Source organism: Varanus komodoensis, unplaced genomic scaffold (assembly GCF_004798865.1).
Source record: "Varanus komodoensis strain SLA01 unplaced genomic scaffold, ASM479886v1 scaffold1, whole genome shotgun sequence".
NCBI lineage: Eukaryota > Metazoa > Chordata > Lepidosauria > Squamata > Varanidae > Varanus > Varanus komodoensis.
Window position 1 is genome coordinate 85975181 of NW_025335268.1, and position 123319 is coordinate 86098499.

General features: G+C 41.5%; 2 protein-coding genes across 4 annotated transcripts; one reads left to right on the plus strand and one right to left on the minus strand.

The window, feature by feature from the left end:
- The first annotated feature begins 21086 nt into the window (after positions 1-21086).
- On the plus strand, positions 21087-67881 carry UBE3A (ubiquitin protein ligase E3A). Of its 3 annotated transcripts, none has more exons than XM_044433364.1 (14): positions 21087-21558; positions 33052-33119; positions 36938-37101; positions 38428-38542; positions 41364-41408; positions 46686-46996; positions 48294-49561; positions 61319-61463; positions 62351-62556; positions 63811-63975; positions 65166-65321; positions 65413-65486; positions 66749-66892; positions 67161-67881. In XM_044433364.1, the coding sequence occupies exons 4-14, from the start codon at positions 38523-38525 to the stop codon at positions 67279-67281; spliced, it is 2655 nt and encodes an 884-aa protein (XP_044289299.1). In that variant the 5' UTR covers positions 21087-21558; positions 33052-33119; positions 36938-37101; positions 38428-38522; the 3' UTR covers positions 67282-67881. The 3 variants fall into 3 exon arrangements, with proteins under 3 accessions (XP_044289299.1, XP_044289318.1, XP_044289308.1); XM_044433383.1 differs by lacking the exon at positions 36938-37101 and adding an exon at positions 38953-39018; XM_044433373.1 differs by lacking the exon at positions 36938-37101.
- A 14520-nt stretch (positions 67882-82401) lies between these two features.
- Positions 82402-101733, minus strand: CNGA3 (cyclic nucleotide gated channel subunit alpha 3). The gene is given in 8 exon segments (XM_044449873.1): positions 82402-83810; positions 85566-85672; positions 89886-89986; positions 93081-93222; positions 95042-95095; positions 96862-97032; positions 98605-98724; positions 101633-101733. Coding segments are annotated over 8 exon segments (2205 nt in total).
- Between the last annotated feature and the right edge of the window lie 21586 nt (positions 101734-123319).

Consider the following 123319-nt stretch of genomic DNA (forward strand, 5'->3'; position numbering starts at 1 on the left):
TGATTGGAAACAATAATCTCCACCATTCCTTAATAATGCCCTTAGTTGTATGAGTTTTTTAATTACTATGTAAACAGTGACATCTGCTGGTAATACTTCAAAAATGATTCATTTCATTTTTGTACCTCAGTACTTAATTTTTCTTCAAACAAAGACAAAGGTGTTTTGTGCCAGCTGCATGAAATTCCATGAGGAATTGACTCAATTTTGCACCCCCTCAGTACCATTGCAAGCGTTCCCCTTTCACAACAGTATATGAACATGAGGTTAGAAGAGGTAGGAGAAGAAGCAGTTTCTTTCTTCTTCATTGTCTGCTGAGACAATGTTTTAATTCCACAGCAAATGTACTTATATCACAATGACTAGGATGCCAAAATAAGTGCTTTGAACTCGAACTTGAAACAAGTTGGCAGCCAATCAAGTTGGAACAAGACTGGAGTTATTTGTTCCATTTGGCAAGTTCTAGTCCAGGCAGCAGCATTCTGCACTAGTCAAAGCTTCCAAATATTTTTCAAAGGCTCTTTTCACATAAAATACACTAGAACAATCCCCTGTCAGGAATGACATCGTTATTCTCACATTTCAAGGATGGGTGCAATGCTCAAACCATAGCAGAAAAGGTAGGAATTGGTTTAATAAAATCCACAATTCTCATCCTTGACCACCAACACCACCATGTTGGACAAGTGTGAGCCCCAACAGTCTTCTAACGTCAGTTCATAGGAGAGTCATCAAACAGCTAAGGGTGACTGACTGGCTGATTTCCTCACTCCACCCCATAATTCAAGCAGTGGGTAGATGGTTTTCATGGCCATCTTTTCTTGCAAAGAAAACCATGAGAAGCTGCATTAGTACAGCCCATGGGAAAAATGCTTCCTTCCATAGACATCTTTTTGAGTGGACATGTGTGGAATTGAGGCTGCTAAAATGCCTAGTTATGAATGTGCTGGGTGATGTCATTTGGAATTCTACCTGATATCATTTGAAATGCTCCAAAGCAGATGAAAGCATTAAAGCACAACATTATGCTCAAACAATGAAAAAGGGGGGATCTCCTCCTCCTATACCAGGGGTCTCAAACCCGCGGTCCGCGGGCCAATTGCCGGGACGGGCGGGGCACGGGGGAGGGGCCCTGCGGCCTTCAAAGTGCTGGCGGAGCCTGGGCCGGCCGCGGGATGAGCAGCCCACCACCATCACGGTGGTAGAATACTTGATGCGGCCCAGCCTCACCCAGACTCTACTTCCAGCAGCCCCCAGGTAAGGTGAGTTTGAGATCCCTGTCCTATACAATGTATTCATTTTTCATATTCTTTAAATGGGTGAAGCTTAGAGTCCAGATGGTTGGTGTAGACATGCTTTTGTGCCTTTCAGACATGTTTGGACTACAACACCCAGAATTCCCAGTCAGTGACCCTGCTGAATAGGAATTCTGGGAGTTGCAGTCCAAATGCCTTTGAAGGCCACCAGGTTGGGAAGGCTGGTGTAGACTAACAGCAAAACTTACATGTCAAGTATTCCTATTTGGCTGATATAATGCTACCTGTTTGGAGACTGGGACATTTATCATTTGTGGAAAGTTAAGTATGGAAGTGTAAAAACAAAGTCCATTCTGTACACTGATATCCCAGTTTTCATCAAGGAAGGTCTGGAGAACATTTGTCACTCCAGACATTGTTGGACAGTGACTCTCATCATCCCTTAGCATTGGTTCCCTTGGCTATGGCAGATAGGAGTTGCATTCCACAAGGGCCACACTTTTCCATGAGGTGGCATATGTAGGATTACAAGGTGGCCATCTTTGCTTCCAGGTACTACCAACAAGACCTAGATTTGTTCAACCCAGTGAAGTTCGTGGATCACATGCATTTTGACCTTGCTCTGAGCCACGTTGCTCTTTTGTGAAGGAAAAATGTGTGCTGAAATGTTGTCGTTCATATTTGTAGCTGATGGAGATCAATAAATGTTAAGTGAGCTGATTGAAACACTGAAACTGTCAAAGATTATAATGGCTAAGGCATGCTGGGATTTGTAGGACTTTTTCCATCTAAACATGGATGGGAATGCAGTCTTAGGAAACTTTTATAGGTGGTGCTGATTTCACATTTTCTCTTATCCTTAAGAAATACACAAAGGGTAAGAAAGAGGCCAATACAAATGTAATGAAAGCAAATGTTCTTGATTTTTAGTGTGTCAGTGTATTCATATTTTAGAGTCATGGTGTACTAACCGATCAAAATCATATGCTACACAGTCTAAGGGTCTGTTTCCTCAGGTGAAATGAAAAGTTTAAACTAATGCTTTGCTGTTATAGCAAGGAGACTTATATAAATGGAATAGAATTCTTGAAAATCTTGTTAGAGATCAATGCTTATACTTATGCTTTGTCGTTATGGTAAGATAAGTTGAACAGAGCTATTTAAGTACAGTGGTACCTTGGCTCATGAACTTAATCCGTTCCAGGACTCTGGTCATGACCCAACTGGTTGTGAGCCAAGTTAAATTTCCCCATAAGGTTCAAGGTAATTAAGGTTAATCCATTCTGTAACTATTTTTTAAATCAGAAAAATATGAAGCAAAGTGACAACAACAAAGATTGCGGCCCTCTCCCCCCGCACCCCAAGCACAAGCTCGGCCATCTCCCCATCTCCCCTGGCATGACTGTGATCGCGCCCGTCATTCCTGCATGAGCCCGTCATCCTGGCGTGCTCAGGGGGCGGGGGAGACGGGTGCGATCGCGGACGCACTGTGAGGGAGAAAAAGGCGCAGATGCGGGTGCACTGCAGGGGAGAGATGGGTACGAACGCAGGCATGCTGTGTGGGGAGAGACAGGCATGACTGTGATGGGGGGAAGATGGCCGAGATCACAGTTGCGCTCCTGCAGGAAAGAAAGGTGCAATCACGGGCACGCTCATGCAGGAAAGACGGGCGCAATCTCAGTCATCTCCCTCCCCGCACTCCCAGCACGATTGCGGCCATCTCGCCACTTGAGGGGTGGGGAGATGGCCACGAGTGCGGTCGCCGCTCAAGGTGGAGTTCGCGACCTGAGTCAAAATTTTTATGAAATTTTTGTTTGCGACCCAATTTGGTTGTGAACTGAGGTGTTCATGAGTCAAGGTACCACTGTACATGATAACTGTGGCTATAGTTAAAACAGCCTCAACATGGAAAGCAGAAAAAATTTAAACATAAGTTAAAAATAAGTTAGTTTTACCATTTCAACAAAGTCAACTAACTGTGTAAAAAGATAACCAGTCAAAGAAATTAATGGTAATTGTAAATTTTATTACACACACCATCTTTTTAACAGAGATAATAACGATGGAAAAATATAGGTAAAAAGGGAATCAAATGTTTGAGAAAATTGCTGGAGATCAGAAGAATCTGCAATGAATTTTAACTAATTTTTTTGAGAAGGAAGAATAGCAATTGCTGGCTTACAGTGACTTTAAAAAAATACTTGACATTCTGAGCAACATTTGTCTAAGAACCCTTGGTGTTTCTTTGTAAATTTTACTTGAATTCTTATTTTTTCTTTTTTCTGTCTTCTTTTTAAACTTTACCATTATTAAAATAAAAAAGATACGTGATGAAATGAGAAGAGAGAAACATCTTTGAAGGTGTCCTTGAAATCAACAGTAATCTGAGTAGCCACATATATTACTGGTCAGAACCTGTATTGTATTTCTATTTAAAGAATAATAATACTTACTTATATTTTTTACCCATAGATATAAGTTAGAACATGCACTTTTTATACGTTTCCACAAAATTTTTATATTCTCTTCAGGTAGCGGTCAACCTACTTTCAAAATGTTTCTGTAGAGAAAAACAAACTTTATGAAAGGAGGCGTGGTGGGGGTGGTGAGAAGAGGCGAATATTAATGAATAAGGAAGCAGGTAACAATGCTAAAATGGACCCGCCAGGTGCTGTATGGAGGATTTCAGTGGCATGGATCTCACCTGTGGCTTGGATAGGTTATTTCAGTGGTTTGGATCTAACCAGTTGGTTGTACTGAGATCCCATTGAAATCACTGTCTTTGCTGAAATCATGACTAACTTTTCACGTAAATTTCAATGGGAGCAAAATGCAGCTGACTTGTTGGCTCAGTGCTGCACTTGTATTTGCTTTTGTAAGGAACATGTTATGAGTGGGGGGTACTGGACAGGAGCTGCAGCGGGGAAATGACCTTTCTCACAATTTCGATAGTCCACGAAGAGCCTTCTGATGCCATCCAGTTCCTGGCAGCCTAACTCTCAATTCGCTGTAGTGAAGTCAACATCTGAAACATTCTTCTGCACGTTAGTTGGCACAGCTAGAAGAAATCAAGACACAAAAGCTTAATTCGTTCTCCATGTTCTCTAAACTGATTTGTGTGTGCAGAAAAGGCCTGTGCCATGAAATTGCTGGAATACGAGTTTCTACACTTGGGTGGAATACACACACCTGTAAGAGCACAGAAAGATATATCTAAGATGGCCTCATCTGCTAGCATGGGTGGAGGAGAAACTTAGGACAACTACAGAAAGAGGGGAGTGGACCATGTCAGCACTCTAGCAGCTCCAGCAGTTTTGAAGAAAGGAGAAACTCTGGTCCAGCTTGCCCTGGCATTCATGCAGAAGGGGAGCTGTTTAAGCTGCTTTCTTCCTAGCCTGACTTGACAGTGGCCACTTGAAATATGAAAGTATCAGACAAGCTTCTTTCCTCCCTAATTGCTACACTCTGCCCTCCAAATACTTCTAAATACACACTATGAAAGAGTGTAAACATTTGCATGCATACACAGACAACCAGAGAGAGTGAGAAAGCACAATCATTTATTTATTTACTTATTTGATTTATAGACCACTCTAATAGCCCTATAGATCTCTATGGATAGTGTACAGTGTAAAAATAAAACAAATACAATTACAATAACTACATAGATGATAAATTTAAAATTACTCACATATGGTAGCAATAAAACCATCATAAAAATTCCTAATAATAGAAAATGAACTGATTTCAATAGTATTCAAACTTTCAAATAATTGGAAAATAGGAATGTGTTTGCCTGCTGCTGGCATGATAATAATGAAAGCACCTGGTATACTTTTGTGGGAAGTCTATTCCATAGGAGTGGTGCAACCACCAAAAAGACCCCTCTTCTATTGGCCATCCCCACAGCTCTTATGGGTATGGCTCTTTGAGAACAGCCTCTGAGCCAGATCTTAGTGGTCAGGTAGGTACATATGGAAGTAGGTATTCTTGCACAGATTTATCTGCCACTTTATTAAATAAGACTTACTTCCAGGTGAATGACTGTGGGATTGCAGAGACAATGTTTTGGTAGAATTTCATCATAAATTAATTATTCTTCTTTTGCATACTTGAGCTCTTGATAGTATGAAAACTGTTAATGCAATCTTATCTGCTGTGATCATAACACTACCTTTTAACTCTTGGTTTCAAAGTTCTGGAACTGCTAATGAGCACGCAAGAGGTTGGCTCTTGAAAAGGAAGAAGGTTCTTGCTGCTTGCATTACTGCTCAGTTCACAGCAAACCTCCACAAAGCTTGTGAAGAAAGTGTAGTTATTCCCAAGATAGCGTTACTTTAAGACGATTGGTAATTGTAGGTGGGTGTCTGGTGCAGATCGGTCATATCTCAACACTACAATCATGAACTGTGGGGGAAAAAATCACAAAGCAAACTGTGGCATGCCTGTGGGGTGATGAAAGAGGTAAAAGAAATAAGAAGAGTGGCTTTACAATGTCAAAACAAAATGCCATATAAAATAATAAAAGCAACTTTTCTTTAAAAAGATGACCACGATGATGGTGGTGGTGGTGGTGGTGAGGAGCAATGCAGTGCTATGTAGGTTTACTCTGAGTAAAGTATCACTGTACACAGTATTTTCCTAAGTGCATTTCTGAAAAAAAATAAACAGTCAGGAAGTACTGTTCAGCTGGAATCTGACTTCTGGTAACTTTATCCTGTCATTCCATGTCCTGAGCTCTGGGATGATCGAGAGGAGATCCTGTCCTCCTCCTTTGTGGCAGCCTTTCAAGTAGCTGAAGAGTACTATCATATCTCCCCTCAGTCTTCTCTTCTCAAGGCTAAACAAGTTTCCAGTTTCAGGATCATCCTTGTTTCCCCCTTCTGAACCCTTTCCAGCTTGTCTACATCTTTCTTAAATTGTGGGGCCCAGAACCGGTCATGGTAACTGCCTATGAGGCCTACCCAGTGCTGAGGAAAAGGGAACTACTACTTTGCGTGATTCTACAACAATTCCAAGATCCTTCTCACTTGCGGTATTGTTGAGCCAGCTATTCCACATCTTGTATTTTGGTTTCTTGCTTTTGGTTTCTTTTTCCAGAACCTGGAAATTATCCCAACTGAAATTCATTCAGTTCTTTGCAGCCCCGTGCTCCAATCTATCAAGATCACCTTGGATCTTCTTTCTATCATCCAGGGTATTAGCTATCCCACCCGGTTTTGTGCCATCTGCAAATCTAATAATCATTCCCTAGACTTCCTCATCCACGTCATTAAAAGAAATGTTGAAGAGCACTGGGCCCAAGACTGAGCCCTGCGGTACCCTGCTTGTCCCCCCCGCCATCCAGTCTGAGAAGGTGCTGTTGATGAGCACCCTCTGGGTCCCATTCTGTAGCCCGATGAGCATTCTCTGAGCCTGCCTCCTCAGTGATCAGCCTCCTTGTACAAATGCAACACAGCAGTCAAGTTAATCCTGTTACAGCTTTCTGGTTAGTCTTAAATGAAGAGATGTTTTCTTACAAAAGAGAGCTTGGCATCACACATTACTTTAATTTGCGTAAGCCAAACTGTTAATGAAAGAAATAGGAAATAACTTGGCTTTGTGCCCCAATTACAGTTTGTGCACTTGAAGTCATTAAGGGAAAAAAATCAGTACACAGAAAGGGCAGACAACCTGTGACACAGAAAGCTTTTGCAGTTCATTTCTGATTTACGGCACAGCACAGTGCAAATTTGTCAAGAAGCTGGCTGTTCAGTCATCCCGAGCCATTGCAAGCCAGGTTGCCTGTGAAGCAGCATGTAAGTTGTTTGTTACTCCTAATATTTTCCAAGTAGGAACATGGCCTGTCCTCAGCAAGAGCCAGAAATGCCATTTACATCACCCCTCCCTAATCTGGTGCCTGAGAATTGTCCTGGCTGGGAATTACAGGAGTTGCAGTCCTACACATCCGGAGAGCTCTGGAGAGTGCCAGGTTGGGAAAGGCTGATTTAGATCCTAGGATGTTCCATTCATGATGGAGGCAGACAGGCCATGCTCCCTGCAAATCAGAATCAAAAGCCCTGCTTTTGTAGTGAACAGGGGTGATACTTGGATACGTATGTGAGCCCCCAAGGCTGGGTCCATCTAGGAAGAAATGAATCTTCTAAACTCGAATTCAGGAGAAGGCAACTGGGTTTCCTTCCGATGTGTTGGGCTTCACTTCTTGCAAGCTCCCAGACAGCATAACCAATGGTCAGGAATAATGGGAACTGTAATCCAAAAATCCGAAGGGCACCAGGTTACCTGCTTCTGGCCAAGCTCATAATTGGCTTCCATGCTGGGGCAGAGCCAGATACCAGGCAGCCTTGGAAGACATGCAGTCTGCAGCAGGGGTAGAGTGGCATTCAGTCCCAATAGCAGGTGTGCAATTTGGATGACCTACAGGTTGAAGGCTAGCAGCAGCCCAAGGAGGGAACTTCAGGCATTGCATTGTGGGAGATGAAACGTGACAGCTGCCTGGTATCGAGCAGCTAAAGAACCGCTCGGCTCGTGGCTCAGCCAAGGGTGGCCAGGTTTTCAGGGGACATGGCTTTGTCTCAGAGAGCTGGCAGAGGACAGTTCTCTATCTGCAGGCTGTCCAGATCAAAAAGAAAGAACTGTAAGAGGGAGAACAGGGAGGGGTCTTGAATCTGCCCATCCACAGTTAGCACCCAGACAGTGTAATGAGCAGGCACACAGCTCACACGGTCAGTCTTCCCCTTTATGGTGAAATGAACAGTGTTCCTTTTAAAATTAGAATTAGTATTTCTGAGTTTACATCTAACCACCTATATTTACACATGCAGAGTTAGGCAAATTTGGTTACCCCTTTTGGAGTGATGTGTTTTCTCTTTTTTGGTGATGCACACATGGTAATCCTAGCACCGTCACCTGTCAGATAAGTTTGCCAGGGCCAGTTGTCACAGTGCCAGGAAGCCCAAGCTTCAGCAGGAGAATACAGAAGACACTGACAAAGCTGGGGCACATGGCAGCAAGTGGTAGATGGGACAGATGAGTGACCCTGTGGGTTCTCACAACTACCCAATGTGTTGGGAGCGCACGCTGGTTCTGTACATGGCCCAGCTGCAACTGCCTGTAGTTCTCACTTTGCTTACCAGCAATCTTAGTAGTGTTACAAGAAGCCGGCAACAGAACTGCAAAATTCCAGCATCAATTTGACATAATTCCTGGACTGAGCCTGTTGGCAGCTGCCCAATACTTATAGATATATTACATATTGCATAATTGTTCCTTTCCCACTTAAAGTAAGGTTTGTTCCACCCTTAGCCATTAAGATATCACATTACAGGTACTGGATTCAGATAAGCGCTACTATAGAGTGATGAGAAAATCTGTCTGGCAAGCATCCAAGTCCCCCGCCCCCATCCTCCAAATTCCAAACTGTGCTCTTCACAGAGGGTGCGATGCAAATAGAAAACTCACATGAAACAAGCTGAGCCTGATATATTTAGCTCACGACTAGAGTGTGCCTGGCAGATTGCCTGTTCTTTGGGTTCAGTGGTGCCCTGTACCCGTATCATGAAAGCAATCCCAGATAGGTGGTTCAGTCTGTTATCTCCTCTCTGATACTGCTGGCAAACTGAAGCCTCATGCACCAGAGATGGAACACTGTCAAGTGTGGACATTCCTTTCGGTTCCTTTCCATGATTGACAAGCAAGGCCATCTGCATGCTGTGGTTGCCTACGTAACTGGGAGAGAGAGAGAGAGAGAGAGAGGAGGGGGGTGGAGAAAGGGAGGGAACAGAGAAAAAGGAACACGGGGCGCTACCTGCTCCATCGAACCGGTCAGAGCACTGGTCCATCTCGCCCAGCATTGCTGAACGCGCCTGGAAGTGGCTCTTTGGGATTTTGGACCAGATTCTTTCCTAACACCACCTGAAGGTGCCAGGGGTTAAACCAAGGACCCTGCAAGTGCCCTGCCAGTGAACTATGGCTCTTCCCTCTGTCTCGAAGATAGGAGAATAGGGTCGGCCTTGTATGCGACACTCAGGGCAGGTTCACACAATCACAGAGGGAAAATAAGCCACAGTGCTTTATGGTTTATTAAATAAGCCACCTTGCATGGCCTACTTAAGGGTCTTGCACCCAGGGCAATGGCCTTGTGTGGCAGCTGAAGGGCGCTGTCAAAGGGCATCGCCTGTTTGGTGCCCGTTTGCCGCTGGTTCAGTGTAGGTTCAGGTCCCAGACTTTTTTTTTCTTTTTTGGGGGGTGGGGACAAGAATATTGGAGTTCTGTTAAGTTCTGTTGTATTTGGTTTTATTGGACTGTGATCATTTTACTGTTTCATGTTTTAAATTTGTTCTCTATTTGTTGACCACCCAGAAAGCCCTGCAGGCTATGGGGTGGTATACAAATACAATATAAATAAATAATACATATTGCTTCCATGCACCTGCTTGGTTCTTAGATGAGTTTAGGCACTTATTCATCATCATCATCATCATCATCATCACTATTACATTTCTATACCACCTATAGTCAAAGCTCTCTGGGCAGTTTAGTCATAGAATCATACACTCATCACCCATCCTGATTTTCACCAGGCCTGACCCTGCTTAGCTTCCAAGATTCGGCAAGATCAGGCACTTCAGGCTACATGATGCCCCTATCCAGAAAGGGTGTTTGGGTGGAATGGTTTACAAACCATCCTGAAAACCACAGCCTGTTCTAGGGTTTCAGAGTGCTTGTTAACCAACCCAGCCACCCACACCCAGCTTAGCCATCACAACAATGAGCATCCAGTGAGGGTGATTAAGCCAATTAGCTGGTTCATGAGCAAATATGTGGGGAGGGGAAAGAAGCCACTTTGGCTCACTCCATGGTCATGCAAACCTGCCCACTATCCAAAATGACTTCTACTCGTACCCTGGTTGCCCTCTAGATGAGTTGTCCTGCTGGCTAGGAATGATGCCAGCGGCAGTCCAGATGTGGTCCAACACATCTGGAGTTCAAGAGAGGTTGTGAAGTATGACTTCTGAAGGGCAGTAGAATCTTATGACCAATTGATAGGCAATAATGTGCAGCTTTGCTGCAATAAGGGAAATGGTAGGAGATAAAGCACTGACTTCAGGAGATCCCACAAGATTGTATGGGGCAGCCTTCTTCCATCTGATGCCTTCCGGATGTGTTGGACCACCATTCTCATCTAGCAATCACTGCATTACCTTTTTGTATAATTTCCTCTCTATAATTTTCCTTTCCTGATTTTTTCTTTTGCAGCAGACATGCAGTTTTGAAACTTTGAGGTTATTACCAACAAATAGTTGAGTATCACTTAAAGAAAGTTGTTCTTTCCATTTTTATTAATACATTTTATTCATACTTTGTTCCTCTTGCATGAACCCCAGGATAGCATATATGGTCATCCTCTGCTCCATTTTATCCTCACAACAACCCTGTGAAATAGTTTAGACTGAAAGTCAGTGACTGGTCCAAAGTCACTTGGTGAATTTCATGACCAAGTGTGGACTAGAACCTGGATCTCCTGAGTCCCAGTCCAACACCACACTGGCTATTTTCATGGTATAACCTTCCCACACAAAAGTAACTTCCATGTAGTAATTGTTCAATAAGAGAGAGCTTCAAGATCAGCAGAGTTTGTGAAACCTGCTGTCTATAAAGAGGACCAAGCAGTTGGGTTTTCTGACTCTGCAGAATCAGTGTAACCTTTCCAAGTTACAGTCTAATATAATTCCAATGGCACAGAATCTTTTCTGCCCTGACTCATATTACTGCAACCTCAGCAGCTTCTCTCTATAATTGCATAGTTCTCAGGCACTGAGCAAAAAACTGACTTGGGGCCACAATTTACATTTTACCACGTTCATTTTCTTAAGCACATCCAAGCGTGCATTCACAAGGTCAGCCTTATGATGTGACTCCAGCCCAGGGGCCACTATTATGGAGGCAGCAGATAGACAAAGGGGGTGGGGAGGGTGAAAGAGTTTTGACTCCTGTTTGCTCCCTTCCTGTTGGAATCCTATGATAAAATCATGCATTTGGCAGAAGACTGGAGTGTCTGAAGATTTCTGAACAGAAAAAAGTGGAAAAAAATATTTCAACAGAAGTAGTAGGTGGGGAAGAGGTAAATAACCACTTTCCCACTCTGTTTCTTCCTCCCATGGCTAGGATTCCCATAAAAAGAGCGGAGGGAGGAAAATAGAGGTGCAAAACAGGGAAACCCTTTTCAGCCCACCATCCAGATCACACACACCTCTTGCAACCACTTTGTAGATGCTGGCCAGACAGCTGGATTCTCAGTTGCAATTTTGAGAAAAACATATCAAAGTCAACAAAAGATTAGCCAAATGTTGAAGCAATCCCACAACCAGTTTTCTGGGTCATAGTATGAAATCACCAGAACTTTTTAATTTGGATCCCAACCTTGAGATTTGCATGGGTTCTAGGCTTCTGCAATCTAATGACAGGTCTTAGGCTTAAGTCTCACCACCAGTTTGAAAAGCTCAGATGAAAGTTGTATGCCGAAGCAGGTCAGAATCAAGCCAGCACATATAAGCTGGGCAGAAACTTGGCTCATGCCTCATCGATGGTGTGACAGAGTTTGAGAAAGTGTGGCACAAAGGATGACTAGATGGGGAAATTACTTCTGTTTCAAGTTCGGTCTAATAGCTGGTTTGTTTCTGAAGGTATAATTGCAGTGGTGGAAACTTTCTGAGAAGTTACCAAGGCATTAACCCACACACTCACACAAAGCACTTACCTCCAGAGCCACTGGTTGGTGGACAATCACCCATTTAAAGGCTGCTTTTCCTCTGAAAACACTTGTGTGGGAGGATATATAATCACAGAGTCTGAAGAAACTTCAAAGGTCATCTAGTCCAACCTCTTGCCATTGCAGGAATTCCACTGCTACAGCATCCTTGATAGTAAAGATGTATCTGTAACCCTTATATAGCTTGTCCTTTCACTCCTCAGTCCAAGTTTTAAACACATATAATTATACTTGTCTACATTCATCCTTTCCTGGTCTCATTTCTGCTTCACTCCCTCAGCTGTTTCCACATTCACTTTGACTGTAAGCTCCTTGCAGGAAAAGATCCACCTGTCTTGTCTTCATCCACCTGTCTGTAAGCTGCCATACCTGTGTATATATGTGGAGAGTACTGCAATTCGGTATGGTGGACAGACTACTTGATGCTAACATTTAAACTACTTTGAGCCCAGGTTCCCACAATCCTTTCCAGCATTGTTTGTATTTATTTAAACTTCTGTTGTTACAAGCCATCAGGTTGTTTCCAACCCTATAAAATGAATGCATTCCCAAATGTCTTGTCCTTGACAGCCCTGCTCAGCTCTTGTAAACTCAAAGCTGTGGCTTCCTTTATGGAATAATTATAATTACTGCATAATTCTATAATTTCTTTACAATTGTTGTATACATACTTGGCTACCCCAGTGTTGGTTTCTTAGGTGGCAAGCCTAAACACAACTAAAGATTGTACCCTAGACATGTGAGTTGGCCACATGAAGGACTGAATTAGTCATTAGCACTCTTAATAGGCAATGTACTTTCTGATCCTTACACCACTGCTATTGTGAGGTAAGTCATCATTATTCCCATATTACAGATTTTCCAAAAAATCATGACACTGAACTTTTAGTTGGTTCAGTGCATTCCATTCTGTTTCTTATCTGAACCCAGCTTTTACAAGCCCAAACTCGATATGCTGTATTGACTGGAATATGCTGGCTCTCTCTGAGCAGCTTCACACAATCACACATCTGTCCCAGTGGTGTCAGTTGTGCTTCTTGGAATTACAATTACATCCAGGGGGCATGGTTGATCATGGTACCCAAACCCCGTGGTGCTGGCCGGGGGGGGGGGGTGCTTACAAACCTCGAACACTGCTAGAACAAGCCATGGATTTGGAGCTGGTTTATTAACCCTCCCAGCCCCATTAGGTTCTGACGACACAACAAACTGCGCATAATAATTCCACAACACATACTAGCACATGCAGGGCAACAAAATAAGCTATGGGGCCTTATTTTCCTTTCCCAGTTATGTTATCAAAACCCACTTTGTATCTTGCATAGCCTGTATAGTCTTAGGTCATGGGTGCTCTTTATTTCTTGAAAAGGGAGCTCCTTCACAAAATATTGGAAATCTTCCTGCAAGTTCATCTAACTTCTGGGTTAAGCATCTGTTAATAGACCAACTGTGTTTGTACTCAGGGCTGAGTCAGCAGGTGAGGAAAATTAAGTTACATTTTAATTTAATTGTATTTATATTTTATGGAAGGGGGTGGTTTGGTTTGGTTTGGTTTGGTTTGGTTGTTTTTGTTACCCACCAAAGGCCTTCAGCATAGAGTGGCCTATGCATATACACCAGCCTTCACCAATCTGCTCTGCCAGTGTGTGGTTTACAAATCCCATCATCCCCATACAGCAGGAATTTTAAAAACACTTGGGCTTTTTGTTTGTCTTGAGTAAGCAGAAATATGCGCAAGGAGGAAATTGCAGCTGAAATCTAGCCTGGAGAAAAAAGGTTATTTAAGCTGAGGCACAAAAGTTTATCACATTTTCTTCTTGGTGGTAATGAGTGCATTCCACTTTGCCTGCAGCGTGTGCCATCTGCTGGTTCTTTTGGAGTCTTCCACGCTCCAGTCTACCTTGTATTCAAGTCCAAGTTGCCCACACCAGAATGTGCCAGCTCCTTTCTAACTACTGCTGACAAGCAGGGTGTTTTCAGGGTGTTTTCTATTGTGTGATTCCATTGCCTGGTTCACATAATTTTACAGAAGGCCCAGACGGGCAGGTTCCCAGTATTTCATCAGCACAAATGATGGGGCAGCATCCTCCACCAAACTGAAGGCAAAAGTCTAGATTAGGGCACACAAGTCACATGGTACAAAATTCTCTGCTTCAGCAAAGTGCTGCTTCCTCCTAGCATTGCCACCTGAGAATACTGAATCACCTTGCCTGAGGGCAGGGCTAGTTCTCCTGTGCCTGTAGAGATGCCGGCAACAAGCATATGGAGTTTGCTACGAGATCCATGACCAGTGCCCAAAATACCATGGGACCTGAGGAAACCAGCCCTCTTACCTTTCACCTGCAGCTCATTTATTACTGTTTTGAGGAGGCTAAGACCAAGTCAGGATATAACCAAGCGAGCAAATCCAGGGCACAGGACTCCTAGATTTGATCAAGTGTTTTATGTTTCTCCTCATAACTCAGGCACTGTACATGACATGACATGCATCTTCACCACGGGATGGAAAAAGAGGTCTCTTTGCAGGTACAACATACCACACTGGCTTCCATATTTAAAAAAAAAAACTTTTTTTTACTTTTTAAATGTTGTATTTAAATTATTTCAATATGTCATCAATGCACTTTTGCTTATGTACTTTCGTACTGCAAATAACAAGACACTAGTATTCTCTTGATTTAATTCCTATCATAATCAACCACACCAATCCCGAAAAGTGTTACATTTCAAAAAAGGCAAACATTTGCTTCTCTTGCAAATCTTAGCTTTTAAAACCCCTTTCCCTAATTCTACAAACCTTACTACAAATTCTACTGCAAACCTTATTAAAGCAATTTCTTAAACTATATTAAGTATTCTGGCATTGGTCCAGAACTTAATGTTTTGCCTAAGCCTGAAGTGATTCAGTCAAGCTGTTGTTCCTGAAATTGCTGTTACAAGTGTTGCCTTGAGTTTTTGAAAATGCTTGGATGCATATTGCCATATTTATAGAATAAAGAAAGCTAAAGAGTGCTGACTCATGGAGACAGGCTGGTAGGCTGGGAAACATGAGATCAAGCTTCTGAATCTCCCATTCTGATCACTCTGTCGAACTACGAATGTGGCGATCCTATGAGTCGTTTGAGCAACACAACCCATAGGATTATGCTCTACTGGTCCAGAGCCAATACCATATCACACCTGGACGGGCTATAGCAACCTCCCTCATTCTGGTGCTTTCCAGATGCTGGACTGACACTTCCATGCTCCCAGCCACCACAGCCTATGACCATCATGCTAGGGAATTGTGGGGTCATGGATCAAGCAGCAAAAAGCTGCCACGTGCAGGGAGAGATTCAAGCTCATTTGCTGGAGAAACCACACACTTTTCTCCCAACTACAGAACAGAACTGGGAAAAAGACCTAAATGTAGGTAATGCTCTACATAAATGCCTAAACAAGAAAAAAATGACAGTATGCATCGGCAAATTAGTTGGTTACTTTCTCAAGGAGTAGCAGTAATCCCTTAAGCTTACATTAGGGGCACTATTAAAATTATAGCTATACATTATTTTCCAGTGAGTGTTCTTGTTACATACTTACAGTCACACACTATAGCAGTGATCTTTTAAACTTTCATTAGTAGCGAAGATGAATATGAACCCCATGTAGCATTTAGGCATTGCAAGTCATTCACCAGGTCATGGAAGTCACAAGCCTATAGATTTTCTTCCGGATTGTTTCAAAGGTCACATCACACAGGGCTTCCTGTTATATATTCGTGCTGGTGCTGAAACCCATATTTAGCCTGACAGAATGTAACGAGGGAATGATTGCCAACTAACATAGTAGGACAGACCTCTTAGCCAGGGACAAACTTCAAGATCAATAACAAATATATCTGGGGCAGGGAGAAGTAAAAGAAATCTAAAGTACATATAAAAGTGTTGCTTTCTGTTACTAACATTGATCTTGGGACTGCAGGTGGCGCAGTGGTTTAAACCACTGTGCTGCTGGGCTGGTTGATCAAAAGGCTGCCGGTTCGAATCTGCACAACGGGGTGAGTTCCCGTTGCTCCATCCCAGCTCCTGCCAACCTTGCAGTTTGAAAGCATGCAAATGCAAGTAGATAAAAAGGTACCCCTTCGAAGTGCACGTAACAGCGTTCCGTGCACTTCCGTGTTTAGTCATGCCGGCCACATGACCACGGAGACTGTCTGCGGACAAACGCTGGCTCCCTCGGCTAGGAAACGGAGATGAGCACCACCCCCTAGAGTCAGGCATGACTGGACGTAACGTCAAGGGGAAACCTTTAACCTTTAACTTTAACATTGATCTCAAGCCCTAGAGAGAGAAAGATAATGAAAGATCAGCCCTATATGGGTGCTATGTCGATTGAATAGCCACTGCCTTTAGCCTGGCCACCCCTATTAACTGCACTGTATTAACTTCTGTGGGACAGCAGGTGGCGCAGTGGTTTAAACCGCTGTGCTGCTGGGCTAGTTGATCAAAAGGCTGCCGGTTCGAATCTGCACAACGGGGTGAGTTCCCGTTGCTCCGTCCCAGCTCCTGCCAACCTTGCAGTTCAAAAGCATGCAAATACAAGTAGATAAAAAGGTACCCCTTCAGTGGGCAGGTAACAGCGTTCCGTGCACTTCAGTGTTTAGTCATGCCGGCCACATGACCACGGAGACTGTCTGCGGACAAACGCTGGCTCCCTCGGCTAGGAAACAGAGATGAGCACCACCCCCTAGAGTCAGGCATGACTGGACGTAACATCAAGGGGAAACCTTTACCTTTACCTGTATTAACTTCTGTTCAGCAAAACACCTGTAACAGCGAGCATTCTCTGTGTGTGGGGCTTTCATGCAACTGAGAAGCCAATTTATCAGGGTCCTAGATTGCATAAGAGGATGGATAAATGCACAGCACAACTACTATCCCTTTCAGCACAGATATGCCCTTTGCAGAAGAATCATGCAAATAGGGTTCTGGATATGAAAAATCAAAGAGCTTGTGGGAAGAGGTGCAAGAGAGATGAAGGTTAGGAAGAATGGTGAGAAATATATCAGGAGTGAAGCAGTGTTGCCAGCAGCAGAAAGAGGGAGTGAATTTTTTTTAATTTTTATTTAAAACGTTTCTATGCCATCCCTTCATGCCTCGGCATCTCAGGATGGCTTACAACATAGAATTAAAACAATAAAACAGTAACAAATACAGTAAAATTATATAAAAACCAAAATCAAAACAAAAAGCGACTGTTAATGATAAAATTAATTTTTAAAATAGCCATTAAATAAAAAGATTTTAACCTGGTGCCGAAAAGAATATAGACTTGGCACCAGGCACACCTCTCCAGGGAGTGCATTCCATAACCTGGGTGCCACCGCAGAGAAGGCCCTGCTCCAGGTAGGTGTTCTTTTTATCTCCTTAGAACAGGAGGGCTCCTGGAGCAAATCCTCTCCCGCAGATCTCAAGGGGCATGAGGGCATGTAAGGGAAGAGGAAGTTAGTTAAGATGATTTGTTTTTTACTAAAGTACAATATGGCAGCCCAGGGAAACTTGATGACTGAGGTAAAGATAAAGTGACGGCAGCCCTTCATGTCACATGTCATCATCGACCAGAGATTGCTGAATCTTACTTCAGCAGCAGAGGTGGCCACTGATGGCAACTCGCGATCTTAGAAGGTGTGTTGCAGCACCCAGAGCTGCCCTCCAAAACCTCACTGCTGCTCCCCATATTTGCCGCTGGAGGTTGCCACTTCACTGGGCCTGATGACGGGTCAGCCCTGGTGACTTCCACCTCCATTTCCAATGTTGCTTCATAAAGACCAGGAAAAACATAGTGCAGATAGAGCAGCACGTACAACATGCCTGGCAACCAGCCAGCAGATTGACACACGTCATCTACTGACACATGTGCATCCAAGCCTTATTTCAAGGAGCTCAGTGTGGCACAGATGGCTGTTGTCGCATATGTTCCTCACAACAACCCTACAAATACTGATGAGGCCATCAGAGAAAAAGAAGCAGTCCTTCCATGGAGCCCATAACCTGCTGAACAACTAAGAATCCACTGCTAAATTTGATTTTTTGCTCCTCTCTCTCAACTCTCTTTCCTTTTATACTGTGTCCTTTAGACTGTAACACTGCAGGCCAGGACTGCCTTATTTCTTATCTTTGCAAACTATTGTGGAAGCCTTTCTAGAGAAAGGGAGGGATTTAAAAAATAATAATAAAAATAATGGCAATTGCTGGAAGGTTATATTTAGTGAATTAGGCTGTAATCCTATCCATGTTTACACAGAAAAAAAAGATACCACAACTCCCAGCATTTCCCACCCTTACGGGCGAAAGGAGAATTTGGACCTAGGACTCCCTGATTATACCACCTTATCACACTGGGTTCTGGTGCTCTGGAATGCCTATAATGGGAAGACCTATCATGGGACTGACAAGACTACACCACCGGTCCTCACAACCAAACAAAACAAAGCCCAGGTACACAGAACTGAATTTGTTCACATTCCTCTTTTGTCACCCTTCCCATTTTTTGCCAATTTGTATTGCTTTCATTTGCTTTCCTTGCTATTTTCCCTCCCCGCTCCGTCTCCTCTGTTCTATCCTCCAAACAAGACTGTACGAGAGCTGCGCCATGTCTGAAAAACACCATGCATATGAATAGTGCTGCATGAAAAACAGTACATGTTTCAGGTCGCAGTCCTATCCACAATTGCTTTGGAGTAAATCTCTCCGAACTCAGTGGGCCTTATTCCTAAGTAGATGGGTGTCAGATTATTGTTGTTGTGTGTCATCAAGTCATCTCTGACTTATGAAACCTCATGAATGAAAGCCCTCCAAAAAGTCCCATTTTCCCTTTTGTCTTCTGCCTTCGATTTTCCCCTAACACGGTTGTCTTCTCCAGTGAATCCCACCTTCTCATGATGTGCCCAAACTATGACAGCCTCTGTTTTGTAATTTTTACTTTTAGGGAAACCTCTGGCTTGATTTGATTGCACTGTTCTTTAATAATTTAATTTCTATACCACCAAATAGTCTTACAGCAACACATAAAAACGCAATATAAAATACAAAAAATTAAAACATTATTTTTAAAAAGGTTAAAGAGTGATACCTCAAGGTAAGTTATTGCGCATAGAAGGGGAATCAATCTAAACTGTTGAACGATTACCCAGACTGAAGAAACCTTGATAGCCGTTGTTATTTCTCTTCAGTTTTGTTATTTTGTTAACGGGCAATGAAATAATGGAACTAGCAGACGCCATCCTTTATCAATCTCATAATACTTAAGAACATTAGCACATCTTTTATTTTCATACTATAGCTAATTCTAATGAATATTCTTTGTTCCAGACAACACCACTCCAAAATGGCCTGTATTCTAGAGGTTTTTTGCCTTTCGACAACAGACTGCAAAAACAGAAACGTGTAAGAAACCCCTAACCCCCACCTCTTTCTTGTATATTAGGAAACTGCCCACCCATGCTTGTACATTTCACATTGTATCAAAGCTTTCCACAGAACTGCTATGTTCCCCATTCCTTGAATCATCCCAGTGACATGTAAAACTTCTCAGAGAATGTTTTCCCTTTCTTGAAAAGAAAATGGCAGTGCAACATAGCAAAAGATGCAGTTTGCAAAATATGATACAATGCATCCCCAAAGTTCACAACAGCATAAAAGTTATGGATATATGTTACACTTCGTATTCAAAATGTGGCAAAAAGGCTGAAAATCCATTACAATCAACAGAACTTAAAGTACTTGCCAATATTCACCAGTCCATGTAAAATAAAAATAAAAAAGGTGGGGATACATACAGACATGAAAAATCAGACTTATGGAAAAGAGATCTATCTGAAACTTCTACAAGCCATATTAAGAATACCTTCTTTGGATCTACCAAAATGTCACAAAAGCTTGTGCATTTTTGTGCTATTTTTAACCATCACAGGACCATGCAGTGAAAGTATCTTGAGTCCTTGCAACCCAGTTTTGGCATGCCCTCCCCAAAGAGCCATACTTGGCATCTACAGTGTTGCATTGTTGGTGCAAAGTGAAGATCTCTTAATTCTCCCAAGCATGTCAGTTCTTCAGTTTTCTTCTTTTAAAACATGTTGTATTGTAGATGGCAGAAGAAGAAGGGGACGGCAGAGGATGAGGTGGCTGGATGGAGTCACTGAGGCAGTTGGTGTGAGCTTGAGTGGATGGTGGAGGACAGGAAGGCTTGGAGGAAGGTTGTCCATGGGGTCGCGATGGGTCGGACACGACTTCGCGACTAACAACAACATTGTTAGATCCTTCAACGGCTGTTGGCTCTTGGATTTACATTGTAGCTTTAAACTTTTAACCGTTTTAGGTTATGTTTTGTTATGTTTTTGTATTTTGTGGAGTTAGGTGTTATGAAGCATCCGTACTATTTTGGCTATTGGCACAGAAATGCAATAAAGGGGAAAAAATTAAAATACCTGTTGCTGAGTTGGATTTGCTGTTGTTTGTTTTGGTTTTTGTTTTGGTTTTACTCTTCCCCCTCAAAGCTGACACGGCTACCTTTTGCCTTTTTCTATTTAAAAAACCGCGAAAGGTTCCGCTCCATGATATGCCTCTTGAGATACACTGGAGGGGCATTTGTACTGGCTCGAGATCGCTAGCATTTACCCGCTTTGAAGCATGTCCTCCAATTGGGTTTATTTCCGCACGCCCTTCGTACTTCTGCCTGAGATGTGTGCCCTACGGGCACCCCCTTTGCCCCTACCCCCGCGGCTTTCCCGGTTCCCACCGGCCGGAGCGCCCCCGCGCTCCGCCTGCAGCCGCCGAGGACCTGTCCTCGCGCACTCCGGCAAGGGGCACGGCAAGGGCAGGCGAAGAGGCGCGCGGGCGCGGCAGCGGCAGAGCAGCGGAAACGCCCCCTCCGAAACGGGCACACAGGGCGAGCGCATCTGGAGGCCACGCCCCTCTCGCCCGGACTCTATGTCTCGGGTACTGTAGAGCGGCCGAGCACGGCGTGCGCGCGCACCGCGCTGCTCGCACTCCCTCGCTCCGCTGCCCGGCGCGCAGTGCATGCTGGGCCACCGCTCCCTCCTCCCAGGTCCTCCGAGGCTGCGCCGCGGTAACATCCGTGCCTCTTGGCTTTCTTTCTTTCTTTTTCGCTTTTTCCTTTTCCTCCCTTCACCGCCCTCCCCGCAGCCCCGCTCCAAGATGGTGGCGTTGGGTTCGGGGTGATCCAAGAAGAAAAGGCGGAGGCGCAGCGCGGCCCTGCTCAGCCATTGCCATCATCTCGACAGCCACGCGCACGCCTAGAGCGCCGGCGGCCTTCCCCTTCCCAGGCCTAGCCTGGCCTGGCCGAGCGCCGTCCCCGCCTGAGCCCTGTGCCTCCCTCCCCGCGCGCCTCGAGTCCCTGCCCCAGCACGGCGGCCTGACCCAGGCAGCGGCAAACGGAGGAAGGACCGCTGCCGGCCCGTCTTCTCTGCGTCAAGGGCTGCCCGGCCTTGCAAGAGCCTGCCGGGCCCAGGGCGGGAAGCGACAGCGACAGGTAAGTCGGGGGCCGAGCAGGTCCCGTGCTCAGCTCGCGATACGCCGGCCCCTCCGCCTGGGGCACGATCAGCGGGTGGTGGGGGAGGGAGAAGGGGTCCTGCCCAGCCGAAATCTCCCTTCGAGGGCCGGGTCCGTCCCGGTGCCTCCCGCTTTATTTGGGAGAGGCCACTTGTTCGTTTGTTTAAGGAAAGTGGCCGGGGGAAATCTGGAGGAGGGGGGCTGGTTTCTTTACTAGAATATTTTCGCGCTGTATCTACTGCAGGCAGGGCGATAGATTGGGGGAGAGAAACCTGTAGTACCGTAGAGGGCAGCGCGATCTCAGATACTACCCGACAGGTAAAAGGAATGGGACGTTAAGATAATTTGAAAGTACGAATTTAGAAGACTGTGTAGGCTGTTTTACTTGTGCAGCCTTAGGCTGCAGTCTTGCATTCATTTACCTGCGAATAAGTGTCATTTAGCAAAATGCAGTTTTGTATATATTGGGCTGTAAGAATGGGAAAACTGAACTGTGGAATCAGACCAAAGGTCCATTAAGTTCCCACCTACTTCTCTGTCTCCCAGCCCCTTATATGCACGTGAGTGGGTGTTTGTTTACCCATAGATGTGTATTTGGTTTGTCAAATCTGCCCTCTTTTGTTCCTCATGCAAATATTTGGATGTAGCTGTATCTAAGGATCAGGAATGATTTGCCCATGAGCTTCTTTTCTGCATGGACATGTTGATTAGTTTGTGTTTTAGTGCAGGGTTGCATCAACATTTAGTTTGCACAAATGTTTTGTTCATCAGTTTCCTGCTGAAATTAGAAATTCACATGTACACATTTTTGCAACAGCTATCAGCTATTTCTGCTTTTATTGGGCAACTCTATCCCATGGCCCCTACCCCTAGCTGAATAAATGCATTTCTGTAAATATAAGCACCACAGCTATGACTGACTTTTCATTGTCATAAACTTTGGTTCTTAAAACTAAAAAAAAATGTATAAAGTATTGTAGCAGTCATTCATGTGGTCATATAACCAACTTTGCCAAAACAAACTTAGCTTACACTTAATCTTTTCAAAAAGAAAATAACAAATTCTGCATAATTTCCGTGGAATCAAATTTAGCTAGTCTTATATCTTGGCAATTATGTGACTAAAAACTTAGACACTTATGTTACTTCAGTTAAAAAGAAAGAAAGTCTTCATATATCTTGTACACACACACACACACACAATATTTATAATCTGGTTGGGTCCTAAACCTAAATACCACATAAAACATTTTCTAAAAGTGGAAGTAGCCTGGATGTTTCAACTGGGATACTCGATGTACCTGAGTAGATATAAATGTTCACTTTGGTCCTGTTGATCGTTTTGGATATCTGAGTTGATGCAATAAGGTGTTTATTCTGATTGAAGGTCACTACTGTTATGCAGTTCAAGCAATTAGAATTAGATTGGCACTATACTGTGAAATACCCAGTGTTTCAAAATAATGCAGGCTTGTTCACACACAATGCCAAACCATAGTTTAAGAATGTAAGAGCCATGCTGGATGAGATAATGCATCAGAGCAATCCTGCACAGTGGCCTGTCTGATGCCCATTAGAATACCAACAGCGACCTCTTGCTTGTGTTCCCCAGCAACTGGCATACAGAAACACACTGCCCCTGATAGTGCAGATGATATATCATGATCTCAACTAGTAGACATTGATATCTGCATGCTCCGTGAACATAGCAGTCTACTACTGAGTGACGATTTGGTTTGTGCAAGGTGCATGTGGCAGCAGTTTGAATATGCAACTCCTGCTCAGGTGTTCAGTCATGCAAAACCCCTGCTTGCTCAGTTTGCAAGGGTTAAGTAGCCTTCATATTTCTCATGCTTGCTGGATTTGTACAACATAGGAACCCCTGGGCAGTGGTTGCATATACAGCCTTACACTGCTGCGCTTTGTGAGTTAACCAAGGACAAGCCATGAATTGTCATCCAAACCCAGTCCATCCCTGCCAGATCACCCCTCTCCTCATGCTTGTTCTCAGTCTCAAAGAATTCTAAATTATTAGTAAGACAGTAGCTCTGAAGAAACTATGGGGATTATTTTTCTCCAGGATGTGTACTTCCTTACTAGAGATGAACAACTTTAAAAGAACTGGGGCTTATTTCCCAGCCCTAGAACTCACGACAGCTTACACTCATAGACCCCCATTGCCACTAAAATTGCTGGCAAAATATGGCAGCAGAAAAAAAATTAAAAAGAACGAAATGCTACATCTTTATTCTAGAGCAAGGAGGTCTTGTTTTGCTGTTCTCATGCCACCCAAATTCAATGGCAATTCAGCATGGTGACTGAACTGCAAAAAAGGTTGGGGGTGCCACATGCAGCTCGCAAACCACATGTTCCCCAGCCCTATCCTGTATGGTTAAATATTTTGTCATTAGTAAAGCTTTCCACTAATTTACCCAGACTAGAGGTTATGCTAAATGACCTGTGATTTTCATGGATCACCCCCAAGATCCCTTTTTCAACATGGTTGTTGTATTAGACTCTTTCTAGTTCTCTGATGCAGAGGCCAGTTTTGGGAACATACTGCATATTTTTCTAAAAGGATCAGCAGTTTCACATTTGAGTCCTTTAGAAACTCCTGGATGGATACCATGTGGAACTTGTTCGTTATCTTTCAATTTGTCAATAAGAACTAGGACTTTCTCTTGACACCATTATTTGTCTCATTTATCAGGCTCCCTTCCTGAATATATAATTTCAGGAGGCACTGCTATCCATCCTACATGTTCTCCCATGATGACAGATGCAAAGAATTTGTTAAACTTCTATATAAATTCATTATCTTTCTTTACTGCTACTTTAACTCGCTAGTCACTCAACAGTTCAAGTTTCTGAAGGAAGCCATCTTTTCTCAAATAGGTTCCTTAACGCTGCTTGTTAACCATGGACTTTTTGTGCCCTTTGGACTTTGTGTTACTTTCTTTGAATTGCAGTATACATTCTAGCTGCAGTATTCCAGGTTTGAGCAATTCCTAACCATTTTGGAAAGATTTAACTCCCTATACTTCCCTATCAACTTGCTTTTTACCAATTATAATAGCAAAACTGTTTTTTTTTTTAATCAAATGCGATTGTTTTTCAACTTAAATATCCACTGATTTTATAGCTTTGCTGTCCCTGTTTCCAATTGGTGCAGCAACACTGACAGCTCACAAAAGGTCCTCAGGATTCAGTCCAGCATCATCTCCCCTTTGCTTAGTGCTATACTCTGTTTATATGATAGAGTATTAGTGCCTTGTCTTAGTGTTATATTTGTTTGAGAATGCAGTGTTTTGTCTTTTTGTAATGACCACAGAACACATTTATCTAGTCTGTTTGAGATTAATTGAAGTCAACCATTACTGCAACGTTTCTCAGTTGGAGGCCTCCCTGATTCCATTCTGCATCTTTCAGTCACCCTGAGTGTTTGGATGAAGGGGTTCTGGTTGGTAATAAATTACTTTCAGAGCCTATTATTGTTACTCATAGTAATTCTGTGGGTGGCAGTTTCCATAATTTAGCATGATGAGTACATGCCTTGCTGGACCATGTTCTTGCACATCATGAGTGATGTTGTCTTTTTTATCAATGTTTTTTTATTATTTTCCTGTGTTTTTAATTATTTTTAAGACCATATCAGATTTTAATGTGTGTTTTATGCAGCCTGCCCTGAAGGGCATCCAAGAATATAATAAATAAAATACATGAGAAATAAACTTTCATTCATGGCTTGCTGTAATGTTCATACCCAGCAAACTGGTTGGTTGTAACGGTGAGTAGTGTAAATAAGCCAACCTTAACCCATGGCTTATAAAGCTGGCCTATTTCCATTAACCATAGTTAAATTTATATTTTAGGTTTCAGATAACACTGTATGTGGTGGTGTATCAAAAACAAAGACAAACATTTCTAGTCTTCTCCATGGCCGTGCCTGAGCAGGAAAGGGAAGCACCCAAGGCACACTGCAGCTCATCCAAAACATGCATGCTAACCATTCAGTATCTGTATATTTGTGAACATCTAGGCACAGTAACTAAAAAGAAAAAAAAAATAAGAGACTGGCAAACATTTCTTTTAAAAAATCCTAATGCAATAGTTGCTTTGCTGTGAAAAATCTATTGCAGCACCCTTTCATTTACTTGTAGACTTTTCCCCATTACCATGACACCTTCTCTGTATCTTTCATTGTTGTTGCCTCATAAGCAGGGTTCTGTGCTCCCTGTAACAGAGAAAGAGAACCTCTAGTATTACAATCATTCTCAAGTTAAGGAAATTAAAAAACATGTTTTTCTTCCTTAGGATTAGGGTTTTATTTCTATATCAATGACTTTAAATTCCCAGTTACTAGTACACTTTTGTACAATTATGCAACAGTGTAAAAGGGCACTTATGTGCGAGTGAGGGAGATGTTCGGAGGCTAATGTGAGACACCCAGCGTATCATTTATTTAGAAAATGTTAGCCTCTCAAACTCGAAAGCAACTTCTATGAATAAGAACTCTCAATTAAACTGCATGTTCTTCTAATGCCCCATGTATCTTCGGGTGTTTCTTTCAGCAGTTCTGCAATCAGCTTCATTTGCTGCTGTTTGACTGCTTTTGCAGAAGCTCTTGTAAGCATCCACTGAAGTAAAATTTCTGCTGACAGGAGGTTCAGCGTAGAGGCAAATTTACTAAGGTGTGATTGCATTGGAGTGGCTCAGAAAAATACTCTTAGGCTGCTATAACTCCTATGTATATATCAAAAGATACAACCAACCATTTTAATTGTTGTAAACTGCCCAGAGAGCAGTAGCTATTGCACAGCATAGAAGTTAAATGAAATTAAATAGTACGGTTCTCATGCTCATCTTGTGGGTGAGATGGATCTCCCTAGTTGAATTAGGACAAAACTCTTTGGTGAAATTCCATGCACTGTGTAGGGATGGGCAGTCTGTTGCCAATGGGCTATAGATGCTCTAAAAGTAAATACCTGTCAATTGTGTATTTGAATTCATCATGTTCTTTCAGCCAATTATTTCTAAAGTATTTAGATTAGCTATATTTCTCCAACTTTGAAGAGATGCCCAATGGGTACTTGTGTGCTAAATAGCTATCCATCTAAGCAATGGTTGGAAATGGAGGGTGGTTTGTATTTTAGTGACGGTATGAGTCATGTTAATATTTGGTGGGAATATTTAGAGACATGTGCTACTAATTTGTCATTGTAAGAAGGAAGGAGGGAGTCTTCTTCTCTCCTGCAAGTTCATTTATTATGTTTTTACACAGCCCAGTATCTGAAGCTCACTGAGAAGTTTACAAACTTTAAAAATACATTATAAAAATGTATACACACAAATGTATAAGCAGATGACATACATATATATCAAACAATTTTAAACGATCAGCCACAAGGAAAATACAGGAACTGACTGCAATTGTCATATGCCTGAAAGAAGGTTAAGATCTTACCTTGGCAACAAAAAGATCATGTTGGTGCCAGGTGATCTTCGTTGGGCAGCTCATTCAGTAGTTTTTGGCCCACCACTGAGAAGACAGCTGAACACTGTCCTGGGCAGAGCCAATAAGATGGTCAATTGAGCCACCTGCTTAGTCAGGATTCAGATTCATTTGCTGATCCATTTTTGTTTTAAAAATGATGCCTGCATAGCCGAAAACAGAATTTTGATGCTGCTAGCTAATAATTAATGTGTGGCTCAAGTTCTGCCTCTTTGTTAATCATCGTAGGTTTACATCCTTATTATAGACTGGACTTCTACAAGTGCTCCTTAGCATAATACACTGAACCACCAGAAACAGCTGAAAAATGTAAAACAGCAATTTAGTGGGGAAAATACTCCCCTTTCATTTTTCCTCTAAATACCAATTTCAAATTTCTCTTTAGAAGTACATTTTACTAAAGCTAAGATGATGTTGTTTCTCCAGCTTAGGCATCATGTGCACAAATTAATATTTCTCAATGTATTAGTATTTCTCAATCAATTAGTAGTATTGGTATTTCTCAATCAATGTATCTCTGAGACATCCTGTTTTTTTGCTTTACATTTCAATATGTGTCATGGTAGTTAGCCATCATACTCCCTGTTTTTTTTTCTTGTAACCTTCTAATAGGAGCAGAGCTACATTTCAGGTCCTATATATGTTGTCTTTTTCTTGCAATTGAATTTTTAATTTATCTTTTTGTTTTGTTTTTAATTATTGGTTTTAGCTTTTGCAAGCTGTTGAAGAAACCAGTTTGGTTGAAAGCTGGAGTATAAATATATAAGAAATAAATATGGTTGAGTTTGCCTTTCTTCTAAATCTTTATATGGGGATTGTAGATTGGCCTTTCTACTGAATGGCTCTCATGATCATTGCTGGAATGTTGCTCTGTCTTCAGGACGGACTTCTTACTCTTTCTCCTGTTCATTTTCTTTCCTTCCTAGCAGCCATCTGTGCTTTCTTTAGGAGGCCAATTTATCACTCCCACAGATGAAATACTATCAAATGCAGGTTACATTTGACAGTATAGCATCCAGACTGCAACTTGGAACTTTCCTTGTGTTGTTCTGTGAGCCTAGTTTTATCATGTGTTTTCCCCTATATTTATTATTATATGTATTACTAGTATAGATACCAGGGCAGGGTATAATGCATAGCAAAACAAGTGATAGAGAAATAAAATATGTAATGAAAGAGTAACAAAGCTCCACTTGAATTGTCTCATCAAACAAAAGTTTTGACCTGCTGTTGAAAAGATTGCAAAAGTTTGCACCAATCATACCTATGTGGGGCAGATATTCCTTGATTTAAGCACAACCACTGAAAGGCTGTCTTTGGAGCTGTCACATAACTTTTCCCTACCCACTTTGCATATGACTGGAAAGGGAATTCTACTGAGTTTAGTTTCATATTCAAAGAATCTTGACATAGTGTTAGGTTTGAAACAGGAATCCAATGTTGATGTTTTTAAGTAGCTAAACTAGATAGCATTTGAATTTGACTTGCTTATAAATCAACTAGGCTTTGTTTTATTTAATCCATGTTTCCTAGTGTAGATGTAGCACTAAGCCAACTGAAACTAAATTCAACAGAAATTGCAACCATATTAGAAGAAGAGAGGCAGTAGTGTTCTGTGTTTTGGGCTTGTCCACATAGACCCGGACTACATATCACGAACAACCCATAATTAACAAATAATAAGTTGTTGAAACTTCAGAGGAGGCATATGTGTGGGATCCTACATGCCCACCCTATTTCACTGTGATAAACAATCTAGGATCAGTGTTTAGTTTTACAGGATGTTCAAATGTAGAACTCTGGGTTGTTGGGAACAAAAAACAGTGTGTTCAAACTCTGGCTTATTCATTTTCCAGCAACACAGAGTTCTGGGCTTGGATGTCCATAAGCAAACTGAGGGTAAAATTATCCCTATGTTATATTAGCAGATGCAGGCGGAACCCAGCACACACATACTCATTTACATTTCATTTTCAACAGCCCAGGTTTATTAACCATGTTTTGTTGGTGACATGAGAAATAGGATCATAGGTGTGAATAGATCCTTTTCCTTTTGTTCCAAAGCTCAAGGCAATCCTTTGAAAGTGCAGTTCTTTTATTTAGACGCACCAGTAACAGAAGAGTTTGAACTCTAAATAGCCTTCTGCCAAAGCTGAAAAAGAGAACCCTCTGCTCATGTACGGCGTAGAATCCAAACTGGAAATGTTCCCTGGATCCCTCCCTTTCAAGTAAAACTTCTGGCACCACTCTAGGGTGGTTCTCACTGTTTGATGGCAAGACAGTGCAAATGGTGAAGCCCCTCCTGTTAAGCATCTCATTTCTCCCAGTGCCTCCCTATTGGGTTAAGGACTTGGTCTTGTACCTCCCCTCCTGAAAAACTTTCCTCCCTTTCCAGAATAGGCTGATTCTGATTCTCCACCTGAGGTGCTTCACTGGGCACAGTTAAAGGAGTTTCAAAGGCTCTGCCTCTGCTCCCAGACTCCTTTGATGAATCCTACTGAACCATCTGCAGTGTGCAAGAGACTGGGCCACTCTACCATAGGGTTAAATAATAGCTTAGTATTGCACATGAATTAGTTGTGTGTTAGTTTATATGGCACAGCAAGTACCCTTCCAGAGAAATGTTCAGTATATAGGAAATGGTTGCAAGTGTGTAAGGAAAAAAATCTAAAAATGGTAATCTGTAGTGGATTCGTAGCAGTCCTCTTGTTAGAACACAGTGGCTGGATTAAAAGGTGAACTAAGGAAGGGGTGATCAGAAGAATGGTTATTTATCTGGTATTTACTGGTATTTATCTGGGTGCTTTACATAGATTGTTATGGGTTTCTGAATCCCTACAGCAGAACAGTAGCAACATTTAAAACATTTTCCTCCCCCACCTAAATGAGGTTGCTGAAAAAGAATGCTTCCCTTTGGTGGGGGGGGGGGGACGGACCAGGAATGGATTTTTGTGTGAAATTACATGTCAACTTAATCATATTACTGATCACAAATTAATGGGTTGTACGTAAGCTCAAAGGGACTCTGTTCCTTAATCCTTAGCATATGTCTTCTGGTATGGGCCACTATTGTGCGCATTGCTTTTGTTTTTTGTTTTTTTGGAATACAGGATTCTAGGAAAAAACAACTATAGCAATGTAGAGTCAACAAGCCTCATGTTACTTACCTGTGTTCTAAGGGCTGACACACCCTGTACATAGCAGATGCACCTACTGCTTGCAAGAATTTCCCTGCCTATTTTGAGAAGATAGTTGCACTAATTAAAAAAGGAATAATGTTGGAACATATATCTACCTTTATTTTACATTCTAAAACAGAAAAACCACAAATTGTAATACTATGTTATAAATTGAGCAAATTTAATAGCAATTAGCAGTTACTTGTTTTCAAATTGCAATCAGCCAGTAGGTTTGAATATATGGAGAGCAATAGAAGCAATATTTTAAATGTAGGCCATCATAGAATCACAGAATAGCATCAGAGAAACAGATTTACTGGCTTTCAATTGCAGTAGAATTCACTGACTTACAAAATCTTGCTTTCCAATTGTGAGACATTTATTACACTTGGGTTAAGATGTTGTCTTTGATTGTATTAGAATATGCCTTGCTGTAACTTTCTTTCTGAAGTTTCAATCTTCCCTGTAGCTTTCTGGCATAGTACTTTAGAATTGTAGTGCATGCAAGATGCTTTGATTTTAAATCTTACTTATGTATTTCATCTATTTCCTGAAAGATATTTCCTGCTAATTGACTAATCTGTGAATGTTATTTGTAAATTAGAGCACTTGCACTGTGCAGGAGGATGTATGCCTTTTCATGTTGCCCCCTTCTATTCTCTTCCATTGCTTCTCCTAGAATGTTTAACCCGCCTGCCTTCTTTCCTATTTTCACACCATAAACACTAGGCAATCAACAATCCAAACTTTTGAGCTTGTGTGTCTTTGCACATGTTTCTTGTGCCCCTGGCTATTTAGAGAGGAAATGCTCCAGAACTTTCTAGAAATAAAGTTTGTAATAAGGTTTGCAGGGACGGAGCAATTTATTTTTACAAAATGAAAAGCATATTTGTATGCTTATAGTCGATGAGCCTACATGACTGAGAATAGTAGAGCTGATGTAAAGAACATAAAAATAAGAATATACATGATCACTAAGCCATGGGTCTACATTTAAGCACAGTACATGATCCCCTAAGTCAGGGATAAGCAAATTAGGAAGGTCCAGAGTCAGTATTGCTACCACACCATCACTCCTGCCATTCTCCCTCCCCACAGTGACAGCAAAAAAATAAGCTGTATGTAGATCAAGTTCTCAAGAACAAGGTAAATTTGACTCACTTGCCACTCTGTAGCATCTTTCTTCTGGTTGTTTTAACCATAAACCATGTGTGGCCCACCCCTTCTCTAAGAGATGAAAAGGATGGCATTACCTGAACCAGAAGCTGAACCCAGTTTCTTTTATGGCTTGCCAGCCCCTGATCTCCAGATTCAAACTCGTAAGAACAGTATAACATGTTAATGTTGTGTTAGGTTTATTATGCTAGTCCTAAGAAAACTCATTTTCCTCATGGTTCTTTATATGTAAAGGCAGCATTTATTAGAGTGGTCATTGCTAAGAAAATTCTGATCTGTTGTTCCTAAGCCACATTCTTGTGCACTCTGACCAGCTTCACTTAACTCTTGCCACCAGCAGGGATGGTTAAACTAACTGGAAACTAGCACGGAAGTAGAAGCTTCCTGTTACATCTTAACACAGACTCCTGCTTTTGGTTATTTTTTTTGAGGGGACGGGGTTCAATTCCTTAACAAGCTATAGTTAGGAAGCCAGATCTTGATTGTTAGGGTAGTGATAAGTCAAGTTCCAGGTTAGTTAATTATATTTATATCCAGCCTTTTTCCTGTCAAGGAACTCAAGGCAGTCTACATGATTCTCCTCTTCTTGTTTTTATCCTTACAACAACCGCCCTGTGAGGTAGGTTGGGCTGATAGGCTGAGACTGGTCCAAACTCATCCAGTTAGCTCTGTGGTTGATGGTGAACCATCAAGAACCCAGAAGAACCCGGGTTTTCTGAATCTTAGTCTTGCGCTTTTAACCACTACACCACACTGACTCTCAGGTTTAGCTGTAATAGGTACTTTTGCTTTCTTATTTAGTTGCCACTTAGTTTAGCTACTGTTGCTGGCAGCAGGAGCCAAGCACAGGCAGTATACATGTGTATACTGCTCACGAAAGATGAGTCATAGTTTTCAGCAATTCTGGCTGATTGACTGTGTTTGCATTACATGCCATCCCAAGGTGAATAACCATCCATGGTGAATTGGCACGTCTTGTGAACCCAGCTCACTTCCCTTGTTTTTCCCCACCAAACCATCCTGACAACCCATGGCTTACTTTAGGACAGGGGTCTCAAACTCGCAGCCCGTGGGTTGTGGAATACTTGATGCGGCCCAGCCTCACCCAGACTCTACTTCCAGCGGCCCCCAGGTAAGTTGAGTTTGAGACCCCTCCTTTAGGAGGTACTGTATCTACAGTGGATTGGATGTTGTCTGACCCTGGGCAACCAACCCATCATGAGTGGCAAACAAGCCACTCTGAAAGCAGCAAACAGTCCTTACCATTCTGATCGTGACCTTTCTTGGTTCACTACAGAGAGATTCCCACTTGACTTTTTCATTCACTTTTAAAGTATTATAAGTGTAGGTTTAACACGTTGGGTTATGGATATGATTTTAAGCTGGTTATTTTAAAAAAAGGCTTCCCATACTTAAAAAGTTTAGAAGAGTAAAAATTCAGTTATTTTTTAAAAAAGCAAATCCCTCCAGTTATTTTTGTTAACCATGAGTGGGTAATGGTATTGTACAAGTGAACTTCCTAAGAAGGTGATGATAATTTCCTGTATACATGATCTTAATCTTATACTATCCTTTCAAGAACTGATGTAAGATTTTTGAATTCTAGGTCTGCAGTCTATTAAAGTCCATTTGGCAACGTGCAAGAGTAACCTGCTAAAGTGCTCAAATAACATGGTATGTGGAATAGTCCTATCTTGTATAATATATTCCTGAAAGCAAAAACTATTAGCCTAATAAAACTATGATTAAGAAACCCTGAAGTAAACAATATACAGCTGCTGTGAAGTAGTAGATAGTAAAATAATCTAGTATTATGTAACATGCAAGTCTATTGCAAAATTTGCAATTGCCAAAAACAAACAGGATAAATAGATGACTTGTAGCCTGTATGTTGCTCTACAAGCCCAGATTAATTTGAATTCTGCTAGAATGTTGTGGATGGAATACAAATTGAGTCAGCTTTTGTTTAATCTTAACTACTGAATGAATTTTCAGTATGCATAATGGATTGCATACCTTTTGTAAATCTGGCCATCCATCTGGTGTATATTCTGTTCCAAAACCCTATTTTTCTCTGTTGATTAAATATCGCAAGAAAATTCGTATTGCTCCTAAGTTCCTGGCACATGTTCTCCTACTACTATTGTAGCTTATATTAAGTAGTTCTAGTTTTAGTCTGATTTTATTTGGAGAGAGGGGAAAAAAGTCACAAAACAAGGTAGTTTTTAAATTGCAGTATGATTACATTATGTTTTCATGTTATGGTAAAGTATGAACTGAAATTCAAACACATTGCTTTAACCTGGTGGGCTTTCAACTGAACAATACAGGAGCAATATTAAGTTTGGTGTTTTAGTAATACTTCTCTGTTGCCAGTAGGTTAAATCTTGGTCAGGTAGTGATTCCATATAATAAGAAGTCCATTCTTACCCAGTTATTTTCTTTGCACATTAGTTTAGGGACAAGCTAAATAAGGGGGTCAAAACCAGTTCAATTACCACCTTTATGTAGTTGTCGCAGTTCAGAGATCTTAACACATTCTGCACATGGAAAATACTGTGCATTTAAGTGCTCTTTCCAGTTCACTTATCATTGCAATGAATGGACAGCCTTTGCTGATACACTCCATTTGCATGTAGCAATTGAACTTTAGATGCGGCCTGTTGAATTAGTCCAAAGACATATTGTCCATCATCTTGTTTTCACAGTGCTCAATTAGATTCCTATTGGGAGGCCTCAAGCAGAACATGAGGGCAGTAGCCCTTTCTTGCTATTGTTCCTTAGCATCTAGTATTCTTCAAAAGCATGCTATCTCTGATCATGGAGGTATATATTTGTCATTACTACTGGCTATTGATAACCTTATTTTCTATGAATATGTCTAATCTTCTTTTAAAGCTATCAGATTTGGTGGCCTGTACATCATATGGAAGTAAAATAAATTCCTAGCTAATTGACATTAATGTCTTAGTACTAAAAGTATACTTTGGGACTGAAAGCAGACATTCTTTAAAATTAAAACTGTGTTAGAATTAAACTTACAATGACAGTGGAATTCTAGCTGACTGTACCCCTAAATTGTTCTTAGAAGAATTTTGAGATGGGGGCTGAGGTGGCAGCCAGTGACTGCACAGCTACTCTTGTACTTACAGTATCTCTGGGCCTGCCCACCTGCTTTGCTGTCCATAAAGTTGCTCTCAGTCTTTAAATCACATTAATAAATACCATACCTGCATTCCTTTGACAATCTGAGCACTTAACCCCCTTGAGGATTTGAAAATGTAAAAGTGTTGCATGCTTTTCATTATGAAAATAATAAAATGCTAAGATTCCTAGTTGATGTATTACATGGTGTAATGGTAGAGCTAAAATGTGTGCAACAACTGGTTTAACTGAAGGTGATAAATTATAGGATATGTGGGACATAAGAGTACATGTTTTCAAGCATAAATTCCCCTCTTGTAAAAATACGCTTGTTGGTAGAATAAAATTAAAGGGGAAGTGAAATTTGTTTTTGGTAAAAAAAAAAAAAAAATCTTGATGGCTTAGGTTCATTAGTAAATTTCATTGTGCCTAAAACGCATCACAGTTTACAAGTAGAAAACAGCATAGGGATTATAAATTGGTAACAGCAATGTGCAAAAAATAAAAATGGGATACTGAAGTAAATAACAAATGCACGCACTTAAGAGGACTAAATCAGTTTAGCCAATCCTCCAGGTATTCTCAGTGTTGAAAACAGAGGGTGGACAAAACCCAGGAAGTCTCTTGCATCTGATGAAACAGTGCCATTTCTGAGATGGAAGCCATTTTGCAGCCTTTGTTTATCTTCTTGAGTCATCTTTTGTGCATTAAAAAGGAGTGGGAAGAAGATAGAGCAGAATCCCTGATGTGCAGTAGATTTGGCAACAGCTTCTTTATCCCTCTTGCTTAACAGTAGCAACAACTCAGAGCACACTCTCTAATGGCCCTAAGTCCTGAAGTTGGAGGTGATCTCTGATCTTTTCTTCCTTATCCTCATGCCCTACATTTCCATTAGTCTTTTTACCACCATTTAGATGGACCATTTCAGAGAAGGAGGTAAATGGGCTGGAGAGGTGTCCGGATGACTTACATCCTAGTTTCTGCAGTCTCCTCTCCTCACCACCCACCAAAATGGCCCCTTTCTCACTCTCCAGTGTTGCATTCCTAATGTTGGAGAGCAGCTGTCACAATTCTTTCTGCACTGGCTATGAGGGGAGAGAAGTCAGAGTGCTGATTCTCAGCTTTGAGTTGAAAGCACTGTCTCCAAACCACAAATTAAGAAATCCAAACCATCCTATGGCCCTTCATATGTGGTTAGCAGCCTTAGGATTTCTCCCTCTAACTCTTATTTTTCAAAACTAATAAGTTTCTAAAATTAAGATAGCTCTAAAAAAAGTAGGAGTGATTTTTTTTGTTTGAAAGAATTCTGGTCTCTTTTCTGGTATCATAAATTCCTGAACTGAGCCTATGCTCAGAGGCCTTTTAATTTTAAAGGATTGTCCAGTTCTGAGCCACTGCTGTGAAGTTGGCTCTGGTTGGTGGGTCTTGAGGTTCTAATGAAAACCAAAATAGATTATGGAAGGCTTAAAATATATGATAGACCCTCCAATAAAACCAGTTAAACCTGTACAGGTAGTAAGATCATAATGAAAATTGTATTAGCAGCATTCATGCTACACAGCACTGAGAATATGTTTCTATTACAGGATATCCGCTGTTATGAACTTCACTTGAGCACTTTGCATTTTCTGTTGTACCCTTCCAGAGCTGTGGCTATTTGATAATATTTAAGCTATTATTTAATAATATTGATGCATTCATTTTTATTTTAGATTATTTTAAGCAGCATATAAGATAAAAACAGTGTAAGCCAAATATACAATTAAATAAAATTCAGTAAATGCTGATATCACCAATAGAACCTGCAGCCTGCAGACCACAGAAAGTGAAAATAAAAATGTGAGGCCACCAAATGGACCTCTGCTATATACTCACTAGCCCAACTATCCACTTTTGCAACAATGCATTCAAGGTATTGTACCACTACTATTGACAATAGCTCATACCACAATATTTAAAAACAGCTAAATGCAAGATATTCATAGTCATGTGAGTGCATAGCCACATGTTTAGAATTAAAGATGAAAAAATGCATCTCCATATGACAATAAATGGATAGAAACTTTTTATCACCCCCCCCATCAGTGGCTGTACTATAAATGAAGGTGTCTGTTGTGCACATACATAGGCTATCTTGAGCCTTGCAGCAGGCAGTACTTTAATTCTTGTCATATATGTTTTTTATTCAATCCACTTCTATAATTTAGATTTTTCTGATACAAAAAGCTTTAACTCAGTTTTGAACGTCCGAGAAGGGAACCAAGGAGTTCAGATTTAGAATTATGAATTTAAATGCAGATAAGACCAGATAATAGAAGTAGGTAAGACATGAATTGGTTCCGTTTCAGCAATGGAAGTCTTCAGCTGGAGCGCAAAAAGCCCATGGGTGGCTTCGGGGTGCTGTGGGTACGAGTATTGCTGAATAATCACTGGCTGACAGCGACATGGCAGAGTAGAAGATCAGCCTTACATCTTATGCCAGTGAAGCCAGATGACAGGAAACAATTGACAGGTAAAATTTTGAAATGGAAAAATCCATTACAGATAAGGTTACTAAAGAGAAAAACTCAAAGTACTGTAAATTGCATTACATTTATCCTATGTTATTCATTGTAGGGAGGCTTAGACAATGGCTCCCCAATCTTGTTACAGGGCTAAATGGTAAAAAAGAAGGATCTGAGGGTCACTGCACATGTCATGGAGGCAAACCACATTTTCTATCAGTCATACACTGAACAGGAAGTTGCAGCCAACTGGTTGTCTGACAAATGTATTCCCAAACTTGTGTTTCTTGAATCTCATACTAAGAATTTTTAAAGTGTAGACTTTAACATGTGATGAGTTTAGTGGTCATAAAATATTTGAAGGAATAGTAAGGTATTTACCAAAGCATGGATTAGTGGGGCTCAGATTCTTATTTTAAGCACTAGGGGTTGCTGGTTAATCAACCCACTCAGAGGGGACAGAATCCACACAGCTTTGCACAGTGCACTGGTTAGTGGATAAACATTCCGCTCATTGCTGGCTTACTCGGAATGCCTTCCAAAAGAGCTCTAAGTAGAGCGGGGTTGTATCTCCCCTAACTGATTATGAGGTCTTGTCTGATTTGTTTAAAAAAATAGGGCAGGGCAGATAGGTAGCTTGGTGTCCTCTACATCTTTTGGATTATAGTGCTATCCCTGGCATTGGCCATCCTGGCTGGGGGCTGATTGGAGACAAAACATCTAGAGGACATCAAGTTGCATACTCATACTTTAGGGTAATGTACTGCAGCCTTTCCCAATCCAATGCCCTCCAGATGTTTTCGATTGCAACTCCCAGCATTCTCAGTCATTGGCTGATGTCCAAAATACCTGGACAGGATAAGGTTGGGGCAGGCGGATTTACTGTATAAAATATGCTGTTATTTTTGAATTCTGGTTAAGGATGGCCCTCTATAGAGTACATGAAACTCTGAAGGAATGCGGTTGTTGTTAGGGATGCTAAAAAGCCCTCGTAGGCACAGCTATTATGCAGGCTTCCAGGTGTAGCAATAAAGTAAAGGCTACAAGCCTGAGTGCCCAGATATGACTGAATCCTATCAACAATGAGAGTGCCAGTGCTTTCTCTGCTCTATTGTGAACACAAGGTTTGCAGGCCATCAATATTTCAGCTTTACTTGATTCAGTTTCAATAGTTTCACCTACTTAAAACATTTCTGACTATAAAAATGTTTGTTAGTGGCAAAATATATTTCTTGGATGCAGAGTATATCAATTATCCCAGCTCATTCATTTGTGTGGCTTAGAATATGAACCTGAGAATGTTTAACTAAGCACAGATGTATTTATTCGTTTAGCACTGTTAAGCCTATGCTTAGTCCAGCACGAGAAGATTGGCAAGAATCTATTTTTAATCAACAACACAAAATTGTGATCACCCCAATGTCACCGAATGGCCACAGCTTGTAAAAGGTAATTGTTAAAATAATCATGAACTTTTAAGAAATACGTATCTTGAATGCAAGAAATGCTTTGGTGGGTGAGGGGAGGCTTCATAACTGCTTAATTAGTAAGGAATCTTTATGAAGGGGCTGATAAATGTAAGTTGAATTGGATGTGAACATCCATTCTGCATTGCTTTGAATGTACATGTTACCGTTCACCGCAGAATGTTTTGGAGTGACTGTTCCAGGCCCAGTAGGTCCCAAATTGAATCCACCACAACATTTAAAATGGGTTTAACTTCTTTTTTAAGACTGGGAGGATCTTCACAGTATTTACTGAAATGGGTTCATAATTTGCTTAAAACTGCTTTAGTTCAGGAAAGTTGGTCATCTTGCTAAGAGCAGCAGACTTGCATACCTTTGCTTTTTCTCTCCTAGGGAGTTACAGTGGAGGTAAAAGGAGTGGCTTGCAGCATGGAGAAGTTGCTCCGAGGGTTATTGGAAGTGAGCCACCATTTGAAATTGCTAGTTCATGCTGCAGTGTTCAGATTAGTGTGTGTATGATGTGACCACATTTTCTGCAGTGTAATTCTGGGCTAAAAACTGGAACATTTATGAAAAATCATACTAAAAACAAATTCAGGGATCTTAGATGTTTATACTGAATATTGTATAAGTATGAAATAATATTTTACTCTGTAAAGCTTCTGTTCAATTCAGCAAATATCACTGATCAACACTGCTAGACAGTTAAGCTTTAACAGGTACAAAACATCCAACTTGTTACAACTTTGTAAAAATTTTTTCTATTCCTCAAACAATAATACCAAAATATAAACATGTATCAGGAACTACTTTTTCATTCTGTTACAGAGATTACCATAATTTACCTGATCTGATATTTAGGGACTAACAAAAAAATAAAGTGGCAAATCTTTATGTTAGCTGAAAATGTAGTTGTGTTAAAGACAATAATTTTAGGAAATATTTGGCATAAGACCGTGAGTACAACGTAAAAGAAAAATTCCAAATGCATACTAGGAAATATTTTTATTAGGCCAACCAAAATGTAAGAAAAGTTTCCCCCCAAATCTTATTTATTTATTTATTATATTTATATCCTGCCTTTTTTCCTTCAAGGCAGGATATAACTGTAATACCAAGATAGCTTACAGAATCCTCCTCTTCCTCTCAGTCTTCTCTTCACAACAACCCTGTGAGGTAGGCTAGATGTTAACGTGGAAAGGGCAGAAGGTAGATGCCAGGGAATCTGCATTATTTACTGTCTTAAGAGAAAATGCAGAAGGATGTACTAAATGGTTGAACTGAATTCTTGTGCTACTTACAGAGTGGGATATTTTAGTTAGTTAAAAATACTGAAGAACTCAAATTACTCAGTAGTTTGTTACATTTTGATTGGCTTAATGAAAATGCCATCCTATGATAATATCCTCAGTTCTTCTTGATAGTAATTTCTTTAAATAATGAGAGCTAGGTATATGACATACTGCACTGTAATTTTAGCTCTTTAAATATATTGAGCAGAAATGATGTTGAAGTTCAGACTTTCATACCTGTCACATTGTTTGATACATAAGCTTTTGCCACCCAGACCAAATATCTAGGTATCTTTGAATTTTCAAGAGCAGAAGTAGGCTAGCCAGTTTTCAAACTTAGGTTTCATTCAGATACAGAAACATACACAAGTTAATACACTCACAGAATTACTTCAGGCAAATGTGACATCTTATTCCAGGCTTCTGCCAATATGATGCCCTCTAGATCTTTTGGATTCAGCTCTCATCAGTCCCAACCAGCATGAACAATGGTTAAGAATTGTGGGAGTTGTGGTTCAAAACATCTGGAGGGCACCAGGTTTGGGAAGATTATCTTACTCCCTTAATTTGGCTTAGGCCAAAAACAGGCATTTTGCTTTATTTATATAAAGTGTGGATTTGATACGCTATCTTGCATTGAATGAAACTATAGTCAAACCCTTACCTACCTTCAGATCATACTGTGCTCAAAGAACTGGTAACTAGTGAGTTACTTTTGTGCATAATAGTGGCACACAATAATCAGAATGGCCTTGATAGTTAACTGTTTCTGAAAGCAGTTCTGGAATATAATAAACTTGATGAAGGACATACCAACAGTATAGAAAGAGAAGCAAAGATGGGCAATAGTTTTTCTTGCTTCTGTGGTAACACTGTTCCTAAATGTTTGTACTCAAACACTAGCATAATGTTGTTGCCTGTAGACTCTGAAATTACATAAGCAGCAAATGTTCACTCATCTGAAGCCCTGTTGTGGGTAACACAACGCTTAATACTATACAGAAGTTGTAAGCAAAGGGCTTCCTGAACTTGCCTAATGTTTCCTTTCTCAAATAATGCCCATATTCAACATCATTCCATTTTATATAGCTTGGTCATATAGGGAAGAACACTGGTACATCTAGCCCATGTATTTACTCTGACTGACAGTGGCTTTTTTTCAGACACTTTCAGCCATACTGTGATAAAATACTGGGAACTTAAAAACATTTTGCTGCCTGAAATTTAATCTCTACACTTAAAAAGTTTTCCTAGGAACCACTTTCCCCTCAACAACCTTTTGACTCATACAAGCAAGTTTTAAAATGCAAGTATGATGAACAGTTTGCATCTGTCTGTCTCTAGTTTTGAGCATCCTTACCTGTAATTGATTTTGATTTCACATTGCTAGGACTGACTTTTAAGAAACAGTTGTTGGGGCATTAATGGTACATAACCATCACAATTCACAGACACATCATTTTTCTCTTAGCCACATGTCAAATCACTTAAGTTTTTATTTAAACCTTTCAGATCACCAGGAGAACCTCACTCTGAAAACATTGAAGCTAGCCGAATGTAAGTATAACTAGCACTTCAAAAGATTGTATTTGATATATTGGCTGTATTCATATGATACTGCAAGCTCCTCTGACTGATTAACTTGGTGGGGAAGGATTGTCATATCATGTGAACCCACTGGCTTCTTCAGGTTGTTTCTGTCTGCTCTGCTCCTGTACCAGGCCAGGTGGCAGCAGTGCTGCAAGATGATACTGATGCCGATCTCACCAGAGGTGGCAAGAGAGAAACCTTGGTGTCCCCACAGTGTATTCTGGCATACCTAGAGAAGGACTGAAGGGTGGGAGGAACCTCAGTACCCCTGCTGTGTGCGATTGTTTGTCAAATGCACCAGAGACCCCAAGCCAAGTGACTGCACAAGTTGGCTTATAGGCAATCTTAGGTTTTCTGTGTCATGTGAACCCACCCATTGTGTTAAAGTCAGATTTAACATCTGGGTTGCATTATTACAACCTCTAACAGCTACCTCTAAGGAAGGAAAGGTACATGAGGAATTTTTTTCAATATTCAAACTACACAATAATTTGCCTAGAACATGGGTACAAAACAAATCCAAGTTCTCTAGAAAATCATAAGGTTAGATCTTTTAATTTATTCCAACAGATGTAGCATAGTACCGTACAGTATCTGAATAATGTTTTGACTTCATGTCGGTCGTATTGATGACATGTAAGGAGTATATGGCATTTTTGCAGTTATGCCCCTTGCCGCCACAACCAGTAAGGCAAGTTGCTTCCCACCACATTCTTTGCAAGCAGGTAAATGATTGTTGTGGATCATAGCCAGGATCTTCAACAACTAATCATGCTGAAGTTAAATTCAGTAATATCTAATTGTTTAGCAATACAGAAGATACTAGATCATGCCATGGATGGAAGAACTGTAAATAATTTGTTTCACTGTGCTTTCACTTCCCATATATATTATTGTAACTTGGAAGTCATCTAGTTTTTTAAGCTGCAGCTATAATTTAGTAGCTCCATCTTATTTATTAAGTCTGAATAATTCTTAGTTCAGATTGCTTTATTTGCTGAAGATACAACTATACTAACTACAAACAACATAGAATTAAACTTTAAAAAATAAGAAAACAATTCCTTAGAAACTTAAAGGAACCAAAGTGCTTCTTGCTTTGATGGATTGACTAGGATAGGAACAATTGTCAATATATATATTACAGCTGTGTGACTGACTGTTTTTCTCAACAGGATTGAGAAAGACAATCAGTCCAAAATATTTGTTATTTTTAAAACCAATTTCTTTTGTGAACATTACATGCGTGTGCATGCATGTGTGTTATAAAGTTCAGGGCTGAAAGGAGTAGAAATTTGACATGAATGTTTAGTGACTAAATACAGTATATCACAGAAGTTAGTACACCCCTCAACATTTTGTAAATATTATATCTTTCCTATGACAACACTGAAGAAATGACACTTTGCTACAATGTAAAGTAGTGAGTATACAGCTTGTATAACAGTGTAAATTTGCTGTCCCCTCAAAATAACTCAACACACAGCCATTAATGTCTAAACCGCTGGCAACAAAAGTGAGTACACCCCTAAGTGAAACTGTCCAAATTGGGCCCAAAGTGTCAATATTTTGTGTGGCCACCATTATTTTCCAGCACTGCCTTAGCCCTCTTGGGCATGGAGTTCACCAGAGCCTCACAGGTTGCCACTGGAGTCCTCTTCCACTCCTCCATGACGCCATCACGGAGCTGGTGGATGTTAGAGACCTTGCGCTCCTCCACCTTCCGTTTCAGGATGCCCCACAGATGCTCGATAGGGTTTAGGGTTTCTGGAGACATGCTTGGCCAGTCATCACCTTTACCCTCAGCTTCTTTAGCAAGGCAGTGGTCATCTTGGAGGTATGTTTGGGGTTGTTGTCATGTTGGAATACTGCCCTGCGGCCCAGTCTCCGAAGGGAGGGGATCATGCTCTGCTTCAGTATGTCACAGTACATGTTGGCATTCATGGTTCCCTCAATGAACTGTAGCTCCCCAGTGCCGGCAGCACTCATGCAGCCCCAGACCATGACACTCCCACCATGCTTGACTGTAGGCAAGGCACACGTGTCTTTGTACTCCTCACCTGGTTGTCGCTACACACGCTTGACACCATCTGGACCGAATAAGTTTATCTTGGTCTCATCAGACCACAGGGCATGGTTCCACTAATCCATGTCCTTAGTCTGCTTGTCTTCAGCAAACTGTTTGCGGGCTCTCTTGTGCAACATCTTTAGAAGAGGCTTCCTTCTGGGATGACAGCCCTGCAGACCAATTTGTTGCAGTGTGCGGTGTATGGTCTGAGCACTGACAGGCTGACCCACCACCCCTTCAACCTCTGCAGCAGTGCTGGCAGCACTCATACGTCTATTTCCGAAAGCCAACCTCTGGATAAGACGCTGAGCACGTGCACTCAACATCTTTGGTCGACCTTGGCAAGGCCTGTTCTGAGTAGAAACTGTCCTGTTAATCCGCTGTATGGTCTTGACCACTGTGCTGCAGCTCAGTTTCAGGGTCTTGGCAATCTTCTTATAGCCTAGGCCACCTTTATGTAGAGCAACAATTCTTTTTTTCAGATCCTCAGAGAGTTCTTTGCCATGAGGTGCCATGTTGAACTTCCAGTGACCAGTATGAGAGAGTGAGAGCGATAACACCAAATTTAACACACCTGCTCCCCATTCACACCTGAGACCTTGTAACACTAATGAGTCACATGATACCGAGGAGGGAAAATGGCTAATAGTGCCCAATTTGGACAGTTTCAGTTAGGGGTGTACTCACTTTCGTTGCCAGTGGGTTAGACATTAATGACTGTGGGTTGAGTTATTTTGAGGGGACAGCAAATTTACACTGTTACACAAGCTGTATATTTACTACTTTACATTGTAGCAAACTGCCATTTCTTCAGTGTTGTCACATGAAAAGATATAATAAAATATTTACAAAATGTTGGGGGGTGTGCTCACTTCTGTGATATACTGTACATGATAATTAAATGTTATCTAACATTGATTTATTAGATTGCAAGTATTCTAATTTGTGCACTTGAAGAATAATTCACACTTGCAGGTAACCAACAAGAGATGTAAATTGTATTACTGCCAGTCCCATAACGTTAGCTCATGTTGCATTGCCAATGCATGTCTTGGCTTTCCTTAAAACAAAATGACTAATGTTTGTTATTACTTGCTGTCTTCAGAAAGTGGTGCATCCTGTGTATTCCAGTGCAAATTCCTGGAATATTAACTGATTGTCACATTAAGGAGTAACATATGAGCCCAAAAGTCAATTTGTATGTGACCTTACTATCCAAGCCAATGTGGCTAATAATGAGAAAAATAAAATAATCTAAAATAAGAAATTAAAATGAAACAAGTAGATCTAGCAGCCAAGAGGGAAAAGCACAAAATAGGTACCAATCAAATGCCGCAAAAAACTGTGGCACAAACAGCTTCATTTTAACAAATTTGGTGGCTGCTAAATATGGCTAATGCTGATATTCTTGTTAAAAAGTTCTGTCTGCAGTAAATTACCCTACCCACTTTACCTATGAAGATGCGGGCATTCAGCAGAAGATCTCAATAATCGGGCATATGAAAGCAATCAAAACCAGTTGCAGAATGGTTTTAAAGATCACAAATAACCTTTAGAATTATGCCCAGAAGCAAAATGATAACCATTATATGGTTAATGCACAATCATACTCAGTTGCCCTGAGAATTGCACTTGCAATGTAACGGCAGGGTATCCATCATCTGAAAACACACAAATCATGTTTGGCTCAGTTTATTTCCTTCCCTGTAGGATAATTTAGAAAGAAATTGGTATAGCAACCATAGCTTAAAGAAGAGGGATTTAGGCTAGTTTTTCTTCAAACAATAGCTCCCCTATGCCTCAAAGAAAACTACTTTTGGGGACTAAGGGAATGTTGTGGGAAGTGCTATACAATTCTAACCCCTTTTGTTTTTTAAACAGCACACACTTACAGCATGGCTAATACCAAATAACTCTCTGTCTTTTGAATATGTCCTTTGCATGTCAAGTCTTACTAAATAATTATACAATATAAAGGCTAGAATGGGATAGTTGTTGAAACTTTCAGTGGAACAAAGAAACTGGTCTTCATTATTCTTGTACATCCTTAGCATAGTAAGTTCTGTATCCAAGTATATTTTAAACCAAGAGTAGGGAATCTCTAACACGGGCCAAATCTGACCCAAAGTTCTGACCCAAAGTTCCCCAGATGGCCACATCCTCTTCCCCTATTCCCTTTCTTTTCCAGTAATTTGATGCTTTCTTAGCTTTGTGATGCCCCCTTTTTAGAATATTCAAATGCCATTGCTAAAATTGAGTTACCAGCACTAACAGGATTAAACCATAACATGCTGGCAGGAAGCTTGTATTTTTGGCCCTGTTGCCTTTAGTCCTACTTACCATTGGAATGTGGCCCGCAAGAACCTGCCCAAAACTGAAGTTGGCTTTCAGGACAAAAAAGCTTCCTTGTTCCTGTTTTAAACCATTTCATTTTACCATGCTAGAATTTGGCATGTTTGTGTGTATCTCAATATGAACTGTTGGATTCAGACAGAATCCAGCTCATTGAGTTTAGGCCAGATCCAGCAAAATATGTCAATTTTACCACAGGTGAAGGAAAGGGAGGTGATTTCCCCCAGTTTCTTTTTCTCCCTGAAACCCCTAGTACAACCTTCCATACTGCTTTGGAGGGTCTCTCCTCCCCTTCCCCTGCCCTGGTTCACCCATAAGGGTATCCAAGCCAAGGGGATGTGGTCTTCCCATCTCTGGGTCCAATTCAACCCTGGACTTAGGATGTTACCTAAGAGCTTATTATACCTCCTAATTTTTTAAGTTTGTATAAAATCACTTAGGTCTGTACCAAATTATTTTGAGTATTGGATGTGTGACCCTTTCCTAACTCCATAGCTGAATATCTTTGCTACTGAAATGAAAGGGATTTTCATGCTCAATTTGGGCAAATCTTTGCTCAGGAGTAGTAGACTGATTTTTAGATGATATACATACAAAAACTAGAACACCAGTTTACACATTTGTAAACCAAATTGTGCATCAGATTTCTGTATTTACTGAATAGGTGCACCTTGCATTTCGGGATCACTTGATGTGTAATATCTCTTAAATTGAGGGAGATTACTTCAGAGCCTCATTAATCTGTGCCTTGCTGATCATTTGAATGAGCTTGTATATGAAAGCCATACTAATCCTTGTGCTTACTGTTTGAATGTTTGGTACAGGAAGCGAGCAGCTGCAAAGCATCTAATAGAACGCTACTACCATCAGTTAACCGAAGGCTGTGGAAATGAAGCCTGCACGAATGAATTTTGTGCTTCCTGTCCAACTTTTCTCCGTATGGATAATAATGCAGCAGCCATTAAAGCCCTCGAGCTTTATAAGATTAATGCAAAACTCTGTGATCCTCATCCCTCCAAGAAAGGAACAAGCTCAGCTTATTTAGAAAACAATTCCAAAGGTGCCCATAACAACTCCTGCACTGACAGAAAAATGAACAAGAAGGAAATGCAAGGCCCAAGAGATGACTTTAAAGGTAAGGCCTTATAAGATTACCAGCCTTATAAGAATGACAGTAACATTGTTTAGAAACTTTGAGAGTTCGATCTGCATTTAGAGTATAACACACCAGTTTGCCATCTTGCACACCTGTTACAGTGTTTAGAAACCATGGCTATATTTTAAAGAGTAACAAAAACAATCTTGCTGCCTGCCACTTGCTGTAAGAAAAAAATAAGGCCTAGTCTTCCTTAGTTTATGTTACTGAGAGAATATACTTGCCCTTTGGTAATCAGAATTCTGGCAGAAGACCACAAAAAAGCAGGGTAAAGCGCATGACCTTTTCTTCTTGTTAAACAGTTCTTTCTCCTGCATTACATTTGTAATACAGTTGGCAGCATCATAGTGAGTTTTTAGCTACCTTGCAAAATCTTTGAACCAGAACATGCTTTCTCAGCCACAGGAAATTTTAAAATACTCAAAGGTTACCCAACATAGCCCCTACCAGCATATAAGAGCATAAATTCATTTTCTTGCAGAATAATTGAATTGGCATTGTTTTAAACTTTGACTGTCTAAGTCTCTATCTACAAAAAGCTACATGAGGCTCTAATCTGGATAATAGTACTGTTATCTACTTGATAGTTGTCCTTGTTGAAATGTACTTTAAATTGAGCCAAAAAGCAGGTCGGAATGGATGCGGGAGAACCGATAGGAAAACGTCACATGGAAACAAGTTGAATTTTGCCCAATCAGGATTGGTTCCCATACAGATGCTTTTTGTAAATAAAGAAGTCGTGACCTTATACCTGCATTTAAGGCATCACCTCTGTTTTGTCTTAAGATGGTAGATGTGGCTGCCACAGTACTCCACTGTGTTTTTTCCAGATAAGGAAATGTGAGTGCTCTGGCTGCTCTGTTTGGAATGAGAAAGAGGGAGTGGGGTATTCAACCCAAACAGATCTTGAAGTGCCCCAGTTTTCCCCAGCAGCCAGCCATGGCGCGTTAGAGCATTGTGGGTGCCCCCTTCGTGCACACACACCCTCTCTCACTATCTCACGTCTGCAATATCTTTCTGTCTTTGGAAAAGAAAGGGAGGTGACAGCAGCAATCGCATGTTGCTACATTTCTCTAGCTTAGGAGTCCGAGTGTGGGTCCTGACTATTTCTTTTTGCTGCTGCAGGGGCTCTTGAATCTATGTCTCTGATTTCTGCCATTTGACATGCAAATGCTATATGCCAGCTGAAGATGGTAAATAATAATTCTTTTAATGCCTTCTTCTAAGTAGATTTATCTAAATTCAAGATGCTTTTTCTGGATTTTAAAATTTCTAGATGTGACTTTCTTGACGGAAGAAAAGGTGTATGAAATTCTTGAACTATGTAGAGAAAAAGAGGACTATTCTCCTTTAATCCGTGTCATTGGTAGAATATTTTCTAATGCTGAGGCATTGGTACAGAGTTTTCGAAAAGCCAAGCATCATACTAAGGAAGAACTGAAGTCTCTTCAAGGAAAGGATGAAGATAAGGATGAAGATGAAAAGGAAAAGGCTACATGTTCTTCTGCCATGGAAGAAGATTCGGTTGCACCATCCTCCTCGTCATCGTCATCGTCGTCATCAAGAATGGGTGATAATGTACAGGGGGATAACAACCTACAAAAATTAGGCCCAGATGAAGTGTCTGTAGACATTGATGCAGTCAGACGGGTCTACAATAGATTACTTTCTAATGAAAAAATAGAAACTGCCTTTTTAAATGCACTTGTGTACTTGTCACCCAATGTGGAATGTGACTTGACTTACCATAATGTATACTCTAGAGATCCTAACTATCTCAACTTGTTTATTATTGTTATGGAAAATGGTAACCTTCATAGTCCTGAGTACCTGGAAATGGCACTGCCATTGTTTTGCAAAGCAATGAGTAAGCTGCCCCTTGCAGCTCAAGCAAAACTGGTCAGATTGTGGTCGAAGTATAGTGCAGACCAGATTCGAAGAATGATGGAAACATTTCAGCAGCTTATAACCTACAAAGTCATAAGCAATGAATTCAATAGTCGTAACTTAGTGAATGATGATGATGCCATTGTTGCTGCTTCAAAGTGCTTAAAAATGGTTTACTATGCAAATGTAGTGGGAGGAGATGTGGACACAGATCACAATGAGGAGGAGGATGAAGAGCCTATCCCAGAATCCAGTGAGCTAACTCTGCAAGAACTGCTGGGTGAGGAAAGAAGAAATAAAAAAGGGCCTCGGGTAGACCCACTGGAAACTGAACTTGGTGTAAAAACTATAGATTGCCGAAAACCACTTATCCCCTTTGAAGAGTTTATCAATGAACCACTGAATGATGTTCTAGAAATGGACAAAGATTATACATTCTTCAAGGTAGAAACAGAAAACAAATTCTCCTTTATGACGTGCCCTTTTATATTGAATGCTGTTACCAAGAACCTGGGATTGTATTATGACAACAGAATCCGTATGTACAGTGAACGCCGTATTACTGTACTCTACAGTTTAGTTCAAGGACAGCAGTTAAATCCATATTTACGACTCAAAGTGAGACGTGATCACATCATAGATGACGCACTTGTTCGGGTAAGTAACAGTGTTAAATAAAACTGTTTAACTATTTCTAACCAAATAGCTAGAATGCTACATTGTCACTTCAGGACTTCTTCAGTTTATCCAAGATGATGTGTAGAATTATTGCAGATACTAGTGAAAGTTACTCCCATTCTGGGACACTATTCTGAAGTGTGAATAATTGAGTACCAATAAGTACTCCTACTGTATATGGTTTCTGTAATTTTTTTTTTTAAAAACAAACCTATTTAAAACATTTGCATATGGATTTCCTTTGCTAAAATCAGAGCAGTTTGGTAAAAAATCTGATCTCTGGACAAATGTTCTATCATATTTTATCCTTGTAAGATTTTTATCCTAGGACAGCCTCTCAAAGAGACATTTGAGTTTCTCACTGATGTAAGGACTGCACTCCCTCTTGAAACAAATTGAGGGGGGAAATGGGGGTTTTATGTGTGTATATGGGCTGTACATAGCAGAAACAATTGTTTAACTACCAAGCTTCACCATAACCTTAGAATGTTTGTGGACAATTTCCACATAGACGAAAACAGAACACTGTCTGCTTTATTATATTTATCTACCACCCCCTAACCAAAAAGGCTGTCTGGGTGGTTTACAGAATTAACATATAAGCAAAGATAAAAGTAAGAGTTAAAAATAAGAAAAAAATAAGAGTATCACAATGCAAACAACCAATAAACCACAATAATAAAAACAACCCCAAGACAACCAGTCAAATTGGTATGCAGGTGCAGCATCAGGTTAAATCCTATTAACATTACCATTTTCACTATTAAAATGCCTGGAAAATAAAAAGGTTTTCACCTGGCCCCGAAAGGAAAAAGTCTTCACAATCTCCATATTGAAAATCATTGACAATCCCTTTAAAGTGCTACCAGTCTTAAAAATGCTTCCATAATGCGTAAACATTTCATTTAATTTTTTGTACCTTTTTAGCCACAACTGCCTAGCTCTGTGAGTGTGAAAATAGCGAACCTCAGCTAGGCAATGTTCTGAGGGATACCAGCTGCAAATATGCTGCAGGTACCAACCCTGGACATTGACCAAGAGAGGCTCCAAATAAGGCTTTGCTTTGCTTTGCTTCGCTTTCTCCAGACAGCTGTCAAAAGCTTATTTGAAGGGAAAAGGATCTTTGCTCATGAAAAGGGAGCGATGAGCTTTACAACCCCCTCATCTTTTCTTTTTTTGCCTTGACTGTCCTTGGGGTACAACTCTGACTGCAAATGAAGGTACATTCAACCTTTTTTTCTGGTGAAAGCTAGTACGGGTAGCTAGTTCTGGGCCCCCTTCAAAAGGGTGTTTTTTTTGACAAGGAGAGATACAACCATAAAGTTCCATTGAGAGGACCCAACCATATAATTAAAATAATCCGTGGAAGTTAAATATTGGAAAATGCCCACAGCCCATATTAGTTTCCTGCACTATCAACCAGAAACAATAATGAGACACAAAAACTAAGGGAAGGAGCATGGCTCAGTGGCAGAGCAAAAGCTTTATCTGCAAGAAAATCCTGGCTCCATACAACATCTCCAGGCAAGGTTGTTAAGGAATCCTCTCCTAAAAGCTGCTAGTCAGTGTTGACAATACTGGACTAGATGGACCACAGACCATCTAGAATTAGGCAGCTCCCTATAACCCTATGACAGGAGAAAGTATTTTATTTTATTTATTTATTAAAACATTTTTATGCCGTACCAATATAAGAATCCAACCAAGCATGAGTTCCACCAGACACTGTGAAGGGCACTATACAAAAGCAAAAATAAACAAATAAAAATGCATCTATTCAAAGAGCGTTCCTATTTGTTTCAGTCAGAAGACTTGCTCAAATAAATTTATAATTAAATTCCCCAAGTAGCATGCAACTTTCAATAAATGATCCAGTCCTTCCACGTCAAGTGGTAAACAACAGCGTGCAGCATTTCATCAGACCCAACCAGAGGGAGATCCATTGGAAGATACTCAAAGAGTGTCCTGAATCTCCTCTTGCACAAAACTTCCTCTAGCAAATCCAGCGGCCCACCCAGCCCTTCCAACAGCCCTGCCTTTAACAGTGCGACATAACCTGGAATGGCGAGCCAGTAACTGCAGCGGGGTCATTGCGCATCCTGCACAGGAGTCGCCAGACAATGTGCGTCCCAGTAGGGGAGTTCTGTGGCTGCGGTCTGCCAAGGACGCCTTCCAGTGCATAGGTTCATTCCATCATCAAATCTTCTCTCATTCCGAGATGGGCAGTGGATAACCGATGCGTAACTTAGGAGTATATTGGTGAACTGCAGCTCGTCCCGGGGAGCTTTGGCCCCTGGGAGGCACAGAAAGGATGCCCATCGATCGGCCATGGAGGCGGTCAGGTGGCCTGCACGCGTGCGCATACTCCCTTTTCTCACCCCTGCTCTGGTTTGCACAAGTAAATGCAGCAGCAAGAGCTTCCAGGGGAGCGAGGCACATCCTGGTCCTTGCACAGCCGAGCCCCACCTGGGAAAATCAGCCCGGCCCGCCTTGCATAAGAGGCTCCCAGGTTGGCCAAAGCCCGTCCAAGCGCCAGGCAGCCCTCCCACCCTGTGCTTGGGTTCCACCCCGCCGATCCGCAGCTGCGCCCCGCGCTTCCCCAGGGCACAGCTCATTGCGCAGCAGCTCCTGCGCCACCCTCAGCGGGGCCACCTCACGGGAGGCAGGGGTTGGGACGTGGCTGTACTGCAATTTATATATGAAAAAGTAACTTTTCCCTAAAACTATTACTGATTAATGCTGTATTTTTTCTTCTCCTCCATGCAAGTAGTTGTTGCTTGTTCGTTTCTAAAGACAGTTTCCAAACTATCCATGACATCCATGCAGTTGTGGAGGGGAAAGTGTGTTTCACCCCACTGGGAGGGTATAACTCCAAAACTTTAATTGCAAGACATTTTCTCCCTCATCTTAACAACTTGGAGCTTAACCTGCCCTTCAAGAAACCATTAAAAAACTTCCACCCAAGTCACGTTTAATATGGCTTAAGCTTTAAATAGTTGATGTACATGCTGCCTTCGACTATAATAAAATAACCTGAAGTTGTAAGCTCACACTTTTTGCATAAACTCAGTTGACATCTAGGAAATGCATGCAGTACTGAACTTTGGCTAAGTATTGTATACCAAAACTTAGAATCATGTTTTTCAATAGCTTTCCAGTAGTGATTCTGGAGTTCAGTTTGAGGAGGAGGAAACTTGGTTAACAGTATCATGCTCTTTCATCATTTAATGAGCAGGTTCCACACTCTAGAGGAATATTTCCAGAAAGTAAAGGAGCTGTAAAAATTACCTTTTTTCACCAGGTTAAAAAGTCTTTTTTCAGAACTTCCAATAGCAGTGTCCTAACTGTATTTACAATTTATAGTTACATTCAAGTTGTATTTGATTTAATTGGTCTTTAACTAGATTGAGCATGTTTCTGAGCGCCTATTCTGCATTATTAATTATACAAGAATGAAAGGTTTCACAGACCTGTTAATTTGATCAAGTTTGTTAGTCTAAGGGTTCAGAATGAATTTTGGATTCAACTGTTGTCAGTTACATCCTGAATGATAAGTTGGGGAAGTCAACTCTAGAGATAAAGAGAGAAAATTTCTAGTTCTGCTTGAAATTGTAGGTTTCTTCATATTTGATAAAGTTGAATTTATCTTTGCTGTGACCTGGAAGTATAGATGTCTTACATGCGCCATTTCATTAGAAGTCATTAGCAGCCTCTCGATTTATTATGTTCCTATGAGTGAGTTAGATTGGCCCTCCATTAGTGTTCAGATTCTGGAAATATTGCTTGGAGATACAAGATACTGATTTTTTAGTGGCTGAAACAATGACTATGGGCTCGACACTGTGATTCACAGATCCTTTCCCCCAACTTCAGGAACACAATCCATGTATAGCTGAATCAGAAAACTCTGTGACTGGAATGCAGCTAATGTTTCCAGTCTCTTATGACAGAGTTTTCTATTACATATATATTGTGCAAATAAAATTGAGCATTGTGTTCTATAACATCTAGTTTGTTGAAAGTCTGTTTATCATGACTTTGCTCTATTTTATTGTACATTAAATGTCTGATTTACTTTTCTCAGTATTTAATTTCTCAGCAGCGAAGTTTTCCTCTGCTGAATAAATGGTTGCATTGTTTTAATTTTTAGGTGCCTTTTGTTAGATTTTTCTTTTCATATGTATTGCTTTTGCATAACAACTGAGTACCTTAGTCAAATTGTCAAGAACATATTGTGCTCCTTACTGCATTGAATTTAACCTTAAGCAATTACCTTTTCCAGTTATGCAACTGTTTTATTGCTCTGACTACTGACAAAGCATTCTTTTTTAATAAAGATTTTTATTAAGATTTTAAACTAAAAACTAAAAAATATCAATCATCAAATACATTGGACGTACTGGGTCATCTCCCTATAACATATCTTTTTACCATTCTATAATCATATTCAAATCGATTTATAAAAATTTAAAGACATCTTTAAATCTAAGCCAAGTGCCATTTCTCCAGCCAATCGTAAAAAAGGTCCCAAATTTGATAGAAGTCAGTATCTTCTTTCTCCTAAAGTAATAGAGTCAATCTGTCCATTTCTGCACAGTCCAGAACCTTTTTTAAAATCAGTTCCTCACTCTTCCAGTATTGAGCAAGTGCAATCCTCGCCGCTGTGATTAAATGTAGCATCAAATACATTTCTTGTTTGCTAATATTTTCCAGTATAATGCCTAACAAGAAAATTTCAGGTTTAAAAGCTAAGGGTTTTTGTTGCATTTCCTCAAGCCATTTATGTATTTTAATCCAGTACTTTTCACATATTCACAGGTCCACCACATAATGGTAAAAAGTACCCACATCACGTTTACATTTCCAACATCCGTTTACTTTTCTAATTCAATATTATATCCAAAATTTTGTGCTCATGTTATCATAGTTTCCGTAACCTGTTCCCCTTCCATTTTCCTGTCAAGTAAGAACTCATAAATTCTTCTAATCATTTTCTCATCTGTTTTTAGCATCACTTGATCAAAGGCTGTTAGGTCTTTATAAAAACCCCATATTTTACCATCTTTAGCATATCTTGATTGCATCTGCACCTTATACCACCAAGAGATATTGAGTCCCTGTTCTTGTATTTCTTGATCTAGTTTCAGGCCTCCATCCTTATCCAAAATGTCATATCTTATGATCCCTTCAAAATTCAATATATTCGGATACACAAAAGCTTCCATAGGTGAAAGCCATCTTGGTAATTTATTATACAAACTTTTCCCACACTGACATTAATGATCTTCTAATAAAGTGACTTTAAAAAGTCCCATGAGACTTAACCTTCTCATACCCCATATAAGCATGCCAACCCATTTGCAAATCATGACCTTCAAGATACAAAATTCTCTTATTTCACAAGGTTATCCATTCTTTTAGCCAAGTTAAAATAGATGCTTGATAGCACAACATCCAATCAGGAAGACCAAAACCCCCGTTCTTTTTGGTTTCCTGAAGCATTGTTTAATCCTTGCTTTCTTTTTTCTCCAAATAAATCTCAAAATTTGAAAATTTAAATCCTCAAAAAAATTTTTATCAATTTTTACGGGAATCATTTGGAACAAAAACAAAAGTTTTGGTACTATATTCATTTTAACAAGTGCTATTCTTCCCATCAAAGACAATTGTAAATTGGCCCATTTTTCCAGATCAACTTTAATATCCTTCAATAATTTATCATAATTGTCTTCTTTCAAAGTTGTGCATTTATCTGTAAGATAGATTCCCAAGTATTTAACCTTTTTAACAATCTGCAAGTCCATTTGTTCTTGGAGTCTTTTTTTCTGATCTTGCGTAAGATTTTTAACTAAAAGTTTCATTTTTTCTTTATTTATTTTCATCCCCGTAACCTCACCATATTTTTCAATCCATTGTAAAAGCTTAGGGATTGTTACAAAAGGTTCCTCTATTATAAAGACCAAATCATCTGCGAATGCTTGCAATTTATAATTTTCATCCCTAATTTTAGTACCTTTAATGTTCTCGTCATCCCTGACATTTCTATTCAAGACCTCTAAAGTCAGAATGAACAATAGGGGTGACAACGGCATCCTTGCCTCTGACAAAGCATTCTTATTCTCTTGTAGTCTGGCTTAATGATCAGATTCAATCTTATTTCAGTTTGTAAATTCGGTGTCATGTATACTTAAGAAACATAACTTTGTCTTAAATTCTGAGACCTTGTGCCTTCATTGAGAAGTAATCTTTCATTACATTTTAAAGATGGAATAGGTAGCAAAAGAAATGTTGGAGGTTCTAGGAATGGACAAATTGTGACCCTCTGGATGTTATGGCTTAATAGGCCCTTCAACCCAAGCAAACATAGCCATTGGTGAGAATATGGGTGTTATACAGCAAAACTTCTGGATCACACCCAGTTGCCCATGTATGACTTAAAACATATAGATTATATTGTCTGTCTGAAATATTTTGCCTAACTTCTTGATCTGAAATCCATAAAGTTCTTTTTATCTCTTCCTTCTGAAAAATGCAAACCTAGTATTTGTAACTTCTTTCTGTTTAATTGCCCCATCATATTCATAGTCTTGGATTATGTCTGCATTCCTGGCAGCCGATTTAAATAAGACCATCCTGTAATACAGAATTAAACTTTGCCCCTCTTGTAACATCTTATGTTTCCTTCTTGGGGGAACCAAGAAATATTATTTTTTGTAGTTCCTGATGAGTCAAAAATATGGCATCTGTACTTTCACAGAACAGCAAAAGAGCTTGCAGTGCCTCTGCAGTATTCACTGGGCATAGGTTCTAACTGTCACTTCCCTAACCTCAAAAAGGGAAAGAAAAATAAGGTATCTCCCTTACATTTCCATCTCTATTACATCCTTTGCCGGCCATGTCAAGTTTGGCCCTGTGCTGCTTTGGCCATGGTCACTAAATGATTTTAAGTTTCCATGTCCATACCTTTCTCTTCCCAAGCTGACACCAGTGCTTTTGTGATAACCTCAAAGAGTAGAGTTTCAGCTTATCCAGTCTCTAACCCCAGGTGTTCGTGTGAACTTTTTGTAATACCATTCTGGACTTTTACTTGGCTTGTGTGCTGCTCTGGTTCCAATTGTGAAGGCATTCTTGATGGTTTTAACACTCAGAACATGCTTCAGCACCTAGTGCTCTTTTCACTATTAGTATCCAGTTTTGGTAGCTACCTCTGATATTTTCTTATTTTAGCGACTAGCATTATTCTTCAGTATTAACTACATTTCTTTCAAGCGTATACCTCTGTGTATAGTATTTCTTGATGTGGTTGGTATCTTACATAGCTTTTGTACTTGCCCAACCCTTGCTGCCTAGCACATACAGTTGTGATGCAGTTTAAAAAACAGGAGCCGTTTGTTGGTACATATGGTTTGTCTTGTGTAGATGATCTTGGTAAGTGGAGAATCTTTACTCCTGCTACAAGATTCATGGTAACTGTATTTGTTTATACTATGCATGGTCTTTGTTGTTGCAGCTCCAGTTTTGAGCCTGGTGCCTCCATACAGCCAGTTTTCAGTGTGTGATCTAAGTCATGTCTTAGTGTTTGGTCATCTTTTTTGTATCTTAGAGCTATGTAGGCATTTAGCACTCGCTGGTACCAGTTTTTCAAATTTGAGTGTACTACCTTGTTACCTTAATTTCTGTCTGTATACCACTGATAATATACATGGGCATTTGTCTTCCTTTTACATTCCCACACTGATGCTGCTGGCTTCATTTTCATTCTGCACTGTTCTCAGCATTTGGTATTTGTTCTCATCCATGATTCCACTAGTGATTCTCTTACTCTTAGCATGCCTGTTCTCATGGTGCTTTAAATTCCAAGGATTTGTTTTTTACTTCTTAAGAAGGCATAGATTTATTGCTTCCATTCCCTCAAGACCACAAGCAATTGAGATTTGGTGTGTGGCATCCATCCCTAGCAGTTGTATCGCATGGATCAACTGCTGCCAACAGAGGTGCACTCTTCATCCCCGGCAGGGTGTACGTCTACATATTATTCCTGTTTTAAAACCACTTTATACTAGCAGTAATTGTCTTCAGCCCAGAATCTATTACAACATAGTTCCAAATGCATTTCAGGCATTGTAGCACCTCTGGCCTTGTTTGGCTTTCTTCAGCTATAAAGACAACAGTCTTAATGTGAGACAACCAAAAATTTCAGAAACAGAGCCTTTAAAAGGCAGTCCTCAGTGTGTGCCCTGAAACAGACAGGATCAAGTCAGATGTATCAAAATATCTACGTGAAAGTCATTCATCATGATACCATCGAAAACAGAATGACAGCCTAAACCACAGTCAGGCCAAAATGCGATAAAGCCCTTTGGCAAGGAGTGGCAAGAAAAAGGTTGCCAAAGCTGCACTTTGTGTGGCTGCTGTACTTTGTGTGGCTGCCATCCATTTTCCCCTGAGCTTCGGCCAATACCGAGAGAACAGGATTGCTTACCAACAATCACCACTGCTACCATAGCCCAGAATACTGTGGCAGTGGCAGTGATTTAAAGGATCCAGCTGTTCCTGCCTTACTGTAAGGCTAGAAGAGAGAGCCCCTTTATATGTCCACAAAACTGATCCTTTTGGCTCCAGCTGCCCTCTCTTACCCACCCTGCTCTCACTTCGTACCACCTGACATTCTCTTATTTTAGGGACTAAGTACCTTGCATCCCTGAGTGGTGATGGAAGTGCAATGTCAGGCTCCACATGTCTTCCCTGCTCTGTGCTCCTGCAGATGCCAGGAGAGTGGCATTGCTCATAGGCAATCCCAGTCTGGCATCAGCAGGAACTCATGGGGTGTAAGCACTGAACCTCTCTCCCTTCAGTGTCCTGGGGGATACCAGTGGGAGGACTGAATGTGGTCGAGGAGCTTCTGGATCCCTGCTATGCCTGATTGTTAGGGAGCAGGAGCCCCCAAGCAACATTACCACCAGTGCTTAAAGTATTCTCCATAACCACTCTGGGCTTAAATATAATATCTCTTTTCTTATTTCCCCATGCATCCCCTACTAGCACAGCTTGCTGGGTCTTGCAAACCCAGCAAGGGTGGCTTGTTGCTATTGACAGCAAGTCACTCAGACCGCTGAGCTTATTTCCTCCTCCAGGATCATGCAAAGGGGCCCAGTATCTCTTACTTTGCTTCTGTTATTCTTCTTGACTATTTTCGACACACATCGCTACAGTGTGTCTGTTCTTTCACCATAATATGGTGTGAGTATGCTTACCACAGAGATGAGAGGAACTTTGCATCCATTCACCCTGAGAGGACGAACAGTGCTACCTCTTACTTGCATAAATGCTGCCTTGGAATGAGTGTCTGCTTTCTGTGTCTCAGTCCTCCACTGCTGCAGTCCAAACCATTGTTCATCAATACTGTGATTTCTTACTTGATTTTATCTGGAATGTCAGCTATAAAATAACACAGGTACCCTGTATTTGTGGCCGCTTTTCTATGTACATGCTTTCAGATATCTGCTAAACTCCAAGTTTAAGGGCTCCCTAGTGCCATCCAGTTTTGCACAAAGTGCAGTTTGCAGCCTCCTATCAAGCTACAGACCAGCTTTAATGATTGCCTTCTTGTACATACTTCACACATTTTCAGACCTACCACTGCCCATTCTGGCTTCCACAGTGCAGGTTTTGGCCAGATTCTCAGTCCCAAGATGCTGATGAAGGCAGAAAATCCCCAGTGCATAAATGTAACAATGCCTTTATTGTTAGCTTACCTTGAGCAGATCTTGTGTTATTGAGTGACTAACAAACCAGCAAACTCTCTGGTCTACACATACATCAGGGTAGACAAAAATCAATGATTTTTTAAAAAAATGATTTTTATTTAAATTGGATTCTTTATTTAAATTGGATTTTTTTAAAAATAATATGCTTTTTGAGGAAAAATCTATTTAAAGATAATTTTCTGTTTAAGATATATTATAGTCCAAAGGCTAGTCATCATGAAATAAGATCTAGTTTTTAATTATGTAGCATGAAGTTGTATATTCCTGCAATGTTTAAATTCTTTGGTAAATGAATTCCATTAATCCATTCACCAATGTCATGCTCTTCCAGAGCTTTCTGTAAGATTATTGGGCAGTTTTTCTGTCTAAGTATTCATGTCTGCAAAGATCATGAGCCTCTTTTCACAGGAAAAATGTTATAAAATAAACATACAGAGTTGAGAAAAAGATGGTAATCTCTGTAGGCAGAATCATGCCTTTACATCTGAAGTGCTAAGTTTCAAACCATTCAATGGACAGAAGAAGATTGCTGGGAGTGGAGAAGATCTGCACAAAAAGTTAAGTGTGAGGAAGCAGTAAAAATGGAGTGGATGCTCCACAAGTCTTTGGATCTTTTTGTGTCTAGTCTGAGGTTTATCATATTATTCTTTCCCTGGAGGAGAAACCTATAATAGCAGCAGGCCGTAAAAGAGACCCAGTTTTGGAATTTTTTAGTGAAGTTCCTCTACCTAAAGACATGTAAGGCAGGCTTGTGTACAAATTATATACAAAACCATGATTTACATCTAGTCTTACGGACTAGTGACTTAAACCGTTATTTAAATTGATTTGATATAAATCAAATCCTCCTTGACATATATTCAGGAATTGTACTGAATTTTAAATACTTACTAAATACTTCACCTGTGTTATAGCTTCTAATGTTCTGTGGAGATTCTGAGTTTTGTTCTGTTTAGAGTAGACCCACTAAAACAAGGTGGACAAGTAAGTAATTATTAACTTGACCAATCTGTTTCAATGGATGTACTGTAAATAGGACTAACATTAGTGACAACCTTCTGTGCCTGTCTTCAGGAAGTCCCCAGGAAGGTGCTACACAGTGTTAACCATTGAGATCTTATTGGTTCCATGAACTTATTGGTTATTTTTATGTTGTAAGTTAAGTTTTTACATTACTCTGTGCCACGAATTGAGGAGGAGGGGATAAGAGAAGTCTGCCAGGGTGGTGTAAGGTCTGGGACACTGCTACGGAGAAGTCAGCTAATCCTGGTGAATCAGATGCATCAGAGCTTATCAGCGCCCTGTACATTAATGCCAACGAGTACCCATGGACAGCAGGGTGGTGGTGCAGAAGGCCTTGCAGAGATTCAGGGTCTAATTTTGGTAGGCTGCTGCTTAACACCATCCATGACCACAGAAATGTCAGAAATGGTTGGGAGTGGCTGCACCTACAACTGAACCCAAAGTAAAATATTCTGGAAGCGGTAGACTAATCTGCCTGGTCCCCAGTCCTTGGAATACCTTATGAATCCTATTATCTGCTTCCTATTGTTTCTCAACCCCAGCCTAACCAAATTTGCAGCCATCCACAAGCTTCTCAAGGGAAGTGAACACTGCTAACATGTCTCTGCCCATCAATTTCAGCATCACCTGACTTCATTAGCTCTTCTTTGCTTCATTAAAAATGGGTTTGCTTGTCTTCAGTTTGCTTGTCTTCAGTTTCACTGTGAACCTAATTATGCTGTTTTCAAAGAGTATAAATATTCCTAAGACAAGTATTCATTTTGACTGTTTCTCTTAAATCAGTTTTTTTAAAGTTTTTTCTGAATCTCATTGTTTGTAATGTGACCATTAAAAGATACTTCAAGTGTAATGCAGTGGCTTTCAGTTTTGTTAAGTTCTTTATAGCTAGTGCTGATTATTTATACAATAGATACACTAAAGGAATATTTTGTTTCTCATCCAATAGTTAGAAATGATTGCCATGGAAAATCCAGCAGATTTGAAAAAGCAGTTGTATGTGGAATTTGAAGGCGAACAAGGGGTTGATGAAGGAGGAGTTTCCAAAGAGTTTTTTCAGCTAGTTGTAGAGGAAATCTTCAATCCAGATATTGGTATGTAATTAACTTTCTGTGTGGTTGGTTTGAATTTCGCTTCTTAATTCTAGCTGTAGTTTCCCTGACTGTGCCTGTCCTCTAGTGGAATCCTTAGAAAACCTGGCTTCCTTTGTCCTAAACTGTGTGTTTGATAAGATGGCTGACAAGACTAAAAGTACTAATTTGTGTACCTGGGCCAAGTGTCCTTAATTCTAGCAGCACAGTAACTGTTGCTTTGTTCATGTTTGTTTTCTACACCTAGCTTTTGTGTTCCCCACCCATCAACACAGTATTGTGTTAGTTCAGCAAAATTACATGATAGCACCACTTCCAGGACTCAGCACCACTTTGGCATGCAAGTCATGATTTGATTGGACTGCTCCCCTCCATCTGTACAGCTTTCTATACTGTACACATAGAAAGCTATTTTTAGAATACTTATTTGATGTATTAGTTTTTCTTGCATGTGCACTATTCAACAGAGAATAGTTTTTGTCCCTTTATGCTCCTTTCCAGTATACTAGCTGAAGTGATAAAAAGTTTCCAGGAGAGTTGTATTATGTGACTTCTCCAAATGCAGAGTACCCTTAAGGTGTATGCAGGAGCCTTATGTTATTGTTGAGAGGACTCTGAACTCTTAGAAGCAGAGCCTTTCCAGTAGAAGCAATCACCATTTGATGCCCTCTTTATTTAAAGTGGATTTGTGGGGGAAGATTCTGGTGGTACAAATTGGGGCTTTTATTTGAAATGTCATTTAAGCTATTGAACCTATGCTAGGTTTTTCTATGAAGTCATGTATGGCTAAATAACAGATGAATTTCAAAACTGAAGCATTCATAATTAGAAAATGTCTTGCTATTTTGTACTTTTTGTAACATCAGTAATTATTAACATCATTTTTATAGGAATGTTCACTTACGATGAGTCTACAAAATTATTTTGGTTTAATCCATCCTCCTTTGAAACTGAGGGACAGTTTACACTGATTGGAATTGTACTGGGTCTAGCCATTTACAATAATTGTATTCTGGATGTCCATTTTCCAATGGTTGTCTACAGGAAACTAATGGGCAAAAAAGGAACTTTCCGTGATCTGGCAGACTCTCACCCTGTAAGTTCAATATTTCTTTTTCAATTTCCATACAGCTTGGAAGCCTCTACTTCAATTTAAAATTGATTTTATATCTGGACTTTATCACAATTTCTAAATATTCGGCATATGTTATTTAAGTAATCCTGACAAACAGTCCCGTACGAGTCTCAATTTCATAATAAAAGCTGAAGCTTGCCTACTGGGTCATCACTGAGGAGAGCCAATTTCACTCCTCAGGCTGTTGGCCTCCTTACCTGTCCCAGCTCTCAGTCCAATGAAAGTTAATTTAAATGTTAGAAATACCAGGATTGAGTAGTGCTTGTATTCACCTGCTGAAACACTACAGATTATGCTGGCCAGGGCTGAAAGAGATAGGCATGAACTATCCAATTACTTGTTGAGGGCCCCTGTAACCCAACACCAGTACTATGTCAGTCCTGGAGAAGAAAATGTGGAGGAGAGTGGCAAGCTCACATAACCTGTGTGTGTCTTTAGCTAAACAGCCAAGCTCAAATGTTTAAAGGTATAGATGGACTTAAGCCAAGTTTAGAATTTAATTTTGGTAGAAGATGATAACAGGTGCATAGCTATCTTTCTGAAAAATAGCAATGTAGTTGCGAGAAAAATAGTGATGATGTGCCAGTGATGTTTTTAGTATTTTTTTCCCTAAAGGAAGCCTATGTCTGTTCAAAAGGGCTTTTTAATGTACATGAAAATTGACTGAATGCAGTGTGTATTAAAAGTAGGAAAGCTTTTGCTCTTACTCAGAATTTTGAAGAGAAAATGTCTCCTAATGATTATGATTATCATGCTTTTAGCAATTGTTGAGACCTGTCACAAAAGTTTGACCTGATATATGTTACTAGTATTGTTGCAACTAACAGTCTCCCAGTGTGTGTGAATTTCTAAAAGCTTTGGGAGGCTGTGGAGTGGGGATGCTTTAAAGCCTCCCCTCAGGACTTTTTCAGATAAAATTGTCCTTTCCATATTCCATTGCCAGTTACGGACAAAAATCGGCAAAATCTTATGAAAAGTGATTTCCAAAGCTGTCTCTGAAGAAAAGATTAAAGCTCTCCCACCCCTTGCCACTCTGATCAAATTCACAGTCTCCTATACCTGCTTTTCATTTCTAAATGATCTGACTGTTACAAGGTGTATGAGTAAAAGAGAAAGCGAGAACATTTCAGTTTGGTCCTTAGGATTGATGCATCCTGTGTAATTAGTGGCTTCATTACTGAGTTTTAAGTCTGTGTGACATCTTTTTCATTTTAGGTTCTTTATCAGAGCTTAAGAGACTTGTTGCAGTATGAGGGAAGTGTGGAAGATGATATGATGATAACCTTCCAAATATCTCATACAGATCTCTTTGGTAATCCCATGATGCATGATTTAAAGGAAAACGGAGATAAAATCCCTATTACAAATGAAAACAGAAAGGTAATTTGATAGGGTGTGCCTCCAATTGTGCAGTGATCACCTGAACAACATTCTAGGACTAGAAGCAGCATGTTGATGATCAGTTTCACAACCTGTATACATTATGCAAATTTAGCACAGATTTGCATTGTTTCTGCTTGTAAAATTCATATTGTTTTGCATAACATTCAACCAAACTGCTGAGGGAAAATTGCTACTTAGGGCAGCGAGGTCTCACTGCTGGCTGCTTGAAAGCCTGTTCATTCATGACCTCTCCATCTGTTGCCTTCACACGCAGAAATAGATCTTCACAGGGGTAGAAAATTACTTCAAATAATTGAATGTTGATACTAACGGGAAGCTGATTTGTCTTGTTTTTCTGCACTTCTAAGGAATCATGGCATATATGTAACCCTGCATGTTTAGGGAGACAGCACAGGCCGACATAAGTTGCTACTCTTCCTCTCTGTTTGGACTTGGCATGGTTTTCCTGTACCATTAAAATAAAGGATGAGGATAGAACTTTATTTCAAAATCCCTATATATTATTAACAGAAAGTAAGAAATCTCTTAAAAAGTATGTGACCAAAAATCTGCCTAACTAAAAAATTTCTCAGTTAGATGGCAGAAGATCATCCAGGATAGGGCTCAGTGGGCCTCCCTTGGCCAAGAATGACAGTGCTTAGAACAACTATGGTGTGACTTTATTTGGTTATTTATTTATTTATTCGTGTATTTATAGACCACCCATAAGGGCCAAGGCCTTCCTAGGCGGTTTACAATACATAAAACATATTATCATAGTAAAACATTAAAACCACTTTAAACACAATGAATTAAAACATCTATAAAAGCAGTATAAAAAGGGCCACAGCATTCAGGCTAAGTGTTGGACTATTTCCTAAAAATGATTTTGAGTTACTTTCCGTTGGCCTCATCTCATTTTGAAATAGTTCAAAACCTATAGCCACTAAATGCAAAGCACTGCTTTGCAAATCAGATTGAATACACTACTTAATTGTGTGGCATGGGTGACCCTAATTAATCTTACATCTGCACGTATTCCATCTATTTCTCAAACGGGGGGAAGGCAGAATTAATTTTGAAGTGGCAATTTGCTCGTTGCATTTATGCAGCGACTTGCGCAGTGAAACGGTAGCTCGTCCTTGACCACTGAGAAAACTTGGCATTGTTTGCTTTTCATTGAACAGGAGTTTGTCAATCTGTATTCTGACTACATTCTCAACAAATCAGTGGAGAAGCAATTCAAGGCCTTTCGAAGAGGATTCCACATGGTGACCAACGAGTCTCCTCTAAAGTACTTATTTAGACCTGAGGAGATTGAATTGCTTATTTGCGGAAGCAGGGTAAGGCAGTTCAGATGTGCAGAAGACAAGAAGTTGCTCTTGCAGCTTGATCCTCTGGTGTGAGGTGTGATGCAGTGTCTTCTATTTACAGAATCTAGACTTCCAAGCTCTCGAAGAAACTACAGAGTATGATGGTGGCTACAGCAGGGACTCTCTTATTATTAGGTATGGGACTTGTCATTATTGCTTATATTGCTTTATTCTCCCATAGCCAAAGATCTTCGTGCAGTTCACAGCACCAGATAAAATGCAATACAAAATAATAAGAACATCTTATGAAATACAATACAGATCTAAGCTTTTCTAAGAATAGACATCAAAAGCTGCACTTCACATCCAATGATGTGAATGACCACATAGGATGCAGGTCCTTTTTTTTATTTATTTAAAATGTTTATATCCTGCCCTTACCAGTGTCTCAGACATGACACTTAAAAGAAACAGTCCCAGTTTGCATGATTGAACAAGTCATGGTTAACGAACCATGGATTGTCTGTGAGTGGACTGTTTTGTGTTCGGGTTAATTCTGGGTCATTAACCCCTAAACCCCCAGAGTTTCCAGGTCTGGATGTAATTATAGCAGCTGAGGAATAGAGCATTCCTGGATTATTTAGGAAAGTAGAAAAAACATAGCTGAGTTAAACAGCCTTTAGTTAATAGAAGCCATCAAGATCAGAGTGAGAATGTAAATGCCTCCAGAATTACCTGTGTGTTGGATCCAGATTTAGTCAGAATTAGTGTAGATCTAATAAAATCAGTAGTTTAGTTATGAAAAGATCTGGATTTAACCTTATTTATCTTTTCTCCCTCAAAAAGTTATGGGTATCTGTTACAGTTCAATCATAACATTCAGATGTAAGCTCTACTTTGTTCAGTATTTGTTATTTGTTTCCAAATAACTGCGCACAGGTTTAAAATCTTAGCCGTCAAGTAAGTGAATTTGCCTAGTACCTTTGCCTTGACTGTGAGCATACACAGCCATACAATATGAACGGAATGGGCTTCAGGACCACTGGTTATGCTTGAGGGCTTCCGTCAACATTGAATGCTGTATTTTGTTGCATTCAAAATTGTTAGCAAGACCAAGACTGTATTCCTCACTATCGCTGATATTCTTTCTGTTCAAGGCTCTGCCCATGCAGTAGCCTGTGGCCAGATGGAGCCTTTTAAGCATTGGGAACTGAACTCACAGCCTTATCCAGAAAAAATACTAGGTAGCATCTGACCCAGTGACTGCTACTTGAAATGACAGAAAATAATGTTTTGGTACCATGGCATTGTCTTTACTATTTCTGAGGTAAACAACAAGAAGCACCACTTCATGGACAACATTATACATACTGATACTGTAGGGTGTGCATTGCACCAAAGCTCTTGCTAGTTCTTGCTCTGCACAGCTTGTTAAATGTTAATTTTCTCTTCCACAGGGAATTTTGGGAAATAGTCCATTCATTTACAGATGAGCAAAAAAGACTATTCCTTCAATTTACAACAGGCACAGACAGAGCACCAGTAGGAGGACTTGGAAAGCTAAAGATGATTATAGCCAAAAATGGTCCTGATACAGAAAGGTAACCTTCCCTTGGTGTGACTTTTTATTATTAAAAGAAATCAGAAATAAGCTTAAAGTTGTAAATGCATTCTCAGCCCCATTCTGAAGTAGTGTTCTGATCTCTCTCTCAAAAAGAAAATTGCTATTTTCATGAAAGAGTCCATTAGATAGTAAAAAGTAAAATAAGAAGCAAAGCTTAAGTTACCAATCCCAGAATGAATGGAAGAGCAGGTTTGTGCATTTGGTCTACTTTCTTGGGACCTGATTCTTTGCTTCTCTTCCCACAGGTTACCTACATCTCATACATGCTTTAATGTCCTGTTGCTTCCGGAGTACTCCAGCAAAGAAAAACTTAAGGAGCGATTGTTGAAGGCCATCACATATGCCAAAGGATTTGGCATGCTGTAATGAAATAAATAAAATAACAAAAGGGATAAAGAGATTGGTGGTGATGGTGTCCCTGTCCAAAAATAAATGCATAAAATAAATCCCACAAAAGGCCATAAGATATAGCAAGCTACAGTAGTCACCTGTGTTTGTGCCTCCCTTCTTCACTTGGGGACTTTGGGCTGGAACAGCAGATTTCAGCTGCTTCTATGAACAAATTATTTTCTTTTAGCGTGAAAGTGTTACATATTCTTTCACTTGTATGTACAGAGAGGTTTTCCTGAATATTTATTTTAAAGGGTTAAATCACTTTTGCTTGTGTTTATTACTGCTTGAAGTTGAGCCTTTTTGAGTATTTACAAGAAAACAAAACTGTACTCTCCCAAGGAAAATATTGCCATCATTTGTAGATTGTGTAACCTTTAAGTATGTGCTACATTTTTGTCCCAGTTACCAAATCAAAATCAGGAACTGTACTTTTTTGAACAGTTTTGCTTTTGAAACTTGAAGTCTTGGAAAACAAAATGGTGTGATGCAATGACTGCTGTTCTAGCCCCCAAAGAAATTTGTGGAAAATCTTTTGAATCAATAAAGATGGAAGGGAGAACTTGGAATGTTAAACTGCAGCCTTGAGAACTTTACTTTAGTTACAGCACAACAATTTAAAAAAAAAACACCCTCATTTCACTATATATGTTGTCTTTCACTTGTCTTGTAGCATACTGTGTTTTTAATTAGCAAGGTTTCTAGTGTATGAAGGCATAAACTTAGTTAGCTGGGGCTTTTTCTTAAAGAAAAAAGACAGTCTACTGGGAAAAGTGCATTTTCAGCCAAACAGCATTTAGAGTAGGAAGAACTGTGCTGTGGGAAAAATCAAAATGCTGGGTCTGTAAACAAAAGCATGTGAAGTGCACTTAAAATGAACTTTTCATTGCTTATTGTGTTGACATTTTAAATAGACAATCCAGTCTTCCCTGTCAGTTATTTTAATGACTTATTCTTTTATCAAGGCATACAATCAGTGCTGCAGCAAAGGGATGCCTTTTTTCCTTCCTCATCCAGCATTAAGGGAGAAATAAACATTTAAAGGACAAGTTTGCATTGTAATATTCCCAGCTATTCTTTGTATGTATGGAAAGCAAATCAAAGCAAATCACCTCTGTCTTTTACATAGCATACCATAGGAATGTAAATCTGTACCGCACATCAGAGAATTGCTCACCCTTCTACAGATTGTCCCTGCACACTCATGATTGATGCTGTTACAGTATAAAATACGGGGACTGTACATTTTTAACTGGCACAATGTAATTGGCATACCTCTTCCCTACTGCAAGTGACAACCGATGTGCAGAACTGAGCTTGTGCCTTGCTGGTTGCTGTGCCTGCCCACTACGCAGCAAATCAGCTTGATTCGTGCAAAATTGGTATTAATTTAAAAGGCAAAATTTTGAGATCATTGAAGGGAAAAAACATGTATTTCCGGATTACTTTATTACATTCTTTTTAGTAATAGAAACAGGCAACTGTTATGTAACTATAATGCTAAATAAAATAGTGATGTTTTCCACCATGGCCAGTGACAAAGAAGAAAAGTGATTTTCTTAGTTTGATGTTAATCCTGGATATCATTGGAAATCTTGGTGGGGAACGTTGATACACAATATATGATGACATTAGTATAAAACCTTGCTTAACAGTTCACTGGAAACTGCATGACAACTTTTATCTATTGTCTAAGAGTCTTGTGGCAATGTAAAGACAAAAAATATAATCTGGTGCAAACTTTCAGGGACACTGTCCATGTCATTAGGTGCATAAAAGAAGTGTTAAACTCAGAAAAGCCAATATATGTACACATGCTAGGGGTTGTTGGAAGAGAGAAGTTGGGGGAGTTAAAATGCGAAACAAAATGCCATTCAAAAGAAGTTGTTGGGATTTTTACTCATCTTATAGATGGGAGCAGAACATGCTACCTATTTAATTTCTAAGGATTTGCTAAGAATTCTGAGGCACGCACAACTTTGAAGCGTGGAGTCTGCCAAGATGAATGGCTGAAATAACTTTCGATCAAAGTTCATACAGTGTAATATCTTTATTAGCCAAAAACTGTGTGAGGTCTCTGAATCATCAAGTGGTTACAAGAAGCAGGTGGGGGTGCTGGAAGAGTAGCGAGGAGGGAGACTGAATAATGTAGTCTGCCTGGTCATGATATGATACGGCAGGGAGACATATCAGTTGCAGGGTGATACTGCAGGGGGCAGAGGTTGCAGACAATGGCTGCGTCTCTGCCAATTTGCTTTCTGTGAAGACTTCCCTGATTAAAAGACTGGCAGATCTCAAAATCTTGCATATTTTTTGTAAAGGTTGGATTGGCCCCATAAAGGTGTTACTGTATGGATTTTGGCATTTTTCTTTTGGCTAGCGCAGCTGCCTTTTTCTTTTGCTGGTAAAGATACCTGTTGATGGTTAAATATGCCTTTGTTGTGAAGGAAGTGTGTGCTTTTACAAAGAAGGCATTTGTAGGGTATGTTGTATTTGCCTATTTTAATGCAGCCCTGTGCTGGTTTGCCTAGAAGTTCCACTGTGTTCAATGTGACTTTCTTCCTAGTCCTCTTTTTCATCCATTGGTTTTTCAGCCTTTATGCAAGGCTTTCTTCAGTATTATAAATCCATGAACAAGATCACTTCTGCTAGGAGGGAGGATGTACTTTCCTTTCAGTTCCCATTCATTGGTCACTGAGTACCTGTCCTAGTTACCTTCTTTCCTACTTTGCACTGTCAACGAACAAAATGCTATTACGTTAGTTGCATATTGATGAGGAATCCTATTTTGATTTTAAACCAGGATTGTGCACAGTAAATCTTTTAACAGTATAAGAACTTCCCTTATTTTCTTTTATAAAGTCCAAACATTTCATTGCCTGTCTCAAACCTGCAGTGTACAAAAACAGTTATTACCACGTTGTGCAAATTTTAAGCACAATAATGCAGAATCCATTCGTGGTTCCAGATGGTTTCTGATCTCTCACATTATGCTTTTGGTACAGAGTGCTACTTCGGGGTGGGGGTTTATAGGTTCAAGTAGATATTTGTCCTATAGAAGGTCTCAGGCTTAGTCCCTCCAGTCTCCAGTCGTGGGACTCAATAAAGAGTGTTGCTTGAGACTTGGATTAGTAGCTACCAGTCAGACATCAATGAGCTACATGTACCAGTGTTTATATTTGGTCATACAAGGCACTTAAAATAGATCATAAAGAGATTGTTTGGCATTTATTTATTTATTTATTTATTTATTTATTTATTTATTTATTTATGACATTTATAGGCTGTCCATCACTGTTGTCTCTGGGCGGCTTACAATATAATATAATCTAAATTCTAAACCAAATAAATTAACTATACCAACTTTTTAAAAAAAGTTGATGTGTAATCTAAAACTATGGGCTTTATTCTGTCAAAACTTAGGCTTCCTTTTGAAATGGGGCCTTGGACAAGGCCAGTCAGGATCTTTTGGCAGGGACATATATAGGTTTCGTGGCTGCATTCCCTGTCAAAACACTATTTCAAAAGGCGTTTGACTTTTCACAGCTGTCAAAACTCAGTGCTCCCATAAATGGGGTGCCAGCACACACAGGCTTGGAGTACACTGAGAACAGTCATGTCTAGCCCGAAAATCCAGAGGATCCCATGGGGGGAACAGTAGCCTACACTCTTTTACTACACATCTATAGCCTACACTCTTGCCTGCAGAGATCCTTCACAGCTTTGCTTTTCATTTGACAGCTTACCTTTTGATGAATAACAAAATAACTTCTTTGTAGGCGTGCTTCCTCCATGGATGGTGCCTCCTGTAGTTTGACAGGAGACACCATCCAGGGCGTTGACATGGTAAGACTGCATTTCAAGGAATCAGAGCTGTGCAACTTCAAAAACTTGACCAAAGAACATAACATAAACAAAGTTTGTACAAATCTTAGGTCCAGTGTTTTAAAAATAAAGGAGAGGCAAACCATTGACAGCAGCTCCAGAATATTGCTTGGATACTTTGAAGGAGCTATTACTTCAGAGTCAAAAAGATTGACTCTTTTTGAGTAAAGAGTCCTGAGTAAAAATGGAGGCAGGGGACTGACAAAGTTGTGGTGATGCAAAAGAGGTCATAGTCAGTGCAAGCAAGACTGCACAAGGCTACCCACGAGAGGACAAAGCTGGGGACAACCTGCAATGAGCCGGAGTGTTGGACATGTTGTGGGTGACTTCATGAGCATAGCTTATTCTAAGGATGGGTTGCTGCATGATCTGAACTCAGCCAGTATAAGGAGCTGCTTTGTTGGGCACATTCTATCAATTTCCCTTTCTAAGGTAACGCACTAGCCTGACCATATCAGAGAATTTATGCATTTAACTCCTATAGCAGGACTGGCTTAGTGCGTTGTAAATTACCATTTGTTTGAAGAAAAAAATAACTGTTCCTCAACTAGTTTCTTAAAAATCATTGATGGAAGTGGACAGTTCTGCATTAACCGCAACAGAAACACTGCAAGTAATCTAACAGTGACTGTAACAAATGATAACTTCAGGGCAAGGATCCTCTCATTCCCAAGACCAGTTGAAATTTGCATTCCACTATGCTGCAATGCCCTATAAGAGGGACCTAAAAACTTGAGTACGCTCTGGGAGACAAAAAAGCTTAAGGAGAAGGGAAGTGTGCAGAGGAAATGGGACTGGAATAAGACATAATTGTCCTGTGGAAGAGAAATACCTGTGCAGCGGGTGGCCTGTGCTGAAGTACCTCACCTTAGAAGAGTTGTCTTTATTCTAATAAATTTAGCATGTCACACTAAATGTTAAGTTCCTTGATTCCTGTTAGCAGATTTGATTAGCATGCATTAATGTGTGGTCATATGTGTTCAAGTGGCTTGCAATTCCCAAATCTGAACAAAAACAAGGTCTATAATTGTATTAAATTTGACTAAATTAGCAGATCGGCAAGCATGCTAAGTATTTGTCTCCCCTTGATAAACTGCCAAAGAAGGATAAGAACAGGTAGAGGAGCTATAGCCATGCAGGTGTTTACTGTACCTAATGTAGCTACTGTGAATATTGTCAAATTTCTAGAATTTCCCTTTGAAATAGGATCTCATATTTTAAAAAGCTCTTACCAATATATGCATTTCTTTGAAACAAGGAGGGCTAAATATTGGGGTGCAATATTTTTAAAATAGTTTTATTTTAAAAAGCTATTGTGAATATGTGGTCAACCTGCACTGATCTGTTATCAAATCCCACTTTTCCTTCAGTGATATATCTCCGTTAAGCAACTGCTTTGGCTTATGTGACTTCACTGTAAGTAGCATACAGTTTAACGTCATGGCAGGAATCAAGAGAGTTAATATACCTACTTTCCCATAACTCCTGAAAAAATATGTCAACTAATTTTGAACAAGAGAAAGAAGTATTTTGCAGTGTTTTGCTCAATGCTTTTTAAAAGAAAGGTTTAATTTAAGAAGATTGGGATATAGTGCTAGATAACATTTGAAAAAAGAATGCCAGCATAGCATTTTAAACGCGTCTCTAAACTCAGCAGACTTGCTTCCAGAATACATTAACTACTCAAGAGCTGGCAAAAACATTAACAATTGTTTTGGGGTTTGCATCTCTTATCATTCAGGAAAATTTGCCCATTGAATCATTTAGGGCATTATTCTGCCATTGCTTCATGTAACTGGCAGTCATCCGGATAGGAAGAAGGCATTCACTGCATGAGAGTCCCAATTATATGGTGGTTTCTTTTAGTCAATACAGCACAACTGGCTACAGAGATGCCAGTTCCTGAAGGGAGTGTTAGCATATCGCCAGTTTCTAGGTTGGGCTGCTTCCAGACCTGGGCTTTTGCCACACTATGACCCCACCTCATTCACAGAATTGTATGGGCGTTTTCTCAGCCCTTCAGTCTTTCTCCCCCTTGCCGCAAGCTCATTAAGGAAAGGGCTACAGTAGCTGCTCTATGCCTTCTAACTGGTAATGCGAAGAGTCCTGTGGCTGAAAGTTGTCAAGGAAACATCTCCAAGCCTTAGTTTGTGATTAGTTGATAAGGGTTATTGTTCAGCCAGTTCCTTTCTAAGAGGTTCTCTTTGGTAATTATTTCATTATAACATTCCCGTATCAGAATCTCAAAAGAATTGTCCTCTTCCATAACATTCCTGTCCAATTTCTTTACCGTAATGCTTCGGTGACTGGTTTCTGGACCTACAGGATTCCATTTGCTCTGCTCCTGTTCAGTATCACATAGGAAATCATGCTTTATTTCACATTTCCTCCCTACTTTTTCCAGCAGAAGCTCAGAATAATAATTCTGTAAAGGACAGATTTACTCCTGTTTTAAAGCTGCAACCTTCTCGAGAAAGAGCTTGACTTTCTTATCTAAAAGGTCATGATTGCTTACAGTCATATGGTCATCCAGGCAGGGGTATATTCCTGATGATGTGCTGCTCAAGCCCAAGAAAAGATTCCTAGAGGTTGGTCTCTGTTTATGTCCTTGTTTGCTCTTACGGTTTTGCACCATGCAGCTTTCTTTCAGGACTTTATCTCTAAGTCCTTCAGGAGACAAAGACATACTAGCTCGGGTAGCCTGAGGTGCTGGATGTTCTGTCTGTGAAGAGATGTCCTCAAAGCGCCTCTGATACTGAGAACTTGCAACGGACAGCCAATCACTTCTCTGGTGACTGGCATTATGGGGTCTTTTGCTTTTGAAAATGCTGCCAGGTTCACTAATGGCTGTCCCAACTTCTGAACGTCTAACTCTTTTAGCACCTGAGCTGTGCCTCCCATGTTCCCCTGTTCGTGAATCTAGTTCCTTTGTAGCACTGAGGAGCAGATCCTTAATCTTGGCTTCCTTACCTTGCAAGGCTTTGCAGCTGTGATTCTTACCAATGGAGATCGGAGACAGATGAATCTGGCTTTGACAGGGGGCTGAAATAGCTCTGGAAGCTTCTGCGTTCTGTAGTATAATTCCCACAGCCTTCTCACTACCATCAGTCACAACCGTATGCAAATCTGGAAAGAGGCTCCGGGAAAGCTGCTTGATGAGCTCTAGATTGCCGAATAGCTTGGCATGAGCCACTTCTGATCTCCTGAGCTTGATGGAGAACCTGTTGTACAAAATCCTTTGATCCATAGTAAGAGAATTTACTGATTGTTTCTTAATGGAATCCAGGATTCTAAGCTGCTTGTTTAAGATGATCTCTTCTTTTGCATTGCCAGAGAAAGCCAACTGGGATTTCCCTCGATCTTTCAGTTTGGCTCTTTCTCCCATCATGAAACTAGTGCATAAGTGGTCTCCTCTGGCTGTTCTTTCACCTTTTCACAGTGGATCGTATTTCAGCAGTATCCTTGGTGGACTGGGGAAGCGTCTTTGAGCTTACTCCTGGGGTGTTGTCAATCTTGAAATGCTATGCCAACAATTGGACCTGTTGATGAGATCAGGTTCCTCATCTGCGTTGTTAAGGAAACAAAAATGAAAGCCATCTATTCAAAAGTGGGAATAGCGGTGATTGTTGGCTTTATTGCTTTGGTCCCTGCCATGAATAATTGCCTTAAGCTGTATAAATATATTTTGCAGGAGAATACTGCAGTTTCTATAAACACTAGGTTTCTAAACAAGCAAATTGGTCCGAGGAGGAACATCAAACACCTTATGAACTGGAACCATTTTGCTGAACTAAGTCAACAGTCATACAATAAGAACTTAGACCTTTACCTACACATTTTAGTTGTCATTTCCCCACTCTTGTTTCTCACTCAGTTTTGACTAACGATAATGTGTAGAAACCTCAGACTGCATGGCCAAGGGGCAAGAATACAGGCAGATACACCTGTAATACAGAACCGGTGAAGGCACCACACTGGGGAAAATTCATGCAACGTTAGGCCCATGGCCATCCAGATGTTGTAGCGTACAAATCCCCGCAAGCAGGCAGACTGAAGAAGCTGGAGTTTGTTTCTGAAACCTTCCAAGCAGTTCCTGTCAGGAGCAAGAGTCCCTCCTTCTCTCTTTCAAACAGACAGTTCTTTGGCAACAGGTCTTTATTTCCAATGTACATCCAGCATGCTACAGCCAGCAAAGAAAGAGTTTCTGAGCATGCCCAGAGTGGTTCACTGAGCTATTACCAGGAACGCTGCGTTTGAGTAACCCTGGACTCCACCTCTCTGGAGACAGGCAAGCCTCCTAGTTGCATGCAGGCCCTGTTGTTGGCTGGCCCTTCTCTCCCAGTGCCACATCATGGGGTCAAGGACTGAACCCAGCTCCTCTTCCGTATCCCCTCCCAGCACTTTCAGACTCTCTTGGCGCTCAGAGTGCTCTTGAACACCTAGAGACAGTGGCCCTGAGATACGCTTTTCCTCCTTCACCATCTCGATTTCTATAGACCTTATTTCCCATTGACTTATTCAAAGTCAGTGCCACCTTGGCCCCAAATCACATACTTAGAACAACGGCCTCTTTCATTCCCAACACCCTGAGCCTGACAAAGGTTGGCCTGCAAAGACCAATCACGTTTCTGTACTGCCGCAAAGCCTGACAATATATTTTACTAGCTACTGTGATGATGGGCAATAATTGTGACTGCTTAATGCAGTTTTCTGATTCATGGCTTCATGTTTGTTCTGTGTGCACCATTCAGCTTCTAACAAAATTGGAAAAGCTGAGGTAGCTTTAATATATGGCATCCTGTGGGGGCAAACATATTCTGCCCTGATGTACCACAAAGATGATTACAGAGTGATATGGTAAGCAAAGGAAAGGCCACTGGGGAATCTAGTCCTGTTTTTATTGGAGAAAGGACCCCGTGTCTTGGCTCCCATATGCAACATTTTCTTGCAAATTGCCACTTATTATCAGTACTTGGTGTGGCTCTTACATTACCATTTTACTATCAGAGTGAAAATTCTAATATCAAGAAGATTTATTAATATGTATATTCATGGGTCAAACACAGATAATGGAAACCTGTACACAAGAGAGCAATTATAGGCAGTGGGGAGAAACTCCAGCTAAAGAAATACTTTTGAAAAAGGCACGAGAAAGTTCTCAAAAGCAATTTCTCCTTCCTATGCATGGTGCATTCCACCAGTCAGGAAGGGACGTTGCAAAACAAAAAAACCCTTGGTTTTCCCGGGATGTGGTTTATGAGCATTTTCTCACAGGCACAGGGTAGGAAGACCTCTGAGCTAAACCAGCTCGGCTTTGTTTCTCTTCTGTGGTCCACACAGGGGAGAAGCAAAGCGGCCACCACAATGGACTTTGCTGCGCCCAGACTTTCCCCAACTTTCTCACTGGTGGAGCTTTGGCTGAGGACCCAGTGCTGTTGCAGCTCCGGTCCCTGACCCCCGATCTCATTCTTGGGCCCTGAGCCCTGCAATGCCACCCACTATGTGGGGGGCTAGGGAGAGGGGGCATGCAGTCTCCAGACCCCAAAGGGCTCGCTTGCACCCCTGTTTTAAGTCTAGGAAACAGTTAAGAGGAAGAGGACCCCCCCAGAGCAGACCGAAGGTCTTGCTAGTTCAGCACCATTCTGCGCAATGGGAAGCCGGGTTGCTTATAGTGAGCTGGCGAAAAGAGCACGGGCACATGAGCAGAGCCGCACCACCTCCCTGTGGATTCCCAACACCTGAGCTTCGGAGGCATGTTGCCGCAGCTGCTGGAGGCAAGTGCCAGGCCATTCGTTGCCTCCTCCATGAATTCGTCTCACCCCTTCAACTCCACCCACGTTAGTGACCATCCCAACATCTCTGTGGCAACACAGTCCGTGCGTTAGCTCTGCTCTCTCAGGAGGAGGGCTTCCTTTTTGCTTGCCCTGAATTTCCTGCCAAGTGGCTTCATGGGGTGATCCTGGTGCTATGACAGGAGGAGCAAGGTCTCCCACTTTCCCTGCATAGTGGATGTAATATGAGAAACCTCCCTCACTGCGTCCTGGCAAGGCCTCCCTCTCAAGCATGGAGCCGCTGACACAGTGCTTTCTCTGCCCGCTCCGGTTTAGCACTATCCGCTCACCTGGCTTTTGCCATGCAAGCAGTGGCCAGAGTGGGAAAACCCAGAACCACGTCATACACTTGCCTCGCACTCTTCCTCTGGGCGTTCATGCAGGCTGGGGACAGAGCAAGCAAATGAACAACAGAGACAGTGGTGAGAAGGCCGCCCTTTGGAAAGGGGAGCCCAGTGTCCCCTCAAACCCTGGTGCTGGTCCTCTTTAACCATGTCACTCGGTTGCCTTTCTTAAAAACAGAAAAAGAAACTCCAAGCATTCTCTTTCCTCATAGGATGGTCGCTCTTCCCTCTTCATCATTGGGCCTGCCCATGTCTGCACCTTCTGCTGTCCAATATCCATTCTGAAAGAGAAACTGGTTTTGCTCATATGTCGAACTGGAAGAGACAAAAAAATGACAGTTACTCAGTTCAGAACAGAGGATTTATTTGCCTACGCTGTACAATTTGTAGAGAGAAATCCCAGGGGATTTTGAAGAAATGTCACTCTGAAGTACAGAAACTGAGGATAGGGATGTCCAAGGATATTTTTAAGCTACAGCTGGATGAAAGATATCAAATTGTTAAGCAGAACAATTCAAAATGAGATTGCAACACATTAACAGGAAAGAGGCTTTCCACCATGTTCTAGCGGAAGTTGCTGGCAGTAGCCGGTGCTGTCATGGTAACTCTCCATGTGTACTAAGATGCAATTAGTCACTCTTTTACAACCTGCACAATTGGCAAAATAGGATCCTCCCATACACAGCTAGTATTTCAAATACCTTCAGTATGGTCATCGTTTTGAGCCTTAATCTGGAAGTCATTCAAGATCATTACAGATATGTCAGAAAAGTTTATCTTCTTCTAAAAGCAAAGCACCGTGGAGTTGATGTGGTAGCTCCTTAAATTGTTAACTTAGTCTGCATCTCTTCTCTGGTCAGTTACCATGTTTTAAACAGCTGCTGCTGCTGTTTTTACAAAGGGGTTGATGACGTTTGGTGACAATGATGTGAGCAGAATTCACTAATATGATTGCAATAGTGAAGTAGCCATACATTATATAAAACTTCCCAAACCTGGTGCTTCCAGAAGTTTGAACTACAGCTCCCATCAACCCCAGTTCATATAGCCAAACAAATCTGCAGGGCATGAAGCTGGAGAAGGTTGTTCTGCATTGGACTTAGCAAGGGCTTTGTACTTTTTTATGTTCATGTGCCCTGCAGAAGTTAGTATATATAAAAACAGGGCTGTGCGACCGAAAGACATTGAGTTCTACAAACTGGATAAATTATACAAACACGGCCTGGTTGCATAACTTATTGGTCTGCTTCCTCTGGGGAAGCTTGAAGAGTGGCTAGACACTGAAGCACAAGCCAGAAGAAAGCTTTCTCAGCTCCCATTCTCCGGGCTTCTGAAATCTCACCATGTATGCACCTCACATATGTTCAAATCCATCTTTGTAACTTGTTTATCTTGAAATGAAAGCAAAGTTCCTCTGGATGCTGAATCCCATGCCAAATATAAAATTGTGTGAACAACTTGCTCCCATCTTTAAGCACTGTGAAGACACATTCATTTCAGTAGCAAAGACATCTTTTACTTTCCTACACCTATTGAAACCATCGTCAAAATGATGCCGTGTGCCATTCTGAACACGCACCATCTTCAAATACCCACACTCATTAATATAACAGATTTTCTATGATGTCGCTTTAGTTTGACTTGGCAATCTCTGTACAGAAGAGACATATATACAAGCTAACATGAAATGACAATCAGATACAGATGAATAATATTTAAAAAATACAGAATATAGCTGAACTTAAAACAAATTTTCCCATAAGTTACAAATAATACTAAAGAAGGATCATTAGCATTTTTTAGTGCTTTCAAGTGTTCAATATCACATTCACGCATTAGCTAGTGAAATTTTTTTACAACAATTCTGTGAAGTACATAAATATTATTATCTTCCATGTTGCAGATGGGGACCGAGTCTGAGAGTGAAAGAGGCTCACATGAACCCATTCGTGAGTTTGTGGCAGAGGCAAGACTCAAGCCAGGGACTTCCTGATTCATAACGCAGTCTCTTTTGCAGCTGCTCTACACCAGATCGCTTAATAAAAAAACAAGAAAGTGGAATAGCGTTTCCCTAGCTGCGGAAGTGAGGCCAATAAAAAGAACTTGTCTGTCGTGGCTGATTTAACTTATAGCAATGTCCATAAAGAACAATGAGGCTATCACAAATCATAGTAACCCCTGACTTTCATTGCACATTAAACACACAGCAAGAATGCTACAAATTAGTGTCTGACAGGGACGAAAGATGGAAAAGCACACAAAGTGCATTTTGTCAGAACAAAAGTTAATGTTCACTTTAGGAGCAATGGACACCTTGCTGGGCAGACAAGCAATACCAAGATGCAGGAAGAAAGAGACACCATAACAAAGAGAATATTTCATTTGTAGAAGGTCCCAGATAAAGGAGATTATGGGCTACTTGTTAGTGGTCTGCAGGAACCCATCAGGGTTATCCCAGCCCAGCCCTTGGGTAGGGATTGACTACAATGTCCATGTGCACTCAGTTCCCTCGCATTATTGCCCTACTTCAGCAGGCATGCACTGTTTGATAATTTGTTCACATCTCTTGGTTTTTCCTCTGATTCCTGAACTTTCCATAAGTGAAGAGGCTATTTGTTAATGTGAGATGACTATGTCCCATTAAGGGCAAGCAGATCTGAATAGGCTTATGATGTGGTTTAATGGCATCCTGTGATTAATTCTTATATCTGTTGTTTTTATTCTTATATCTCTTTTTGCTCTTTCCTGTTCACCACTCCAAAATTTGCCTAGTTATGGAGCAGTATAAAAATACTGTAAATCAACAAAATAAAAGACTCTAAAAGGCCAGTAGAGAAATTCCGATAATCTCTCAGCATGAAATGCCTGCGTGTGCCTCTCACTCGGCTCATACATGACCACCAGCCTTGCGGCGCCTGGGCACTGGCAGAGATGGCAGCAAACTAACTGCAGCTGAACCCAGACAAGAACAAGACTTGGATCAGGATGGCTGCAGAGGTTGTGACCCGCCGAGAAAAGGCGTGGTAGCAGTCCTATGATGGATGGGCTTTAATCTCTCCTGATCGCACAGGTTTGTGGCCCTCAGGCATGCTTGGAACGTCATGACAAGTTTGTGATCAGACTTGCTTCTGACTCCCTCTGCTTTGCAGGAGGGCTGTATCCCTTCCTGTCAGAGATGGCTCTTTTATGCCTTTGTCACTTCAGAGAGAAACTAGCACAGTGCATGCAAGCTGCAGTTGAGTTTGGCCATCGCTTTGAAGCTTCCACTGATAAAGGGCACAACTACGCACCTCGTTACAGGAGGAAATTGCAACCAATGCGATTTACATGCTATTGCTGGGTTGGTTGGCCAGCTGGGGAAAGCTGGTGCTTGTTGAACTTTTTTCTGTCTAAATATACTTAGGACTGTGCCCTAACAGAGTGAAGACTGCATAATGTAAAATTCTCCATACCCTCATAAAACTGCAAGCTGGGTCATGCTCTACTACCAGGTGGGGATGTGAGGCAAGGAATGGAAGGCATCATTCAGAGTCCTGTCTCACAGGGACTTATCCTCTGCAGACTAAAACCCATTTCTTAAGTTCAAAGACATAAAACTCTATGGAGGAAGTGCCCACTTACACAACGCAGTCCAGTGCCCACTTACACAATGCAAAAATAAAGGAAGGAAGGCAGGCAGGCAGGCAGGCAGGCAGGCAGGCAGGCAGGCAGGCAGAGGCCCACAATACAGACATGCATTGGTCAATGCCACGAGACTGATTTTTTTTCTTTCTTCCTTTGCAAGATTCCTGCTTTGATGACCATTGCTATTCTGAAATGGACAACCTCCCAGGACAGAACAGTGCAAGATGATTATGCACAGGGATCTGCACAGGGATCATGAGGTGGGGAACCTAAATGAGATTGTAGCAGTCTACTATGAAGTTCTAATATCACTAGCTGACGTGTGTGTGGGGGAAGCAGGAAATACCACAAAAATCGACTCTGCATAATAGAGTGTTCTCTCATGTGGTGAACTAGAGAGTACCTGTAGACACAAGTAAACAAGGGTACCAGTCTTTTCCTGTGCCTCTTTCTCAGCCCAGTTCCTCTTCCCTTCACACACTACAAGCAAGAGATGTGTTTGCAGCCAGCATGAGTACTGTATTTTGTTCTCTTCCCTTGTAGTTAAAGACCAGCTGTCTGCATGTTTTAAAATGTTTGCAGTATCACTTTGTATAAATAACATACAATTCTGTACCTTGAGAGATATATGTATCTCTGGCTATATATATAAAATGGCCAGTGTCTTCATCTGAAAAAGAAATGCTTCATCAAACGTCAGAAAGAGGACGTGAGGTCACGACAGCACAGGCACTGGCCAACGGGCACTGCGCACAGCTAGCAGCTGCGAGCAGCAGCACCAGCTTCAGTCATGGTTGATCTGGAAAGTGTGTTCATCCAAGCAAACCTCAGTGTGAGACAAAAAAACTTGTTATCCATCAGCCTTTCTTCTGGCCAAAATGTAGCAAAGCAGAAAGATAAAGTTTTGACATTTGTGGTGTGTCTAAGTATAGATAAATGTGACCAATTTTCTTTAAAATAAGCAGAGTTAATTACTCTGAAAGTGGGAAATTGTATTTGTTGTGAGTATGCTATTTCAGGGTAGAGAAAATGTGCATCATTATATGCAAGTATCAGTTTTATCAGTCCACTTGCTATTAATTTACACAAGATCCTCTCAGCACCAAATATATGGCGAAAATTGATGACAAGAAATGCAATCTGACCTTCATAAGCTGCTACCAAAGTGGTCTGATTATTGCTTATAAGAAACCTGTAACCAATACAAAATGAGCAAAAGAAAACAAAAGAAGTTAAGAACTGTTTCTAAGAAATAGCATAAAATGTAAGGATTTCCTATTTAGAATGAAAAACTCTACAAACTCATTGCTTTTGGTTTTGGTCCATATAAAAACAACCATGTTCACATATTTGCATGTATATTTATCTTTTATGATGCCATTTTCTGTTCTGACTGAAAATCAGATGCAAACCTAATTCTTTTTCTCTTCCCCTGGTTTTTCAGCCTCATCCCCTGCATCTGACAGAGTACCACTTCCATATTTCTTCACTTTGGTCTCCACTTTCACTAGTCTCTGCTTGACTTTGGCTTGAGCTGCAGTGTATTCTGCTAGTAGTCGGGCAAACCTGGTCTGAAGAATGTCTAGCGCAGATTCAAGTTTCTCCAATTTCTCCTCCAAGTCTTTGGGATCTGCACCTGCTTTGGCTGCTTCCTCATCAATGAGATTGTCTTTCATCAAAATTTGCCGTCCTTTCTCCTCCAGTGCCTTTTTGGCCTCAGGGTACTCTGTGAGCGCTTCCATCAGGTCATCTTTTGACAAACAAAACAGATCAGAATACCCAATACTTCTGATGTTGGCAGTCCTCCTGTTACCAGATTTGCTGCCTTTGATGTTTAAGATGCTGATTTCTCCAAAGTAGCTGCCATCGCTAAGGACCACAAATTGTGTCACACCATCATCGGCCACTACAGCCAACTTGCCTTCTTTGATAATATACATTTCTCTTCCAATGTCACCTTTCTTGCAGATATAATCTCCAGGACTGAAGACTGTGGGCCTCAGCTTTAACACCAGCTCAATAAGGAGACCAGCTTCACAATCTTGGAAGATGCGCACTTTCCGTAGTGTGTCCAAATGGACATTTATGGCAATTTCAGCCTTCAGTTTGTCAGGAAGATACTTAAGGACTTCTTTTTCTTCTACTGTTTTCTTGTTTGTCCATAGGTAATCAAACCATTTAATTACCCTGGCTTCCAAGTCTTTAGTAACTTTTCGGAAATGCAAGTACTGTTTGATAGAATCAACCTTGGCCTGGAACTCTGCCCTGGAGGCATTCATGTTAGAAATCATAGAGCCTACATTACCAACAATGGTAGCAAAAATAAGCACACCCACTAGAAAGTCAATGACTACAAAAAGATACTCTCCATCTTTCACTGGAGGTGGTGTTTCTCCAATGGTTGTTAGTGTCAGTGTTGACCAGTACAAACTATAAATATACTTTCTGGACAGACGTCCATGTTCTGGATGGGACACATTGGGATATACCCAGGTGTCTGTTCCAAATCCAATTTGCTTTGAAATGGCAAAATATATACATGCATTCCAGTGGATAATGATGAGAATGTATAAAACAAGGTTTCCAATACGAAACATATTTGGATAGTTCGTTCTTGTTTCTGTGCGGTCAAAGAACTCAAACAGCCTGGCCAGCCTCAGCAACCGGTTAAACCGCAGCTCAGGATAGTTCAATCCAAATTGTATATAACCCAAGTCTGTTGGAACTAGAGACAATAAATCCAGCTTGAACTGTGTCGTTGATTGATAATTTTGTCTTAATTTCTTTTCATCTCGAACTAGCAGTCCTTGTTCAAGGAAACCTGAAAAAGCAAAACAGAAAGACAAGGCAAGAGATTTAGTAAGCAGAAATGTTTCTATTGGAAAGCTAGTGAGATATACTTGCAAAGGTGTGTGCAGTGGCTCTTCATGTTAAGTTGCGCTCCTTCCATGTACTCCTGCAGACAGCCTGAGGCCATCTTCTGAGGCCCTTCTCCGAGCACTTTCAGTGAACCGTTTCCATTGGCCATTTTCCCGCTGTGGAAGGCCCCCACCCCCACCCCTCGCTTTCCTTGGTCCTACACTGTGAACTTTTGGGCACCACTCAGATACTCCCGGGCGCTGTTTCTTTTTAAGAAACAGGGTTGGATCCACATGTAACCTTATGTAGAGCAGAGTCACTGAAATCAATGAGACTTAATGAGAAACTTGAGTCCCCTGAATTTCAAAAGGTTTCTTCCAAAAATGATTGTGCCTGGTTACATCCCATATTGCTTTGAGAAAGAGCCCCTGAAAGTGGAGAAGCACCTGGGAAGAACGTCACCCTTTCCCTCTCTGCCATCTGCTTCAAATCCTGCCCCACCACCAGGGTTCCAAGTGAGTCTGCCTGCATCAACACGGACCTGTAAGCTTCCAGGGAAAGGCAGCACTGGCAGAGAAGTTAAGCGAAGAAACAGCAAGTGGGGAGAATGTGAAGCTCCCCCTCCCCTGTACCATCTCTACTCTTACCTACCCCCTGCCAAAATGGCTTGTCTTTAAAAAAAAAAGAGCTGGGGCTTTCATAAATGTATTTGCTCAGAGCAGGCCATTAGCTACAGTAAAATTAATCAGAAATATGTAGAAAGCACATCACATCTATGAGTTGCCACATGGCTATTTTTTTGACATAATCACCAGTGGTCACAAGTGCCACTGTTTACATAACAGTGTTCACATAAAACAGCAGTCCACTGCAGGTTGTTAACCCATGGTGAACTTTTGGTGTACGCAGAGGATGTTTGGCTACCTTTTTGAATATGAAATACCTGCTTGAGGGTTATTGTGTCATGTGAACTCAGCAAGTGTGCGTTATGCAATGGTTAAGCAGCCCTTCCATAAACCACACGCACTGGCTTTACCGACAACCTCAAGTGCCAGGTTTCCATATGCAGCATGACCCTTGCAGGTAGCACAGCTGGCCATGCCTTAAGTAACCCACAACAAGCCACAGTTTGTCATCCTAACCTGGCCATTGTGTGGGTATCCACCCCCCAATTTTATTTTATTCAGCTGAACTGTTTCATAGCTGCAACTGTGTTGTAGGTTTTCAAGATGTCTAGACCAGATGTGTTATTGCTGGAGTTTTTGCTATTTTGTAATGTATTGCTATAAACCAGCTTGGGAGGGTTCCTGCAGCATAGAAGTATTTTGGATGGATGGATGGAAGGAAGGAAGGAAGGAAGGAAGGAAGGAAGGAAGGAAGGAAGGAAGGAAGTCGTCATGGATGATTGTACCGAGGCATCTTGGTGCCCTTTTGATGTTTTGGGTGTTTCATCATTTCTTTCCATTCACCATGCCAGTTGGAGCTGGTACGAGTTGGAGTCTGCAACGTGTGGTGGCAGCATGCTGGGGAAAGCTGCATCTATTTATTTAATTTCTAGACCACACCTATAGCCCTGCTAAGTGTATCCCTGGACAGTGTACTACAGGGTCTCAACAAAAGCATCCACCACTATGATGCTACTCTTTAAATCCAGTGCAGCCAGCTTTCTTATGAAATTAACTCATCATTGCATAATTCCATGGTTTATATTGCTCACCTGTCCTGAATCTGACGAATGTGTCCATGACATACACAATATCAGAGGAATAGTCCAAGATCAGCCAGAGTGTTAGATGTTCCATTTGAAGCTCATCAAAACAGGCCCTACGCAAGCATAAAGGAATAGAAGATTTGATCAGGACAAACAAATTGGACCAAGACTACCCTTGGCAGATTTCAAGAGGGGAGTTAAGTACATGCTGATTTTTCTATTGAAACTAACAGGGGTTACAAATGTTTAACATTACCTGTATTTTGCCCACAGCATTTATATTACAAAGTTGGCATGATCCCTGTCCTTCCCTTCCTGGGACTGAACAGGTAGACACAAAGAACAGATACAAGTTTAGCAGCTAAGCTGCATTAAGTGATTAATGCTGGAGAGGGGAATAGTATAAGAATAAGAATACCGCACATTGAAAAGGCCATTCATAACCTGAAGGCTGTAGCTCTTCAAAACCCGCCAGATGGCGCCTACAGGCCACTGCAAGCTTGGAGACAGCTGCAAGGCGGAGGGAGAGGAAAAAAGAATGCCATCCATGCTTCAGAAAGATCACTGTCTCGCTCAAACTGATTTGGGATGTGCATAGAATTATAGGGCTAATCCAAGCCAATGCCTCAGAAGACTTGCCCATGAAACGTACATGCAGAGAATGACCAAGAAGGGGACTATGGGCTGGTTGTAATTTGAGAAGGTATGATATGCAAAGCAACTTATTTTGAAAATGGTAAGTTGGATCCAGATTTAGTTGTGCTTAGAGCAGACTCACTGAAATCATTAGGAATTAATTTAGTCACGACAAAATTAGGTCTCAGTGAGATCAGTAATTCTAAGTAAGACTACACCTGTATCCAATCCAACAGACTCAAGTGTATACATTAATAATAATAATAATAGGGCATCAGGTAAAAACATATTTATTCTCCCATACCTTCTAGTCCTACAGGGTTTTTTTAAAGTGTTCATATGTTTTAAGAACTTTGTTCTGCTGCTGACTTGTTCTTTGGTTTTGTTTGGTTGGTTGGTTGGTTGGTTTTGTTCTTTTGGTTGTTCTTTGCTCTAAATCCTGTTACAATGTTTATGTTATATTGTTGTATTTCATGGCATTAAAATTTCTTTTGTGAACTGCCCAAAGAGCAGTGGTGGGTGGTATAGTAATGAAATAAAATGAATGAATATTAGAAGCAAGCTACACAGGAAAAAGAGCATCTGCAAACCCGTGTGAATTTCTTCTGTGTTTATGTATGTGGCCATCTATATTTCAGAGTGAACTCAGTTTTGCAGTTGAGCATCTGAAGAGGAAAGTGCTGTAGTGCAATGCTGGATCACATAGTTTACTTAAAGATGGTCCTAGGCAGGTTCAAGACATGGCATCTCCAATTCAATATCCTCATCCAAGATGGGGTCCTTGTTATTCCAGGTGCAACTTTCAACACCAGAATTCAACACAGTTCTTCTAGGAGAGATGTGACCCAACAATCCCCATCAGTGCTAGCCAGCAGAGCCAACAGTGAGCATTCATGGGAGTCACAGACCAAACTGTCTGCATGTTTGTAGGTTGCCCAGCCTGTTTCCAGAGAACTTCTTCTGTATAGAAGTAAATGGTGCTTCAAATCTCAGACCATTTGCAGTCTGGTTTCTGTACAGGAAAAATGCCCTGGGCAAATACATTTCTCCAAAATCAGTGGAATTTTTGGCTTTGGGATATTGTTTGTCCAAGTCAATGTAACATGCTCTGCTTTAAACATTTCCAACAAAAATAATCCAGGGTGGCAAATTAGAATGCCCATACAGAATTTATATTTGCCTGAAGCAAACAAACACAAATTTCCCAAGAAATCTTTTGACTTTTGTTATTGGGGTGATTTTTTTGTCCTGGCCACTGTTAAAGTATTGGGATGCTAATCTTGGAAGTCATAGTCCAACACATTTGAAGGGCACCAGGCTAAGGAATGTTGGTCTAGGTGGATAAATTTTTCAAATGTTGTTGTTAGTTGCGAAGTTGTGTCCGACCATCGCGACCCCATGGACAACATTCCTCCAGGCCTTCCTGTCCTCCACCATCCCCCGGAGTCCACTCAAGCTCACACCAACTGCTTCAGAGACTCCATCTAGCCACCTCATCCTCTGCCGTCCCATTCTTCTTTTGCCGTCAATTGTTCCCAGCATTAGGCTCTTCTCCAGGGAGTCCTTCCTTCTCATTAGGTGGCCAAAGTATTTGAGTTTCATCTTCAGGATCTGGCCTTCTAAAGAGCAGTCAGGGTTGATCTCCTCTAGGACTGACCGGTTTGATCACCTTGCTGTCCAAGGGACTCGCAGGAGTCTCCGCCAGCACCACAATTCAAAGGCTGCAATTCTTTGTAGTTCAGCCTTCCTTATGGTCCAACTTTCACAGCCATACATTGCAACTGGGAAAACCATAGCTTTGAGTATATGCACTTTTGTTGGCAGGGTGATGTCTCTAAAGGAGCAAGCGTCTTTTAATTTCTTTGCTGCAGTCCCCGTCTGCGGTGACCTTGGAGCCCAGGAAAATAAAATCTGTCACTACCTCCATTTCTTCCCCATCTATTTGCCAGAAAGTGAGAGGACCAGATTGTCATGATCTTAATTTTCTTAATGTTGAGTTTCAAGCCAACTTTTGCACTCTCCTACTTCACCCGCATCAAGAGGCTCTTTAGTTCCTCTTCACTTTCTGCCATGAGAGTGGTATCATCTGCATATCTGAGGTTATTGATATTTCTCCCAGCAATCTTAATTCCAATTGGCGATTCATCTAGCCCCGCCTTTCTCACGATGTGCTCTGTATATAAGTTAAATAGGCAGGGCGACAGTATACAGCCTTGCCAAACTCCTTTCTCAATTTTGAACCAATCAGTGGTTCTGTGCCCAGTTCTCACAGTTGCTTCTTGACCCACATATAGGTTTCTCAAGAGACAAATAAGATGGTCAGGTACTCCCATCTCTTTAAGAACTTGCCACAATTGGTTGTGATCCACACAATCAAAGGATTTAGCATAGTCAATGAAGCAGAAGTAGATGGTTTTTTGGAACTCCCTAGCTTTCTCCATGATCCAGCATATGTTGGCAATTTGATCTCTAGTTCCTCTCCCTCTTTGAAATCCTGCCTGTACTTCAGGTAGTTCTTGGTCCACATACTGCTGGAGCCTAGCTTGTAGGATTAGGAGCATAACTTTGCTAGCATGTGAAATGACTGCAATGGTGCTGTAGTTTGAACATTCTTTGGCATTGCCCTTCTTTGGGATGGGAATATAAACTGACCTTTTCCAATCCTGTGGCCACTGTTGAGTTTTCCAAATTTGCTGGCATATTGAGTGTAGCACTTTTACTGCATCGTCTTTTAAGATTTTGAATAGCTCAGCTGGAATACTGTCACCTCCACTAGCTTTGTTGTTGCTCAGACTTCCTAGGACCCATTTAACTTCACATTCCGGGATGTCTGGCTCAAGGTCTGTGACCACCCCATCATGGTTATCAGGGATGTTAAGCTCTTTCTTGCATAGTTCCTCTGTGTAATATTGCCATCTCTTCTTAATCTCTTCTGCCTCTGTTAGGTCCCTGCCATTTTGGTCCTTTATCATGCCCATCTTTGCACAAAATGTTCCCTTCATATCTCCAATTTTCCTGAAGAGATCTCTGGTCCTCCCTATTCTATTGTTTTCTTCTATTTCTTTGCACTGTTCATTTAAGAAGGCATTCTTATCTCTTCTAGCTATTCTCTGGAATTCTGCATTCAATTGTTTGTATCTTTCTCTTTCTCCCTTGCCTTTTGCTTCCCTTCTTTCCTCAGCTATTTGTAAAGCTTCCTCAGACAGCCACTTTGCTTTCTTGCATTCCTTTTTCTTTGGGATGGTTTTAGTTGCTGCCTCTTGTACAATGTTGCGAACCTCCGTCCATAGTTCTTCAGGCACTCTGTCTATCAGATCTAATTCCTTAAATCTATTTGTCACCTCTACTGTATATTCATCAGGGAATATCTTGATATAATTTCTTCTTTACCCCACTACTGTTCTGTTATCTTTTAATGTGTTTTAATTATTATTTGTATTGTATCTTTTTAGACAATGACATAGATTGAAATGGTTGCCATTTGGGAAGAAAAGGAAAACATCTCAAAATCATTTTCCCTTTAAAATAGTTTATATAAGTGATGCATATGAACCTGCTTTGAATGGAATCACTGGATGATTCCATCATACTCTAACCTTAGCCAACCTGGTGCCCCCAAATCAGATGACGAAGGTGAAGAGCTAAAAGACTGAAATCGAAAGCAGCAATTAATGAATCACCCATCCTTACCTACATACTATCAAACACCAGTTATAGAATACTGGTGTTGCAATAATGGTCAGCCACCTGTAGTATAAATTGCTTGAAGGATCCATCACGAAGTACTCTTTCTTCTTCCTGAAAAGTAGAAACATGTGTAGGTACACAGGAAGGACCTTCATTCAGGTATTGGGCCACTCTTCTTATGGTACAGCCTTCAAAAATTGTTCACTCAGATTGTGCTGCAGAAATGGGGGGGGGGGTGGAATTCTCAGCTGATGATATCATATCATTCATTCCTATTTCCCTAATGGCCGGTATTCTAACTTTGCTTCTTCCCTTTCTTAAAGACTGCTGCAATATGCTGCTTCTTTATCATGAAGCCAGGCTAGCTGGTTACCTTCATGTGAAAGACTTTTTTGACCTGATCTTCTAGGAAGGAGGGGAAGAAAGTCATTCATGACACATTGATCCATCTTTAAGAGGGATCACTGCTCCGAGAGCAGCTTGAAAAGACAATTGACTTTGTACTGACCCATCAAATATAACCGAATACAGTATTTCTATCAGCTTTCTTTAACATGGTGCCCTTCCGGTGTGTTAGTCTGCAACTAATTCCCAGTGAACATGGGCAATAGCCATGCTGGCTTGGAAGTATGGGAAACATAGTTCAACCCATCTGGAAGGTAGCATGTTGGAGAAGGTTAACTACATTCTTAAATTGAGGCTGGCAAGTTTACCTTATTGTCGTTGGAACCACTGAGGTACTTTAACTGTGTATTGAAATCTGTAGTGCTCCACAGTACCTTGAGCCTTGAACTGAGCAAGGAATCAAATAGATTCCTATCCATGTTGGCCACACAGATGTGAAACCCTTTCCTCATGAAGTATCTGTTCACATCCAGCTTTCCTCAATAAGAGCTACATAGACCAGTGCCAGCACTAGATATTACAGTCTTAAAATAGCAGAAGAGAATAGCTGTAGCATTAAATATCAGCCATAAAACAGCAGAAGAAAGTAGCTACAGCAAGTAGAGTTCCTCGTGGACAATGGAGTGTCTCTATTTTCTCTTGTGCTTTTTGTGAGGGTATCACAAGATCCTGTTCACATTCTTGTTAGTAAACACAGGGTAGGGCAGAAACCAGACAGAATGTTCATCATCAAGTTTACCAGAAAAGTAGTTTACTACACTAACTACTATTGTAGTACTACTATTACCACAAGTTTACTACCAGCACACTACTACCACTATTATTTACTCTGTCTTTGCTTTTAGCACTGCTAGTGTACTACAAACACTTGGGATGTTATCTTTGCAACACACTTCTTGGTACCAACGATCCCATTATCTTTAGAGCATTCTGTGTCTTTTGTTCCCTTCTTTTGATGGAATCAGTTGGAAACAAACCTTCATCACTGGGACAAGCTTTGGCTATGGCTACCATTCATTCGACTAAGAACAAGAGCATTCAGCCAAGTGGAGCCTCTGAGTAAACATGGTATGGACTGTATGGCTTCAGTCCTATGCATACGTAAGGCATGCATGGCATATGGCAGTAGTTCTGCTTGTGGTCGGTGTCAGGAGTTTCATCTGTTCACACTTGTAGTAAAAGTAGCTTCAGCTGTTATCCTTAACATTCAAAGTCGGCTCGCAAACCACTGTTTATCAGTGGTATGTTATGTTAAATCCTTTGGTCACCATCGCCACTTAGGTCAGCACAAGAAATCTAAAAGGTGGGATGACCCAGATCTTACTTCCCATAGTACGCTACTAGTAGTAGTAACCTTTGCTGCCCTAACAGACCACTGTGCTCACAAATCAGAAAGAAAAGCTGATACAAGGAAGTTAAGGCGCCGTCGTTATTTGTTTTTCGGCGCCAGGCGAAGACCTTTTTATTTAAGCAGTATTTTAAATGTTAATATTATTGAATTTTATTTGGCCAGGGCGGCTTGTTTTATAGTGTATGTTTTATATTATATATTTGTATTTTATTGTATATATTTTAAAATGTTATTTTAATCTTTTTGTTGTAAGCCGCCCCGAGGCTTCGGCAAATGGGGCGGCATAAAAATGTTTTAATAAAAAAATAAATAAATAAATAAGGTAAGCAGTAACGTTGTGTGGCTTCTTAAACCATCTCAGGGGAGCAATCAGAGAAGATTATCTCAGGGTTAAGCATGCCTGATCCATGTTCTTTACATGTTACAGCTGCTCTCTGGACACCATGTCTCCATGCAGTCATCCCAGGGCACTGCTGCAATTTTGAAAGGCCTGTGGCACATGGAGAGAGTCAGCTACAGGAATCTTTCACACAAGGAAATGGAGGCTTACATGATCAACCTCATCTGTGGGGTTTTCAGCAGCCTGTTCCCCGTTCTTCCCCAACTTTGTTCCCTCCATGCTGGCTGGGGCATTCTGGATGTCACAGGTTCTGTTCACAAGTGACAGGAGAACCGTGAAATAATTCAGCCCACCAAAAGCAGCACATGCGGCACCTCTGCGCTAAATGGGGGCTGAGACATGCATGTAACCACCACAGTGATCCCATGTTTGTAAAACTATTGTGCGAGTGGGAGAGGAAACTCTGAATTTCCCTGTTTAGTATCAGATTTCTTGAGCAGCTGCTACTGCTCAGTTGCACAGTCATCGTATCCTAGAAGGAAAATGAAGCATAGCTTGTGAGATGACAGCCATTCAAGAGCTAGATGATTTGGGGTACTTCCAGACCAATGACTCCTACAGCTGCCAATCAAATGATATTGTGCAGCTATTTCACCTTTTCCTGCTAAATAGATTTGCTTTGCAATAAGAAAGGTGGAAAATGCAAGGGGCATTACAAATGGAAGGACCCCCCCCCCCCACACACACACACACACACATCTAGGTCTCCTGTTAAATTCTCTGAATGAGGGCAGGAGATTGAAGAATAAAAGCCTCATCTGGAAATACACACACATTGCAATTCTATTTGGTGGGTGGAATCCAGGATCTGCCTTCTGCAAGAGGAGGAAAGGATTTATTTGTGGGATGTCCCTCCATCCAATCTTTGGGGAGCCACCACCAATTATGCCATCCAGCAGGGCCATCTGACTCTGTGGAGCATTTTCCAGGAACTGCAAGGAGAGTGGTAGTCCCCTTTGCTCAGGCTTAGATGCAGATCACCCCCATTGTGTCCGATAGTCCAGGAAGTGTGTTGCAAAGATGCAATCATTCTAATTCATACTTACTCTTCTTCCTTCTTTTTATCATCTTTCTTGTCATCTTTTTTCTCCTCTTTCTTTTCCTCCTTTTTCTCCTCCTTTTTCTCCTCTTTCTTTTCCTCCTCCTTTTTCTCCTCCTTAACCTCTTTCTTTTCTTCCTTTTTTCTGCATAACACAGTGTAATACATTTAGCATCCTTCTCGACTTATCAACAATGGCTCTAACACACAGGGAGCCATCCTACGTTCACAGGAAGGACCACTCTCACGCCTAACGCACAAAAGGAAATACACAGGAAATAGCAGCTGTGCGGCAGCACCATCATGGTAGTTGGCTGATTTTGCAAAAGCGTTACTCATTCACTACAAATTCGCTAGCACCTTTTTAATGCTACCCATGATTTCCTTGATGAAATGTCACATTTTTGCTCATTGATGAGGCCAGTTTACTAAATCCTGGCCTATGTTATGTTGCTTTGGCCCACTCTGGCAATCCTAGTAAACAAAATCTAGCAAGCTCAAGCACTGGACCCCAGAACTGTAACACTTCCATACTTATAAAGAGGCAAACGTGCAATTGGTACCCTTATAAGTGTTGGAAGCAGAATTGGGAGATTTATCTCAAGACAACCTAGAATGATGATGTGGCAGGTGGGGAAAAGGTTAAACAGCCCTCCCTTTCCCCCCACCTCCCTGCTGCTTCCCCAGTCTGAATTCTCTCTCTGAAACTGATCTTCACTAAGAAAGGCAGACTTTGGCCTTTTGAAATATACATTTGCACAATTGTGTCATAGTAAATTAGTGCAGATTTAGCCACTCCCCCAAGGTGGGTCCAAAAATACAGGCAAATCTGTCAATCCAAATTATCTTCTTAAAACTGACCTTCCCTAAGCAAAACTGAGTTTTCTTAAATTAAACCAGTTCTGGCCATTTCAATGCCAGAAGTAGCAGACCAACCTGAAGTGAAGGCTCTTAATTACCCTTTTGAGCTCAAGCCATCCCAAAAGACTTTGCATTGCAACAAGTACTATATTCTTATTGGAAAAATTCATTTCCCTCAACTACTGTGAGGACTGCAGCTAAGGGCAGGGAGAACAGAATCCCAAGGGGGTTGTGGGTAACATCAGCATCCATGGTCATAAAAAAGTGTCAGCATGTTTCCCCTCCAGGCCCTGGCTCCACTACGCCAGTCCTTTTGCAAGAAAAACTAGGTGGCTGTGCAGTAAATTTAGCAAACAGATGGTCATCCTTGTGAAAGCTTTGCCAGAGCCTTGCCCGCCTTTTAAGGTACTGAGGACATTTGAACAAAGGTCCTTTACCACTGTCTTAACAATAGAACTCTCGCTACTGTATGATTCACACTTGGCCATGTTTGATTACTCCTGAAAGCTCAAAGTAGTGGACTGATCCTTTCCCCTGAGCTACTGGAAGAGACACTGGGAACATTTCTGAATAGGTTATATCTAGTTCTGTCCAGGATGGAGTGTTATTGTGGAAGTAAAGCAGTACTGTTTAGAAAGGTAGCTTTCAACACATTCTGAAACATGTGACTTCAGGAAATACATTTTGCACTCTATTAAGACATGTTTGTGTATGTGTGTGTGAGACAGAGACTTCAAAGTATGTATGCATTATACTCATCAATGAAAACATGCACAATGTGAAATTCTACAAAATCAGCCAGTTTAACCAAGGAGGACCAGGACTGAAAATAAGAAATTCTAAATGAAAGTGTACAGAAAAATGGGGAGAGGGAATGTTTATATGGGAGCAGAGATATTTCAAGTTAGCATCACTAACAACCACTTAAGGAGGAAAGGGATACCTTGCTACCTACAAGTAAGAACTTCTGTAAAAGAATTTATAACTGAAACAGCACTTAAGAGGAAACGGAGAGGAAAACTAGATTGAGGGGGCAGCAGGGTGTTTTGCAAAGGGGAGCTTAGCAGGGACAGGGAGGGACAGATTGTCCATGACATACTTACTCTTCATTGGTGTTGTTGGAGTAGTTGATATTAAATCTGGCCAGAGCCCATTGACTATAGTGAGTTAAAGTGAACGAATGAATAGGAACATAATGTAATATTAGAAGAAGAGAATATGAAAGACAACTCTAAAAATGCTCTTAGCCCTATGCATATGTAGTCTAAGTGCCATCACTGGGTGAATTGTTAGTCTTTCCCATAGGTTGAAAGGATTATGGAGGTCAGCTTTGACCATGGCACTAAGCTCCTTTGCATAACTATCCAGGGCACCGTTTGCCCCTGTGCACGTGCAGCCCCTACACGTTTGGGACCATGCCTGGCGGCTGAAGCACTTTAGCTTGTTCTCAGGTGTATTAATGCTCAACACTTGAGGATCCGGCTATTTATAACTTCTGTTTGGCTCCAGTTTTTAAGTGTTCCGGAAGCCTATCCAGTCATCCTCACAGGAACATTGCCAAGACTGCTGAATGGTAAGCAGAAACACTGGCGTGGCTGCAAACAGCCACAGGCATGGCTGTAACACTGCAAGACTCACTCTGGGGAAAAGGAAGGGTGATTTTGAGAACCAGAGTTGAATGTTTGCTATGTCGGGGGTGAGGGATCACCGAATCCAGGGTTGTACAACCCTTTTAACCCCAAAGCATGCATGTTTTATTGTCCTGAGGGTCAGAGACTGAATGCATGTGCTAATGAACACATGCACACTAGAGTGACCTTTTATAAATTCCCTAAAAAACAGACATACCTCCCTAAAAAAAGAGTACAATCCTTTGTGTAAGAATCACATATGCTCATTTTTATACATAGATGCAAAGCCAGAAATATTGATTTTCATTTAAATAGAAATGATGGCCCATCACATGACAGTGTAGAAGACCAGATATCTTGCGTACTTTGTTCAGTCTGCTCTCCAGGTGTGAGCAGAACCATGGATGGGAATCTTCAAGGTCCAGCTCTCTTTGCTTATGGTTCTTTATCTTTGGACTTGATCTGGACTGGAAGCTCCCTCATATACAGGATGCCTTCAGAACAGAAGGTCATCCGCTGAGAGACCGTCAAACAAAGCATTGCCTGGTGATTTTTGATCCCTTGCTTCTGATGATGCATATGAACTTGGTTCATACTTCACTGTTGTTAGAAGTGCAGCAGGAGCAAGCAAGCATGCATGCATATTCCCACATTCCTGCCCACTTCCCCTTGATAAGTGAGCCAGGAATACCCTATTCCTGGGCGGTTTAAATGACATCTGAACCAAGTGATGAACAACCCATAATCTGAACAATGGTTAAACCCATGGTCATGGATTTCCACACTATGCTGAGATGGACTGTACTTCTATTCAAAATATGCAAATCTGTATATCCTTTCCTTTTTTTTTCCTGATGATGCATTTCTTACTTGTTGGTGTTTCATAAACAGCCACCCTATTCATCATATGTAGAGTTTCCAACAAGAATCCTGGGCAAACAGGGTTCTGTTCCCCATGACAGAAACCCTACACATGATGAAGCCCTTGAGACTCAGGGTGATCATGCTCAGCTCAGAAACATTGACAGTTGATGAGGAGTCGCAGTCCAACACACCTGGAGGGCTGGGACAGGTGAGTTCCCTGGGCTGGGAAAGGTGGACATACAGGAGAGCCCCTGAAGGTACAATCCTGTGCATGTTCAGTCCTGACTGGGGAATGCTTTTTTCCTTCTGTACATGCACAGAATTGCTCCATCGGTATGTCACCACTTCCACTGGAAATCATTTTATTCTTCCTTTCGGAATGCAACATTCAAAGCAAATGTTCTCGCACTGAAGCTGTATCCTCTTACTTTTTCAGTTCACCTGCCTCTTCATAGTTTAACTGGCCGTTACTGTCTCTACTTGAAAAATCTTTGAGCTCTGGCCCTCGGATACGCTCAAGAAAAGAATCAGGTCTTTGGTCTTCATGATGCAAGTGTCTCCTAGCCCAAGATCTCAGCGATAAGATGAACCATGATAACCTGAAAGGAAAGGAAAGCAGTGCAAACTGACCAGGACAAAGTTAATAATATTATTAGCAGAAGGGGGAATGTATGACCCTTCCAATGGTGTTGGACTACAGCTCCCATCATCCTTACCATTGGCTGTGCTGACTAGGGGTGATGATCCAACATCAGGAAGACCATGCACTCTTGAATGCTAGTGTTTTGCAAAGTGCTCAGTACTGCAACAGATATCATTACAATGGCCTTGCCACAGGCCTATTCCTAATTTTGCCAAACAATGCCCAGACTGAGCACATTGGTGGGATGCTATTGGTGTATTTCTTCATATATCTATAACCCACCTTTTCCCCTATAAGGAACCCAAAGTGGCCGACATAATTCCCATCCTCCTCTCCATGTTATCCATGGATTAACCCTTGAGCTTCCCAGCCAAGGGAGAGCTAGCAGCCAGACCTCCGGAGTCCCAGTCCAACACTCTAACCAGTTTGCCACACCAGCTCTCAGTGTAAACCAACTGCTTGATTTGTTTGGTTCCTTCCACTTGATTTGGTGAGAGGGCATGCATCAGCATGCACCGCCTTTACATTTCAAAAACTGAGAGCATATCTTTACGCATAAGGCTATATGTGCATTTGCCATACCTAGTTATTACATCTAGTAAGGGACAGGGCTCAGGCAGGGCTAGCAAACAGTTGACGGTACCCCCGTGCTCACCATGAGCTAACAGTGCAAAGCAGCCTTGCATTATTGGTGTGTTTGTAACTCAGCTAAGTCCAAGAAGATGCTTTTGTGGACTCTGCTCCTCACCACGAATGCAGAGACAAAGCTATTTTGCTGAGTGATTTCTTCATGCCTTAACAACATTAACAAAACTCTCACTTTCACCTGATCTTAAGCTTCTTATGGGATCATGGCAATTCTTTGTCAAAGTTGCATGGCTTTGGTCCAAATGATATTCTCGCAGAAAGAAATCTCCCGAGACTACTTCGGTAGTGGATCAAATACATTATTTCATGCCTGCACTCACAGATCTGCATGTCCATCACCCTGCCTATGTTGAAGTCTTGCCCACAGTGTGCACTATGTTCTGAAAAGAACACGCCCCGGCACGGCTTTGCAAGCCACATTTGCTACACCGTGATGAGGCCCCCGCCATCATACTTGGACACTTCTCCAGATCAGGTTTCTCCCTCTCTTAGAAAACCTTTCAAGTGGAAGTTGAGCTTTGTTCAATATAAAATACATGGACTTCTAGCTTGGAGAGAAAGCTGAACAACATTTTGCCAATCACATTAAGATTTCTCTGGCACTTTTATGACCGCTTGTCGATCTCAGAAAAATATGCTTTCCTATCTTTCTTGGACGACCCAATGAAGCACACCCCAAAACTGGACTGATACAAAAATGCTATGGATCAAGGTCACCTCCTCCTTTCATGTAACTTCCTTTTTCATCACTTGATACAAAGTGAATTCATTTCATCGATAATGTTGGTAACCCTCTTCCTCCCGCCCCTTTGCCTCCAATGTCAGGTATTGCTAACCTCTCACAGGGCCTTTGCCTTGGCATCTTGTAAATGAAGCTTACCTAGCCATTGCTCCACTGCCTGTGAATGAGCTCGTTCGAGATTCAGACAAGCCGCCTGTCTCCATGGAAATAACTCTCTGCAATTCGGAAGACGTGTCCTCTTCACACAGGGAGGAGGTCCTTCCAGATTGAATTGTAAAGGGAAAACAATGCAAAAAAACAAAAGCAGAACAACAATGCATTTAGTCCCTTTTTAGGTGCTTTTACAATTCCTTGAGCCCTTCCAATTAGGCAACTGTGAAGGAACATGCATTCTTTGCTCAATCACCAGTGCTATTACTGTCAGAAGTGACGTTGCCAAAAACGCAGTACATTAATCTTCTTCCGCCTGAGTTCTGCGTCCCATGATGTCAAGGAGACTTTCATCAGACAAAACTTCCTGACAGATACACTATCTGTGCATTTATTCTATTTTTCCATCAGACACATTCCAGATGGTGAAAGCAGAGAACAGAAGCAGAGGGGACTTCAAATGTCCAGTTAAGAATCAGAACCAGAAAAGGTGAACTGAGAAATTCAAGAGATGCTAACCTACACTCTGGTATCATGAAGAAAGGGAGGAAATTCACTGAATAGCTAAGATGCACACAAGTAAACAGGCATTTGCACATATCAGGGCTAAGCAAGCTGATGACCTCCAATGATCCCTGATCACTGGCCATGCTGGTGAGGGTTGGTGGGAGTTGTAGTTCAGAACATATTGGGTTGCATTGAACATCACTGTTCTGCTTGGAGGAAATTACCTGGTGGCAGAATGCATTCTCCCTCCCACTGAAGCTCCCTGAAATGCTCCAAATCTGCTCCAAAGCATTGGAGGACACTCCAGATACGTTGCGGAGGGTGCATAGAGCATGAACCTGTCTGCTCCGTAATGATCTGGTTGACTGACGCAACAACCCATCATGAGTAAGTAGTCACAGTGGGCTGTCGAGTTGTTCATGCTCAAACCACCATTCATCCATGGTGACCTTGGGTGACGTGGCTCAAACAAGCCACCCTGAAAACCCACGAGTTGTAGTGGGGTTTGTTTTACCCGTGGGGGGTGCCAGATCATCTGCAACTGGGCAACCTATCCTAGTATGGGTGAAATGAAGCAGCAAGTGAGCTCATGGCAAGATTGGGGGTGGGGGGAAGCTTGCTACGCTTGGCAATCTTGCCTATGCAACCTTCTGAAGTGCCCGCGTGACACGGTGGAGAGAATGTCAGTGGCTGGACAACTCTTGCTTTTAAAAAATTCACTTATTTCTTTTGTGCATTTTTGGCAGGCTTGCTTTTGTTCATTTTGTTATTCTCTATTCAGACTTGCACAGGTGTGCACTTTTGCGGGTTGGAAAGAAGGAAGCCTTGCCTGGGCAAAGCCTAGAGGGAGCTGCTGTCATGGCATACCAGGACATTGACCCTGACAAAAGCCGATGCTTATTGCCCTGTCAAAACCCTATTTTGAAGGGTTTGTGCCTATGCTTCAAGGGTTTTGAAGGGTTGTGTCTATGTTTTTTCCCAAAATGGGGGTAAAGGGCAGTTTTGCATTGTCCCAAGCAGTTAGACTTGTCCAGGGAGACTGCAAGCTATGCAGTATGAAAGACAGTCAGAGCAAGAAAAGGAAGAGGAAGAGGACCTCACGGCGAAGGGATATAAATCCTGATAGCTTCTTTTTACAAGCAAAGATCCTTCATGCCTTTGCTTCTCCTTGACAGCTGAACGTTTGACATCTAGCAGCAGAAAGCAAACGGACGGACACCTGCCACACTTTGACAGCTGATGCACCCCTGGACGTTGCTCAGGAAAGGCCTTCTATTTCAGAGCAGTGGAACTGTGCCCCTCCCCACTAGCACAAGTCCAACTATATTTCCTTTAAAAATGCATGCACTGAGAGTGCCTTTTTGGAAAACATGGCCAACCAGGGACAGCCTGTCCAATCTGCCACTTGGGATCTTTGGAAGCGCCATCCCAGCTCTGTCCAGACCAAGAGGGGAAGGGGGATCAGCTGTGCCAAGCCAAAAGCAAAAGGGGCCCCACTGTCATGGTGGGGAGGGAGAGACAAGTCGGCCCTACCTTGCTATCCCCTCCGATACAATGTCATGGGGAAACCTTGACCTTGACCTTTATGTATCCGGTGCATAAAAAGTAGCCACAACAAATGATCTTAAACTGCAATATTTTCTGGTGTGGATACATGCAATTCCCAGCCTTTATCACCTCAGGCACACATGCAATTCCTGCAACTAGTCACCCTAACAAGCTACTGTTACGGCACCCCTAAAATTTCACTGTTGCAGGAGCAACTTCATAGCTAATGCAGCTGCTTTTTCCAGATCTGCAGACTTGGCACTGATTTACTGAGCTTCCCCCCGCCACTCCCCCATAGGCCAACCATGGATAAATCGAAGAAAAGAAGAGTTTCTGAAGAAAACCGAACGTTTAATGGTACGTGGGTAGATTCATTTGCTTTCACTGCTGACGAACTTATGGGGTTTGCTGTTTAATGCATGCAGCCCTTTAGCACTGACTTTGACTCTGCAGGAAGCTGTTCTCTATTCAAAATATATGAAAGGAGTCCTACTAGTTTATAATGTAAGATAAAAAATAACAGTTTTTAGTGACTGAACAAGAGCTGCAGCTAAATCATAATGAAGATATACATAGCATAAAGGTAAAAAATGATATATGCAGTGTTATCTTCATTTTGGATGTCAAAAGGGTTTTGCGGCTCCGGGTGTTTTCTTTTGTGTGGGAAACGGGTCCAAATGGCTCTTTGCGTGTTAAAGGTTGCCGACCCCTGCCTTAAGCAGAGGCTATAAGGTTTTCACTAGAGGCAAAGCAGAACCTGCCTAGTGCACAAATAGTATATGGCCAGAAAGAGAAACTATTTCAACCTAACACTATTGTAGCAACATTCAGCCCTTTCCAAGCAGCTGTCAGAGAAAATGAGGGCAATGAAGCCAAGGTTTTTAAGTCCTGTTTTCCTTTATTTTTTTGCAGTACTGAGGGATGCCAGGCGTGTATTACACAGTTGTTTTGAGGTCATTACCTGATAAATCCATTTTCAAGTCTATCAGGGCCGTCATACGTAGCCTTCACAGGCAGCCTGTGGAGAGCAGGGCAGGAGCGATGGGTGCCAACTTTAGCCATTTTGCTTTACATATCAGCCACCAAACAGCACCTGAAAAACAGAGTAAATGTATTTTAAAACAAGCCTCAAGGAGAACTTCTTTAAAAGGAAAAGGAAGTCCAAGAGGAAACTAATAAGATGGTGAACTCTTTGCAGACAGATACCAAGCATGGTTTCTAAGAAGCAAATCAGTTCATTTCCAAGATACTTACAACGGGTCACCTCAGAAGTTCGATGGGACTTAATACCAGAAATGTATTTCATATTGCTGCCTCGGCTGTGTAATATTCCTGTTGTGTATGGAGGATGGAGGTGGGGAAAATGCAGTCCTGCAGATGTGGGCAAGATTGGCATACGCGTTGTTGTTGAGCTGCGACTGTGCTGGCTGCAGCTGCTGGAAGCCGGAAACCAGCGCCATCTGATGGACCACGGCTTCCCCCTTGTTCTTGACCAAGGCCATGTAAAATGGCACTCGCAGAAAAACGGCACAGGCCAAAGAATGGCACAAGAAGATTATAGCCATGATTGGCTATAATCTGACCTGGACAGAGAAATATAGAGAAGCCCTGAGGCCATTTACTTGTTCTTATCTGCCTGTGTTTGTACAAAGCCAGAAAAATACCTTGCAGGCATAATTACACAATGTAATATTTCATGGCATAGTGCTGACCTAATACAGCCTATCTGAAACCTGTCTAATTTGTTGACATAACAAACCTTGCAATTGAGTCATAAGTAGTATAACATATCGTATCCTGCAACTGAAATTCAACAACTCCATGCAGTTGGCAATGTTGGTTATTTGAGAGAGAGAGAGAGAGAGAGAGAGAGAGAGAGAGAGAGAGAGAGAGAGAGAGACTTTTTATTTTAAAAAGTATTGCTGGATTTTATACATTTCTACATAAAGTAGGAGAAAGTCATAGAATTCCACTATTGTTATATAGAAATATGAATGTCAGCAGGAAAGCCCCCAACTCCTACTTTTGCCCAACCATTAAGGGCACAATGTGTGATTAGGGAGAAAAAGGCCCAGTTGAATGGCCGATAACTGTAGGCCTTTTACTTTTTATTATTACTAATTTCATTTCTATACTTTGTCATGAACAAAGTTTGCCTGAGCATGCATAGGCTCACATCTTGAAGCATTTTCTTTGCAGAGAGATATTTTAAGCCTCACCCTTCCCACTGAATGGGCCTGGATGACGGATGTGGGGTAGGGCAGAGGGTGCACTGAATGGGCACTATTCAGAATCTGTTGAAGCAAATAGAGAACCTCTCATTGCCCCGTTCACATGTAATGACAACTGAAAGTACAGATGAGTCTGGGTGGTGGTTGAGTAATGGGTTGCTATGACTGGAAGACCGTGACCATGTGACCTGCATGCCTGACTGCTTCATCCGCCACTGAAGCAGACGAGCAGCAGTTGGTGTGGCTTTTCATTTAAAACTGGGCTGGGACAGCCTAGTCCTTCCAATGGAGGATGTCCTCAAGCAGAAGGCAGTCTTCCAGCAGCCCTTCCAATAGAGGATCATCCTCTGCCAAAGAGGACACCAGGCTGTCCTATACCACTGCTACCACCCTCTGACTCCATCATGCCTTCTTGCTATGAGTAAATCTGTAAGGTAAGAAATGGCTCAGGGCAATTCACAGGCAAGTTTGTGGAGTTTCTTCACAAAGTGCTCCAGGAAAGCACTGAACAAGCTATTGGACTGGATGGTTTTGATCAGTGCTGCGACTGTACAATTTGTGGGTCTTGTTTAAGCAGCCAAAGCTTCCTCTCGCCTTCCCATCACCACCAAAAAAGTAACTAGCCAAGAGGTGAATGGCCACACATCAGCAATGGCCCTGCTGAACCCATGTCTTACATTGTCAGCCGCTGCATTTCCCAAGCCAGGAGGCTGAGTTAAGGTGTAATGGAACAAGGGAGGGGAAGCAGGTGAAGCTGTCTTTCTGTTCATAAACTACTCGCCAGTTTATCATGCTCTTATTCCCAGGCATACATAACATTGCTTACACTTAACAGAACAAATGGAGTGCTTTTTCGACAGCTGAGGTCGCAATCCTATATTTTGCTGCTGAGTAGATACATTGTACACACGGGCCCTGATACGGAGATTTGTGACTTGCACCTTGATTACTCTGATGTGTTCTTGGATAACATATGGGGCCCACCCTTCCTCTCATGGGGAAGTTGATCCAAAAGCAACATTGGGAAGGAATAGGGAGCCATGTGTGGGGACAGCAGCGCCAACCCCACAGAAATGGGGACAGGTTACTTTGTTCCTGCTGGGGACATTCTCATGTTCGAACTGCAGGAGCACGATTTGTGAACATTGAGGTGATATCAGAGAATACAAGAAGCGTCTGTTAATGAGCAAACCTTCGGGACTCTTCCCACTTTTCCTGTTCTTGAATTTGGGAAAACCTAAGAGGAATCAAAATTTGCTGGATTTGGGGAACAAATAGGATGCAGGAATGAAAGGCATAATCCAGTGTTGCCCTGAAACAGAGTGGCCAAATGCCCTACTTGAATAGACCACAGCCCGCTATTTGAAAATGTCTTTTCTCTGAAGGGCTATTTGGACCCGGTCCAATTCAAAGATAAAGCATCCCAAAAAAGCAAGAGCAGGACAGGGCCTTGCGGTTCTTCACTGGCACCTGCTCAGCAGACACCCATGTCACCCAGCTCCTATTTCTAAATTTGCAGCTATAGATACAAATTTGCATATGCAAATGTTATGCAAAGTGTCGCCCTTTATTTCCCCCCCTTTTTTTGGTGATGCATTCCAGCTTCCGTGGTGATGCACCCTGTTCTGAAAGGGATCCATCTGTGCAGGCATACTTCCTATTTGACTGGGAACACGAGTTCAGAGAGCCAGGGTGGAATAATGGTTATATCATTGCATGGAACTCAGGGGACCCGGGTTCAAGTCCCTTCTTGACTGTGGAACATGCTCCCCAGAGAGGTTCACCTTGCGCCAATGCTTCTTTCTTTTCGGCGTCAGGCAAAAACCTTTTTATTCTCCCAATATTTTAATTGCTAATTTGTTTTAACTGGAGGTTTTTTACTTAACATTGGATGGTGTGCAGATCTTACCCTTACTTCTATTTTCTTACTATTTTATTAATGTTGTTGTAAACCATCCCAAGACATCTGTGATGGGACAGTATAAAAATAAATAAAATTTTAAACAAACAAATAAATAAAATAAAACCATGAATCTCACTGGATGACTTTGGGCCAGTCACTGATTTTCAGCCTAACCTACTTCTCTGAGTTGTTATGAATATAAAATGGAAACAAGGGTTATGCAAGCTGCCATGTGTTCCTTGGAAAAGGAAAAAAGATGGAGCACAAATGAGGTAATAAATTTAAGATGAAAATGCACTTGAATAAAAGTGACCGTAACTAAATTGAGCAGCGATGGTTATTATTGTGACTTTTAGTCAACAGTGTTTTACAGTCCTTAACTTGGTGAAATCCAGGATCGGTGCCTCACCAAAGAGGAAAGTGCACTCATAGGATCTGGATTGCAACACAGAAATAAGTTGATGTTGAGTTCAGGCCTGTAAGGAGCAGGTCCCAAAGCACAGGGCAGCCTGAAACAACCAACCAGGAGAAGCAACTGGTTTTCCAAATTCTGAAAAAAAGCAGAAGTGAAACCCAGGAAAGCAGTTCAACATTGGCAAGGCATTAAAACGAGGAATGGGGGGGACTTTCTCTAACCGGACTGCCAGCAGCTTTTTCCTGCTTCCTTTGAGTTGAGCTGCTTGGGAGCTGGAAGAAAGAAACCTTGCAGGCAGAGTCCTAGAGTGGGGGGGTTAGACCACTTCTCTGCCCCCACGCGTGAGTCCCTTCCAAAAGCTGTGTTTGGATCAACTTTTCCCATGAGAGTAATGGGATACTCAGAAAATATACAAATATACGGAAAATATATACAAAATACATTCAACATTCAACAAAACACCCCTAATCCAGAGCAGTGCTGGGAGTGAGATCTAAACATTATTTCATAAGGTAAGTTGGACTAGGAGTCATGACTTGCCCATAAGGGTGCAATCCTATATTTACTTAGGCAGGAAAACATCCGATGATACACAGCAGATTTTGCATGCAAAAGATCCTAGATTCCATAAATGGTATGTCTAAGAAGAGCTGAGAAAGACCCTTATCTAGGGTGACTTCTTTTCTTTTCTTTTGTAACTTTTCTTTTATAACTTCTTTTATATCGTTTATATTTTTTTATTTATTTTATATTATTAATTTTAATTTTATATTGTTATTTTTGTATTGTATTGTGTTGTAAGCCGCCCCGAAGGCTTTGGCAAGGGGCGGCATAGAAATGTTCTAATAACAACAACAACAACAACAACAACAACAACAACAACAACAACATGGAGAGCCACAATCCATAAGTGTAGACCTAAGTGTAAGAATATAAGGTAAAGGTAAAGGTTTTCCCTTGACATTAAGTCCAGTCATGCCTGACTCTAGGGGGCGGTGCTCATCTCCATTTCCTAGCCGAGGGAGCCAGCGCTTGTCCGCAGACAGTCTCCATGGCCATGTGGCCGGCATGGCTAAACACTGAAGCGCATGGAACGCTGTTACCTGCCCACCAAAGTGGTACCTTTTTATCTACTTGCATTTGCATGCTTTCGAACTGCAAGGTTGGCAGGAGCTGGGACGGAGCAATGGGAACTCACCCCGTTGTGCAGATTCGAACTGGCGACCTTTCGATCTACCAGCCCAGCAGCACAGCTGTTTAAACCACTGCGCCACCTGCAGTCTCTAAGTGTAAGAATATAAGAACTATATTAAAGTAGACCAAGAATACATCAAGGCCATCTCACTGTTCACACAGTGACCAACTTCTAGGAAGCCCACAAGAAGGACATTAATACAATAGCACTTTCCTCACACATTCTCCCCAGCAAATGGTGTACAGAAGCACATGCCTCCGATTCTGGAGGTCGCACAGAACCATTAAGACTGGCAGCCACTAATAGTGCTATTCCCCATGTATATATCTGATTTGCAATACTAAACTAGTCTGCTTTAGTATAAAGCAACTTTATTCCTTTTTAGATATGCATACATACATTTTAAATATGTATATTTCATTTATGTGTGCATATATATTATGGCCAGTGCAATCCTACAGAAGTTGCCCAGAGTACATATTGACTCAGATATGTAAATTAATATGCATTTATCTTCAGTCCCATGAAGATTAATAGGACTTACTTTCGGGTAAGTGCATATAAATTCATTTTGTCTCCTTCCCATTATTTCAATTACATTACAAAACATTTTTTCTCCATTTAGTTGCCAAGAATCCTTTAGCATCTGATATTATAATATGCACAAAAGTAGTCGTGGTAAGATGACCTGAGCATATATTTGCATTAAAATTGTTAGTCCAGTTATGGAATGACAGATATATTTGCAAATGTCCAATTCTGAAATTTAAATTCTGAATTTTCAGTCATTTATGTGTGTACTTTTTAAGATGTACAAATATATATGCATTTTCACAGAGACAGATACCCATTAAACATGAATGTATTCTCTGTAAAAATCTTTGCAAGGTACAGTATTTTAGTCCATTATTTTATTCATATTGTGACCAAAGTATAGCATGGAAAAAATAGCAAGTTGTTTCAGGAAATGTGTGAGCTGCTTCCTCCTCACATCAGTAATGAAGTCACTTGCCAAGACAAGGGTAATAATTGCTTCAAAAGGGTGGCTATCTCAGCAAGGATAACATGATTCAGACAACCCAGACATTAAAATATGGGCCCTTAAAATGATCATGCTTGTTTGAGTGAACAGACTCTTTCAAAGCTAATCACAAACATGTTTTAACATTCTACAGCCTTAGGCTGTATTGGCAGATGGCAACAATGCACATGTGTTTAAGTGGAATAGCAAACAACCCGCAAAACGTATTTGCAGCATTACTTGAAAGTATCTGTGGGATTTATTTTCATGCAAGTGTGTTTATGATTGTGGTTTAAATTGGTACCAAAATAATCTGCACTAAAGTGAATAAACATCAGCCTTAAAGCATTTTGCTTTCTTTTTTCCAGAATGCTGAGATCCACCAACTAGACCCAATTGAAAAATATTATTTATCTAAAATTATTTTGAGACATCTTTCAAATTATCTTTAGCTTGGTTTAAGGTCCAGATATATTTTTAGAATTTAAAAATATTTCTAAGTAGATATTTAGCGCAGGAATTTGTTTTAGAATATTTCACTGTTCTTTCCTTCATAACGCCCCTCCTAGTTTCACCTGCTGACAGCAATTTTCATTAGCTTGTTCAAAGCAGCTGAAAAATGGCTTGCCTGCATCAGTAACACAAGGCAGTCCCTGCCTGCAGGCTTTAAACATAAAAGATGCATCACAAAAGGAAAGGGGGCAGGGAGGGAAGAAGGGATACAGCAAAATTCAGGCACCAGTTCTTAAAATTCAGCAATGCTTTGGACACAAAACACTTAGAATGGAAACAGCTCAGGAAAAGGAGGATCCCAAAAGAGCTGCCCTGCTTCCCATTTCTCCCTCTTCTGCAGCCTGCTTTCAGCAGCTTGATTTGGGACGAAAGAGCTATTTCATCAGCAGCGATTGGTAGAAGTTTTGGGAGTAAAAAGTTCCTGACCATCCCCTGCAAATCTTCCAGAGTTCTTTGAATGCAGTTCTGAACTACTCAGGTCACCTCTGTTGCATCCCGGCTCTCCTCTCTGCTGGTTATTTTCAGTTCCTGTTTCCTTCTGCGTGTTTCCAAGTCTCCCTCACCAACCCAATGCTCCACTTCATTTTGCATAATGAGAAAAACATGTGCGCACAGAGAGACACACAACCACCCCTCTCCAGTCACCTGGTGAAGAATATTCTATCCAAATCTGATGCTATACTGCTGCTATATTGTGATCCTCTGATCATTAGATGCAAAATATGCTAGTGTTCAAATTTGCAAGATAGAGGGTTTCTAGTTCTACATTTTTTTACATAGAAGAATTGTCACTGCAATACTATTTGACATAACTGTTGGCAGAAAATGGCATGAGTATTTGCTTTGTCTGCATTTCTGTATGATACACTTTGCTCATAGAGATCACAATGAGAAACGGATGCAGCATTTGTAAAATGACAGATTCCTGGCAGGTGCTTCGGGAAAACCTAAATAGGTTTGTTAGTCATTTTCAGTGAATAGTCTATAAGGAAAGAGAAGGCAATCCATGTATGTGGTAAACAGAACTATACACTGGAAGTAAATAGTACGGGCTACATTGCTCATATACTTCTTTTGAAGGGGGCTGAACTGGAGGGACACATTGTGGTAAAGCTGACGGGCTCTGAAAACCCTTTTAGAAATGTGAGCTGATTGGCCCTTCCTAAAATCTAGTTAGCTGTTCCTACTCAAGAAATGTTCTCACTGAAAACAACCCCTAACTTTACACTTTTTGGAAGAAAATATAGATTTCAGCAACATTTAAGATCTCTCCAGAGGAATTTTATTATGCTACAATTACTGGAAAGGAGGGGCAAAAGCAGCACCAGAAGGTCTGCCATGCAGAAGCTGGAACAGCGATGATTAGAACCAAAGGCTGAACATTGCAGGGAAGCAGATGTTGCTCGACACTGGGAGGATCCTTCTCATGATAACAGCTAGTGGTCTCTCCCTTGCTGGAAGTAGCTAAGCAGAGGGCGGCTGGCCATATGCCAGGGGTGTGGTATGGCCAAGGCCCTGCACAGGACCAGGGATGGGTCTAGGTGGCTTCCAAAGTCCCTTCCAAATCTAACATTCTATGCTCCAGTTAGCTGTAAAGGATGGCATGTGGATGACGGCAAGAAAGATGACTGCTTCATATACCAAACAGTTATGAAATCAAAATCACTTCTTTGTACCATTTCGCTCAGGCAAAATGGAACCCGACATCAAGCAACTGCAGTGTGTGGATGACCAAGCAAAGTATTTCGAGATTTGGGAAATGTTAAACTCCAGGCAGGTCCTCCGATCCTTGGAGCAGCCCTTCTCAACTTCCTCAGATCCTTGGAGTAGCCGTTCTCAACCTTGTTAACCTGGGGATGATGGGGCTTGCAGTTCAACACATCTGAAGGGCAGGTTCCTGGAGAAGGCTATTTGGCATGATAGGAAGCCACCTGGCACACCTTTTCATAAGGTACCCAATGGAACACTAATAGCCATTCAGTCGTGAACTAGACCTCAGGGTGTGGTGGATTCTTCTTGAGCAAAGTCAGTCATCTCTCGTGGCCCTTGAGCTGCATTCTGCATTACAAATCCTGCACTGAGTAGGGAGTTAGACTAGATGACCTCAAAGTCTCCTCCCAGCTCTGTGATTCTAAAGCAGTGAGCACTGAGGCAGTAAATCCTTGAAATGCTTTCCTGCTGTGACAGAAATGAAAGCAGACTGTGAGTAGTATAAACAATTGGAAATTACAACTGAATCAAGGCACTGAGATTTTTGGTATCTTGATGTGCAGTCAATGAATTTAGCCCAGTAAAAGGTTGGAGAGCCATCTCTTTGCATGAAAATGTCCTCCTTCAAAAAGCTGGCCTGTTTATTGCTCACATGATGGGAAACAGATACGGAAACCTACTCTATTCAGAATGATTCCTATTTGCAAGGGAAGCCTAGGTCAGGTCTACAAGAGAAAGTTCAAAGTAACCATTGTTCCAGTTTTAAATTGCTTAAATCACTAGCCACTGAATTATATAAAGCAAATAAATTGAGAAAAGGTACTTAATGCCTAAAAGTGGGTACAGAGGGTGATGAAGATGGCTCTGGAAATGAAAGGTCAAGAGCAGCAGCCAAACCTTTATTAATTAATTAATTAATTAATTAATTGGCACATGGCTTTGGCAACAATCTGTTCTGGTTCCTGGACTGTCAAACCATGAAAGTAAGTCCTCGATATCTTGCCATTTTATTTATTTTATTTATTTATTTGGAGTGCTTGTATGCCACCCCATTCGCATAAGCGTCAGGGCAGCTTTCAACAAATAAATAACAATATACAAAATATACAGAATTGGAAACATCCCAGAGTTAGATGAAAGCAATAAATAATTTAACAATCAATTAAAATAACATTTAAATAAAAAGATCGTGGCCTGGCGCCGAAAAGCAAATAATGATGGCTCCAGGTGGACCTCTCTGACCCTCATTTAGTCATCCTTGTTACAGCATCACCTTTTCATAATATCTAGACTGGAATTCTTGATCTTTTCATCCAGGGCATGCCAGATATGAGCCAAATGATGTTGGCACCTTCCTGAGGCAAACAGAAATGCCCAGGGGATCAATCCCACCACCTTCCTGCTCTCTGTCCAGGTTTTCCATCTGCTACGGGCCACCAGCTAAACTCACAGAACCATCATATGACTGCAGGTAAGTGCCAAAAGTGGGCCCAGGCTTGTGCTGGACAGAGGTTTGAGCTTTTGCAGAACTAGCTCAGCTTCTGGGATCCTTTCCCAACCCAGTGCCCTCCAGGTGGACATCAGGTCCCAGAAGCCCCAGCCAGAATGGCCAGTGGCCAGACATGCAGGGGATTGTAGTTGAAAACAGAAGGCTGGTCTACAACAAGGATGGGAATCCTCCGGCCCATAGGATATCTCCATCCTACCCCTCCCTTGCCTCCCGTCAGAGTTTCCCCTTAGCCAGCTCGCACACTGCAAGTGCGGCTTTTAAAAAGCTCTCATTGGTGACAACGGAGAATTTTTAAAGGCTGATGCCAAAGAGTGTGAATGTGAGAGAAGAGCTGATCCTCTCTTGCCCGATCCTGCGGCTCACCCACAAAACACTGAAGCCAACGCCAAAACAAAAGCAAGCAAAGCCAAAATAAACCCCATCAAAATAAAACTTTTTTAATGGTGAAAAGTTGTTAAAATGGTTTTAATGGTCATGAAAATAATTTGTGAGCCAAAGGGAAAAAATAACCTGAAGAAAGGGTGATGGCACAATGAAAGCAGTAGCTGGACTAATCTGCCTGAAGGGGGTTTGGAAGAGTTTAAACGTTATTGTGCATCAGCCTTCCTCGGCCCAGCCCCGTTCAGATGTGCCAGAGTGCAACTCCCACAGTCCTTGGCCAGCATGGTCAGTACATCTGTGGGGCACCAGGCTGGGGAAGGCTGCTGTACAAACTGTACTGTTTTCTGGATTTAACCTGAAGAAATCCAATTTAAAAAATTTAAAAAAATATCATACATGGGTCACAAGTCGCCTGGCCCACGCCAGAATTATGGCATTTTTTGCTCCCTGCTGATATATTATGCAGAAGCCAACCACGAAAGCAGAATGCACACACCAGCAGAAGGAGGAGCAGCCCATTCCTATCTGGGCTTCCATTTTCAGAAGGCAATGTCTGGAAAGTCCTGTCCTCTGAACTGATGCAGGCTTCCAGCTTGTCTCCCAAGCATTTTAACACATATGGCAGCACCGAGCAAAGTCCTCTGAGGTCCTCTGCAATGAGCTGTCTGCAAGATGCAGATGATGCCCCATGTTATTTGTCTTTCCCATCCAATTTGGGAGATGCTAAATTGGTTTCTGGGAAGATAAGGCTATTGATGGCTGTTTGTCCTATTTAAACCTCCTGTATCAGAGGAAGTGTGTCTTTACATGCCAGCTGCTGGGAAGCATAGACAGGAGGGTGCTGGACAGTCAGCTGACCTGGCTGGACTAGATGAACCCCAGCAGGGTTCTTCTCATGTTGGTCTTAGCAATTGCCTGGATAAGAGACAATAAACTGAAGCTTGGTACTGCTGACAGGTGATTTGGCTGCCTTTGATTATGACATTCAGCCAATTCTGAATGTGGTGCCACTCTTGTTGAATGACTAGCGGGGGGTCGGGTTGGGGAAGGTCAATGATTGCCACAAGAAGCCCACATGACCTCTGTGGCATGGAGCATCTTCAACCAGCCATGGCTGTTTCACTGGTTGTGACCATTCTGCATCAGGGAGGGCTTAGTCCAGGTTAACTGTGCTCAATTAACTTCGGTTTAGACTCTTCACTGCAATGCATTATACCATTACATTGCTTTCAGAAACTGCCTGGAAATTACACATAGTTCAGAATACAGTTGCTCAATTGCTAAACAAGACCAGGTATTGGACGTGCATTTCACAGGTTTTTAAAAAAACAGCAGTGGCTGCCAGTTCGCTTCCATGCACAACTTGAAAATGTGGGTATTGACAAATACATTTCTGACCTTGGAGGGAAGCCAGCATATTTTTTCCCCCATGGCAGCTGTGAAAGGATGGAAAGGGAGGGAGGGTTTTTGAACCTCTTTGAGGTTTCTTCTCCTTTCCACATCGGAGCAGTGTTTCTGGACTCAGAGGGCTTTCCCAACCATCCTATGGCCCCTGGGACAGCCAACCAAGGAGCACAAGATTGCTCTCCAAATCATTTTGGATCAGCATCTCCAGTTTTGCAAGTCTACCTCTTTGTGGGGGGTAGGAGCAGCTCCAAGGCTATAACAAGCCAGATAAACATGTCGTCTGGGCAGAATGGACTAGGCACCTAGTGTGTCCATTCCAGAAATACAACTGGGGTGGTGTTGTGTTTGGAATCCATTCAGGAACTTTTGGTTTGAGGCTAAAAATGGCAGACAGACTGACAGACTGACAGACTGACTGACTGACTGACTTTTAAAATAGTATTTGGAAGCTATTAGACCTTCTTCAGGCTTCAGTAGAAAAAAAACTCTTTAACTCATGGTGCCCCCTATATACATTGAAGTAGAACTCCCACCTTCCCCAGCCAGCATGGCCACATCTGAAAGGTGCCAGTGCCAGGTTGAGGAAGACTAAGCTCATTCTGGGGCTGCAGGTTTCTGGTAATAATATAAACCAGGAAAAGGATGACCAACACAAAGAATGGCAGATCAACATTATGCAAAACCATTGAATTCCGCAGAAAGCAAAATTGCCTACAGCTGACGACAAGAGGAAGCCAAAGAAATAGCCAGGCATGTTCCTAGGCAGGGCACCCCGTAATGAGGGATCCAAGACAAATGAAGCTTGATCCCCTTGTGCCCTCACATAAGTACACAGGAAATAACGGAGCATCAAGTGGAGTTTCGCAGACACATCTGAATACACGGTGCAGGAGCTAAGCAAAAATGGCCTTTGGATATTCTACACCTATTTGTGGGTAGAGAAAAGCATTTCACCAAGTTCCTTTCCAAGGAGGAGAAATTCACAACAGTTTCTCACTAACAGTTTCTCCCTTTGCCGAACCATTGGGAAAGGGCAGAGCACAGCTTCATTCTGTTTTGCTGAGGAGGGAGGTTCAGATGGAGAGGATAACACTGCCAGCCCTCGCCTGAGGCAGTCACTTCAGGCAGCTGCTTTAGGGTGTCACAAAAAGATTGGCACCATTTGAGAAACATAAATATAAAAATTTACACACACACAAGGATATTCTCACACACATACAGCTTTTTCAAATACGAAACATGTTGGAATACCATCTTCAGCCCTATGTATATATGTGTGTTGTTTTTAAAAAGCAGCTTTTCAATTGTTTAAATCCATGAACTTTTATTAGTTGCTTAATCTTTAAAATTTTATGTCTATAAAATGTATAAACTAATGCATTATTGGTGGTTGTGTCTGTTTGCAATACTGAATCACGCACATTGCATCTCCTGTATATTGGTTGATGACTTCTTGTTTTAAAAATAGTGTTTGTCCAACCATGAAATGCTGATTCAGTGGGGCGACTTTTAGTTAATTCAGATATTGAAAATCTATTTACATAACTGATTAATTGATTAAGTGGTGCAACAAGTTCTATGAAAAGACCATTTATCTCAGGTATGGAGGTCCCACAATTTCCTGGGGGATAAATAGGAAAGGCTGGGACAAATATGGATGCAATAAGAAATATAGAAAGAGGCTTTTTGGCCACAGCAGACATGGCTAGTGGTGAGCAATTTCTAGAAATGGTGAGCAGCCCTTTTCACTTCGGTGCTTACTGCTGGACTGCCGTTACCACTGCCTCAGATTTATCACCCTGAGAATCCTTGTACAACCTGGGGGAAGCATTTTCCCATTGGCTTGTAAAGCGCAGCAGGAAAAGCATGGAAAGGTTTGTTTTTGTGCGGTGCATGTAAAGAGCGGGCATCCGATGCCTGTTAGTTAAGGTATATTTGCTAACACATTAGCATTTGATTAAGGGGAGCAATTGCAGCAGCTGATGCCTCGCACACAGCAAGATAATCATTGATTTGCTTTTAATGCACATGCTGCTTAAGCATTCTGGCATGAGTACACTAAACTTCTACACCCCTGTGGTTTTTCAGAAAACTTGGATGGTCTTTGGAAACTTAGCAAGGGCTGAAAGATGAAAGAGGACATCTTTCAGTTTACCAAGAAGTTTCACATCTGGACTTTCCTGCTTGAAGTGTGCTCTTTTACACATCAGAAAAAAATGTGAGTGCTATTTCTTGCAGGAAGAGAATATTTGTATTAAGGCACAGTCATTGGATTTTAAGAAATTAATATTTGAAAGAAAGTCAGTTATAGATACTGCATTTTTTTCCTATCGATAGGACAGGGTTGACCATAACATGGTCCTGGCTATCCCAGAAGAAAGGTGTACAATCATGCCAGGACATCAAAATTTAATTCCTTGAGTGCCAACATTTTCAAGAGTCATGGCATAAATTTGTCACAATGATTTAGCACATGTTTTGGGTTATAAGAGTTCTAAACTGAGCAGCTGAAGCCAGAGTGGCATAATCTGAACTAGGATTAACATAGGAACCTGCTTTTAATTCCAGAGATCACCCTGGCCCTTAAGAAGTAATAACAATGACGTACATGATTTCATGCATGAACACAGTGCCTTTTCTGAATGTCCGCAACTGGCTATTATATATTTGGAATTAGATGTAAAGGCTACCAGTGCAGATGATGTGACTTCTAGCCAGCTGTTATGCATCTAGCCTGTGCTGTCATTACAGAAATGAAGTACTGGAAGAATTGGGCCATACCTGCAAACCTTCAGTATAAAGGCCAGTTCACACATTCCTTGCATATGTCATGAACTCATTTCTTTTTGCTTTCTGAGTGGTGTGAGTGTGTGTGTGTGTGTGTGTGTGTGTGTGTGTGTTTGGCTATTAACCCTATTTTGCCCACTGCCAAAAGTGACCTTCAGTAGGCTAAGTGATGGTAAACTCAAATTATAACCTCTTTGAATGTGCTCATACAATGGCAGAGAAGCTAGATTGAACAAATTGGATAAAAAGACCATTAACAAAATTTTATACTTATTTGGGACATTTTTCCTAAGTGTCTGAACAACAAAGAGGAAGATTTACTTTCATCATCAGAATGACCTTAATTCGATTCTTGCATGAAGACAGAGTCACAAGGAACCGGAAGCTTTCAAAAGACCGTTGCTGCCCATTGTATACTCACTTTCATATTCCTTCTTGTCTCTGATAAAACAAATCATCTTCTTTTCATTCCTCTCCTACTAGAGGTTAGATATCATCATGGCCTAACAGTTGTTAAATAAGGCCACTCTCAACAATACTGTTATATTGTCCCTAACCCATTTCTTAAAGCCTTTCAGCCAAGACTTCCTTCTTACATTTCTTCTTTATTTTACCATATATAAGCAGCTACAACTATCTACATTTTCATGTTTCATGATATGACCAAAATATTCTATTTGTCAAACAGATGGCACCACAAAATAATAACTTAAAGCTTATGCATGCTTTTTTTTTGCGGGGGGAGGGATATAAAACCTACCATGTTGTAGAGCTTTTCTGTATAAATATACACAGGACTGTACCCTTTATACAGATAAAGACAATTGTCAGGCTGTTTAGAAGAATCTGTTCCAAGCATGGCTGAACTTTTTAGCAGCCCCATAGAATTCAAAGCTGTTCCTTTATCTCCCTCTTTCATTGAACCCCATAAAACATGACACTGCAGTTGTGATCTTGCCAAGATATGGAGGGCAGGGATGAGTAGAGGAACTATAAACCCCTTTTTCTAGTTCAGATACACTGAGCCTAGATGAATGGATGGACAGATGTGTGGAATATTTATTATTCTGACAGGTCGCCCATAGGATGGAAGGGCCTGAACATTGCTGGGACCAGGGAAAACAACAACAGGGTCAGAGGCTATGCTTGTCTTCCCTTTGACTCCAGTTCCAAACTGCTGCTCATTTGTTTTGCTCTACTGAACTCAAGGGAAGCCATTATACATTTCATTTATTCCTTGGAAACGGGGTCAGCCCTGTTCTGTGTAGCTCCATCCATTCTTCTGTGTAAGTGCATCCTGGGCTCCACTTCAATAAAGAGTAGCAAACAGAATTCATGAATGTTGAAAGTTTTTATAATACGTCTAAATAGTACATACTGAACCATACAATCAAAATCCCTATTCAGGAAAGTTGTCACTGGCCACTGAGAGTCAGTGCAGTATAGTGGCTGGAAAGCTTGACTATGAATTTGGAGATCTGTATTCTAGTCCCCACTCAGTCATGTATCTGTCAATGACTGTAACTCTAACCTACCTCACAGGGTTGTTGTGAGGATGATGGAAAGGAGGAGGAGGAGGGCTTTATAAGCCACTGTGGGTTCCACATGAGAGGGGGAGGTGAAGACTATAAATAAGAAATAAAATAAAAGTAAATGAATTACACGTCTTCCCTTACACTTTTATAAAAGGTGTCTGTAGTAAAGGTGGTGCAGAAAGACAGGACTTTAGGGAAATTCCTCAGAAGAAATATTAGAGCACCCATGTGTGCCTGCACGTAATTCAAACTGCTTCTGTGGCCACTGTGTATTATTATTTCCCCATTCCTCTCTCCGCTGTGCAAGAAAGGTCAGGACTGGCTTTCCATTCATCCACCCGTCCTCAGTAGTATTGCAGTGGACCCAGGGCTCACAGCGACACCATATGAACAGTTTTGTGCTGGCAGAGCTCTGGTCTCATCAGCCAGCCCCTCAGAATTCCCTCTGCCCTCTGAGCTTAGCTTCAGTTCTTATAGCAGCTTAGCAGTGAAGGGAATGGGTTTTTCCAGCAACTGTATACTCTGATGGGTTAGCCCTGTTGCAATGCAGTACAGTTTGCCTAATTCAGTCTTGAATAGGCAATCAAGATCATGAGGTTTGCAAAAGACCTGCTCCTGGTGGAGATACAAACTGCAGTTGGTTTGTGGATAAGGATCAACGGAGCTGCCTGAACTTTTGGACTATCTTCAGGGGCTTGACTTTGGGGACCATCACAGTGAGTGAGTGCCTACATTTCAGTATTACCACGGCACCTTCTGGTTCTCAGACATCAATGCACAGAACAGTGAAACTCTTCAGTGCATCCTCAGATGACAGCAGGGAACCAGAGTCCTCAACATGTGGCATGAGAGAAGAAACTTTGGGACAGGATGCAATTCAAAACTGCATGCATAATGCTAAGGGGATCTGTAGCACGAAATGTTGCCCAGAACTACTTGTTGCAGACTGCTGCAGAAGCAAGGCACTTTCCAGGGGAAACAGAGCAAGAAAGAGCAGGTAGCAATTGAGAAGGCCAAGTACTGGAGAGGCAGATTGCTCAGGGCTCTGCATGACAGTCCGGGTGCCTGCTGCATTAAGATTACAGACACAGACTAACAATAAGACTGGCTAAAAGGACAAGCAGCTCTGGGTTTTGCTATCTTGTTAAGGTCTTTACAGGGATCAAAGTGTCAAGCAATTGCTCTTGGCACATTTCTGGACACACCAAAAGAATGGGCTTGCATGCCCTCCCTGCCTAGAGAAAGATTCTGTGTACTTTGAGAGGCTGCCAAACAGTGTTTACTTTCCAAAATGAAATTTGGAAGGACTGAGGGCCAAGCTACCTGGCAGCCTTACCTTGGAAGCTCAGCTGCACAATTGCTACAAGTGTGAAAACTGATTCAGTGCCAAGGCAAGGGTACTTTGCATCTGGCCAAAATCACTGCCTTCTTTTTTTATTATCTCAGATGTCCCAAACTGTAGCCCTAGCAGGGTAAGCAAGTATCAGCAAGTATCTACCATTCTACCATCGAATGGTAGAAATCATTCTATTTTTTCCTGAACGAAAAAGTGAGATAAAACACCTTAGATGCTCCCAACCCTGGTGCTATTTGTCTCCAATGCAGCCAAGCGACCCTCAGCCTAACTGATAGCTTGTGCCTTTAAGTTGGACAGCCCTGCTCGGCTGGCTCTAATTTGACCATCGCCTCTACTTGGCAGGGAGTTTGCAAGTTTCCTACCTGCTTTTGCTCGACGTGGGCAGATTGCGGGGACAGCGCAACCATGGCCCCTTGGAATGAACCCGGAGGCAGGAGGCAAGGAAGCAGCACCAGCAAGGTGGGAAGAAGGCGAGCGATAATAATCCAAGGAGCGCCTTCAGTGCCGCCTGAAGGCTGCGCGGGGTCCCGCCAGAGCCATCTCCGGGGCGCGCTCACGCTCGGCGCCGCTGCGCTAGCCCCATCTCGGGGGCAGCTCCCAGTGGTCTACGGAAGGGGGGCTTCGGTGCGCTTCTCTAGAGAGCCGCCGCCGCCGCCGCCGCGCCGGTGTCCTTTGCCCGGGACATCTGCGGCTGCCGCCCGCTCCTATCGCCGCTCCCCGGGGCCGCAGCCGAGCAGCGCGGAGTTCAGCACCGCCGCCGCAGGACAGCTCCGCCGCTTCCCGCGCCTCCGCGGCCCTCCTCGCCCGCCTCCCGCCCCGCTCCTCGGGCGCCGTGATCTGCCCCGGGAGCGCGGCGCGCCGGCCAGCAAGCAAGCCCGCCCGGAGATGCGGTTCCCGGAGGTGCCTCGCTCACATCCAGCCGGCAAAACTCTGCCCCCTCGGAGCGCCTCTCCCTGCCCTGGACCGGAGGGCAGAGCCGAAGCCTCCGCCTCGACGTGCAGGAGGCACCAGGCGAGGGGGTGGGCGAGCCGGCCAGGTCTATTTTCTGCCAGGAGGCTTAAGCCCTTTCGAGCGAGGGGAGCGGCGGAGCAGTCCTCTTTCAATTGGTTTCTGGGGCGAGGGCGTTGCCAGAGGCGGGAAAGCCACCCAGCCTCTCCCCAACAGCACCCCTCCACTTCTTTGTTCGTCATTACATTTTAGCCCACCTTTTCTCCTCTTGCAAGGAACCCAGGATAACTTGCATAGCCCCCCTCCTCTCCATTTTATCCTCCATTTAATGCACTTGTTTGCTTTATTTATTAGATTTATATCCCACCGTTTTTCCTCTTGTGAGGACTCTTAAGATGACCAACGAGGCCCTCTGCATTTTATCCCCACAAGGGCAGTGAGGCTGAGAGCCATGTGTTTCACAGCCGAGTGGCAGGAGAACCTGAAACTCTCCAGTCTCAGGCAGTATCCTGACCACCACACCACACTGGCTGTCACAGATCGCTGGAGAAGAGAGCTGTAAGATGCCGAATCTGCCAACACTGGGGAGGCAGTGGCGTTCACACTTTTTGTGCATTTTTTAAAGGAGGTATATACTTTAAAACATCTTAGTGTAAACCCAACCAGTCACCTCTGTGAAATGGCCCTGTCTTTGTTCCAGCGGACAGCGAGTGCTCTTCAAACTGCCTGTAGTGACCTCAGATCAGTTGCTGAGTGGGTACACACACCCTTCAGAAAACCAGTCTCAAAAAGGCCAGCTCCCTTGATGGAACAGCGTGTTCTCGTTGAAAGCATCTGTATCTATACCACAGAATCCCAGAATGTTTGTTATCTACCCCTTCACTAATAGAAATTAGGTCGAACTGGATTTATAACTAACTGGCTGCTTTAGAGAGGGAAGCAAAGAATTTTTTTCTCCACCAGATATGATTTTAACAGCTTAAGAAGAGTCCTGGTAAAACCAAGCAAAGCTCCAGCCAGTCCAGCCTTCAGGAAATGCACAAGCAGGACTTGATTGTAACAACACCCTCCTACACTTGCCCCCAGCGACTGTGGTGTATGCAGGCACACTGCCTCTGATACTAGAGACACAGTGTGACTATGAAGACTAGTAGCCACTGACAACCTTTATCTTCCATGAATTTGCCCAGTCCCTTGTTAAACTGTCCAAAGCAATGGCCTTCACTGTACCTTGTGGAAGTAATTCCCTTTGCTGTGCAGATGAAGTTGTTTTTATCTGACTTTTCCCCAATTAGCTTCATGGAATGACCCCAGGCTCTAGAATCACTAGGAGGAAAGACTCCCTATTCATGTTATTCACCGTTATCCATAGCCTGTGCAGCTCTGTTCATATTTATTATGTTTTAACATTAGCCTTACATACCTACCCCTGCTGTGATGCAAACAACTCATTTCTTTATCAGTAGAAGGTAACACAATGGAAGACATGGAACACACTGCCTAAACAGATAGTAAACCAGACTAGTTATTCTTTTTGTAAGGACTGAATCTTCCTCTTTCATGTGCAGGTACTTTTCTCTCCGGAACAATTGCTTAATATGATGCTCGTTCTTTTAAACTGGTGCCATTTTTGTTCCAGCTGTGTCCTCTAATGACACTAAGCTACACAATAACCTGTGACTGAAATCAGTTTCTCCCTCCCTTCACATTTCACTTCGGCAATGTCTCTTTTATGCATCATAAATTTAAGAGAAGCTAAAAAAGAGTCAGAGATAAAGATGCAGGGTCGGCTATCTCTGGACAGGAGGACTGAAATTGTTATGTCACATTCCAGCACAATCTGTGCCAGGTTTTCCTTCCCTCAAGATGCACAGAACAGCTACATGTTTCAGAGCCTTTGGATGTGCTGCAGTGTTGCAACTTGCAATTGTAACTCAACTTGGAAAAAGGAAATGTACTTGATGCCAAATTTCTCAACATGTTCTTCCTCGTGCATCATTATCTTTAAAGTTATGAGAAAACCCAAATACATCCAGTAATTTTCTGCTCTTCATGTTTAAGCCATCAAGACACCATGTCCACCTCAGTTTTGTTTAGTTTTTGGCTTCCCTTTTAAAACATGTTAACTCTTTAGACTCAAGTCAGTTTACATTATCAAACCCAGCAAATCAGCCTAAAATCCAGCCACCTTGACTCCCTTTGCTGTGGCAATAAAAACAAGTGGAAAGAATCAGTTATCAGGTTCTGTGCCAAAACTGCCTAATAATCCCCACAGCAGGATATGCTCAGGTCTGTAAACTGGCAGGGCCAGCATGGTCAAACAGCTGGAGGCCCAGATTTAGGTTTGATTCTGAGAGATCTGAGTTTAAAGTTTTCTGGCTCTGGGGATTCACTGGAGTGACTTTAGCAGTCATGGCAGCAACCAGCTCCTCAGTAATGATCTACTGTAATACCCACACAATACATAAGCATCCACCACCATCAAAGAAGGACTAATTGAGCCACTGATCCCCCTTCTCCTCCTTCCTTTCGTCCCATGTTTATTTATTTTCTGTAATAATTATTACTTACAACCTTTCTGTATAATCCATCAATAAACAATTAATGCAACAAAGTGCATTAAACCCAAGAAAAATAAAAACAAAACATAGGCATAGAATCTTAAAAGGTTAACATAACATTAGAAGAAAATCAGAAGCAGGAAAACACAGTAGAGAAAAGAACTTTAAAACCACTAAAACAAAAATGAAAAGTTCACCTACTGTCAAAAAGACTACAACCTAGGCACCTGGGGAGCAAGTTTCTGTGATGACAGTATTCCACTACCTGTATTCTACCTCCGATCATGGTTTATTTAAACTACAGTGAGTCACAGTGCCCATGGCCAACAAGTTGCTTATTCAAAACTGGTCACACCTTGTCATGTCATCCCAACTTAGGTGGCAGGGCTTGTTTGAGGCTTATCCAAACCTCTAAGAACCCTTGTTCTGTGGCAGAGTTCTTAGAGATCTAAGATGACCCCTGCCGCTTGAGTTTGGACAAAATAACACAACACAACAACCCTCCACCAGGTCCAAATATGCAAAATATCCACCCACATTGGGCAGAACCCACCATGGCTTAAACCCCAGCATCTTGTCCCTGCATCTTTTGCTCCAGACAGTTTCTTCTGTGTGACCTTAGACTATCTTTGACCACACTGAACACCAGCTGGATATTGTACTCCTAGCTCTTGCTGACTTTGATCCTGGACTGTTTGAACATTCTTTTTCCTTTTTCCTAAAACTCAGTTATAGTAAACAACCTTGGGACTGTCTTTTACAAACTATTTTTACACAAACTTATCTTCTGTCACCACTCAGTTGGCTGGATTCCTAGCTGAATGGCTGTCTAGTAGTTCAAACCTGGTCAAAGCAGGACATCTGTGTTGTGTGTTGCCCATGTGAAAGAATGATCTGCCTCTTCTAATATTTAGCTACTGGCAGTGAGAGCTTTACAATCAATTTGCTGGTATTCTGTGGTATTTTGGAATAAAGCCTCTGAGAGTGTATCCAGAATGGAAGTGACACAGGCTCTTGGTCTAGGAGTAACAAACCTCTAGCCCAAATCTGTTCTTCTAACTATCTGAACATGCAGAAAAGATCCCAAATCTGTTAACTTCAGACAAATCAGACAGATAACTAAGGGTTCAATCTTGTGCAAACTTTTATAAGAAAAGACGTTTGAGGAATACTA

Coding starts and splice junctions, on each gene's coding strand:
- UBE3A (XM_044433364.1), top strand. CDS start 38,523: ATGGCCACAGCTTGTAAAAG. Junction 46,997..48,293: donor CCCAAGAGATGACTTTAAAG/GTAAGGCCTTAT, acceptor TAAAATTTCTAG/ATGTGACTTTCTTGACGGAA. Junction 61,464..62,350: donor AATCTTCAATCCAGATATTG/GTATGTAATTAA, acceptor TCATTTTTATAG/GAATGTTCACTTACGATGAG.